This window comes from Talpa occidentalis, unplaced genomic scaffold (assembly GCF_014898055.3).
Source record: "Talpa occidentalis isolate TD23 unplaced genomic scaffold, MPIMG_talOcc4v2.1 talOcc4.11, whole genome shotgun sequence".
Taxonomy (NCBI): Eukaryota; Metazoa; Chordata; class Mammalia; order Eulipotyphla; family Talpidae; genus Talpa; species Talpa occidentalis.
Window position 1 is genome coordinate 16,408,076 of NW_023601104.1, and position 121,896 is coordinate 16,529,971.

Sequence of the window (121,896 nt, forward strand, 5' to 3'; positions counted from 1 at the left end):
TATTCACTATTTCCTTTAAGAAGCCCTAAACTTTAGCCAAACTGAACATTATTCAGCTCCCGAATATGCCAGAAAGTCCCATCTCCCTACACCTATTCTAGTCAAGTCATCCACCCGGAGTGCCCACTTCACCTATCTGTTAGAAGTGCCCACCGACCTTCAAGACCAATCCCAGCACTACCTCTACCTTGTCACCTTCCCCAGACTCTGCAGCCAAGAATGATTCCCTGACCCTGTCATATTTTGTTTAAGCGTGGCCTGATTCCATTTAAGGACCTTCTCTGAGACCTGCTCATTCCCAAGTCCTGTGCAGGCCCCGCTCTCTCTCATTCACCCCACCCAGCCTTCCTCCCAGCACTTCTACCCCAAGGGCTCAGGCAGAATAGGTTCTCAATGAGTGAATGTTTGATAAATAAAAGAATAAAGTATAGCATATCATACATCTGTTCTTGCAAAAAGTCAGTATTGATTATTGAAAATCGAATCTGTGCAAAAAGGAGTTAATAACTAGTTCTGGGCTGGGGCACCATCACTTTTGCCTTCTCACAGCCCTCTCCCTGCCCCTGAAAAAAATAATGGGGGGCCTCCCCTGGTGGCGCAGGTGGTTGAGCGCAGCACTGTGAAACTGTCTGCAGCCTCTGCAGTGCTGGTTCGACCCCGACTGGCCTGCGAGGGTCCCACATGGTGCGGTAGACCTCTCCTGTCTCACCCACTGCTCCCCTCAGCAGTGTATTTCATCAGTCTGCCTGTTCTGTTCCCCGCTCTGTCTCTGGTGAATCCTCTCACCCTCCCGTGCATCTGGCCTGTACCCCAGTTCTTGTATAAATAAATGAATAAATCTTAAAAAAATTAAAAAAATAATGGGGGAAGACAAAGAACCTTCCCTAGTCATGCCCCCAAGCTTTGGGGGCTTCCCTACATGTGATGGGATGCTAGATATTATACCTCAAATATCACAATGCATCCCTCTTTCCACCACTGCCAGCCTCACCCTTCTTTTGGCAAGGACAGAGCAAAAGCAGGGCCGGCAGAGACTGAGACAAGATCTGCAAACAAAGCAACCAACCTAAAAGAGAGCATGTGGTGAGCCCACGGGGGTGGCCAAGGCAGCAGCAGAAATGCCAGGAATGTCTGACCCTCAGTTGCCACTCAACCAGTTCTGCTGTCTCCAGGGAGGTCTGCCACTTGGGGCTGGTGGCCCCAAGCCTCCTGTTTGATCTTATCACCACGGAGCATCCTAAGCCGTGGCTCACAGAATTCTCTCCCACTGGCAGCAGCCCACTGCTCCTGTCTGGAGGGTGCGTTCAGCAGTTGGGCCGAGGCGGGCCAGACCAAAGATGGTGAGGAGGAAGCCCACATCCCGTGTGGGCAGCGATGGCGGAACGAGCAAAGTGACAACAGAACAATTCCAGGGAACTGAGCCAAACACAATGAAAACAGTTAAGATGGTGCATGGAGGGGCAGAGGATCTGTCACATGATGTGAGTACAGTATCCAAGTCTGAGAGTGAGTGTGTGGAATACAGAGAGAATAAATCACCTCACCTGCACCCACCCCAGCAGTGGGTGGGGACACACCAGCAGGTAACATGGGGCTCAGTCTTCTTAGTTTCTCATGATGAGCAGCCACGTTCCAGGTTAGAGGGACTCGCAGGTCAGCTGGGAGACAGGTCTGCGGAGAAGATGACTATTGCTACCTCTGCTGAGATGAGAGGGAAGAGGTAGAGAAGGCCTCAAAGGAGAAAGAATGACTGACAGTGGTACGTGGCCTGTGAGAAGGATTTGGCAATAGGAAGGGAAGAAAGAGCTGTTCAGGGAGTGGGGACAATGAAGCAAGCACAGATATTTACAGGGTGTGGTAATGTCCATATGGCCTCAGAGCAGAACACTCCTCACACCAAGAAGAAAAAATGGAAATCTTGAGGGTCGCAGAGCTGGCCAGTGGGCAGAGTTGCTGAGGAGAGGAAATAGGCCTAAGTGATGGAAGCTTCAGTCTAAAATTGGCTCCATGGTCTGGGTGAGGAGTTTGCTCATCACAATTGTGCTTTCCAAACTTGCCTGGGCCAAGACAGTGATTAAAATACAGATTCACAGGCACCTACCACAGAGATGCTGATTCTGTAGATCTGGGGTTAGAATTCAGGAACTATAAACAGCTAGAAGCTAATAAAACAGAAGAGCCCAGATTAGCAAAACCCCTCTAGGAGGCTGCAAGAACAAACATGAACGTAGCGACAACCATACTACTAATAAGCACTACTCACCTCTGCCCCGCACTCTTACCATGGGCCAAGCACCATTGCTTGTAAACACACTGCACATCGGTCTTATTATTCCAGTTTTACAGAAGGGGAAACTGAGCGACAGAGCGGTCAAGGCCCTTGCCGAAGGTAGAGTGGCAGCACTGGATGTGACCCAGAAAAGCCTGTGCTCCGAGCATCCTATTGTTCGGGCCCTTAGGCTGGAGCCCTTCTTCTGGCGTGAACCCCTCAGTGCCCCCTGGGCTCAGAGGCTCTCTCACCTCAGCTCCCTGCCTCCTCACTCCCACCCAACATGGGTGGCGGGGGCAAAGAAGAGGAGAGTACCTGGCTGGAAAGCCCAGTGGTTTGCCCTTTGCTCTCCCTTCTCTCCCTATTCACTGAGAAAAACAAAAGCTTCCCCAGTTCCCCAGAGGAGGTGCTACTTTTTTCTTTCTGAAGTTAATCAAAATAGGTCCTTTTGCTCCTTCCACCCATTGATTGCACAGACTTGACAGCAAACAGTCCAGGAATTAAGCAACTGACACGTAGAAATGAAACCCAAAACTACTTCTCTGGGTCAGACACATCTCCAGGTTTCTCAGCTGCAATTTGTGTGGTCCCATCCCCTTCTCTCCCCTGGGGCATCTGTAGCAGTCCTTTCCATTTGATTGCAGTCCTCTGAAATGCTCCATTTCCCCTCAGGTTCTTTCTCAGCTCTCTCATCTGGAAGTTCTCCTTTGCTGCCCTCATCCCCCACTCCCCCATGCAACCCTAAAGAATTGAAGCATGGAGGTAATGCCCTCAGGAATTCTTAATGATGCTCACTTTATCTTCAGAGCAGCTGTTGAAGAACAACACAGACCTTGGGAACAAAAGCCCAGTGTTGGACGCCTGTCTAATGATAAAGTCACTTCTGGATGTTTCAGGGGCAAAATTGAATGCCGCTGTGAAGGTCAAATGACACAACACAAGGATGTTCATCCTTTAAAAGTAGCAAAGCACCTTCAGTCCCTAAAGCCCGGTAGAGCCTGTCAAGGCCAGCCCAATTTATCAAAAAATCAAACTCCCCTGGTTCTACAAGGGGGAGCTACATCTTCTACCCACATTGTACCTTTTGGGAGTAGGACACCAAGGCAGGACTCTGCTGTGAATCAGAAGCCAGATCAAAGAGCAAAGTAGCACAGGTGGCTCCCTGGCACCTTTCTTCAGAGTTAACCTGACCTTGGGCAGTCGGGAGCCAGGAAGAGTGCCATTCTGAACACAAATATGGTCAACTAGACGACAGGCATATTATTAGGAGGATCCTGTCCACCCAAATAGGCCCATTTCGCTCCACTGGCCTATGGAATGCAAAGCCGGAGCTCCAGGCCCCAGAACATCAGCACAGGCAGCCACCCTGCAGCACACCTGTGGTGGGGGCAGAGGATGTTTGCAGTGTTTATTAGACTGGTCAGGGGCACTTGTTTCCAAAGAGCAAAATTGTCTCATGATGTTTTCCTCAATTGCATGTATGAATTTGGAATATGAATATTAATGAAATAAAATGATTCACTTTTCCCCACAACTTTATTTGTAGTTTTTATTTTCTACTTACAAGAACATTGATGTTACTGCTTAGGTCTTGGTTGCATTTAAAGTGCCTCTTTAAAATCTCATTCAAAGTGAATATTCTTTTAGTGTTTTGGAATCTCTGGTTTTGTTCCTTTGCATCTTGGTTGTTTGCCTCCCGGCTTCAAGGGAGGGTGGGGGCAGGCAGAAAGGAAGGTAGAGTTGAGGAGGCAAAGTCTGCATAATCAGATGACATGAGCAGAGCCCTACAAGGTAAATTTTTACCAAGACAGAGGAAGGACTTGTGGGAAAATTTCTCTCTTCCCATCATCCCTTAGCACCAACAACCATTCTTTATTATGATTATTTTCTGTATTTATAACCTCACCTTGTTCCAGAATGGATTTTAGGAGGCTTCAAGGACTTGCAGTAATGAAATATCAACCATCTTTGGTCAAATGACTCAAGTTTCCTGGGAGCTGGGAGAATACGGAATCATCTTTCCAAACTAGTTTTGATGACCAGATCAGACTTAGTCAGGTCAGAAATAAATCTTACCTGACTGGAGTCATCCCTGAGCTTGGGTGGAGCACTTCATCACACAGGACTCTCGAGGGGAAACCAATCACTCTCTTGTCAGCTCTCTGGAAGGTTGGGGCACGGGGTAGGGTGGGGGAGGAGGTGGTTTCACTAACAAGTTCCCAGAAGGCAAAGGACCTCAGTGAGAGTTGCACCTTCCCCACAGCTCTTTGCAGAAAACCAAGGAAGATCTTGTTGGTTTTTTTAAAAAGATTTATTTTATTTATTTATGCATACAAGAGCTGGGGTGTAGGCCAGAGGTGTGGGAGGGATAGAGGATTCACCAGCGACAGAGTGGGGAGCAGAACAGGCAGATCTACTGAAATACACTGCTGAGGAGAGCAGTGGGTGAGACAGGAGAGGTCTGCTGTGCCATGTGGGTCACCTTCCTGGCCAGGGATGGAACTCATGCTGCAGTGGTTCGGATAGCTTGATAGTGCTGAGACTTAACCCTTTGTGCCACCAGGGAGGCCCCGGGGAAGAGCTTATTGTTCACGAGGCAGAGCATCTTCATAGGCCTCTCAGAGGAGAGCAAAGTCCTGCTTTACCCTATTACTCCAGCAGCAGGCCCTGGGAGCTCCAAGTACACAGCTGAGATCTGGTGCTTCCTAGCCACCATGCTACATGGCTCCATAGAGAGAAGAGCATGCCCTGTGAGCCAGGACACACTTTGAGGACAAGGTGACAGAACATTGTCCCTAAGACTCAACTCAAATAGCTTCAGTGAGTGCAAGAATCTGCCCATGTATGCTGCGCAGCTTCGACCAGACTAGGCTGGGAGAGCCTCTTTGTGCTCTCTGAGGCCATCTGCACCAGCAACCCAGTCCACTAGCTCATCAGGATTTAGAGGATCCTAAAAACCACAGAAACACACAATTAATAAGCCAAGCGTAAGGCTCTGGATGTCACCTCTGTTACTTCCCAGATGTGTCAGACGTGCTGTCATTTCCTTTCCTATTGCAAAGCCTGCCCAAGGATGAGGAGGGGAGTTGGGGGCCAGTCACCATAAAACCCACAGCCCCAGGGCCCGTCTCCCTGTCACTCCGATTCAGGGTCCAAAAGAAGCAGGACTTGTCTGTGTTGTTCAGGATTGGATTTTCAGTAATAACAGAGTGACTGGCACCGAAGAGTGATTGATACTATCTGCTTAATAAATGAGTGGATGGAACCTACCCTTCAGAAAAACCTACAAAACTACTTTAGAGACCTTCCCTGCGTTTATTTATGGTTCACAAAGAAAAGCCGAAGGACTCGATCGTAGAAACCAAGCGAGGTCTGAGTTTCTGGGAAAACTGAAATAAACATCCTGAGACAGCCCAGCCAGGCTGCCAGCGGAGGGTGGCAGTGAGCAAGGTAAAGGACAAATGATGTGGTGACACCAGGAGAGTCAAGATGAGTCCACAGTCCTTGCAACTTGGCACTTGCAAGGATGCTCAATGTCATCTCCTCCAGCCTTCTCGATAAAATGACTCCTTTCCTATTGATCCTTCTCTGTAGAATAGGATGCAGCAAAGTCACTGAGGGCAGGCAGTTTTTAGGTGGCAATTGGATGACACATGAACTGCGTGTGCACACACACACACACATCTTTGAGAATAATCAGAAGGGTTAATAACAGCAGCAGAGTGTTATCTGTAGAATATTTGGCTCATTTGTTCAATAAATATTTACTGAGACCAGGTCACTAGAAGAATCAACCTTGTTCCAGACCTAAATTCTGGTCCCCGGGATTAAGATACCACCTACTTTTAATAAAGTCTTCTAGGGTTCACAAAGCACTTTGATTTAATTTGATGATATGGTCACATTAGAAGTTGCTAGTAAAATTACTTTGTAGTGGGGCCTCCCTGATGGTGCAAGGGGTTAAGCACCGCACTATGAAGCAATTCGCAGCCTCTGCAGGCACGAGTTCGATCCCCTGCTGGCCAGGGAGCAACCCACATTGCACAGCAGACCTCTCCTATCTCACCTGCTGCTCCCCTCAGCAGTATATTTCAGTCAGTCTGCCTGTTCTGTTCCCCACTCTGTCTCTGGTGGATGCTCTCACCACCCCCATCTCTGGCCTGTACCCCAGCACTTGTGTGCATAAATAAATAAATCTTTAAAATAAAATAAAATAAAATTACCTTGGAGTGCTGTCTATTGAGCACATTTCTTGATGATGGGAGTAGGAAGAGGAAACCTCCTCTCAGGGTCTTAAAACTTAACACCCATCATGCTTGCGAGCTCCCAAACAAAGGGCAGCAATCATTTGTCATGGTCTATCCCCAAGTTCCCTTTCCTTGCCTTAATCCTTCAGATCAATAAGATAATTACTACTCTAGTCTCAAGGTTTTAAATTTTCTATTATTCTTGCTGATTGCCAGTCAATTTTCAGAGTTTATTTTTAACTTAATGATTTTTGTGGGGAGATTTTTGCGGCTCAATGGAGATTTTGGGTTTTATGGTAGATTTAAAGAAATACAAGAATATAATTTTATCTAATTTTCTTTTCTGACCTAAAAATCTTAATTTGACAATGTTTGCCAAGAGTGAGTCTTCATGAGTGTGTCTGTCAATGGCCAGTGTTTCCAGGAGGGCATTAGAGTTAACTACATAAAACAGAACTCTCCTCTGTGAAATAACAATTTGGGAGTTGGATGAAATGAAGACAATTGAAGGGGGGAATATGAAGATAGACTTGATTTGGAGGGAATACGTCAGAAAAGAAAAAGCATGGTCTGGTTTGACTGCCATTCTGTGACTTTGGGCTGGTCATTTACCTTTCCTGAACTCTGATTTTCTCTGCTGCTAAGAAAATGATGTCAGGATTCTGTGGAGCTGTGGAGCTAACAGTCATTATCACAGTGGGTAAGTGTGGGGGTGGGAGGCAGGGCTGACATTCAGGGGCAATGTCTAGAGACTTGCCACCTGGGAAATCGGGGCATCTATGCTCCGATTACACCAATATGGACAACCTTCTGGAAATTCGTGAAGACTAGGTTGTGCAAGGACTAGTGGAGCCTTAGAACTCATCTAACCCAGTGCTGTTTTCACTGTACAGAACTCAGGTCTGCTTGCCTTTTCTTCCTCAGCCTCCTATCCAGGACTGCTGCATAGCTCTCTACCCTTTGGTATTTTAGCTGTCCCCCAGCCTGATGCGGACCCACAGTTCACACTAAAACATCTATAGCATGTTCTGGCAGAGTCTAGGATGTAAACTCCCAAATGGCAGACATAGATGGATATTCACCCACTCCCACATGATGCTCAGCCCCATCTGGCAAGGAAGTCAGTTTGTCTCCAGACCCTGCTTCCGCCGCCTGCTGCTTAATTCCGGGCCTTTCTGACTGGGCTCTGAGCACTGACAGCATTCTCCCCCTTCCAGCCCCAGATCAGAGGCTCCCAAAGCTACCGACCCATCCCCCTGTGTTCTCCAAATACTATCTCCCACTTTTCCCAGGTCCCGCAGGTCTGAATGTATTTGGGAAGGAGTTTGTTTTCCCTTTTATGTCCAGTCTTCTTTTTGAGCCTCCAGTCTCACGCCTTCTGAAGGCTCCTAATTCAGTCTAGGATTTATCTCTCTCCTCACAGCTGCTTTTTCTGGTGTCATATTCACACTTTCTGCCTAGTTTCCAGGTCACGATCCATCTGACTCTCAGAGACAAACCAGGCCCAGGGCATTCTGGGTAGATGGTCGCTAGTTTTTCACACCACCTTGGGCTTCCACTTGCCCTGTCAGCTTTCTTCAGTGTCTGCCTGAGGACCTCAAATCATAGCCTGAAGCCAGTCAGTCAGGTTCAGGCAGAGACAAGCAAGTCTACTTTACTGCCAGGTGTAGACTCTCTAAGGGACACCCCATTTTCCTTGTGAAAGTGCGTAAATCACAGCTATCCTTTACTTCAAAGCACAGACTTAGAGTTTGTCTCACTCTCCTGCCATACTCATCCACTCCCCTTTCCCAGCCTGTCCCCGACCCTGCGCTACCCCACCTCAGAGACCACTCTCTGTCAGCCTCAGGCTAAACACACTATCTGTGTAAGGGTGTAGGCTGATGGGGAGGCACAGTCCTCCTGATCTGCTTTCTCTGACTCTTATCATGGAGCTGAGGTTAGGCTGCACTCCAAGTCACCCCGCCATGTTCAGAGAAGGGATCCTCCCCTGCCTTGAACTCTTGGCCTCCTCTCCCCATCCTGAACTGCTCCTTGTCATCTCCTGCAGGCTTCTATCGTCTCTTGGTTACTCCTCACCATCCTCAAGCACAGTCACATCATTTCACTTTCAGGTCCCAGGCTCTCAAAAAGACACCCCCCCCCCTTCTTCATCTCTGCCCCACTTTAGCAAGGGCCTTTGCTCAGGCTCCTGATCAGGGCCTCACAAGGCCCCTCCCCTCTGGACAGGCAGAGTCTTGGCAAGAAAAACAGAAACTGGATTTGAACCCCAACTTATCCCCAGAATGACCTCTGACCTCCTCCAGCTGTAAACAGCAGCTCTGCCCCGGGCACAGATTTCAAATGTTAGACCAGAGACAGACAATGGCGTCCCCAAAGTCTTACGTAAGTTAGTGGCTAACTCAGAACTAAAACCTGTCTCCTGGATGCCAGGCTTGGGTTCCTGTTACTATCCCACAAATGCCAAGACAATCCTTTTCCCCTTGCAGGCTAAGCAGCTGACCTCACACTCAAGTGACCTGAATGTGTCTCAGATTCAAGAACACTTAGCAGCACAAGTTGCAGGTTGGGATTTCCAAGATATCCACTTACAGATAGCATCTGCCGTAGCACTGGTTCCAGCCCGGCTGAGCCCCATGGAAAAATTAAGAGTAGGGTGTTTACTGTATCAGAGGGGAAGGGAAAAAAAAATGAAGAAAGCGAAGAGGGGAGATGGAAGTGTAGAGACGACTAGATTTTCACTTATCTTTTTCCTTGAGTCAATTTTAATGTAAATATGTCTATTTATTTTAAGCCAATTAAGTACTTGCTGTAAGGAAAACAAATTGCTAAACTATCTCTTTATGTTCTTTTCCTAAGTCAAAACATCTGTCTTTGTTTTGCAGTTTGGGCAATTTTTTTTCTTGTTTTATTTTCTTTTTTTATAATCCTCAAGCCACCCCAACCCCACAGTGTCATTAACCCAGCAGCAGCTTTGGTTCTGCTGCCTCTTTACCGGAGTTGCTGCAGCCGTTGCCAGCTCATTGTCCTACCCCGCAGAGAGGTCAGCAGAAAGGACAGCTCATGGGCTGTGGCATTTGCAGATTCCAGGGAGCCATCACCCAGGCTTTCAAGATGGGTAAGAAATCCAAATGCCAGGCCTCGCTGGTGGCACAAAGGGTTAAGTCTCAGCACTGTGAAGCCATCTGCAGCCTTCTGCAGCATGAGTTCGAGCCCTGACTAGGGAGCTACCCACATGGTGCAGCAGACCTCTCCTGTCTCACCCACTGCTCCCTTCAGCAGTGTACTTTGGTCAATCTGCCTGTTCTGCTCCCCACTCTCCGGTGAATCCTCTCACACTACCCACCCCCCCTCCTCATCTCGGGCCTACCCTCCAGTTTTTCTATGCAAAAAATAAAAACAATAAAGATAAAAAGAAATCCAAGTGCTGGGAACTTTGAGGTGAGGAGAAATCAGGAAAGATCAGGCTCCTGCTGCCCCTGCAATTTGAGACACCCCCTCGCACTGGCCTGAGAGAATGAGGAGGCCTGAAAACAGGCTTTGCCTCCCCAAATACCAACCACAGGAGCACCTAGTAGGTGCCGAGTACTGTGCTGGCAGATTTACCTCTATTATGTTTCATTGTTTTCCTTATATTTTTTCAGATAAGGGAACTGAGACTAAGAGTAGTCACTAGAGCTCCCATCACCAACAAAAGATAGTCTATATAAACTGAACTTGTTATAGGTAAATGAAGGCTGAGAAGGGACCAGGAAGCAAAGGGAGGCCATTAGGAAATGAAAGACAAAAGGAAAAGAAGGACAATGTCCCCACGACATTATTTGCTAATAACTTGAATTTGACTTCATCTTATCCCCTGATGCTCAGTTGATATTTAAACTTCCCAACCCAGCTCCTAACCGAGCTCTGAGTGAAGGGTCAGGTGACCTAAGCTAAGAAGCTACCCTCCCAAACCCCTCTAATCTGGTTTGCTCTTCTCCATGCACAGGCCTTGCTACTCAGGAGCCTCCATTTCATCCAGTGTCACACTAGCATCTCACCTCCCCTCTTCCTGCTCCTGGGGAAGAGGCAAAGCTTCCTCTTTGGGGGCTGTTGGCTTCTAGCCTGAAGGTTTTATCCCAGATGGATTTGCATCTGGCTAGCCACCAGAGACAGGCAGGTGATAGCCATATTTTCAGCTCACCCAGACCATCTGCTCCCTTTGCAATGACACTGTCCTCTGGGTCTGGGCTAAGGCACTTAAAGAAATGTTGCTTCAGTGACTGAGCCCTTTGGTGAGGTTTTAAGATGGAATCATTATAATTAACATGACCTGGTAACCCATAAAATGATGGTGAATTTCCAATAGACTCCTAATTATCTCCATAAAATGAGAAACAAATGGGAATCACAAAGGGAAAGTCTTTTTTTTTTTTTTTTACCTCTAAGTCCTTGCATCAGATCCAGTCCAGAACCCAAACAGCTTTGTGGTCTAACTCACTGATTCTGTTAGGGGGAAAAGGATGTCCCAAAGCTAATTCCATACAGGCTTTGTGGACTCCACCCCCACCCCAGGCCAAAGCCAAAGACACTGGGAACTCCAAATCCCATCACCACCAAAGGGAAGGTGGCTGGGACCTGAGGGTGGGGTTAAGCAGCCAGGTGGATATAAAAGGCAGACACGTGGGTTTTGGGGGATCCCCATTTTGGCTCTCGGCCAGCTCGCAGCGTCCGGCCAGCTCTGAGAGTGACTTTGGGTTTCCAGGTCGTCGGATCGGGTAGGACGCATTAAAGACTTTATTTCCCTATTTTCTCCCTGAGTTGTACATTTTCCTTATTTCCTTTTCTCTTGTAAATAAACCTTTTATTAACCTTTTGTGTGTGTCTGTAGTAGAGTATTCATAAGTCCCTTTAAAGCGCTTGGGTGAGGACCCACAGCCAGGAACCCGTTTAATATCGGGGTTGCTCTATAACAATTCCAGAAAGCACTTCCTGGCTCTCTGCTGTGCTCCAAGTTTCTGGATAAAAGCATGAAGGGACACAGCATGATAACGTGAACTGGAACCCTTCAAGGAGGTTTGAGGGGAAAAAAAGTGGTTCTCATAGGCAAACTTGGAGGGGTTTTTATGTTGTTGTTTTTGTGGGAGGTTTGTTTGCTTGCTTTTTTACTTCAGTGGAGAAAGGTTAAGAGGAGAAAGGAAGAAAACGTGAACAAAAATGTTACCTGACATAGACATTTTATTGCATGCTGTATGTGATGGACCCTCACTTCTAATAAATGCTTCCCAAACCTCTTGAGAAAATGTGTTTAGAATTCCTCTTTTCTTTTTTTTAAGATTTATTTATTTATGCATACAAGAACATCTGTTCTTCATGAGAATAGATACGTTGGCAGTGACTGCTAAGGAGGGACCAGACACATGTGTATTTCACAAAAGGAAATAAATGAGGTTCCTGACCTCTAGGAACTCATGGCCTGGAGGACCGGCAGGACAAAGAACAGCATCAATACAGGGAAGGTTTAGGACAAGGCCCAAGTCAGGCGCAAAGTCAAAGCAGGCAGAGAAGAGCAAGGCTCTCTCCAGCACTGTCATGTTGACACTGCTGATTCTGAATCATCACCACCACCTCAGCATGATTTTTACTGCCCCATCTGGTGAAGTGGGGATGGAGAAAATGAGAAATAGGGTGAGGATGTCTGTTTTGCATCTTACTTGATATAACCTGAAAATGAATTGTTGTAGAAGTAATAGGGATTACTCCCATAAACTGTCCTATTCCTTGCAGGAGGGTGTGGGGGATATTTTTAAACTTTTTACCAAAGCCAGAAATAATTAAAGACTGATTGATTTAACAATATCACACATATGTACAAACATATAAATTTAAACAAAGTTTGCATGAAAAGACTGAAAAAATATTTGCAGTTACATTACAGATTGTCCTTTGCCATTTTTTAAAAAAAGATTTATTTATTTGTGCATACAAGAACTGGGGTATAGGACAGAGGTGTGAGGGGTGAGAGGATTCACCAGAGACACAGCGGGGAACAGAACAGGCAGATTGACTGAAATACACTGCTGAGGGGAGCAGCAGGCGAGTCAGGAGAGGTCTGCTGTGCCATGTGGGTAACTTTCTGGCTTGGGATCAAACTCACACTGCAGGGGCTGTGGTTTGCTTCATAGGTTGCATCCCAACCACTTGCACCACCAGGGAGGCCCTACTTTGCCATTTTTTAAGTTGGATTAAGTTTGCCTTGATTTTGCACTTGAATTGTTACCAAGCTCTACCCTGCATTAATATAACAACAGTTTACTGAAATCATTAATAAAAAGATCTACACCTGAGAAGTTGTCATTGAACAGAGGAGACAATGGAGAAATCATAACTAAAAGGAATACGACAGATCCTGGACTGGATCTGAACACAAGAAAAGAACTATACCTTGATAGGAAATTGGACAAAGGATAAGTACAGACAATGCAAAAGAAGAAATCAATAAAAATAAATAGCACCAGTGAAATATGAAAAGATGTCTAACTTCACAATAGTCAAGGGGAAATATATAGGACACATATTGCAAATTATATGTACTATGGATTTACATACACATACTCTTTGGATTGGCAAAGATAAAAAAGATCAATGATATCCACTTTTGATAGTGGTATTAATTGCTAACATCATAAAATCATTCACTTTCTTGTATTTAGCCTACGTTACCCTAGTAATATTGTCTGTAATCATGCTAGCGTAAGTTGTTATCATCTGTCATTGGGCTATTATAATGGCCTCTTCATTTGTCATTCATGCCTCTGTTCATCAATTCTCTGCTCAGCCAAAGCTATTTTTTCAAAACACAAATATAATCTCTAAATGCTGTTACGCCTCTCCTTGCTGTTGCAATAACAATGAAATCCTTAACAAGACCTACAAATCCATCTCCCATATCTCCACCTTCATTTTGCACAGCGTTTCCCCTCACTTTCCACTCCATAAGCCTTCTTCAACTCCCTGTGCAGCCACACTGCACAGACTGACTGAGGATTCTTACCTCCTCTGTGGTTCTAGTTAACCCTTACTTAATTTTCAGGCTTTATCTGAAATGGCACTTCCTCCAGAACGTCATCCTTGAACTCCCCTACTGGGTCAAATCCTCTCTGCTGTACTCTCCAGTCACTCATGTATCTTTCCTTAGTATCACTCTTGCCAAACTCCACAGGGCAGGGACCACATCTGGTGTTGCTTATCATTGTGTCCTAAGTAACTAGCACATTCTAGGATCTTAATAAATGTTGTTGACTGAATTATGAATCTTTCTGCAAAACAGTTTGGTAACATATGTCAAAACCTTAGTTATGTATATTCTTTGATCCAGGAATCTACTTAGGGAAATTCATTTTTCCTTTAATCGATTACACACACATGCACACACACATACCCACATATGAGAGTGAGTGCTGAGATTTTCCTTTTTTTGGATAATTTATGTATTGCTTATATTATCAGAAAAACAAACAAGGAAAATGTTTTAATTTGGGTGGCGTAGGGGGGAAATAAAAGTTAACACTGTCTTATCCAGTTGTAGCAAAGTGTTTCCAGATTCAACAGCTGCATCAAAGAGAGAACATCAAAATATCACTGTCCTTCCAGAGACTCCCCCAGATTACCATGCCAAAAGGATCTTAGCAAAAGGCAGAGCAGGTGGAGAATTTCAGAGTGGACTGGGGGATTTTAGAGGGTTCAGTACATCTTCAGAATGGGGCCGCCTGTGAGTAGGGTTATAAAGGGTGGCTAGCACTCACTAGGGGAGAGAGAGGGGAGAGGCTGGAAGCAGGGCGAGCAGGCCACAGTGTTGGCACAAAGGGAAATGTGGCGGTGGGATTGTTCAGGCAGGCAATGTGGTCACTGGGCCCAGTGTAAGGGCGCTAGAGAGGAACAACATCCTTGACAGAAAAGGGAGGCTGGGACCACATCCCAAGGACTTCAGTAGCTGATGGGAAACAGTCTAGGGGGGTTAAGTTGAGCGTAAACATGGTAGGCTCCAAACTTCATTATTTGTTATCTCTTTTTAGTTGGTAATATATACCATTACATTCAATGCTGCAAAGAATAGCCTTCTCTGTTTCTTCTGGAACTTGTTTAAACATAATTTTAGGAGAAATTCTTAAATATGGAATTAATGTGGGAAATTTTCATAGGTTATTTAAATTTCCCTCTTTAGAAATTATATCAACTTCCATACCTTTAAAAAAATGTATGAATGTCTGTTTCTCTACATTTTTGTCGAAAAAAATTTTAAGATCCTTTGACTCTTAGGTGAAAATGTAGTTTTAATTGATATTGGTTATTGCATGGGAACCTAGTCCTTATTTTAATGATCTTAGTACCATTGGTATTTCCTTTTGTGAATTATTTCTTAATGTCCTTTGCCATTTTTTGAACTAGAGCTTTGATCTTATTTTATTGATTTGCAGTTCTTTTTATTTTAACAAATTTAGCCTCATGCTTGTTACAAATATTTTTCCCTGTTTATGATTTGTCTTTCACTTTATTTAGAATGCTCCCTACCAAGCTAATATGTGTGATTTTCAAAGCCAAACTTAGTAAATTTTTTCTATCAAGGCCTTGAATTGTATCGTGCTTAGATAGGTCGTCTCTACACCATTAAATTTTTTCCTATAAACTTGATAGTTCAATTTTCATGTTGATAGACCATCTGAAATTTTTTTGGTATAAAGAGTTAGGAGCAATACAACTTTATTATTTTCCAGGTGGCTACCCAATTGTTTCAACCCCACTTACTGAATTGTAACTATTTTTCCCCACCGATTAAAATTAGGCAATCTTTACCAAACACTAGGTCCTCATAAAAGTATTGGGGGTGAATTTCTCATTTTATTCTATGGTTCTACTTGATTATTCATGCATGACTTTTAAGTTATATTAGTTATCGTCACTTTACAATAACTTTAATATCTTTTAGAATTACCTCTCCATTTTTGTTCTTCCTTTTCAGAATTTTTCCTGGAATATTGGCACATACTGATTTTTCCACTCAAATTCTCAAATCAGCTTAATTACAGAAAAATATGTAGTTCTGTTGGTACTTTTATTGAGGACCCATTAAATTTATAGACTAATTTAGGGAGAAATGGCAGCTTTATAATAATTGTGCTCCTGGCCTTTCCATTTATGAAGTGTTTTTGTGTATGTGCCTCACTGTCATTTGAAAGTTTTCCCCACATAGACCGTATGGGTGCCATACCATATGAAGATCATTTGTCAGATCTTAGGGGAGGAACAAAGCTGGAGGTGGGGTTGCGAGTTAGGAGAGCACTGTTTCTGAATCAGATACAGCATTGTAACCAATGCTACCTTGATTTAAAAAGAAAATTGAGAGCGCATTCCCCTATCAAGATATAATGAGAAACGGAGCTGTATAAAGACATTCATACAGGTTTTTTTTTTTCACTTGTAGAATCTAAGAGCATGGGAATAAAAAAGGAATCAAAACCTTTGCTAAAGGTTTGTGCTTAGGGGATTGGGAGCTTGGGAGGAAGTATATCAGACAGGGAATAAGGAGAAGAACCAGGTTATGAGCAAAACGATGACATATTTGACCTGGGAAATAACAACCTTCAGGGCACAGCAAGATATCCAGGTGGAAAAGTCCATGGAGCAAATCCTCCAGAAACACATGTCTGACAGTAGGTGGGGTCTTGGAAGTGTTAGGGGAAAGGATGCCCTAAAGCTAATTCCATACAGGCTTTGTGGACTCCACCCCGACTCCAGACCAAAGCCATCAGGACACTGGGAAAGACAAATCCCACCACCACCAAAGGGAAGGTTGCTGGGACCTAAGGGTGGGGTTAAGCAGCCAGGTTTGGTATAAAACCAGACACGTGGGCTTTGGGGGGGGGGACCCTTTTTTGGCTCCCCGCCAGCTCACAGCTCAGCCAGCTTTCGGAGTGCCTTTGGGTTTACAGGTCGGTGGATGGGATAGGACGCATGAAAGACTTTATTTCCCTATTTTCTCCCTGAGTTGTACATTTTCCTTATTTCCTTTTCCCTTGTAAATAAGCCTTTTATTAACCTTTTGCATATGCCTGCAGTGGAGTATTAATTAGTCCCTTTTAAGTGCGTGGGTGAGGACCCACAGCCAGGCAACCTGTTCAATATTGGGGCTGCTCCATAACAGAAGAGTCAATGTCCTTGAGACTGGAGGACCAGGGCAGGACCTTGGAGACATCTTGTTTGAAGAGGAGCAGGAAGAAGAGCCAGCGAAGGAACAGGGAATAAGCAACAGAAGTCCCATTTAGAGCCAGGAGAGTGAGATAAAGGTGGTGAGTGGACATAGCGCCATCGTGCTCACTCATAAAGTGCTCTGCTACACCTGCGCTGGACACTAGTCAGGGGAAGTTCAAATCTTGACCCCATTACCTTGCAGTTATATGAGCCTCGATTTCCTCCTCTGTAAAATGGAGAGAATAACAATACTTCAAGTGGAGCTATAACAGTACAATGACTAAAAGAGACACTCTATAAAAACAGCAGTCACCCTCCCTCTCTGTATCTGCTGAGGTCTATTAGACTAAGCAGTGTTCCCAAGTGCACAGAGCAAGTGAAAAGCAGAATTTCTGACTGTCCTACACTGGAGCTTCCTCACTGCAGAGGTGTGGGAGGCCAATGATGGGCAGAGACATCAAGGAGGCTGAAGTTTGACATTTAGGACATTATACATGAGCCAGGAGGCAGAGTTTCCATCACAGCAGTGAATACAAAAGTCAGGTTCTAACAACTGAAGAAATGAGTGGTTAATTCCCCCTTAGATGCTCTGTTCTTGCTCTCCTAGCACTCCTATATATCCTTCCAAAGCTTCTTTATATGTATAGGATTATTGCATGGCTTAAACTGTAGTGCATCGTGCACTGTGTTCTGTACCTGACTCTTATGAACAAGTGTCTTGGAACACTTGCCGTCTCTGTGCATAGGTAGCATCTTCACTCTATGCAGCTGCATCCCAAGTATGGCTTGGTCGTAATTTCGTCTGTTCTCTGTTAATGAACACTTGGGTTGTTTCCAGCGTCCTGCTTTCATAAATAATACTGGGTGATTTAACTATACACACATGTTATTGCACACAGCAGTTCTATCTGTAGGATCAATTCCCCAAAGTGAGGTTGCTACAGGACAAAATCTTATTCAGACCCAGAAAGATAATCAAATGAAAGCCAAGGCTATAATTCTTCTGTGAGGTGTCCAGTCTAGCACAGGAACAGATAACTATAAGTCCCTATAGGAAAGCTATTTCTTACTTCCTCTCTTTGTAAAAACAGAAAACAAATCCAAACACCCATGATGAACGTGCATTTTATGCCCCATTTAATGTGCTTTGCTCCAGATGTTATAGACATCATTGGTTTGATGTACTCTCTTATAATTTTTATTTGCAGTGCTGTTCAACATCTTTTGATTAACATTAGGGAGGGGACTGAGCTTTGCAGGAACCGATATGCAGAAACCTGAGTTGGAGTTTGTTAGAGTGACAACTCGAGAGCCACTTTATGGTCTTACAACTTCAACAATCATATTCCTACAGTGAGTTACTGGGTTAGCAGTTGGCAGCCATGCAACTTTAAATTCATATTGTTCTCCCACTCCTTTCCTGGTGGTTTCCAGCACACTGATCCCAGAAACAACTGTGTAACCCTCAACCGATAACAAGGAAACTCTTCTTCCACAAGGCTCCAAGCACTAAGCCAGCTAGCATATCCATGGCAGCTGGGAGTGGAGACTTGGCACTTCAACTGTGTGGGATAGAAGAGCCCAGAGACTAAAGGGCCTGTCTCCTTATTTCTGCAATCAATCAGTTCCTTCTAGATGATTCTGACACTAAGAGCTGAGTTATTCCTGCGGAACTCCATCCCAGGTCATATTCTCATAAATCAGAATGAGCTACCCCCCCACACACACACACATGATATACCACGGACTGAACCTGCAGGCTGAACTGCAGGCCAACTGGGGCACCCCAGAAGAGAATGCAAGGGGCTCTATAGCCAAGGGCAATTTGAAAAAGAGAAACAGTCCAGCAGGTGTAAGTATAAAGATATTCAAGTCTTATGGCATTGTCTTATCAAATTAAAGCATAACAGTAATCACAAAAACGCTAGAAAACTCAGACTACCAGGAAGAAACAGAGCGAGATGGACATGGAAACTGAATGTAGCCAACAGAATGTAGCCAACAGCGCTGCTCCGCAGGTGGTGCCACCTGGTGAGGATTCATGGAGTAGGCGCAGGGTTAAAGAATAGAAAACTCCAGCAAGCTGAAAAGCCTGGAGGAGAGGCATCAGAAATCAAAGTGCAGCTGCTCTTTTTGCTGTTTAAATCATTATATATAAGCTCCAAATTTCGTTTGTTGGCCAACACTCAAATGTGACATATGGCCAATAAAAGGATCGGTGGAATTTTCCATCTGCTGTTCAACTTCACCATGGCTGCCACGTGGACAGCTGGGTGTCAGTCAGAGCAGGCTGCGCTTCAGGATCCTTTCCCGAGCTGTCTGCAGGCCAATAAATGGGAGTGACTCTACACCGGCCAGTGTGTGCCACTAGCCCAGCAGAACATTTGACAGGTGGATGTGCACATTCTTTGGAGTCTGTTCCCTTCTCAGATCCAACCACCTTCCAGGATCCAAAGAACAAAAAGCACCTGAGTGAAGGAGTCCTTTACAGTGTTACAGGTGGGGAAGCCATAGATTCTGCAAGAGGAGTTCTCCTGAGGCCGCATCTGGAGACTCGGCAAAAAGTTTATGACAGACCATTATGCTCTGGGTGCTCATTAAAACCCATGCCAAATGCAAAGGAATTGGCAAGTGCCAGTGGCTCAATTTTGGAAACTATCCTTTGATATTACAATGCAAAGAAGAGAGGTCTATTTTCCTGGCTTTGGGTAGCTCATTTCACCCACCTTGGAACAATAATTGCCTAAAATGAGCAAATCACAGCCAACTCGTCCAGTCTGCTCAGTTTTCACATCGATCAGGCTGTGTGCTTCTTACAAATGCTGTCTTGTCACCCTCTGCTGCCAGTATTCCCAGACACCCTGTTGGTCTCCCTGGTCTTTCAACTTTAATAGCCACTCTGAAATGGGGGGCATAATTTCACCCCCAAGCTCTGGTTAATCCTTTTCTAATTGCCCTTAAAATTGGAATTGGTGTATGAATGATAGCCAGTTTTTCCTTTATTTGAGTAATGGATTTCATTGTAACTGAAAAAGAAGGAACGATGTGCAGCACTGTATTTGCTTGCATTTTGCATGTTGCTGTCACTTCCGCTCTGCACTTGTCAGAAACAGCCTGCAGGAGGCGGAGCGACAGGGCAAGACTCAAGGAAGCCCTGTGCGGGCTCCTGTTCTGAATCTGTCAGAGGAGAGAAGTGGAGGGCAGGAGGGAGACAGAGGAGGAAAGAGACTTGTTGAAATACTACATAGGGAGTGATGTGAAAAATGAAAAGTCCCTGAGTCTGTGAGGAGGTGGCACAAATTATAACAATGAATCATTTGCACAGAAATGGACTCTCAGTTCTGACAGACAGCGAGGATTTAGGAAGATGGATTCCTCCTGGGTTCAGCAAGAAGTTAAGGCGAGGAAGTCAGTGGCACTTGGGGTTTGGCAGAGTCACAGACTTTTCACCATTGTGCTGACTTGGCAAAAACTCCGTCTTGGAGGAGCCAGCCTCTCTTGAGACTATAATTTTTTTTTAACCCATATGTACTTGAGGGAAAATTTAATCTCTCTACTTTGGACCCATTTACACTTAACTCATCAAAAAATTGTTTGCTTTATGCTATTTGATGGCCAGCGAGTTACAGTCTAATTTGGAAGCTGTCTCTGATCCTGGACAAAGACACAAACCCCAACTTGAGACTCAGACCCAGCTTCTGCTTTGATTACAAAGGGTGGGAAGTGATTCTTTTGGGTCACACTATAGGACAAAGGGGTCTCCATGTTTCAACATGCAGCTCCCCTTGTCCCACTACCAATGTGCATGCACACACATTCACTCACACACACACACACATCAGAAGTGAGTCTGATAGGAGATAAGTGGAATAGCGTGTTTTCATGACTCTGCTCCCTAGAGTCAATGTGGGTCAAGGTAATCTGCAAGTAATAATGATTAATATATACCACTCCTTGGCGTCACTAATAGGTGCACGGAATACAGAGAAACCAAACTAAGAGTCAGATAAAGACATGCTTAAAAACTAACCCTGGAGGCCTCCCTGGTGGCTCAAGGGGTTAAGAACAGCGCTGTGAAGCTGTCCATAACCTCTGCAACACGAGTTTAATACCCGGCCAGGGAGCTACCCACATGGCACAGCAGATCTCTTCTGTCTTGCCCGCTGCTCCCCTCAGCAGTGTATTTCAGTCAATCTGCCTGTTCTGTTCCCCACTCTGTCTCTGGTGAATCCTCTCACCCCCACTCCTCTGGCCTTACCTCAGTTCTTGGATGCATAAATAAATAAAAATCTTTTTAAAAAATCAAAAACAAAAAACTAACCCTGGAAATCTGACTACAGAACCGAAGCATCCAGAGGGGGCAGGGGGTGGAGAGGGAAGGAAGCGCAAGGGACTCTGGTGGAGGACTATGGGTGAGTTGGTGGTGGGTGTACTGCAGTGGCTATACCTGATGGGGGTATCCTAATATCACCACAATTAAAAATAAATAAATAATAAAAAGTTAAAATCTAAAAGACAAATATATCATCCTTAACCATGAACTACAGGCCCAGGTTCTAGATGCAGACTGCCTTGGATTCAATGCCTGCCTCTGCCCTTTTCTTACTGTATTATCTTAGGCCGCTTACTTCATCCTTCTGAGTTTCTGTTTTCTCATTTGTAAAATGTTGGGCGAATACTAATAGGGCCTGCTCCACAAAGGTGAGGATTATTAAATGCATTGATCTGCATGTGGTCATTCAACACATCTCTGCACAGGCTGAACACACAGGACCTGCTTCAAGTTCAGTGCACGGCAGCCCTTGCTGCAGGTGGAGCAGACACCTGTCAGACACTTCTGGCATCTTTCCCAGCTGTTATTGCAATTCGAGCAGCTGCACAGGTGCAGTGTGGCTGCACCCATGCCGGGCACCTCTTACCTCCAGGAGGGTCTCTCTCCTGCGTTCAGTTGGCACCTCCCAGAGCAGACACTGGAGAAGAATTTAGAGAGATTCTATGACCGCAGAGCAGGGAGTGAGGGAGTGAGGCAGAGCTGAGAAGGAAAGCAGGAAAGGCTGTGTTAATAAGCAGCAGCTGCAGCGGGGGGCCTGGGCTCCAGGCCTCCTGCAGACTCTGGGAGGGCCACAGCACATGCCTCATGCTTGGCTCACTCAAGGGGTTAAAGTGATGGACTTTTTAGCCACCAACTCTGAGCTCCAAGGATGTCAGCACCCTTGTATATGGGCCAGGCCTGTTCCTGCCAGCAGAGAAAGCCTTGAGCAGAGAGCTGGGGTGGGGCTCACTGGAAGCCAAGGTGCACATGCAAACAGACAGTGCTGGGGACACCCGCAGGGCTGACAGGATGCTTAGGGCCCTAGGCTTCCTGGGACCCCATGCAGGCCCTGTGCCTGCAGCACAGGGAAGGTAAAAGCCCGTGAAGCAAACCTTTCAGAGTTGGTGGGGTAGACAGGACCGAGGAATAAACTCTTTCCCCAACCTTCCTTCCTTCCTTCAAGTTCAACTGTCCCGAGACACCGTTTATGCATCTTCTTGGCAAAGGGATGAGATGAAGTGAAGCATCTCACTTGAAGAAGAGTAGCTGACATTCCCTCCTGAGCTCGCTGCTCCTCCTTGCTTCACTCTACTCAGCCCTCACCCCTGCTCCCTGGAATCAGGTGGTTCCTGTAAGCGTAGGAGTATAGGCCTCCAGCTCTGCCTTCTAGGGCAGCCAGGATAAGACAACAGGCCCATTTCTTATTAATTCCAATCTCTATCGCTGTATCAATGTCACAGAGACTCGACCTTATTTAGGATGGTCACGAGCCCAATGTGAGAAACCAAACGAAAGGTCAAGAAAAGTCAACACTAATGAGCTGACCATAGATCTGAGGCATACAGCCAAGGAGGGGGAGAGGGGAGAGTGAAAACAAGGGGAGGGAAGAGCACAAGGGACTGTGGTGATGATTCACAGGTGATAAGGTGGCAGAACTATGGGGTCTATACCTGAGGGGAGAAATCAATTACTATACAAAAACGAACAACAACGGAAGAAAAGAAAAAAAGAAAAGAAATTTTTCAAAGAGAAGGTTAGAATTTCCTAGATTAGATGCCAGAACCTGGAAGGGAAATACAGTTCCCTGAGAAAATGTCCCCTGAATTAGAAAACATAAAATTCACGGAGGACATGGGGAGCTGCACTGAATGGCTTCCTGGGATGGAGCTAGTAGCTCTGTCTCTGCAGCCTAACCATTTGATCTCGTGTCCAGCAGCCCATTGCCAACCCTGACGCTAACCAGTGGGAAAGAAGAACAGGATGGAAAATGATCCTCAACAAAATATAATAAAGAAGCATGCTCTTCAATTAACTTAAAATGTTTCAAGATTAATTTTGGGTTTTGACATTTTAAACCTATTTTGGAGGCAAAATGAAGTCCCTTCTTTTATCTGGTGAGGGAAATAGCTGTCAGAACCCATGATCACCCTGTGTCTGTGGCTCTGAAGCATCTGTCTCTGCAGACCAGCTCCCTGCCCCCTGGCACTGAGCTGGCATCCCCACTCCTGGCTGCTCCTGCCCCAGCTGGGGCACCTTGCTGCTTGCATACCAGGCAGTACTCTGCAAAATGAATAATACATTGCCTCATTTCTGGGAGGATGCTTTTTGCTCTCTCACTTGCCAAAGTGTGAATGAATATTCAGCAAGGATGTGGCCTCCCTGCCAGCGGGGAACAGGCAGGGGTAGCAGTGGACCAAATGATGTGATTTCAGAATGTTCCTCCTGCCTGAGAAATTCACCTCAGGAAGACATTGAAACCTGTAGAGCAGGAAAGGCATTTTTTTAGTCTTTAGGCACCAAGTTCTGACTACAGAGAGTGTCTTCATAGGTTAAAACCCAGATTGGACCAAGTTTCCCGATAAGGCCTGGGGCTCCGTAAAGTCTCATGACTGCTTTGTGCTGCCATTATAGCTTCAAAGCAGCCATGGGTTGTAAGCACACAAAGGCGCACTGGGTGTTCCCATTAAGTTTGACTTACCAAAATGAGACTTGACCAGCAGGCTATAGGTTGCCAACCCCGGGCTAGGTCCCTTTGCCTTCACAAGCGCTCCTGGGTGGAAAGCATTGTCTGTGGTTTCTCTTCAAGTGCAATTACCCTTGAGAGAAATCACTCAGCAAATCCCAAGCATCCCAGCTTGGTTTAATTCATCATATGCTCCTCTGGAGAAAGGAAGTGGAGGAAGAAGGAGAAACAACTCCCGAATAAGAGCAAATATCAAGAGAAGGAAAAGCAAAGTCAGAAGAGGAGAAGAAAGGTGGGCTGATAAATTGTGAGACTTTGGCTGGGTTAGGAGGTGAGGAAGGGGCTTTCAGGCCAAATTGTTAGAGGATCATATCACCCCAACTTTACAGGATGACTGTGGGCCACTGCATCTCAGTAAGAGGCAGGTCTGGAGTCAACTGCTTTAACAGGACTCCTTCTGCTTCTGGCAGGTGGTGGGACCGTGTCCACACTATTAAGTCTGGGCACTGGTTTTCTCATCACCAGGTGGGGATTCGTAATCTTAAAACACAGATTAAATGAGATAATTCATGGAAAGTGCTTGGCAAAGTGCCAGGTGCAATGTGGGAACTCAGGCAGGGCCAGCTGGTATTCCCATCATCACCTAGAATGAGTCCAAGGAAGTGAAGGCTATCAGAACAAATACTCCAACTCTTAGACCACAAATGCTCTTAGAGGATATTCTATTGGTCCTGTCTCCCTTGTAAGCAAAATACTTGTCAGTGAGATAACTGGCCTCTCTGGACTCACAGTCATCATAAATAGTGACACACTCAGATGTAAGTTCCACATAAGCCAGAAGTCCATCACTCTGGCCACTTAAGAAATCTCTCTTCTCCAGTTTTACATACTTCCATATATTATGTCTTAGCAATTGATCACTGATACTGTTAGGGGGGAAAGGATGTCCCAAAGCAAATTCCATATAGGCTTTGTGGACTCCACCCCCACCCCAGGTCAAAGGCAGACACTGGGAACTCCAAATCCCATCACCACCAAAGGGAAGGTGGCTGGGACCTGAGGGTGGGGTTAAGCAGCCAGGTGGATACAAAAGGCAGACACGTGGGCTTTGGGGGCTCTCTCCATTTTGGGCTCTCGGCCAGCTCGCAGCGTCCAGCCAGCTCTGAGAGTGACTTTGGGTTTCCAGGTCGTCGGATCGGGTAGGACGCATTAAAGACTTTATTTCCCTATTTTCTCCCTGAGTTGTATATTTTCCTTATTTCTTTTTCTCTTGTAAATAAACCTTTTATTAACCCTTTTGCGTGTGTCTGTAGTAGAGTATTCATAAGTCCCTTTAAAGCGCGCTGGTGAGGACCCACAGCCAGGAACCCGTTTAATATCGGGGTTGCTCTATAACAATACGTCAGAGAGAACATCCATGATCAAATCTGAAATTTCAGGCTTGTTTTTCCACCGTTAACTCAAGCACACTTTTGTGGGGGGCTTATTGAGTCTTAAGTAGGAATACAAGAATGTGTGCAAATTACATACAATAGTGTTTGGGTACACAATACTAATTGCTTTTTAATTCTACTTACACGAAGTCTCATGAGACACTGTTCATATCTCTTGAACCTAAAGAGTCAACATATGACATGAACATTTAAGATATGAAATCAAGTGAAAATGTAGCCAACACGAGGAGCACAGGAAAATGAGAACTAGAATTGGAATGTTCCTTGGGCTTAAATGTCATTATGAAGCCGCATTGGCCTCATCAACACTTCCCAGCCTTTGAGTATCTGTACATGTTCTGCCCTCCAGGGAAACTTGAACTCACAACTCCAGTCTGTTCTGGATTCTGCCTCCTCTCTCTGCCTATAGGATGGACAGGAGCAGCTCTCAGTCTTGGGTACACTTCAGAATAACCTAGGGAGCTTTTAAAAATACTAATGTTGAATTTCTTGCCCAAGAAATCTGACTTACTTAGTCTGGGTAGAATTGGACATTAGAACAGCTTTTACCTTTCTATTGAAATAAAATATTGTGCACAGAAAGTGCATCTAAGTGTTCAACTCAATCAATCTTCACACTCTTCTGTGAAACACAAAGATCAAGACACAGAACCTCACCACCATCAAAAGTACACATCCAGGGCCTCCCCAGTGGCGCAGCGATTGAGCGCTGGGTTGCAAAGCTGCCCACGGCCTCTGCAGCGCCAGTTCGATCCCTGGCTGCTCCCCGGCCACCGGAGGAGGGTCCCACATGGCGCGCAGACCTCTCCTGCCGCCCGCTGCTCCCCTCAGCAGTGTACTTCGGTCCTTCTGCCTGCTCTGCTCCCCACTCTGGCTCTGGTGAATTCTCTCACCCTCCCGCACTTCTGTATAAATAAATAAATAAATCTTTAAAAAAAAAAAAAAGAAAGAAAAAAAAAAAGTACACATCCAAATGGCACTTCTCCAACAGTAAACACTTTCCTGAATTTAATAGCAGAGGAGGAATTTTGTCTCTTTATATTTTAATATGTCTAATCATACAGTATGACTTTCTTGGGTTGAAATAAGCTTTTACCATTTGGAAGTTTAGATTTACAGACAACATGTAGCTAGTGCTGAGAGTCCCTGTGTACCCTGTACCAACTTTCCCCTATCGTTAATGCCTTAAATTACAATGGTACCCTTAAGAGTGACTATTTTGAAATCTGGCTTCTTTCAGTAGACTAAAGAGATTCATCAATGCTGTGTGTGTCGTTTTCATTCTTTCATTCTCACTGCTGAACGGTGCCCCATTATGTGACTAATCCATAATTATTTATCCATACTACAGCTGATTTGCATTTGGGTAGCTTCCAGTCTAGAGCTCTTACAAGTACTCCTTTTATGAGCAGTCTAGTAGCCACTGTATTTTTAAAATGCTCTCCAGGGGTTCTAATTTGCCACCAGAACTAGAAACCACACATGTGATCCAGCCCAAACAATTCATTCCTCCTTGGATGGTTGTGCTATTTCTTGTCTTTTAGACTTTCCTCCTTAAGAGGGTGGAACAGGGCTTAGTGTTCTGCTCTCCACAGCCCACAGCCTGTTTTTTGTTTAATCAATTGATTACGCCTTCACATTTCACAACACCCTTTGTTCTAGGTTTGGGGAAAACGTTTTTGTAGGGGTATCTCTCTTTTTCTTCATCTGGCCTGATGTAGCTAAGTCCCAAACATGTATCTTAGGGACACACTTGAAAGAGTACAAATGTACATGGAGGCAGGATGCACGAGGAGCCCAGGGCAAACAGAGGCAATTTGTTAGACAATTGTCATTCTTTCTGTGTGTGTTGACTGTTTCTCAACCTTGCTCAGTTTTCTAAAAGGTCTTTATCTTTTTCTTTTTGATTTTTGGTAGCAGATATATATGTATACATATATATGTATAGATAGATAGATAAATAGATAGATAGATAGATAGATAGATAGATATGGAATTAACCCTTGTTTTCCTAACATAGGTGTTGTGCTGGTTTCCATGGTGCTGTTTGCCATTGGGATCCGTCAGTGGAACACACTTACTCAGCAGGTCAGGCTGAGTCACACCAGCCCTGCTCTGTGGGAGAGTAAGCTCTGCTGCAGGATCCATCATGTGACATCTCATCTTTGCCCTTGTCGTTGCTGTTGTGCCTAGATTATTGCACAGGCACATTTCCAGCCAACCTGAAATATGGCAAATTTACTTGTAAGCTGGCAATTTTGCCCTGATCAATCACAAGATGAATTAAATTCTTCATTCAGGGATCTAAGGGGCATCATTACCTGAGACACGCTGCAGAATCTTAAAGTTTAAAATTCTGCAGCTTTAAATATCTAAAGTCTTAAGTTTCAAAGCTCACATAGAGCGTAATAGAAACAAGTAATGGACATAGAGTCAGTCAAATGACTACATACATTTCTTAAAAAGCCGAACATAGAGAAAGACATCTGGCACTTAAATGTCTATGTCTTGATGAGGGATGATGAAGGATTGGCTTTAAATATATTCCTGGATTCTTAGTGCAGTGACATTTAGGATTCCAGCTAGAAAACATTGTAGAAACAGACAATTATGATTTCTCTTTCCACTCTCTACACTGACCAATGACGTCATTCTGAACCCTGAACTCATCCTTTTATGGATTCAATGGGTCCAAGGCTCTCATTTTACACAAAACTATGCATAATCTGGGCCCAAGCTTCCTCAAGAGAAATGACTGACTCTGCGATCCTCACTCACACTCCAAACAAACCACTTTACTGTCCAGTATACACTCAGGGAGTGTCTCATGCTATTCCCCTACCTGTACTTTCAGCTTGTCCTGCTGAAAATGCAAAATCATTCAAACCTCTGTTCCCACTATACTGCATTGCAAAGAATCAGAACTAGAAGTCCTGTTGACTGTTTTGAGCAGGGAAGGTAAGAACGAGTGTTAGAAAAATGCCCATAGGCATGGATGAGCTTCAAGGAATTCTGGGAGTACACACTACAACAACCTCCTGCTTCCTCTGTTCACGTGGCAGAGTGGTGCTGCAGCTCTATCCCACTGGCAACAGAGACTGGGACCCCATATACTGCCCTCTCTGCTCATTCACCATCAGGGCTTACTCACGACGTCCTATCGTGTTCCTTTAAAACCAAGCCAAAAAGAAAAAGAAAAATACCGGATGGTCTCACTCATAGCAGGAATCTAGAAAACTTAAAGAAGGGACCAGGAAAATGAATAACTATAAGAAAGTGAAAATCAAAATCAACAAAAAACTATGAACCAGAGACACTTTTAGGGGGCGGGCGTGGGAGGGGAGGGATTGGGGTCAGAATGGGGGGGCTGCAATTGTATGGGGAATATAACAATAAAATTTATTAAAAAAAAAATAAATAAATAAAACCAACATCCTGATCAGATTCCAGCCTCACAAGAGGGCTGTCCCTAAGACTTTGCTAACAAAAAACACAACATTATGAAATAGCCAATATGAGTTTTAAAAACCAGATCTTAAAAATTCATCTACACAAAACAGAATTCAGATTCTCACCCTGTCACTCACCCCACCCACGTTTGACTTCCCAGCAGCCTTGCTCCTCCATGAGTTTCACAATATCCTGTTGCCTCCTTCTCCCTTATCTCATCCTTAATCGGGTGAACTTCAAAGTGCTGATAAAGAAAGAATTGGTTATAGGAGGAAGGTGAGATGTGCAATGGTGCATTGTGCATGAGTATTATGTGATAACTTTGATGTCTGAGTATGTGTGTGTGTGCACACGCATGCATATGCACATGTTAGTTCAATAACATGGTTCCTTTTTTATTGAGGTAACATTGGTTGACAACATTACGGATGATTGAGGGTCACAGGTGCACACCTCTTTAGATGCGTATTACCACACCACGCCCACCTCCAAATCCTCCAACACCATCCATTGGCCCCTCCCTCCCCTATTCCCCTCTCTCCACTCCCCTCCCTTCCTCTCTAGTAGCCTTAGTTCTGCAGTTGTATTCTAGGGTTTATTTCGGCTCAGTCTGGTCTGTTCCTTTTCTTATTTGTTGCATTAAGCTGTGATAACTTCTTTAAAGGGGAAGTTAATTGTTTTACAGTCATCGAAATATTCTTATAAAAATTATATGAATTAAGATGTCATGTGACATAAGGAAAACAGGAATTGCTGTGAGTTGAGAATGGGGATGGAGGGAAATTTACTTTCCAGGATATAGGGTTAACAGCGGGTTTTTTTGGTTTTGTTTTTTAATTTTATATAGTTTTTACATCATTTTTCATTTTTGCACAATGTGTGCATTTTCATCTTGCTTATAGTCCCCATACAATTCCCACCACCCCCCTTGTTTTGATCCTACTCCCTCCTCCACCCACCCTCCCACCCCCCAACGTAGTGTGTCTCTGGTTTATAGCTGCTTGTTGATTTTGATTTTTACTTTATTATAATTAGTCTTTTTTTCCTGGTCTCTTATTTAGGTTTTCTAAATTCCTGCTATGAGTGAGACCATCTGGTATTTTTCTTTTTCTTTCTGGCTTATTTTATGATTAACAGTTTTAACTTTTGTGTTGTGTGCATGCATTATCTTTTCGTCAAATCACAAATGAGTTTTGTTTGGCTGTGTTATTTCCTTAACAGAACTTTTGCCCTGGGGTTCTAGAAAATAGAGCTTGCCAACTACAGAGGGTACAGGTTAAAATGGCTTCTGATTCCAATGAACTTGCATCACAGCTTTTCTGGAGATGTTATGTTGAAGGTTCTCTTTGAAATGTTCCTTCTTTCTAGTATTGGAGTTGAAGCCTGAAATTGGTTGTGAACTTGTAAATAACAACGGAACATGCAGTATAGGTTCAACATCACTCTGCCTACGGGAAGCAAAAGAATTATTCAAATATGTATCTAAGAATCAGGCATATTAAGGAAGGCAAACTCATGTTTCTTGATTGGTGAATAAAATTACCTGTAACTCAAGAAACACAGCCAGAAATCTCCAAAAGTAGAGATTATTGGCTTATTTGTTTCTTCAGAAGTAAACCAGCAAAACACAAGATTATGTTTCTTGCAAATTTGTTTCATTTGCTCTCTTCGGTCAACTCCAGATGAATTTTCTGGGTGTTACTATTTTATAGGCTAACAATAGATTTTCTATCAAAAATGTATTTTAATTCATTACTGATGCTTTTTTAAAATGCTACTGTCTAGCCACCACCTTATTAGTGGTAGAGGATAAAAGAGAAAACATCAGAAGAAACGTGAGACATGAATTCTGTGAGTACAACGATTGCTTTTGTTTTAATATGGTTCATTAAGTTATCCCTGCCGATGCAAGTAAACTCAGCAACATCTTTATTACCCTCTAGAACTCTGGGAGCACAAAAAGAAATTCCCCATACACACCCCTACTCTGCTCTCCTGAAATCACACAGTATGGCATGAAGCACATGCTTGGGGGGCTCTAAAGCTAGACTTTAATGCTCCACTAGTTACTACTAATCACCTTGGCCAATTGCCTTAACTTTTCTGTCTAAGTTTCCTCATCTGTAAAATAGGGATTTTGGTTGTATCTCCCTCATGAAGTAGTTATGTGAGTCAACAAGATAAGGATGTAAAAAGGTTGGGGGCAAGTGAGTGCTAATAAATGTTAGTTATTATAATTCTGTTGTAATATAGCAGCTGGACTTGGTGCTATAATATCTGGAACTGTTTCCTCTGAAAGTTCCATTTTGCCGTGGCCCCACTGGTGACCTGATATACACCTGGAGAGCAACTTCTCTAGGTCACCACGCTCCCCACATTTTACTGCCTCCTTCTGCCTCGAGCCTTTCCCATGTTTGTATCCAGGAATTTATAGTTGTATAACCCAGAGATGTTGACTCTATTCTACCCCCACCGCCTCCCCTTTTCCACTCTGATACTGCTCTTAAGCAAAAAGCACTAAAGGCCAGTGCAGTTAAGATTCTAAGAGGTAAGGGAAGTCCCAGACTTGCCCTTATCACCAGTTACCTGTGGTCACCAGAAAAATCCTGAACTTTCCTACACAATTAAGTTTGTTAGCTTTTTTTTTAAAGATTTATTTATTTATACAAGAATGGGGGTACAGGCCAGAGGTGTGAGAGGGTGAGAGACTTCACCAGAGACAGAGCAGGGAGCAGAACAGGCAGACAACCGAAATCACTGCTGAGGGGAGCAGCGGGCAAGACAAGAGAGATCTGCCGCGCCATGTGGGTATCTCGCTGGCCGGCTGGGAATCGAACCTGTGCTGCAGAGGCTGTGAACAGCTTCACAGCGCTGTGCTCAACCTGCTGCGCCACTGGGTTGGGGGCAGGGGGCGGCAGGGCCAAGTTTGTTAGCTCTTCAACAGAATGAAAAGAAGAAAGGAAACAGAATTGAAACTCTCCTAAAAAAAATGGAAGCTGAATTTACCTCATTCCAGTCTACCTCAAACTTAGTCTGAAGATGTGATGGGCAAAATGGCAGACTGGTTTGCCTGTGGGCTTTGTGAAGAACCAAATCCACAGGCTTTAATTGCAATACTTTATCAAAAATAGACATATGGTTTTCCTTTCTTCCTTCTGCCTACCCAAATCCCATGCATCATTCAAGACTATGCAACAAACATTCTATCCAAGAACAATCTCTTCCTTCTTGAAATGCCCATGCCTTATAACTTGATTCTAGCCCTTATAAATGCCTGCCTTAGTTTAAGGTTATTGTTGGAAACAGGTATTGGTGACTGTCTTCTAACATTTTATAAGTTAGAAGGCCAGGGCCTCCCCTGGTGGTGCAGCAGTTGAGCGCTGGGCAGCAAAGCTGCCCACAGCCTCTGCAGAGCCGGTTCGATCCCCAGCATGCCATGTGGGACCCTCGAGCATGCAGACCTCTCCTGCGGCCCACTGCTCCCCTCAGCAGTGTGTTTTGTCAGTCTGCCTGTTCTGCTCCCCGCTCTGGCTCTGGTGAATTCTCTCACCCTCCCGCGTTTCTGACTGTACCCAGTGCTTGTATAAATAAATAAATAAATAAATAAATAAATAAACAAACTGATTAATTAATTAAAAAAAGAAGTTAGAAGGCTATCAGAAACCTAAAGTGCTCCTGCCTTTATTTTTCACCCACAGCTTGTAATCAAAGTCCATCTTCATGTGTTGTCATTCTTGTTTCTTCAGTCTGCACTGAGAACCCCACTTGATGTATGAGCAACAGCTATTAGAGATTCAGACACACAGTGACTTTGATCATCACAGCCTCAGAAACTATGACATAAGCCAAGGAATAATCAATGACATGGTTTTTAATAGTGCAGCTAAAAATGGATTACCTGCTCCTAAGCATGGAGAAACAATTATAGCTGGAGCTGCTGTAAAAGGGAGAGGTGATGCTTAATAATGTGATAAAGGAAGTTTCATGAGGCTACAAAAATAGGGGATCTATTTTTATGCAACCTGGAAGTGACTTTTCCACACACAGGGGCTGCATACCCCATTAGTAACCGCAGTCCTCAAAAATTCAGCTTCTGGCCCCCAAATTAATAATCTTTAAAGAGACAATGCAGCAATGTGGGTTTCTCCTGAAAGCCACAAAGCTCAGGAATCTATATGATCACAGGCATCAGGTTGGGGGACTATGATAGGGAAATAAGGTCTTGTAAAGACTGTAGCTAGTGGGCCCAAAGCCAGTGACATTGGGGACCCAAAACACCATTTCTTTTCATCAGTTTACCTGTATCTCCAAGGTCCTGTCATTCAGGGTTAGAGATGTGTGTCCTCTAGGGTTGGAAAGACTTGCAAGGATACTTAAAAATAATGGCCTCATTTCTCCACAGGTTCCTCTAATATATTAAACATTTATGTCCACAAGGCCTCTGTTGTCTGTTCCAAAGTCAAGAGCCTGCACTCCACTTTCCAGGTGCTCCAGTGGCTTTGACCTTTCAAGTCTTGCCTCTCTGAGGACCCTGCTAGGGAGCAGGGGTTGGTCCCAGCTACTCTCCAGACTGGTTGCCTTCAGATCCTTCTTAGTATCTTGCCTCCTCTGCTCTCACCTGGCCTTTAAGGTGCTTCCTCGTCACCAGAACCCCAACACAGTCTCTCTTATAAGCTGAAGATTTTATAAAGTGTTGAAGGAGCATCTGCCCTTAAGAACCTTCTCCCTGCTGCTTTGCAAGAGTTTCCAGGATAAGGATTCAACAACCTTAGTTTCCCATCTGAAACAAGGAGGGGAAAAAGGAACAGATAAAATCCAGGCCAATTTAGTCCCTCAATCTTTTATTCTTCCCTAAACAAAGATATTGTAATAAAGTCATAAGCAGGATGTAGATGCTCCAGGGTAATATAATAGAGCTTTTTAAATGAGAGCAACATAGATGTGCAGAAAAGAAATAGTTTGGACCAGAACTAATCTAGTAGAAGGTTATTTCCAAGTTTCTTAATGAGAAGGGAAAAGAGAATAGGTAGAATCTGCTACCTTTTTCATCATGTTGCAGTCTATACACAAAAACAGTGAATGGTGTTTCAATTCATTTTCCATAACACATTTATCATCATCATAAAACCCAAGATACAAAATATTTCTAAAAATGTTAGGAATAACACTAGATTGAACAGTAGGATCAAAATTAATGGGTAAAATCAAATAAGCATCTCCCCCCTAAGAGGTCAGGCTGAACCCTAGATGATCTCCATCTCATTGTGCAGAATATGAAAATATCAGTTTTTGAAAGAGAATCCAGGTATCTGGGGGAAGAGTTTTGTAAACACAGATGATTTGAAAAATACTAGATGAATTTATCCAAATTATTACACTGCTCAGTTACTGAGGAAACAGCAATTTTGGAAGTTGGCCAGACATGCTTAATTTAAAAGTTTGTGTTTTCCACAAAAGTAGTGGAGGGAAGCGTAGGTTATCTCTCCCATCACAGACATGGCCAGCATAGATCAGAAGTTTTCCAACCAAAATATGTGGTCTCCAAGTCTTTCTTTTTTCCCTCGTTGTTGACCAAATGGTCCTGAATGGAGCAAGGGAAGACTCTTAGGCAGGTGTGGTGAGCCACCAGTCACTCTGCACACACGTGGGAGAATTCGGCATAAACTTCTATTCACAATGTATGTTCACTGCTTTTAAAAAAAACCTAGAAATTTTTAATTTTATAATTATTTAAAATTTATATTTTCTATGTTTATCCTGCTCTGCAGTAATAACCACTATGAACATGTTGGTATATAACTTTCCAGATTCTTTTCATATATACACATAAGTAGGCGATATATCTCATTTTTGTAAGATAAGTGTCATTGTTCAAATTAATTTGTAACCTATTTTTTCATTTAGGAATGTATTTCCATATAAACCAACAAACTTCTATTAATCATTTAAGCATCTAGAGAGTGTTGTACCATAACTATCTTTATGAGAAAGTGTAGTTTTTTGACATAAACAAAACTACAATGGATGAATGTTCTACAGATGCATTTCTGGCCATTCCCTTAGGACAAACTCTTTAGAGAGGAATTTGAGGTCAAGGTTGTTCAGATTTTATATGTTGTTTTGATGTCCATTGCCAAACTGCCCTTCAGAAGAGCTGTTCCAATTTATACTCCCACCTGCATGGTGTGGCTGAGCGTCCAAAGCATTAATCTTGAGGCTGTGCAGTAAACTTTCTGACAGACCCAACTTCTGGCTGCTGTAAGAATCTGCAGCCCTTGCAACACATTGTCTATCATTTGAATGTAAGCGCTCATAAGGAACAAAATGTTTATGTTGATAAATAATATATACATATTCAAACAACCAAAATGCTCAGGAGATTCTTCTTGGACAATAACTCCAAAATCAGCTGTGATTTTAAGTATCTACTTTAAGCAATTCCCATCTGAGTCATAGATTCTTTACTGACTTGATGAGCTGTAAGATCCCTTCAGCTCCAAAAATCTATAGTTCCATTCCACAGGGGGAGAAAAAAATGCTCAGGGCCCTGGCTGTAAACAGAAGACCCTTCATGTGACCTAGGCCTGGCCAGCCCATGTCTCCCCAGCAATCCGATCTCCGTGCTCCACACCATATCCTGGAGAAGGCAGGCCACTTCTGAATTCTGTGTCTTTGGACACACTACCTCCTCTATCGTTGAATGCTACCCTTTTTTTTCCTTCCCTGGGAAATTCTACTCATCCTTCATGCCCACCCCCAAAACTACCTTCTCTAGTAGGCTTTGCTGGATGCCCTCATAGCCATTTTTTTCCCTTCCATATCACCACGATTATGCCTCTTTCACACCATTTATAACACTGTGTGTGTTGACCTTGTTCACGTCCCTCTATCCCACGAGAACATGTTCTGGGATAACCCAGTTCTGGGAAAAGAATTGTGCTGTGCATAATAAAGGTGCCTAATAACTATGTGCTAATACAAATGAATGAGCAGTTACAATTCTGAGGCCACCTGTGACATCTCAAAACTTCAGAGATTGACTCAAATCCCCATTAACTTGAAGACTGTTATGCTGCGAATCTAGGGACCAGCGTTTCTTCTGGGGCTAACTCCACACCCAGCCTCCTGTCAATAGCAAGTTCTTCCCTCCGTCTTACAAAGAAGCACTTACGACTAGCTTGTCGGGAGCCTGCTGCCCGAAAGGGAGCAGGAGTTTTTGGAAAGTACCTGTTTATTCTGCATAAGGAATTCCAGGACATTAGAAGTTCTGTTTGTAGAACTTCCTTCCCAGAACTGACTCCTGTTCTCTAAGGACATGCTGGCTTGTGCGCGTGTTCCCTACTAACCAGGAAAACTTGTTTTTACCAGTAACTTATTAATCTGTATAAGCAAAAACATAATTGCATGCTATTTTCTTGTTCCTTTGTTCCTATCTTCGATGAAAGCTTGGGCTTGGAGAGTGAAAGGCAGAGCTGCTCCGGATGGCTCGCCACAGCCTCCCCGCATTGCAAATTCATTTAGACTCCAAGTCTTCATTAATGGCAGAGAACTTCATCGGCTGTCCTCTCTGCAGCACTAGCTCTCATTCTCAAAAAGATGGTTAAACCAGATGTAGGGTAAATGGTTTTTCAGGTCTTTCTGCCCTCCCACCCTTAGGATTGCCCGGCCTGATGGGGCACCTGCAGTCATTACATTGTTGCAAGCTGTCTTATTTACTTCTGTGGGCCATGGGAGGAGTATTGAGTCACCAAGAGAAGCACAAGCAGGAGAGAGGCAGAAGAGAGAAGGAGAGAGAGATGCTAGAGAAGCCCAGAGTGAGGACAAGCCCTGCGCTTGGAGGACCTGCTGGCCTCCTGGCCCCCAGCACCCCTTCCTGCCACATACCTGGTTGCTGCTCTATATGTAAGAGCTCAATAAAAGCCTGAGAAACCCACTGAAGCCTCCAGGACTCTCTTTTACCCTGTCTGCTTAAATCGTGAAGAACCTGCTCTGTGCCTATCCTGCCCTTACACCAGTTCATACAAAGGGAACCACAGGACCAGCCAAGGACTATCCTCTACCAACATAAATGAACCCCCACTGGGCTAAGTGGGGCCTCCCTTATCTGGGGGAGCCCCCTCTTTGCCCCAGGACTCAGTTCCTGAAATGACCAGCCCCTGGTCTCAGGCGGGCCTCTCTCACCTAGGGGAGGCCCCACTTTGCCCCAGTGTCATTTGTCATCATAAACCCCTACTGGGCTAATGGGGATTCCCTTGCCTAGAGGAGTCCTCACTGGTTTTAGGGTTGGTTCATAGGCCCTCATGAAGTCCCACTGAAGCTTGCTTTATCTCTTTGCCTAGGGTTGTCTCCACTTGGTCCACAATCAGTTCATAATATGAACACCCTGTCTGCTTCTAAGGCTTCCCTTGCCTAGGGGAGCTCCCACTGGGGCCAGGGTGTCTATATAATATGTAACCCCACTGGGCTAGTCTTGTATTCCTTGCTTTGTGGTGTCCCTATCTGGGCCTGGATGGGTTTATAATAGTACCCCACATTGAGCTAGTGTGCGCTCCTGTGCCTTGGAGAGGCCCCACTAGGGTGAGCGTGGGCTCATATTCCATGATGAATCCCAGCGGTCTAGCATGGGTTCCCAAGCCTATGCAGACCCCAGTTGGGTCAGGATAGGGGTTAATTACTTCCTCAGCAACCCCTTATATTAAATACCATGGAGAACTAAACATTAGTGCTTTCTACAGCATCCACAGTGTCGGTAAATGTCATCATCTATAAGACAATCGGCAGAAAGTGGCCTGTGACAGAGACAACAGCGGTGACTGTGCAGCTCTCACTTCAGGAATGACTTTTAGAATTTTAAAACAATGAACATATTTGTTCATTCAGTAAATATTTATGGAGTACTTTTATGAGTCAGGAACTGTGCAGGGCATTGGGGAGGAAGCAGGGATAAGATAAATCTATTCCTTTTCTCTAGAGGATAACATACCTGTTGGCAAGATAGAAGAGTAACAACTGCAAACCGTTGAAGTGTGTGCAAAATGGGTGAAACTTGAGACTTAAACTGAATTTTCAACTCCTTAACCTTTTCATCTCCAGTTGTTTTTCTTCCATTTTGTTGGAGCCAGTCTAGTCTTTGCATCACGCAGTTCCTTGTTAAAACGAGAATGCTTCAGAGAAACCAAACTTTAACCCACCCCTCCTACTCCAACACAATTCTTTCTTTTTTTATTTTATGCATAGAAGAACTGGGGTATAGGCCAGAGGTGCAGAGAGGTCGGAAGGACCAAGTGGGGAGCAGAACAGGCAGACTGACTGAAACACACTGCTGAGGGGAGCAGCAGGCGAGACAGGAGAGGTCTGCTGTGCCATGTGGGTCAGCTCCCTGGCTAGGGATAGAGCTCAGGCCATAGCATTGATAGCACTGAGATTTAACCCCTAGGCCATCAGGGAGGCCCCCTAACACAATTCTTTAACCTCACTGATCTCTCCAAACCATCAACTACATCCTCCTTTTCCACCAGTCAGTGCCTCTTTTTATTTTCCCTCTTACTAATTTAGGTTACATGGTTGATAATTATAATCACCTCCTTGAAAATTTCCTCTCCTCCTTTACAAGTCTCCCTTCAATCACAAGCTTGGAAGAAAGCATGGAGGAGTTCACTTTATCCACAACTGCATTTGAAAAACAGACATTACGAGGGAGACACACATATACACACACACATGTTAACTGATGGGTTTCACTTTAAATTCATGATCAAAATTCTGAACAAAACATTCAACACTCCTCTATGTTTTCCTAGTAAATTAGCTTTTCCACTCTCATTATGATTATTCTGTACCTCAAACCTTCTTCAAGTATGAATTAAACATGATTTTTAAATGTTTTATATGATGAAAAAAATAGAAGCCAGCAGATAAGGATTTATGAGTTTTCCTCCCCACCAAATCTCTGCACTTCCTCTCTCTCTCCCCATCTTCTCTCTCATTTCATTCCCTGCAGCTCCGGGAACCTGATCCCAGCACCTTCTTAAGGATTCCTTCTCTTTGCTGCATTTTAATCCCTTCCTTGATATTGGATCACTCCTATCAAGACACAAACATGCTATAGAATGTCCCATGTTCAAAACAAACAAACAAGAAATCAAATCCCTCCCCCAACGGTCCCCGCCAAATGTTATTTTATTTCACTTTCACATACAGTAAAATAACTCTCCACTTCCTTCCTTTTTAGGTTATACTCTAATTCTACTACCCACAGGACTCCAGGGAACTCTCTCTGCTGAGGTCATGGTGATTTCTGTGCTGCCAAATATAATGAAACGTGTGGTATTTCACCTTGACCTCTGACAACCTCTTGCTGTAAACTGCCCATCTACTCTGGCAATACCACATTCCTCTTATTTTCCTCCTACTTCAGGGACCCTCTTTCTGAAATTCCTTTGAGGGTTCGTCCTCTTCTCCCAGCTACATATTCAATAGCTCATATTCAATAGCTCGCCCGAGACACAGTTGTGGGATGGACAGTGTACTCTGGGATGCAGCAACAACAGAGATGACACTCTCCTCAGGAGGCTATTAAAGAACTCTGGCAATAGATGATGGCAGCAGTGGATGGGTAAAGAGTATGATGACCCAAGAGATGCTCAGGGGAGAGAATTATTAGGATTCGGTGACTGGCAGATGTGTAGAGAGTGGGAAGAGTCCAGCACAACAACCAGGGGTGAGATCATTCACTGAGATCAGGAACTAGAAAGCATACTGCGTCGAATACATCTTTTAGAAATTTTCTAGAAATGTGGTTTCTCCCAACTGAGACCTCATAGAGAATTATGCATCAGAGGGTTTTAAGGTTAATTCTCCCAAACAAGGGCCATGTGTTTTGTTCAGCACTGTACCCCCCAGCGCCAGCCCGGCACCTGGCAAACAATAGGCACTCAGTAAGTAGTCATTGAGTAACTAAAAAGAAAATGTAGTTAGAGACTCCTTCTGAACAATTAGGGACTTAACCAGAATGGAAGCCCCTTTCCTGCATCTCTCTGTGCCTCTTTTTCTTCATGCATCAAATGGAAATATCTGTCTCTTAGTTACTGTGACAACTACATACATTAATGCCTGCAAAGATTTGGAACAGAACATGGTTCATAGCATGCTCAAAGATACTATTTTTATTGTTGATATTATTATTTTAGGGAAATTCTACTCCATCACGTGGGTCAAATGACTTTTATGATTTTTTTTATATATATATATTTTTTATATAGAGGCATGTTTTATTTATTTATTTGTTTGTTTTGTTTATACATGCACGGAGTACAGTCAGAAGCGCGGGAGGGTGCGAGAATTCACCAGAGCCAGAGCGGGGAGCAGAGCAGGCAGAAGGACTGAAGCACACTGCTGAGGGGAGCAGCGGGCGGCAGGAGAGGTCCGCACGCCATGCGGGACCCTCCTCCGGTGGCCGGGGAGCAGCCGGGGAGCAGCCGGGGATCGAACCGGCGCCGCAGAGGCCACGGTCAGCTTCGAAACACAGCGCTCAACCGCTGCGCCACCAGGGAGGCCCGACTTTTATGATGTTTTAAGAAATATATGAGTCTTAAGGAAATGAGAAAAAAAATCCTGAGACTTTGCTGGAACTTCTGAGCCCTGTTTCAGTCTCCCAAGGCCTATACACCATGAGTCTGAGAGACTCTCCCTGCACAGTAGCCTCACCTTTATTTCTCTGTGACCCCTCTTCAGAGGAAACCAAATCTGCTGTGTAAATGCTAAATGATGCCACTAAATTCCTTGAAAGGGGCTCTGGGTTGCTGGTCTTGGGGGGTCCTCCTGTGACCACACAGTCCGTGACATGTGTCCTCAAGCAGGGTAAGCTGATGGCCACACGTTAACACTCAAAAAGTAAGGAGCACAGAGAGAAAAGCTGCCTTTGGAAAATGAGCCTCCTGTTCCCTTTATGCCTAGTAGGAAAAGCAGAAACTCTCCAGCCTAGAAGTCTCCTGCAGTTACATAAATAAGCACTAGAATAAAAGGGAGGCAGAAGACATGATAGACAATAAGACAGGAGCTGACATGAAAATGTATTAATGTGATAAATGCTGTTCCCACGGCTTCATCCCAGCTGCACATTCCAGTTTCTACCTAAGTACCTGGAACAACAAATCAGCTGAGGAAGAGTCTGAATGAAACCACCCATTTGTTGAGTGGATGGCAACATGGCGGAAGGAACAGTGTTTTTCCATGAAAAGAGCAATAATTACAGCGGCTACAAAATGCTCTGGAGTTGACAAAGCTCTTTAGTATCCAGAGAATGGGGATAGTGTCTTGGCAATGCACTCCAACTTTTTTTTTCATTTCCTTTTGCCTTATAGCTACCCACCCGTGAGTCAACGGCAGACAAGCCTAGAACAAAGGAGTCATTTCTCAAGTTTGAGTTTCAAATTCAATTTGTTTTCCTATCCATAGAGGCGACAGTTGCGAACGCCAAGAATTGTTGAAGGGAAAAAACACTTTCTAAAATCCAGAACTCACTGTTTACATACAAATCAGCAAAATTTGCAGATCTGAGCTTAGGGCTGTACCAAGTTACCAGGTAGGCTGGAGCCTGTCACCAGAGGTGTTCTTTGCAGCTGTCAACAGAGATGAAGTTTGGGGTGAAAGATGTCATTGGGGTTCAGCACCCATGAAAGGGGAGGGAGGAACAGGATTGGGAAGTAGAAGAAGTTGAACCTCAAGGCAGGTGCAATGAAACCTCTGCCAAACATGCAGTGTCTGAAGTGAGCATTGCTCATCGGGGGCGCCTGGGGTGGGGGTATGGGGGTGGGACTAAGGGGGGAGGGTGAATGACTGAACAGCTGGGCTTCAGCTCCGGGGATGGGGGGGGTGGAAGACGGGAGGTAGTGCTGAGCCCCTCCCCTCAATGCTGAGGCACAAATCCCCCATCCCCCCCTTGAGGGGGACTGGGAGGCACATATCCTGGTCTACCCAGTGCTCCTCCAGCTTGGCAAAGAACTGAAAAATGAAGGAGAGCATGCCAGAAGGAGAGATGTATTTGTCCTTAGATTCTAGGAAAAAGAAAAATAGCTCTGATTCTTTGGGAATATCTAGCCCAACACAGAGCAGACTGAGTCACTCGGCAATCTGGATAGTAGGGACTTTTTTCAGAGACTTGTGCAGGACGTGCTTTCAAGGGATTGATTTACAGAGTGACCACAGTTTCAGGCCCCACAGCAGGCATGGGCACAGGGCACTAAGCTACTCGAATTCCAATGTCAATCTTGTTGGTCAAATTTTCCACTTGGCCTCCAGCTCCACACTGCTGCAACAACAGAGCAAGGCCCCCTTCCATCTCTGCTTGCTAAGGAAAGGATGTCAAAGTCCATAAAATAATTTGTATTGCTTACTCCTGTGTGGGAAGAAATCTATAAAGTGCTGACTGACTTTTTCTCTTTCTGGCCGGATTCGCTATGTCCAGGCCTCATGAATTCAAGGGCTCTTGATTTCCAAGCTTGGGAGAAATTCTAAGCCCAGCAAATTTTGAAGAATCCCTGATGAATGCCTGGTCCGGATTATTTAGAGTAAAGGAGGCATCAATCTCCCCACATGAGGATGGCAGCTTTCATAGACCAGACTCTGGGAAAATGATGATGCTAACTCAGACCCTGAGGGGGTGTATTACATTAAAGTGAAGAAAATAAATCTCCACACTCTAGCATCTCTGAGTCAGGGCCCCTCCATGCCTTGTCTCACTTGCCACCCCCTCAAAATACCCCATGAAATAGAGCTGAAGGAGAAAATGACAAAGCCAGGGAGGAAGGTCTTTTCCAGATCACTCATTAAACCACCACTGGGTAGACCAAGTACTGACACTCAGGGAAGGCTTTTTTAAACTCTGAGAACAAAGAGAGAGGAAACATAGTATCAATGATGTAGAAATAGTAAGCATCAAAATTCCATTTTTTATACAAATTAATGCCTGATTAATTTTTTTCCCAGCTGATGGCCACCCAATGCATTCAATTTCATTGGAGTAAACATTCTGCCAAGTTCTAGTAATATAAAACATGCTCTCGTGGCGTTGCAGTGCACAGGGAAGGGAACAAATACATTTTTACTTGTACAATACAAATACTTATATATTAATTATATATTTATAGATTATCTATAAATTATATATAATACAAATACTTATTTATTCAAGGTTTTGAGTCACGCAGCCTGAAACTGTATGGTATTATCTCCACTTGTTATTTCAGAGAAAATGGAGGAGCAGAAATTTAACCCAGATTATTCTAAAATTATTAATTTTAGATTAATTAGAATTAATTTAATTCTAAAATTATTTCCACACTAATATTTTTAATTTTAAAGAATACTTAACATACAATCTTGGACTCTTAGTAGTCAGAGAACTGGACAATGTCCTCTAATAAGAGGGAAAAAATATAAATTTTGAGAGGATGATTAAGGCCTTCTACGAATTGAAAATATCTTAAGGGCATCCCTGGTGGCGCAAGGGGTTAAGTCTCAGCACTATGATGCTATAGGCTGCCACTGCAAAACCAGTTTGAATTCCAGCTGAACCCCATGGCACAGCAGACCTCTCCTGACCCCCACCACACCCCCCTCCCCACCCAGCAGTGTATTTCAGTCCGTCTGCCTGTTTTGCTCCCCACTCTGTCTCTGGTGAATCCTCTCACCCCCACCCCCATCTCCCAGCACCTCTGTCCTCACCCCAACCCTTGTATGCATAAAAAAAAATAGATCTTTTTTTTAAAGAAAATATCTTAAATAGTTTTTACCAAATTGGACCCACCCAGCACTGAAAGGGATCAATCGGAACTGGGTGGAAAATTGGGACTGTTCACTCATGCTCTGAACCAGTGCTGGGCCCTGATTTTTGCTGCTAACTGACTTACTAGGATGAGGGCGTTGGGAAGCTGGGTGTGCCTGAGGAACTGTGAGCCACTGAGTTGACTGCCGCTCAGCCAGCACCCATGCTGTGGCTCCTGTGGGCAATTCCCATGCGGATTAGAGACCAAAACAGAAGGAGCCCTGAAGACTGTGCTAAAAGCTTCTCAGGGTAGGAGTTCCCAGGCTGCCCTCCTGCACAAGCAGCCCGAGGGGAAGCTGCTCGAGGACTGGGTGGGAGACGCTGAACGTTTTCTGTAATGAATTTACATTCAACACTCACCCTACCCCAGCCTCACCAGGTTGTTCCATCAATCCCTCACCTCCTTCAGACCTCTGAGGCTTGACTCTGCCTGTTTAATTTAGAAAAAGCAAGGGCAAAAGACGTGCATTTTTTTTTGTACATATATTATGTATTTCAATGCAAAATTTAAAAAATGAACGCTAGAGCCAGCGCTTGGGCACAGCCTTAGCCTCCTGCTTCCTTTCTCTTCCTCCATCTTCACAATCATCAAGACAGCTGACAAAAGCCTTCATCTAGGATTGGGGGTGCAGAAAATAAAAGGAAAGAGGGTCGTCAACTTCCCTTGCTCTCCTTCCGTGGGGGATAACCAAGTCGTCAACTTCCGAAGGGGATAACCAACCTATCTTTTCAGATGACAGCTATCACAGGCTTCCTAAGAGGAGGTAATCCGTCCCCTCGACAGGGAGTTGGAAAGCTCACCCGAGTCGGAAGCATCAGCAGGTGGAGCTGGTGAGCTGAATGAACTTCTCCGGGAACCCTTCAGACAAACGCTTAGACAATGAAGCAAGTGACATGCAAAAGGATTCAAAAGGGCAAACTAACAGAAGACCCTGGGTGGTCTTAGGAGGGCTTGTGGGTGTTGTCAAGGAAAAGCCACTGAGGAAATTCTTATTTCTCTCATTCGTTCATTCACAAAATATTTATTAGACACCACCACATGTCCAGCATTGTACTGAACACTGGAAGTGGAACAGGTAATCAGATTGAAATAATTCTGCTCTCAGGAAACTTCCCGTAAGGGCAGGAAGGACATGGAGCAGGTTTTCTGATCCAACAGAAGGGGTAAAGGAGGAGAGAGGCCTGGTGCCCTCAGTGGCTTTTGCAGGCTTTTATTGGGATTTACCAGGCACACCGCAGGCAGGGGTGCTGGGGGGTGGGGCTGGGAGGCTGGCAGGCCTCCCAGCACCCAGTAAGTCTTCACTCTACCCGGGCTCTCTGGCGTTCCCTCGCGTTCTCTCTGCCTCTCTGCTTCCCCTGGTGTCCCGTGACTCCGCCCTTAAAAGCCCAGTCTCAGCCCAGGTGAATCCCATCTACCTATGCCCACACCCTACTCCAGGTGCCCGCCATCAGGCATGCATTCAGGACCGCAGGGTTCCCGTCATCTATCCTGATGGCGGGAGGGCAGAAAAGCCTGATACTTTTTACCTTACCCTACACTTACATTCTGAGGTATTGTCTCAACTTAGCAGATAAGAACTTCCATAAGACACACTTTTGTCTACAACCTGGCTCTGAAACTTGGTTGCGAACTATGTAACCTTAGATCTTACATAATCAACTCAATCATCTATTAAGCAAGAATAGCCATATCCACTCCTGTAGTTCTCAATCTTCCTAGAATCATCTGGGAATATTTTTAAAATATCCATGCCTGGGCCTCCCCAGTGGCGCAGCGGTTGAGTGCTGGGTTGTGAAGCTGCCCGCAGCCTCTGCAGGGCCGGTTTGATCCCCGGCTGCTCCCCGGCCACCGGAGGAGGGTCCCACATGGCGTGCAGACCTCTCCTGCCGCCCACTGCTCCCCTCAGCAGTGTACTTCATCAGTCTGCCTGCTCTGCTCCCCGCTCTGGTTCTGGTGAATTCTCTCACCCTCCCACGCTTCTGACTGTACCCAGTGCTTGTATAAATAAATAAATCTTTAAAAAAATTTTAAAAATAAATAAAATAAAATATCTATGCCTGAGCCACCCCCATCGATTTTGATTCAATTTATCTAGGTAAGTGCCAAATTATCAATCATTTTTAAAGCCACTAGGTAGTTCTATTGAGCTGCCAGTGAGACTTACTCCCCTATCCTTAAGCATCAGTGGGAGAATGTACCATATTCTGCTCATGAACACTCTAGCTCAGTAAATATGCAATTGTTAGCTTTGATTCCTGGGCAGAACAGGTGCTGTCTATCTCAGCAGAGGGTCAGGTATCTTGAAGAAGACTGTTAGAAGTCAGTCAGTGATTGAGAAGAGTTGAAGGGGCCTCCTGGGTGGCACAGCGGAGTGAGCTCTGGGTTGTGAAGCTGCCCGCAGCCTCTGCAGCGCGGGTTCAATCCCAACCAGCCAGAGAGATTCCCACATGGTGCGGCAGAGGCAGACCTCTCTTGTCTTACCCGCTGCTCCCCTCAGCAATGTCTTAGGTCCGTCTGCCTATTCTGCTCCCCGCTCTGTCTCTGGTGAATCCTCTCACCCTCCCACACCTCTGTCCTGTACCCCAGCTCTTGTATAAAAATAAAATAAATCTTTAAAAAAAAAGAGTTGAATATAACTCTGATAATTTGTTCCTTAAAGGCAAAAGTGACTCCCAGTCTATAACTTAATCACAACTCAGTAACTACCTCTGCGCTGATTTTAATGGCTTTGTTTACTTGGCTCTTTGAGAGATGAGTGTTACAGGCTTTTTATTTGTTCACCTTAATTTTCATTTTGAGTACAAATGACCCCTCAAGAGTTTAATAATGTTGAATACTGGTAAGTGCTGAGGAGAATTAGCAACATATCTTAGATTCATCTCTAGCCCAGTCCTTTCATTTTACATCTGAGAATAAGGAAGCCTTAAGATGTGAAGTGATTTTCCCAACATCAAATATCCAATGGGTTCACAGGTTGTTTCATTTGGTCTCAGTTCGAACCTAGATAACAATTTTACTGAACGCAACTTTACATAGTAGATGGGTTTCCTACTGTTTGTATGTAAATAGATTCTTGTAATGTCAACCATATGTTCAATGTACTAAAATAACTCTTGGTTACAAGACAACCATGAATGCCTGCAGTTAGAAACAAAAAGAGTTTTCAAGATGGAGTAGAAGTGGCATGATCTTTGTTTGTTTCACAATATTTCATTGTTTGTCAAAAGAAACTATTCCTTAGCCCAGATATTCATGTTTTCCAGTTGAGGAAAACAGGTCAGTGACAAACTTCCATGAAAGTCAAGACAAAGAAATCCTTTATGTTTCAAGATCACTTCACACTCCGAAAAATGCCAACTTCTTATCTTCTCAAAATCTTTCATGGACTCATAATTTCTGTAGAGATCTGCATACACCTTTCTTGGTTCAGCCACAGAATATTGCACATCCCAGGGATAGAGTGGACACATCAGGAGTATAACATTGCCAGAAGCCCTCATATCTGCAATCTTGACAAAGAACTGGAATTAACAGTAGTTGTTACAGAGATTTGAAACTATATAGATGCAGCAACGTGGATGGAGCTAGAAGGAATTATGCTCAGTGAAACAAGCCAGAAGGAAAAAGAAAAATACAGGATGGTTTCATTTACAGGAAGAATATAGGAGAACCAAATAAGACATCAGTGTAAAAAAATAATAACAGTACAAAACACAACAAAGCAAAAACGGACAATTATAAATCAGAGACATCCTGCAGGGGAGGAGGAGGGAGAGGGATCAGAGGGAGGGAGGGAGGAGCACAGGGGACTGAGGTGATGGTGCACGGGTGCCTTGGGGAAGGAAATTCTACATGGGGGGAGCAAATATTATTTTAAAATGAACAATGATGTAAAAAAGAAAGAAAGAAAAGGGAAAAAATGAAACTATATATTGAAAGGGCATGTAACACACCTAAGAATATTGACCTAGAGTGATATATGCTAGAAAAATTCTGGAACTTTAATGGAAGATAATCATTGTATCAAGAAAAGAAAAAAAAAAGTGAGCAACTTATAAGGAAAAGAAACTTATGTAATTAACAACATGTCAACAACAATGCTTTATTCCAAAAGAAAACAGAGTAATATATTTAAAATACACAAGGGGGGAAATTATGAGCCAAAGATTTTATATCCAGCAAAGCTGACTTTCAAATATAAATCCATTGATAAATTGTTAGCAAAATGCAAGAGTTCAAAGAATAGAGTTCTCTTGAGTCTTTCCAAGAAATCTAGAAACTAAGTTTCAGGCATCATATATCTTGAGAAACACCAGATAAAGAGTGGTGGCAAGCAGTAGACATGTAGTTGCTCATGAATGAACTTCTCAAAGTGTAAATAAATTACATTTAATTTATACATAAATTACATTTAACATTTAATTACATCAAAGTGTAAATAAATGTTAAAGGGAGAAAGAATGTATTTAATTACTGCATGCTGAGAAAATATAAACAGACTTAGGAGAATTGAAATAACACATGCAAAATTTTTAACTTTTCTCAAGTAATCATATCAGTGGTGATGATGTTAAGATTGTTATTTTGAGACTGTTATATATGTAATATAGGACCACTAAATGAATAATTATGAAATTTGAATATTCTAATCCTATAAGCCTCTTGGTTCTTTGTTTTAAGGTTTATTTTTATTTGTTTACTACTGAAATACACTGCTGAGGGGAGTAGCGGGAGAGACAGGAGAGGTCTGCTGGGCCATGTGGGTAGCTCCCTGCCGGGGATCGAACATATGGTGCAGTGGCTAGTGCTAGATAGAGCTGAGACTTTAACCCCTGCACCACCAGGGAGGCCTCCTCTTAGTTCTTGAGAAGCAAACCTGAAAGGAGAATTATCAGAATGAACTCTTGAAGTATTTTATTACAAGGTGTGGGGTTTGTGTGTGTGTGTTTGCGTGTTTGTGTGTGTGTGTGTGTGTGTGTGTGTGTGTGTGTAAGAGAGAGAGAGAGAGAGAGAGAGAGAGAGAGAAATTGAGCAAACTAGAACAATAAGCAGACTTAATGATCCAAATTCTTACATCCTGGTCTTCATACTTTTTTGCTTAAAAAGGCAAAGAATGATTTGGAGAAATAACTGCTTTCATGTATAAGATAAGCTAAAACTTTTTTTTTATATCAGCAGTGAGGATACTACTGAAGACTATGATCATGTCACAGACCTCAGAAATCAACTTGAAGATGCTCCCACCAGCTAAAGATGAGACTATTTGAACTTCAGAAATGATAATTATTACAATTGAAAGCCATGAAATACATTAAAATGCTTTCATTCACTATACTTTTTAAACCTAGTTGGAGGAAAATAGAGAATCGCTTATCTCAAAAGCTGGTAAGTTTAAGAAAGAAACTTAAGTCTTTTATTTTCCCTAGCACCTTGCTATCTCTGGGTGCCCAAAGAGTAGATGTGAGAAATCATCTCTTTGTTAGAAGTTATAAATGAAAGAGAAATTACAGAATTAGAATGCACCCTTTTTTCAACCTCTGAAAAATGAATGGACTTAGGTAATAAGCATGAATGGCTATAATTGTGGTTCATAAAAAAAGACAAGCAGGGTCTCCCTGGTGGCGCAAAGGGTTAAGCACCACACTATGAAGCAATTGGCAGCCTCTGCAGCACGAGTTCCGGAGTTCCATCCCCAGCCAGGGAGCAACCCACATGGAACGGCAGACCTCTCCTGACTTGCTTGCAACTCCCTTCAACAGTGTATTTCAGTCTGCCTGTTCTGCTCCCCACTCTGTCTCTGGTGAATCCTCTCACCCCCCGCATCTCTGGCCTGTACCCCAGCTCTTGTATACATAAATAAATAAATCTTAAAAAAAAAAAGAGAGAGAGAGAGAGAGGGGGAGAGACAAGCAAACCGTGTGTGCTTTCTGAACAAAATTCACAACATCACTTGCAGTGTTGCCAAGCGGACAGGACTGAGTGTGATGGTGTCTCTGCATCCACTTCCAATTCACAAAAATACAGAAAATGGAAGAACATATTAACTACATCTTGAGTATGAGAACACAATCAATAAAATCAGGGCTCTGGGAAATCTACAGATAAAACGCCCTGGGGTTTTCCAAAAGATAACTTGCTTAAAAAAAAAAAAATGGAAGGAGGTGTAACTATAAACTAAAAGAAATTTAAGACTTTTTTTTAATGGGATGTATCCATTAGGGATAAGTGATAAACTGTTAAAAATAGACGCATACAATGATTCTTACACAAGTCAGGGGTGTGGTTACTTTCAGAGAAAGGAATCGAGAGTAAAGGCACATGAAGGAGTTTCTAGGGTGGCTGGAAAAGTTTTATTTCTTGACCTGGGTTGTTTACAAGGGAATTCATCTGATAAAAATAATAACTATAATAATAACAAGATTAACAAACTACACATCTATTTTGTGTGGTTTTCTTGAAACTACACATCTCTTTTATAATAAAAATTCTTTTAAGGGCCTTCCTAGTGGCTCAGGGGTTAAAGTCTCAGCACTATCAAGCTATCGCTGTGGCCTGAGTTAGATCCCCGACCATGGAGCTAACCCACATGGTGCAGCAGACCTCTCCTGTCTCACCCGCTGCTCCCCTCAGCAGTGTATTTCAGTCAATCCTCCTGTTCTGTTCCCCACTCTGTCTCTGTTCCCCACCCTGTTCTGTTCCCCACACCCTGACACCTCTGGCCTACACCCCAGTTCTTGTATGCATAAATAAATAAAATAAACCTCTTTAAAAAATTTCTTTTAAGACACTTTTGCAAAATGAAAAAAAAAATGTGTACAGCAAATCTAAAATCCTAAATTTTCTTTTCTTGGTAAATTCATATTTTATTAGTCTGTTAGATCAAGTACATGCAGGTGTACTAGGTGTGTGTTTTTAAGAACTATCACAATGCAATCAATCAACACATGTTTATTGAGTACCTGCTGTATGCAAGACACTCGGCTCCATTGTAGACGGCTATGTCTTCAGGTCTTTGCACCATTTCCCAGATTAGCTAACATTGTGGCGTGTTGAATGTACTCACTGTGCTATTACAGCTATGGTGTTTAGGTGTATGGATTGAATGTCTGTAATCTTAGAGAGGAGATACTCATGAGACACTCCACTCCACAAAAGGAGCCTCTTTCCCTGGCCTTAGCTACTGCTGGAGTGAGACCACAGCCCAGTGGCCAGGGGCTGCCTCTGATTGCTGTCCACAGTGGAACTCTGCTTGCTGAGAATCTTCTCTGTTACTGGACTATACTTTGGTGACTCATCTTCCCAGCCTAACAACCACACCACATATCTGGACCACCAGTTCCTAGAAATGACAGTTTCAGAAAGGTTTATAATGAACACCAATTCCCAGCAAAACAAAGGAGTGTCTGAGAATTCTTACCAACCCTAAATCACAAACATCCCAAAACAACTTACTCTTTCCCACCAGAAAAAAACCCAGTTTCTAAATCTAAAACTTAGCAAGCACATCATTTTTTTTGGTTTTTGAATGCTATTTAAAAATTAACTTGGGCATCCCTGGTGACACAGGAGTTAACGTCTTTGACTATCGCCAGCCACTGCAGCAAAAGTTTTGAGACAGGGCAAGTTAGGGTTATTAGGCAGTTTTAGGGACAGTGCAGGAGGGGACCTCTGAAAAATTGAGGGAGGCTTCAGAGATAAGGACAAGCAAGGGAAAGTAACCCATTTCATTAGGAAAAACAAACATGCCAGGACCAAGGACAACATTGTTAATGCTGGTCCTGGTTTCCTTCAGGTGGTAAAGGGAGGCGGAGACTGGAGAAATGGAGAGTGGTTTAATTTATGGTCATATTAGAAGGGCAGCTGTTTAACTTCACTGCAGGGATGCCCATCCAGAAGACTGGGCCATAAATTTAAAGATGCAACAAATGGGGAAAGAGAAAGCTGTTAGATAAGGAACGTGAAGATCCCCCTACTCAGTAGCAAATTAAGTGAGACAGCCGAGAACTGACCAATCACAGAGAGACTGGGGCAGCTTTAGAATAATGAGGGAAAAAAGGTCTATATTCCCTGAGACACGGCTCCACTTTGGCTTCCTTGCCCCTCCCAGGCCTGGTTCCCTGGCCTGGGAGTCCCACTTTATTTCTGCTCTTTTTCTCCTCAATAAACTTTTTCTTTCTCTAAACAAACTGCCTCTTCTCGCTTGCTTGCCTGAGCGTCTGCGAAGTTCCTGCTGCGGCTTCGTGAGACACCAACCCGTGGGGGTCTAGCGGCTGGGGCTCAGCGCTGCCCTGCAGCCTGGAATCCGATCCCGGCTGGGAGACTAGGCCTGACAATTCCGGTATCAGTTTGATTCCCAGCCAGGGGGCTGACCCACATGGCACAGCAGACCTCGCCTGTCTCACCCACTGCTCCCCTCAGCAGTGTTTTTCAGTCCATTTGCATGTTCTGCTCCCCACTCTGTCTCTGGTGAATCCTTTCACCCTCCCCCACACCTCTGACCTGTACCCCAGCTCTTGTATGCATAAATAAATAAAAATACACTTTTAAAAAAGATTAACTTGTCAGTCATCTATATGTACACATAATCTTGGGATTATATTTTTATTCCTCCATTTGTGCCGTTTCATTCACCCTCCATCAAACTTCACAAAGTACATCAAATGTTATGCTTTTTCTGGAAAGCCTAGGAAGAGAGTTGCAAAATTCCAAGAAGCTATCGCAATCAAAAGTACCAGAGTAGTAATAAGCAGGAAAAGAAGAAAGAGGAGAAGATAGGTAGATAATTGATAGATACATCCATCAACTGATAATTTCAACTAGGTGCCAGAGGGTGTTCGAGGCAGATGACTTGCTTATTTTTATGTAAATCTCACCACAACACAAGCAGAGGTGGCATTACCACATTTCCATTTTACAAAAAGTAACCAAGGGTTTAAATATCTTGGCCAAATCACACAGCTAGTAAATAGCAACGCTAAGACTCAACCCATGAGTTCTGACTCTAGAGCCTGCGCTGTCAGTCACATTACTATATATCACCATGAGTTCTATACATTTTGACAAGCCTAGTAGAAGCTAGAGCAGGGAAGATAGTATTCTCTATTCCAACACTTACTGGCCCGTCAATTTTGTATTTTAGTTACCAACCTGTGGCAGCGAGCACAGTTAATCATTGATCAAATGACGTCCGCTCTATCTCCTTAACAACTCTCTTCCTAGGCTTTCCAACAGTTCTGTTGATGTCTTTCCATTGCCACTGCCTTGACTTTATTCAAGCCACCATCATTCTCCACTAGATAACTGCAGTAGTGGCCTTCCAACTCAGTGGCCTTCCAACCTCTAGCTTGAGTTGGAGAGGAAAATAAAAAACCAAGCAGAAATACAAAAGGCTGCCAACCTAGGCAAGAAAACACAAAGATCAACCCAACAACTTCTAGAAAGCAGTTGCACACTCAGGTCCTTTCAAATCTCTTAGAGAAAGCAGAAAAGCAGAAACTTTCAACAAACGAAGACTTTGAACAAAATCACACCATGAAGTATTGGTGGCTTGGAAGTGACCTCGGAAACTGTGGGCCCCAGAAGCCACTGTACGGGAGGACTGCCTGCTCTCCTCTCTACTCCTGCAGCCTTCTGGGGCGTAAGGGAAGCCTGACTGGCTGAAATCCCTCCCTCCTGCGCAGGCCTTGCTGAGCTGTGCCCTGGGGGGCACTGGGCAAGAGGGAGTCGCCTCACATGATCCAGCTTAATCCTCTTCTCCCTCTCCAAAGCTGCTGGCTGCAGTAGGAGCACAGCAGAAATGCTGACAAAAGGAAGCCCGAGGTGGACAAGAAGGATCCTGCTCCTTGGCTTCTTCTGGGCCTCGGCACACCTGCCTCCCCCAGGTGCCTCCCTGCTTCAGCGTCTCCCAAGGGCCACAGGTAGGTGGAAATTGGGGTCACTACCTCTGCTGCAGCTGCCACATATGGCTTGAAAGAAAAAAAGAGGGAATTTCTCACTTGACTCACTGTGCTTATAGTGCCTGTTATTAATTGCTCTGATTTTCAGGATTTAGAAGGAGATCAAATATTTTTGATCCCCCAAGGCAGTCCTCAAAGAGAGCACCAAAATAATTTAAAGATATCATGAAGTAGGAAAGTCTCCAGATTTTATAGTTGGAGACTTCATCATGAAAATATATCTTCTTTCACCCTAGAAATTCTCTCTGCAAAAAAGCGACAATTCTTTGCAGGCCTGTGGACAACTTGAGCTCTGCAATGGGAAAATAAAAATTGTACAGACGTTTAAATATTATATCTACTGCAAAGTAAGGAGGGTTTAGAATTCCCTTTTAAAAATGAAGCAAGCAAGGAAGAGTGATTGCCCGATTTCCTCTCTTTAATTATTCTACTATCATTTGCTTATTTTACTAAATCACTTTTTTAAAGGATCTACAGTTGCATCACATTCAAAGGATTTTATATGTTTTCATGGGGCTCTTAAAATTCCACCTAGATCCTCCATACTTGGAAACTTCTTAAGGAAGCTATCTTTGTGACTTTAGCATGTGTGACTTCCACAATCTTCAAACATTCACCTCCTTTTCCTTACCAGGAAACAGCACCCAATGTGTTATGTCTCCATCATCAGAGTTTCCCGAAGGGTTTTTCACCAAACAGGAGCGTGCAGATGGGGGCATCATCATCTACTTCCTAATTATCCTTTATATGTTCATGGCTGTGTCCATCGTCTGTGATGAATACTTCTTACCCTCCCTGGAAATCATCAGTGAATGTAAGTGGCTAGAAATTGTCCCTATAACCTTCCAGAATTGCTGTGTGTAAGGGCAGGACTGGACATGGAGCAGGTTTTCTGATCCCATGCAGACCGGGTAAAGGAGGAGTCAGAGTCCTCAGTGGTTTTGCAGGTTTTTTATTGGGATTTACCAGGTACATGGCAGGCAGGGGTGCTGGCTGGGGGGCTGGCAGGCTGGCAGGCCTCTCAGCCCCCAGCAAGTCTTCACTCTATCTGAGCTCTCTGGAGTTCGTTCTGCCTCTTCTCCGCTTCTCTTTCGGCTTCGGCTTCGGCTTCTACTGCTGCTGCCGGCGTCCCCGTGACGCCGCCCTTAAAAAGCACAGTCTTAGCTCAGCTGAATCCCATCTACCTATGCCCACACCCTACTCCAGGTGCCCGCCATCAGGCATGCATTCAGGACAAGGATCCATCATCTATCCTGATGGCAGAAGGGCAGAAAAGCCTGACATTTTCTTTACCCTACACTGTGTCAGACATATAAGTGACTGTGAAAAAGCTCAGCAACAATTCTGTCCATCTGAACCGGTGGCAAAGACCCTTTCTGTGTTTTGGGGGGTCCTGTGGTTTTTCTTGGTAGATTATGAGCACCAGAGTATAATTAAATGAGTACCCAGCAATTATTACTATTATCTGTCTAGCTCCAGAAACTTGCTGTTTGTCTACTCAACTGCCTCTTTGTTAATTAATCGCTCCAAGTGTTCCCATTTATGTGCTTGCTGTGGAACCCAATTACCTGCCATTTTATATTTTTAAAAACTTTTCTTGTTTTTACTCTAATAACATGAAAAAGGTTTTAAAGGGTAGATGATAAGCAAATGCCCTCTAGGTCCACCCTCCTTCTGTCCCTCCCCCAGCATCCTGCCAGTAAGGAAACTGATTGATGTTTATGAAACCAAAAGTCAGTAAATAAGACCTGCATCTTATGGAAAGTGACCTCAGCCAACAGATAATTACAAATTCAATTATTAAACATTAAACTTAGTGGCTGGTTTCTGAAGATAGGGTCTGCCAGTCAAAGCCTCTGGGATTTATCCCATCCATCCTGAACACTACCCAGGATTCTGAGCAGACACTTTTCTTTGGTGTGCTAGTCCCTCAAATATTATCACTGATGCTTTGTGCCACAGAAGCGAAAGTGCCAGCATATCCAGCCTCTCCCTCCTGCTTGTTAGTAGTGTGAGCATGCTCACTTCAGAGAAGGATTGCACTGAAACAGCATTCTATCCTCCCAACACACACACACACAAACACACACACACACACACAGCTAGCATTTGTTCACAGGGAAAAGGATTGTGCACCTAAACTCTGCCTTTTTCCATGGCCCATGCCCCGCCCCCACTGAAATGCAAGTCCTTATTTTCTCAAGTTATTTCCCTGCAGTATAGTGACATCCTTAGGACCTAAAACAGAACCTGACAACATGTATTTGTTTAATAAAAATTCTCACAGACTAGGTCAATGTAAGTTTATTATAATTATTTAACTTAAGCAGATGTAAATATGTACATTTTTATAGTGACCTGACACTTTACATTGACATGGATTTTTTCTTGAATAGAGATTAAGTTACTTTAAGATAGCATTTTTACTTAAATTAATGATGCACAAGAAAAATAGAAGAAAACAAGTAAAATCACCCATCTTTCCCTCATCCGGAGATCCCAAAGTTACCATTTGGTGTGTTTCTTTTTTAATAGATGGGTTTGGTTTTGTTCTGATTGAGTTCTAAGACTTTTTAAATCTATATAAGAATATTAACCCTTTTTTAATGCAATTTTTATATAATTTGCTACTTCGTGATTTGTTTTTTCTCTTTTATTTTGTGTTTGTCACACTGAAGTTTGTATATTTTTAAGAAAATTTATAAATATTTGCTTTTATGATTTTCATTTTTGATCTATACTTAGAAAAACCCTTCATCCCTAGGTCAGAAAAATTGTAATATGTTCTTTCTATAATTTATTTTAAAATTTATTTCTTCCAGTAAGAATTTATTTTGTTAGAGAACACAATGCCATTTTTTCCAGAAGCTGATCAATTTTCATATACTAAGTTCTTTTTGCTGATAAATTTTCCTATAATATTACATAAGTCTCAGATGTACATCATTAAATATTAACATGTATATATACTCTACACTAAGTTCGCCATACCATAAGTTCTTACATATATATGGATTTGTTTCTAGACTCTTCATTTGTCCTCTAATAATCTATTTGCTCATCCTGGTCAGCACCACACTTTTAATTAGAAAAACCAAACAGATTGTGTTAATTATAGAAACTAAGAAATTTGATATTCAAGGTACTCTATCCCACAAAGAAAATTAAGAAAATCTTCCCAGAAAACAAAAAGTCACGTCATTTTTGCTTTCACATTTCCAAACAATGACTTGGCTAAAAGAATAAATCCATCAGTAATGCTTTTATAAAAAATTATCTTGGAAGTGGTAAATAAATGACTTTTCTAGCCCTGCGGAAGAAACAACTGCATTAAAATTTAGATTGCCACTTCAAGATAACATTCATTAAGTGAAGACAAAGAGTAGCTATAATCATGACTTCCACCATGCCACTTGTGGCATTACTTTGAAACACGTATTTCCTGAGTGAATTGCTATCTACTTTGAAATACAATATAGTAGCCCACACCACTGCCAAAGCTTCAGCACTAAGATTTGACCCTGGTCTCAAGTATTGAAAATACTGGCAACAAAACGTGACAGAAATAGTGCTAGCTCGATTCATTTTTACACGTCTATAAATTAATTGTGTTGTTTCTCTTTCCATGGTCTAGCATGGTCTTATCTAAATTAGGATATCGGCAATGAAAATCAATTTCCTTGAAATTCGTTTACATCCATAGAAACCCAGTTCAGAAAAGCAAGCAAATGCTTTACATTTCCCTACTGTTCTTTGATGTGCCTTGAATTATAATAGTTCCATCCACTTATCAACTAATAAGTATTAATATAATGCTCAAAACAGTTTACTGAAGGATTCCACAATGCAATGGAGTGTTATCATTTATTCATTTGTTAGTTATTGATCATGAAACAATTATAGAAGACCAAGCATGATAACTTATAAACTGTATAAATAAATAAATAAATCTTTAAAAAAAAAAAAAACATATGTATATATTGTATGTGTAAATATACATACTCTATGTATATGGTTTTATTTAGTTTTTATAAATAAAATGGGAACTATTAGATTGGTTTTTTTAAATAGAAAACCAAGCCTGAGAGGTTATGTAATTCCCCAAGTTTGCAAGTCAGTTAACAGAAGAACCCTGTCTCTCCAAAAGCTCAAACCAGAGAATTCTCAACTGCCATATCATATAATTTAACACATCCTTGTTTGAGGTTGTTTCAGAGGAACTACTCTATTTGAAAACTCTTAAGAGGTGTTTTCCTCCCAAGGGCACTGAAATTCTGACCAAAAATATACATCAAATACCCTTTGTAACTGTGGAGGAAGTATTCTACAAAACAGAGACTCCACTGCTACAAAAATCAGTGTAGACATCTGGTAACCTGTAAGGGATTATAAATTAACATCACAAACACTTCTCCACAAATATTAGACTGAGTTCTAAGCATTTGTATAAGATGATGTACCTGAGCTCATAACTGTATTGTGTAACCCGATCAGCAGGTGGGATAGAGTGACTTTCCATGGGATACATGTTCTGAGGCCATCGTAGAACACCACTGCAGAACTGGCAGGTCACGGGCCCATTCCAGCCCCACTATCCTTTTACTCCTCCTCAAATCACCAGCAGTGGTTCTTTTGGTCAACAAAAGGGACTTCAGCAAGGCTATGTCCAGAAGAGGCTCATCTCCATGTAGGGGACAAGTAGGAGAAAATACCAAATCTAAGGTATGCCTGGTAGAGCTTGCAAACCAAGTTTAGGCAAATAAAAACAAGGATGACTTAAAGGTAAGAAGTCAATTTGTGAAACCCCTTTTTTGTATTTGACCTAATAGTCCATGCTTTACATTATGCCTTAAATATCTCTGGAATATATCCTTTAGAATTCCCTTTATTTCTTTTGAAGTCCATACTATTTACCCCATCTTGTACAATCTTTTTTTTTTTTTTTAAAGATTTATTTATTTATACAAGAACCGGGATACAGGCCGGATATGCGGGAGGGTGAGAGGATCCACCAAAGACAGAGTGGGGAACAGAACAGGCAGATGGACTGAAATACACTGCTGAGGGGAGAAGCGGGTGAGACAGGAAAGGTCTGCTGTGCCATGTGGGTATCTCCACGGCCGGCCGGAATCAAACCAGCATTGCAGAGGCCATAGACTGCCTCACAGAGCTGTGCTCAACCGCAGGTGCAATCGTTTATTGTTTAACAATGCTTTATTGTTTAAAAATGTTTTATTGTTTAAAAATTTACATATAAAAATATAAGCTATATTAACATATAGACAAAATAGGACTACTAGCTCTCATCTATAAGTTGTTCATTTTTAGAAACATAAAAATTCAGAATAAAACCAAAGCTATCTTCTTTTTATATATCTTTCTGCTATATTATGAGAATCCCCTGGAGTTAATCATCCAGAAAAAACTGAGAACCCCTAAGATTAGTTCCAAAGAGTTAGCTATGAAATTATTTTTTTTTAATGTTACACTAGTATAATACTCAGCTAGAAATTCTAGTCCCTCCATCATGTCGATTCTTTGAGATATGTCTTAAACAAAAAATTATTTTCATAAGGTTTTGGGGAAACATATATTTACCTTTTTATTAAAAAATGGTTTTACTCACTCTGCTTTGTACTAATATTTGTCCATGTTCTCCTTTACGTTCAGAAATAAACAATAAAAAAGAAATGCAGGTTTTAATTCCAGGTAGAATTGGTTCTAAATTGATAAAATTGAAAGGAAGTCAAATCGTTCTGTGAGTGTGGCATTTGGATAGCCTACAGTTTCAGGGAATTGTTTGATTCTTAATCCTCATGAAATTTACAGAAGCAAAGCCTTCCCAAAGAACAAAGAATCTAAGAATAGTGCTTCTTCCCTGTCACACGGGTACTCATCCTCCTCTGAAAATCATTTTTATCCTCTTTGTTTTTCTTTTCTCTCTGATCGAAATTGTGGTCCCCTTGGATTGTATCTAAATCTACCTCAGCCATATGGATCTAAGTAAGTGCCAAATTATATAGATAGGAGAGAGGACCTGGATTAGATGTTACCAAGATGCTATTGCAAGAGCAAGCAATGAAAATAAATAACAATAATGATAATAATAAATAACAACAGCAGTTAATAACAAAGCCATCTATTAACCTCTTCACTTTACCAACACGGATAGCAGAAAAAACACTTTTTGTAAGTCAAAATTATCTAGGCACCCTCCCATCATCTGCAGGACCTTGGGTGACTTATGAAGCCCAAACTCTGGTCATTGCAGAATTTGGATATAAAATGTCTTGCATGCGCTTTATATGATAGTGCCCCTGGCAGGTGAAAATGCACTGGAATGTTAAAGCTGTTAGACTGAACATGATGGGAAGTCCTTCTTTTTCAGGCTTTTAAAAGCTTTATACAGGGTTTCATGATTCATCCTGTCATAGCTCAAAAATATGAGGTAGTTACTATAAAGTATACTCAAAATGTTTTTAATTTGTTGTTAAAAGCAACATAGCTCAAATAAGACATCAGTGTAAAAAAAAATAATAACAACAGCACGAAACACAGCAAAGCAAAAACAGACAATTATAAACCAGAGACATCCTGCAGGGGAAGAGGAGGGAGAGGGATCAGAGGGAGGGAGGAGCACAGGGGACTGAGGTGATGGTGCACGGGTGCCTTGGGGAAGGAAATTCTATGGGGACTCAATCTGAGGGGGTGGGGGGAAGCAAATACTGTTTAACAAAAAAAAAAATTAAATTAAAAAAAAAAGCATCACAGCTCATAGAATGCATTTGCGTATTGTTGAGAGAGTAGGCATTTTTTCCAATGAAAATGATTATTTTCAAAATAATTCTATAAATGTTCTTGAAATTAATGTACCTAGTTTTGCAAATTATAAAAAAAAAAAAGGTTCACAACTTCACTTTGGATGCTCAATGAAATTACTCAGTAGGCCAACCCACCCTCATCACCAAAGTTGGGTCTGAATAACTTTTGATGGTTTCCAAAGCTCAAATTCATTCACAAAGAATGAAAATTTGCTATCATTAAAGACTTTTTCAAATTGTGCTAGAGAATGCCAAATTGCATATAGCTGTGGATGTAACTCTGATAAAATGTACACTGTGAAAAGGATTAGAAATACAATAAAATGATAGCAGTAATTAAAATACAAAAATAAAAGTGTAAGTGGCTCTCCCCCTTTTAATCCCCCCTCCACCTTCTATATTTTCAATAATGTAAGGGCTTATTTATTATAAAAATATTTAATAATGAAAAGTGGTATATATTCTTAAGGTATAGAATTTATACTCTACTTTTTGGGTAAAGATTGGTAAAATTAGAAGATAGCCTTACAATTTAGTGGTCAAACCCTCCATTTTATTGATGATGAAACACAAGTCTCATCTTGAGTTTTATATTAAGTTTTATAAAACTAGAATCCAGGTTTTCACTTTACCTTAAAACTTGCCCTATTCTATTTCCTATTGTATTTTTGAAAAACAATTTTCAAAAACTGTTATAAACTTTCCAAAGCAGCTTGTTTTCCAACAAAAAGAAAAAACATGCTTAAGGAAAATTCTAATGAGTATTCAGTTCATGATTATAAAGTTGAACTTTATATAAACAATGTAAAGATATCCAAACCTATAAAGAAAACTCACTTGAACATTTCTATAATACCATAATGAAAATATAATTATTCCTGAAGAGTCATAGAGGAGGGAAGCAATAGCTACATAGGAAAAAAAAAAAAAAAAAACCAGAACAATTTATCTTTAATAATAAACTATAGCAGGGAGAAATGCTACCCAAAGGTCAGGGAAGACAAAGGCAATCTATTCTAAAGTTCAAAGGTATAAACCATTTTACAAAATGGTTTAGAATCTTAAGATACGACTTGTTAAAATATCTCTGAAGTTTTACACATCCACCTAGACAGAATCTCTCCTTTCATAGCTCAATTAGATCCCAGTAAATACCAACAAGCTTTATTGTTACTGCCTTTTGACAGCAAAAGGGTTCCAAAGGGCCATTTTCCAACCTAGCAACAGCTCAATACATCACCGTTTCTCTCTTGAGATTGAATTTTTCTAATGAAGCATTTTTCAGGCAGCATTCAATAAAGATTGGTCATTCACTCTTAAGATGCAGCAAGTTTGGGGAATTACTTCAAGATAAAGCATTTGTTCTTTTTAGTTTTCTTTACATATCATCTAGCCCCGATTGAATTTGTGAAGAAAATTCATGATTATATTCAACATCACTACCTTTTTATAGTCTCTGGGATAAGATGGGAAACTCAAAATGTTCCTGACTTCCAGAAACTATTTCTTCCCTTGAAAAGAAATGGAATGGGAGAGTAGAGAAGAAAATTACTCAACCATCTACCATTTTATAATTGGGGTGCCTAAGCACCATTCTTTTTTTTTTATCACCAATAGATTTATTTTGTTTTTTATTTTATTTTATATTTGTGGGACCCTCGCCGGTGGCCGGCGATTGAACCGGCGCTGCAGAGCAGCTTGCAACCCAGCACTCAACCGCTGCGCCACCAGGGGAGGCCCCTCAGCACCATTCTTATACAGGGTTTCTAGGGTAAAACAGACTCATGGTTCATGTTTCAGGCTCATCACATTGAAGATTCTTACTATCCAGGTAACTGAGTTACATATTCTCCTGGACCTGTTTCTTTATCTGAAAAATGGGAGTACCATCACCCATATCTGAGAATCGTTGAGATTAAATTATGTGTATTAAAGTGATTGCCTATCACGAATTTAAGGTTTTTACACTTCATTCCTAAAATGAAAAAAATCTAATTACAAAGTAATGTATTTTATCTTTTTCTGTTTTAAATTTTATGTGGGTTAGATCCCTGGCCAGGGATCAAACTCAGGCCACACAGGCAGTAGTGATAGCGCTGAGACTTAACCCCAAGGCCACCAGGGATGCCTACTCTTTGCTACTTCTAATATATATTTTATCATGTCTATTTTCTCTCCCATGGGAGCAGAAACATTTGTTTTGATACTGCCATTTTCCTAGCATATAAAAAAAGCATCTGGCATAGTATTCTAATTATCTATGGCTATATATTGCTAAGTGGCTTAAAGACCATTTTATTATTTCTCACAGCTTTGGGTGGTTTACTGGGGTCATCTAGGGAGTTCTTGTTCAAGGTCTTTCATGTGATTATAACCGAAAGATGGGGCTAGAATTATCTAAAAGCTCTCTCCCTCACATGTCCAGTGCCTGGGATAGAAGAGTCAACATTTGAAGGCTAAAATGGTAAGAATTATCAGGTACCTCTATTTTTCTTTTAATTTTTTTTTTTGAAATGGAGCTTTTTTATTTTTTGTTTTTAAAGATTTATTTATTTATTTAAACAAGAGCTGGGGTACAGGCTAGAGGCACGGGAGGGTGAGAGAATTCACCAGAGCCGGAGAGGGGAGCAGAACAGGCAGACTGATGAAGTACACTGCTAGGTATCTCTATTTCTGTGTTCTTTATGTGATCTCTCTAGCATGTGGCTTCCAAGGTAACTCGACTTTTCATGTGGGAGTTTAAGGCTCTAAAGCAGAAGTCCCTTGAGGGAGAACCAGAAGAGAGTTGTTGCAAATGTTCTGCCTCGGAAAATTATGGCTCTCCCATCCTCTGTTAGCCAAAGCAGTCACAAAGGCTCATCCAGGCTTAGGAGCATACTCCATCTTCATTTTTTTGATAGGAAATGGAAAGATTCTGGAAATCCCGTGGGCAGAAATTTTATATCCATTTATGGAAAATACAATCTGCCACACCAAGGGGAGAAAAAGCAACCAGTAAAGTCTAGCAGAGTAGAACATGAGGTGGACCTGAGTGTGATGGTCCCCCGCCCGAGGCAAGTAGTAAGGAAATGCTGACCACCGCTGACAGCCTCAACCAAGCACACCAGAATCTGAGGGTACAGGAAGACTGAAGTGTCAAGAATAGGTATAGTAAATGATCAACAAAAGACTTGTTATCAAGATCCTTGAAAACATAAATTTTTGTTCTCTTATGTTAACTTTGTGACCTCTGGTAGGTAATTTAAAGACCAGCATGTTACCTCTATCAGCTACGTTTTAATCTACCAGGAAAGCCTGAATGGGGGTTTCTGATGCATCCTTCTCAGCAAGGTAGTTTCCTCAGTGTGACTTTCTCTCTTCTTTACTATAAGTCCCTTAGCCAAAAGTTTCTTAAAGACTCTCTGGTCAGTCATTTTACTTGGTCAGTCACTATGCTTATGTCTGGAGAATATTCACAAACCATTTGAAAAGTGATTATTTCCTTTTACTTCCCACTCTAAAACAAAGTTTTAATGAGTCCATTTTAAACTAATAGATTGTCAACTCAAAATGGATTAAAGAACTAGACATAAGACCTGAAACCATAAAATACATAGAAGGAAATATAGGCGAAACACTACGTGATATGCACATCAGACATCTTTACAGACACATCACCCAAAGCAGTGATAGTGAAGGCAAAGATAAACAGCTGGGACTACATCAAATTAAAGAGCTTCTGCACAGCAAAAGAGACAATAACAAAAACAAAGAGAAACCCCACCAACTGGGAGAACATTTTTGCACACAACACTAATGATAAAGGACTGATCACAAAAATCTGCAAAGAGCTGATGAGACTCAACAACAACAAAGAAAATAATCCAGTCAAAAAATGGGCAGAAGAGCTAAAAAGAAACTTCTCTGAAGAGGAAATGCAAATGGCCAACAGGCATATGAAAAAATGTTCAACATCACTTGTCATCAGGGAAATGCACATCAAAACTACCATGAGATACCATCTCACACCAGTGAGAATGGCACATATTAAAAAAACTAGCAACAACAAATGTTGGCGAGGGTGTGGAGAAAAAGGAACTCTCCTGCACTGTTGGTGGGAGTGCAAACTGGTCCAACCACTATGGAGAGCTGTGTGGAGATTTCTGGACCTACTAAACATAGAGCTTCCATATGATCCAGCAATTCCACTCCTAGGTATTTACCCAAAGGACACAGAAACATCAATTCCAAAGAACACCTAAACCCCTGTTTATAGCAGCACTATTTACAATAGCTACGCTTTGGAAACAACCCAAATGCCCAAAAATAGATGACTGGATCAAGAAGATGTGGTCCATATATACCATGGAATATTACTCAGCATTCAAAAAAGATAAACACATGCAATTTGCAGCAACATGGATGGCGCTGGAAGGGATCATGCTCAGCGAAATAAGCCAGAAAGAAAAAGAAAAATACCGGATGGTCTCACTCATAGCAGGAATCTAGAAAACTTAAATTTAAGGGACCAGGAAAATGAATAGCTATAAGAAAGTGAAAATCAAAATCAACAAAAAACTATGAACCAGAGACACTTTTTGGGGGGTGGGGGGCGGGAGGGGAGGGATTGGGGTCAGAATGGGGGGCTGCAATTGTATGGGGAATATAAAAATAAAATTTATTATTTAAAAAAAAATAAAAAAATAAACTAATAGATTGTGTTGCTATAGTATTAAAATTTACTTGGCTTTTAGTTAATTCCCTCTCATTTGCAGTTAGACACGGCTAAAACTGCCTACTGCTTTTTGTGAATAAGCACCTCGGCTTTATAGATCTTAAAAAATACTTTTTCGTCTGTTAGATGAAGACTCCAAAGTTACCTTCTCTTAGCTCATTTTGGAGCTCTGTTGGCAGTGTAAAGTCAGGATACTGTTACCTATTTGCAAGTTCTACATCTAGAAAGGAATCTTTTCTGGGTTCCCAGTAATTCCAATCCTGGCACTCATGACACTGAGTAGCAGAACACCATATCTCTTCCTGGCCTTCTCTCCCTTTCTGTGAAGAACTGATTTATTAAAAAACAAGCAAGACTCTGGGGATTCCTGTTTTTTCAACTGCGTGTTCTATTTTGTTCCAGTATTAGTGCTTTTCTATGAAGCTGTAGTTTCGAATATTGTACTTAGTGGTATTATTGTGACATATTCATTTGTCACATTACCAGGCATAATGTAATTTCATTTCTCTTCAGCCCTGGGTTTGTCTCAGGATGTTGCAGGTGCAACTTTTATGGCAGCCGGTAGTTCAGCGCCTGAATTAGTTACTGCTTTCCTAGGTAAGTTGCTGCTTCTATTTTTTACTTAGTTGATGAGATTTTTATTTTCTTTTGCATCAATACTAACTTAGCTACTATCTTGCCATAGGTGTATTTATCACAAAAGGAGATATTGGCATTAGCACCATTCTTGGATCTGCAATTTATAATCTCCTTGGCATCTGTGCAGCCTGTGGTTTGCTATCTAACACGGTATGTTAGCCTACTTCGTTGGACAAAATTTATTGTCAAATTGTAATAATTGTTTATAGTCTTAGAACAAACAAGGCACAAGTAATGTGTTCAATCAAATCAAATTTATTAATCAGTAGAAAAACAGCACACACTCTAAAATTAACCCACAAATAGATCTTGGTCAAATATATGAAAATCAGAGATTTAGAAACACAATTTTTCTTAATATTCCTTTTTCTCTAAGCAATATGCAAAAGATAACAATATTTAGCTATAAATATACAAACAATTTTAGTATTACACTAGGCAGGTACCTGAAGTTAGTGTAATGGAAACAGTAAAATTAACTATCATTTTACAGGTTTCAACACTATCATGTTGGCCCCTATTCAGAGACTGTGTGGCTTATGCAATTAGTGTGGCGGCAGTTCTAGGTATAATATTCGACAACCAAGTTTACTGGTAAGCTTGAAATAATCCTCACTCTTCAGTAAGACACAATTACAGAGCGAACTTGTATGAAATTCTAATGGTTTAAGATTTATTTTCTGATGGCTTAGATTTATCACTTCTAAATTATCTGCCACATATGCACCATTTTCCAGTGGGTCTCTGAGATAACTTCCTCATTCCAATTACTGGTTGTATTCTCCCTACTCTGGAAATTTCTTTTTAGTCACTGCAGTCTTTTTTTTGTCTAATTATGGATATTACCACCCTTCCTTCTCCCCTCTGGCTGCCTCTTTAGAAAGTTTTCCAACTTCCACTGTCCATTAAAGCCCCAACAATTGACTTTTTCATCTATTGGATTACTGTTTGCCCTGCCTTGGTTAGAAGTGATCATGGGTACAAGATTGGAGAGAGAAGATGAAGAGGATTGGAGGAAGTAAAAGAGGTTTATTTAAATTCCTCCAAATTTCTCTTACATTCATTTTCTAGCCTTCTTCCTGAAAGAATTAGCAATGTTCAGTTTTCAATATTAAAAATTGTTTGCTTTCTTTGTACTCTCCTTGTGCCTTGCTGATCCAAGAAAATGAAAAGAAGTGATTTAGCAGTTAGCAAATAACTTTTTTAGCTAATAAGCACCAGGTATATTAGGCACTTATAACTATGCTAGGCAAAGAAATGTAAAACACACAGCCCCGCAGCTTGAGCGCTACACACCTCAAGGACACCAGAAAATGAAAATGGCACCACTCTGGACTGCTACAATTTAGCAAGGCTGGATAGCGCCTGCTCTGAAGAAACATAAAATCTAGCAGGGAGCAGAACTTCTAATGAATCATCCTGAAATTAAGTTTTCTCTCAAGACTGATGGGTACAGTAAGGATCCTTCTTAGACTCCATAGTTGTCTGTAAGTGGTCAATGACTGTGACACTATTCATGCTCCCTCCATTAGGGAAATCAAGAACTCTATTTTCAGCTGTCGCAGAGATTTACTGGCTATAAAAAGGTAAATGCAAGGTTCAAAGGTACTATTAGCTAATCACCAGTTCTTTAGGAAATCAAAGATAAGAAAACAGTTCCCAGTGCCTAAGGTACAACTTTATTTCTGAAAATGTAATAATTTTCTTGTGACTAAAAGCCAAATTCAATTACATTAACATCATCGACAAATTTCTGTATAGCCAAAAGAAGAGCCCCAGTCAAAGCCTAATTCGAATAGACACAGCTGAAATGAAGTAACACACACTATATTCCTTTATAATTATTGCGTATTTGGGGAAATGCTGTCTGCCAATGAACTAGAGGACACTCACCATTTCATTAGCATCATTTTTATTTTGAAAAATCTACAATTATTATTTTCGCCTATCATTTGGAAAGACTCTACAAAACAATGAATTTATAATCCTAGTTTTTCTTGAAATATAGAAAGGATAATGCCAAGCTTTTGAGTAAGTCTGTAATACCACAACCAATTTGGAAACATCTATAAAACCAAAATATTATCTAGAAATGTTTTTGATGTGTTTGTTAGATGATTGAACAGATACAGTTCAAATCCTATTGATTTTTGGTTTTAATTTAAAAACACACAAATTTCTCTAATTTATAGGTATGAAGGAACTTTACTGCTTTTCATATATGGATTATATGTCTTAGTGCTATGTTTTGACATTAAAATTAACCAATATATTATAAAGAAATGCAGTGCTTGCTGCACCTGTGTTGCCAAAGCTACAGAAGAGAGAAGGGAACAAGAGTCACTGATGGGATGGGAAGATGAAGGTCAACCATTCATCCGTCGACAATCAAGAACCGACAGTGGGATATTTTATGAGGATTCTGGCTATTCTCAACTTTCTATAAGTTTACATGGTCTTGGGGAGGTTTCTGAAGGTAATATAATCATGTCCTGCTCACTATTAAGTCTATTCACTAGAAAAACTTCAAAATCTCATTTTAATTTAGCAAGTACTACTGGTATTTACTATGTAAAAAAACAAAACAAAACTGAAATTCTGAGATAATGAAGCAGCAGCTCCTATGCTTAAGTCATTTGAAATATGGTAGGGTAAACACAAAGTAACAAAAATATGAAGGTGTCAGTACCCTAAAGAAGAAATAAAGTGTAACACCTAAATGGGACAGACTGTATAAAACCTGATGAGGATGGTTCCACAGGAGAGATTATCATAGAGAAGCAAACATTTAAACAGCATTGTAGGACAGGTTAAGATTTCAACTGATGAACTGCTTTATGACCAGTAAGTAACAGCTACTGAAGTCTTCATTATGTAAGGCAGAGATTAAGAGTCAAGTTTGTTCTGTGATTGATGCCAAGGAAACAACATGAGCAAAAACCTGTTCAGAAACTAGCATAACTGGAGCAGAGAACATGGAGAGTAAGGAAGCAGAGGAATGGGAGATAGAAAGGAACGAGTCATAAATGCTAGTGTTAAGAGTCTTTGCAGGTCTGTGAGCAGGGAAATCATTAGAACTGAAGTTTGGGATAAAGACACAGAGGGCTGTAAGCAGCTACTGTAACAGTCAATGTGTTTAGTAGATGACTAGACAGGAAAAGGCAGTGGGAATGAGAGAGAACAGATGTGAGACAACGCAGAGGAAGCATCACTAAGATTCAGTGGCTGAAGACTGTATGTTATCAGGTCAGAACAGGGAGCAAATACATTAAGCTTTGATCACAACTGACTGAGAAAATGGGAACACCACTTACAAAAGCTAGGAATTGAGAAAAAAGGGCTGGTGATAAAGAAAGAATGAAACAATTGAGTCTTAGACATGTCATCTGACGCCGAAGTGAAACATTCAGGCAAATATGTTTAGCAGGAAAATCAAATTCACCTCTGGCCAAAAATAAAAATTTAGGGCTAGTTTTTTATAAAGTGGTTGTAAAAAACACATTTCATATTTAATTATGTTTTCTATTTTATTTTACAACCTAAAAAAATGACTTTTTCATCACCTTATAAAAATGATACTCGCTAGTTTTCAGATGGAAGAGGTATAAAGAGGTTAGATTTTATAACAAGAAACTCAAAAGAACTAAATTTTGTAATTACACTAAAATTGCATTTAATATTCTTTAATGGACTATTGGCTGAGGTTGGCAAATATTGTGAATTATCTTGAGTAATGTGATTTGATTCAATACATGGGTACATTATTTCGTAAATATACCATTCAAGTTTTAAGTAATTTTAAAGTGAATTCCCATTTTTGTCCAATATATTATCGTCTTTCACTAATTTAATACAACAAACTAAATATAGGACAACATTTAAATTTTACAATTTGCAGATTATATTGTTTGCATTTTCTTAAGGTTCTAACAATTACATTGAATTCTGAATTTGCGATATTAATGAAAGAAAACATACCCTCAAAGTCACTTCTAATGAGAACCAGAACGGTATATTGAACTTAAGATTTTACTATAATTATTTTATAATAAAGCATCATTTGATACACAGGATCTATAGAGGTATCATCAATATGGGGAAATGGAGACAACTGGAGTAGCTAAGGTGGAAGCCAGGCTAATCCATAAGTAAAATGTTGCCAAAGTCCACCTACATTGTAGAAAACCAAGAGTCCTCGACACTTCATAAACATTATTATCTAACATATTTAGTGAATGACCCAAGACATTTTGATGGATTTAAGACCCCAAATCAAGAACTGCTGAGTACCACTTTTCACACTGTCTGCCCTAAAGTCTCAATTAGTTTCTTCTTGCCAGCAATATCAGTAATGGGGTATTGAAATGTTTTAAATAGCCTCTTAAAAACTGATACAGCTAATTTATTTCAATACCACTTTCTAAATAGACATTTCTAACTTAATTGGCCATTTGAGAAAACTCAAAATGGTTTAATTTTTTCTCAACAGATCCACCAAGTGTTTTCAACATGCCTGAAGCAGACTTGAAAAGAATATTTTGGGTTTTATCCCTTCCTATTATTACATTACTTTTTCTAACTACACCAGATTGTAGAAGAAAATTTTGGAAAAATTACTTTGTGATAACTTTTTTCATGTCTGCACTATGGATATCTGCATTTACATATATCCTGGTTTGGATGGTCACAATAACAGGTATGCACAATTTAAGGAAAAAAAATCAATTTCAATGTAAGAACTGCATGTAATCACCAAAAGTTGTCTAGCTAAGGAGCAAATTTCTTTTCCAGCGAGACTAAAGATTAGTGTTATTTACAAAAAAGATCAAATATGACAAGTTCATTCAGGTTTTCAGTTGCGTATTACATATCAACTATATTCTCACTATTATACAGCCCAGGGGTACAAGTCAAAGGATCACTTTATAAATGAAATCAAATCCACAGGCTATCTTTCCATTATGTTAGTAATTAAATCATGTTGCATTCACTCTGTGTGAATTCCATTCCACAGTGAAAAATACAGCAAGGTGTCAGTGTTTTGGGAGAATGATGGGTACTCACTGTTTTAACTGTATTACATTTTATTTCTGCTTTTTAATATGGCAATATAAACATACTATAAAATAAGTGAATGGGGTATAAAACAAATCTTCATTATAGGTTTCTATTACTTTCTATTGAGACTTAACTATAACTATTACTCCTAGGCCACAATGAGCTCTAGTCCAACAGAACTCTTAATCCAGAAGGAAAAACTAATTATAAAAAACAACAACAAAAAAGTTAGGAATTTCTCCCAAAAAGACTACCTGAACTGACATGTATTAGAGTGACTCTAATACATGATTTGGCCAGTGTGCCCAAAGAATCACTGGGTATCTTGTTTTTGGCAGTGAAGTTTTACTGAACGCAATCATGCCCACTCATTTATACATTATCATTGGATGTTTCACACTATATTGGCAAAGCTGAAGAGTTGCAACAGAGACCATACAGCCTGCGAAGCCCAAAATAATTACGATATTTAATTTACGTACAGATTACGATCTGTCCACTTATAAAAAAAGCTTGCTGACTTCTGACTTTTCCCAAATTAAATATATGACATAGAATAGTATTCTAGCAAAAAAAGAGCATATTTCCTTTTATTTTCTTTTTAATGAGGAGGACAAAAAAATGCCTAATTAGTTTGCATATTAAGTCACTCTAAAACTTCCCTCATTCAGAACATATTTGACATTAAGAAAAGAACGTAATCAAGGAACAGGTCATAGAAAAGTCCCCAGATGATAAATATTAGTGTTATTTATGTACATTTGAATTCTGGCAAACCAGTGAAAATTAACAACCAATTACAATATATAAGCATGCAATAAATAAGCTAAACTGGCCTTTTAAAAACTTTTAAAAACTTCTTTCAACTGGCCTTTTAAAAAAAGAAGAAAAAAATGATACCGTTAAGTTACAACATGAAAAGAGAGTTACATGTACTTTTAAAAAATAACTTCCCTCTGGTTCTGTTTCCTAGAATGCATACATGGTCTGATGAATGTTGAACTGACATCAAATATAACAAAGTATTACTAAATTGAGACCATAATATGTTAGATTTAAATAAAACTCTATTTTGTTTTCCTCAGATATTTATTTTCCCAAAGAAAATACTAAGATATATCACTTAAGTAGGGCTTAAAAAATTTATACCATATTAATACCTTTATAGCTTAAAAACAGCCATAAATATATTTGCTTAACTGACCACTTTAATAAAATGTTTTTAAAGAGAAAATAACCAATCTCATTAGCAAATATTAAGCAACAACCTTGTCAAGATTTACAGTGGACATCTAAAACATCTATAAGATACTATATAAGAGAATGACTCCTTGGCAGAATTTTAGCTATCTAAAAATCTGTCATTAAAATTCTATGCTACTTGGGTTACCCTATTAACCAATCTTATTCATATATTTTGCTATTAAATCTAAGTTAGTACATATTGGTTCTGAAATCTAACTGTGCCTGTTTTTGTTTAGGAAGGAATTATATGAAATATCAGCAGAGAATGGTCAGTGAAGATTTTTAAGATTGGTAATTGGCAATATCTATGTTTTATGTTTATTACAGGGGAAACATTAGAAATCCCAGATACAGTAATGGGCCTTACTTTATTAGCAGCAGGAACAAGCATACCAGACACAATTGCAAGTGTGTTGGTTGCAAGAAAAGGTAAGAACAAGGTCCCTCAAGTTGCAATGCCCATTCTTCAAGCCTGGCTGAACCACAAGGAGCAAAGAAATTTTTAGAACATGCATTTCCTCAGTAATGTATTTTGCAGGAAAAAAAAGGAAGTGACTCAAGAGGAAGGATTTACTATTTAATAGCAGATTAATTTCACTAAATCTAATTCCCCAAATAATATTCATCTGAAATGTGCATTAAATTGTAATGAACCATGTTAAATTAGAATGAAAAGCAACAAGTAATCTATATACCTTACTGGAAAATGGTTTAATAAATAAAGATAATTATTATTAGATAAATAAATGTTAAGACTTTAAATACTACCACTCCAAAATTAAAATATACAAATTCAGTAAGTCTTTTGCTCTAAACAATTTTCCAAACCCAACAAACAAAAAAAAATCCAGTGTTTTCACTTATGAACCTTATTAATAAAATACAGTATTGGTATGTACATTTTTAACAACATGCCTTTTTTTTTTTTAACAGGCAAAGGAGATATGGCTATGTCTAACATTGTGGGATCTAATGTGTTTGACATGCTGTGCCTAGGTGTCCCATGGTTTATTAAAACTGCATTTATACATCCCTCTGCTCCTATAGAAGTGAACAGCGGAGGACTAACTTATATAACCATTTCTCTCAACATTTCAATTCTTTTTCTTTTTTTAGCAGTTCACTTCAATGGATGGAAACTAGACAGAAAGTTGGGAGCAGTTTGCCTATTAGTATATTTGGGGCTTGCTACATTATCAGTTCTCTATGAACTTGGAATTATTGGAAACAATAAAATAAGGGGCTGTGGAGATTAATACTAATAGTGTATTATGTGGAAGTGTGTCTGATGGAGAAGGGAAGAGAAAACTTCATTTCTTCACTTATGTCAAATAAAAAATATCCTGAACTTTAGAATTTAAAACTTATATTAAATCTTTATCACCAAAGAAAAATAATTTAAAACCAACCAAAATGATATCCTAATTTGTTGAGCCCTTTCTTTTCAAGGACAATTACATATATAAAACAGAAGTTTTGAAAAGAGCATCTATTTTTTTTTACCTTACATTAAGTTGATAAAAGCTGGGGAAACCTGACCAAATAAATCCCACTCTATAGCACTGAAAACAACAAGAAAAATGGCTTATTTCATTAAAAACAGTATAACCATTCATTTAAACTGAATGACCAGACTTGCTGTCTTTAAAAACCCAAACTTGAGATTAACAAAAATCACAGTATATTTAACACTGTACTGTTAAAAGCTGGTGGGAGTTTTAAAAGTTCATTTTTACAGCTTTTGTAAGCATACAGTATTACTAAAAAAATGACTTTTACTAGGAGATTCAGCAAAACAGATGTAAGAATGTTCCAACCGTGGTTTGAAATTATGCATTACGATCCAAACGAACATCAATTTCTCTGCCACTGATTTTTATGCCATTCATTATTCTGCAAGCTTTTTCAGCTGATTCTGCGGAGTCAAATCTGACCGTTCCACAGCCTTTTGACTTTCCATTCTCCATTTTTATTTCTGCAAACATGACATGACCTGTAAAATACAGAATTTCTAATTCAGTAAACAGGTTCCATCTCATAACACAGGTTTTAAGTTCCTCCTATGTCAATAAAGTGGCAAGTAATTTGGTTAAAAACAATGATTCAAAAATGACACATCAAATAAGCACTGTTACACATCTTATAATCCAGGTATCATTTATATAGTCATATATATGCTAGAATATACAAAACTGGAATCCAATTTCTCTTTTTGTTATAGCCTTAATTTCTGAAAGCGAATTCTATAGCAAAAAAGCAAGTGAGCACAAAATGCTACCAAATCAACCAGTCCCTACAAACTCACAAAAGAATTTTTTTTAAAATTGTTTCTTCCATCCAATCCCCCTAGCCTCTCTTCCTTCCCTTTTATCTCCCATATCACTCCTTCATTCTTACAACAGTAGCAAGAGCCCAGAAATATAATTTTTACCAGTTCACGAATGGCCCCACTAATTTTACGACAATGCCAAAGTCATTTAATTCAATATCACAATTTGAACCCCAAGTCTAAGAGTGGCACCAAATGTTACAGAAACAGACATGGAAGAGATATTGTAGATATAAATCAATAAGGGTAATAACAGTGACAGTATCAGCATAAAGAACCTCAGAGGAGCTTTCAGAAGGAGGAAAACCAGGTAACTGCTAACTCCAGAGACTGGTATTTGAAGTAACTTAATATTATTTATCAAAATATAAAGTGATCATAAAAATTCATCATCTACACAGAATACTTTAAAGGGAGAGTTACTATTAATTACAAACAACAGCTGGAATATAATGAGGTTATTCCAGGAAAACTGGGATGTATAAACTTCTGACCTACACAGATTTAGGAGTGAAAAAGCGAGACTCACTTACCATATTTCCTCTCCTTAAATATTATAGATGCCTGATCACCTAAGGTAATTTTAGTCTGGAAACCAAATCAGAGAGCCAGACATATTTATTTTATAAGGGACTAAAGGGCAAAGGGGGGAAAGTTAAGCAAAGGGCTTATTAAAAACTTGTATAAGTGGGATCAATTTTTAATCTCAGTGCACAGGTGGGTTTTTTTTTTTTTCTATGTAAATTAATACTAGATGATTTCTTATCTTCAATATCCTGGACTATTTGTCTATTTTCATTTTTCCTTCCACCCGTCCATTACTGCATTTTGTTTTTAATCAACTGGTAATCAATCACTCACCTATCCAATAGCTAATAAATGCTCCAAGTTAATAAATGTCATACTATCCCAAAAACATGATATTGCAACACAGGCCAGTTAGTCCTTAAATGTATTTAAAAATAATAAAACAGACTAATCTCAAGAAAAAATGTAATGATTAGAATATGCCCAAACAGTAACCTACAATTGGTCAAAAAACACACAAAGGAATCATATTTTCTAATAAACAAAATGAAACGAAAGAGTGACCGAGAGAAAATGAGAGTGCATTTTTTTTCTAAATATAGAAGCAGAACAATTTTCCAAAGTCCTCCCAGTATCTTTGAATCCTGGAACCTAAATAAAGATAGTTTTTCTAAAGAATAACAAGAAAAAATTTAGCTTCAAAAAACTGATTAAATCTTTGCAGGGACATGGATGGAGCTGGAAGGGATCATGCTCAGCGAAATAAGCCAGAAAGAAAAAGAAAAATACCGGATGGTCTCACTCATAGCAGGAATTTAAAAAACCTAAATAAGGGACCAGGAAAAAGACTAATTATAATAAAGTAAAAATCAAAATCAACAAGCAACTATAAACCAGAGACACACTAAGGGGGGAGGGGGGGAGAGAGTAGGATCAAAACAAGGGTGGTGGGACTATAACCAAGATGAAAATGCATACATTGTACAAAAATGAAAAATGATGTAAAAATATATATTAAAAAACTGATTAAATCAAAATCTCCCTTGTCTTCTTACATGCCATGAGGACTTTTTCTTTATTTTAAGACTTTCTTAAATGATTTCAAATCTTAAATGATTTCAATTTCTTAATTTCAATTTCAATTAATTTCAATTTCTTAAATGATTTCAGTATGATGCCAATTAAAACAAAAATAGGACTAGTGTTTTAGCAATCAAGACATAATCGAACATACTGTTGCTACATATACTAGTTATAAAAATGCCTTATCCTGCACTAAAAGAAACATTTGCACTTTATTTAACCCAGTCTATTAACTTCTGGGGGCGGGGAGGGGATGGGGAGAGGGATACTTTGGGAAATGCCAATATAAAAGCACATCTAATAATAGGTGACATTAAAACACTTATTTGTAAGTAAATAGAGAGACAAATGGTTCAATAAAATCTACTGTAAGGTTTTAATACAACCAAAGGAGGAAAAAAAGCAAAATCAGACATTTGCAAGAAAGCACAACTATGAAATAAGATACAAAAAAGTTTTAATGTCTCTTTACAAACAAAAGTAAGTGACACTATCAATGAATACTCTTCATATGTTATTTTTACTATTCCCACATTATTTTTACTGTTTTCTAGAATTAAAGTCCACAAGTCATATCCGAAGCATGTGTTTAAAGTAAATAAAATCTATCCTAAGTTCTCATTTTCTATGCAATTAACAATATAGAAAAATACATATAGAAAAATACTAATATAGAAAAATACATACAGAACAAAGCCATACTTGGTGACATGGTTTTTTAGTGGAAATCATTAAGAAAGGGCTCTCCTTGCGCTGCAGTTCCAAAATGTTAGTACGTCATACTAACCCAGAAGGCCAGAATACAGCTAAAGTATATAGATAATATGGGAGCAAGTTTGAAAGATTGTTCCTTTTTTACCTCATTAGCACAAATCAAGCTAATGTGAATTCCAACTTTGAATGGGTCACTTAACAACTTATTTATATACTTAGCCTTCCTAAAAATGCATGCCACAGGAGAGACAGGAGTTACACAGAGCAGGTGAAAAAAGATTCATATTACTATACTCCCTTACTTCTCACTTTACTATATTTGAGGACATTTGAAAACATTTTTCTGAGATTATAAAAGCTGAGTAAATGTTATATTGAGGTTAATATAACTCATAAAACTACATTTTCTTAGCTTTTATAATTGTCCCATGAAGGGCAGTTAACTCCTACAGACATTTTCTAAGCAGAGGACTTGCTGGTAGGCCATTTATTGGTAGATGTTGTCTGGGAGAGATGGAATACCACTAGACTCTTACTAGAAGCAACTAAAGGAATATACTTACTCACCTGGGCTACAGGTTTGAAGCAGATAGAGAGGCCAAACAAACAAAACCTGCCTTTTACTGTGAAACAGGGGTCATTACTAGCTTGAAAAAGGACAAAAAGAAACATCTCATACCATAAGAGATTATAAAACTTAAAACTCTTAAGATTTAAAAATAAAAAAGATACATGGACCAAAAAAATAGGTAGCTCACTTCATACAAGTCAGATAGTTTCCAGGTTGTCAACAGCAAGATACGTAATTTTATATTACTATAATTTCTTTTCTTTCCCTTTAATAAAATCCTAGTTTATAAATAGGAAGATGGCAGAGAATCATTTACGTATATTACCTTATTAGAAATCGGAAAGAAATCTGAAAGTTTTTCAATATAACTGAGAAGAAAAGCATTCTCAATCTCATGATATAACTATATAATGATAGAAATGGAGTAAGACTAAAACAAAGTAAAATAAAATAACAAAAGTAGAGAATAATAACTAAACTAAAATAACAAAGTAGAGAATAATAATTTACCCTGAGCTAAAACACTATAAAGATGCATTTTTTAAAATGTAGTGCTGCATACTTTCTTTCATAAGATATGTTTGAATTGCTGATATCCCTGTCAAAATGATGCTACTCCAGGGCCTCCCCGGTGGCGCAGCAGTTGAACGCTGGCTTGCGAAACTGCCCGCAGCCTCTGCAGAGCCGGTTCGATCCCCGGCTGCTCCCCGGCCACCGGAGGAGGGTCCCACATGGCGCGCAGACCTCTCCTGCCGCCCGCTGCTCCCCTCAGCGGTGTACTTTGGTCCTTCTGCCTGCTCTGCTCCCCGCTCTGGCTCTGGTGAATTCTCTCACCCTCCCGCACTTCTGACTGTACCCAGTGCTTGTATAAACAAATAAACAAATAAATAAATCTTTAAAACAAACAAACAAAAAAAAAAACGATGCTACTCCAGCAAAAAAGCCATCAAAAAACCCCTCAAGTTTGCTGCAAGTCTTGCTCCCGTCTGACCTTAAGAAGAAAACAGCCCTCTAAACCCTGTAGTGGTCACATTTTCAATAACGTCATTTGTTTGCACCCTTTGTTCTTTTATCTCATTTCACTCTTACATTTTAAAATAATGTTCTATCTCATCTGGGATTTTTCTTTTTTACTGAAACTAGCCTGTATGTGCTGCCACTGCTCTTCATTAAATGCATTCCAAGAAAGCCTTAATATGTTCACTCCTTTGTAGTTAATGGGATTCATGGTCAGATGCTTACTCATTCTAGTAGATTTTACTCCTAATAAAGAGAGCCAATAACCAAAAACGACTTTAGAATTCTGTTTTCTTTTAGTGGTGTCTATTTACTCATTGACACAGTGCAACAACTTTATGATTAAAAAAATATTTTAAGTTTCTTTGTGTGAATTTAAGATATCTATATTAAGAATCACACTGTACATTCTTTAAGTGTCTGTTCACCTTTCTAAATTTAGTAAGTCAACTGCCTAAAATATATGTGTAAGTTCAATGAAAAATTGAAGATCTGCTCAGAATGCTTAACTCGTAAACATATGCTAGATTCCGACCATCTGGACAGACACAATGAGAGGTGTTAGGATAAAAAATAATTCTTGACCTCAAGAGCTTGCACCTGGGAGGGAAGAAAATATGTGACCAAATTATTACAATCGAGTTAGGCATAAAGTACTCTAAGAACACAGCATAAAATATTATCTCTGCTGGTGACCACAAAAGACAACTTTTGTGGTCTTGAACTCTGTAAAAAACTACAGATAAGAGTCCACATACTTTCAGGTTTCCATTACATCTCAAAGGCTAAATGTATCACTTTTTCAGCCCTTTTTCATCATTATGTGCCACCAAAATAAATCACTACTTTGACTATAGTCTTTGGATAACATGTAATAATCTAGCAGGATATCTGTTACTCTTCACCGTGATCTCTTCACACAACCAACAATAATAATAAAACGAGCACTTTATCAATTAAGATATTTTATAGCAAAAATAAGTTTGATAAACAAAAGGCCCTATTTTAATCAATATACCATCTAATCTACAGACCTAATGACTATATGAACGGTAGTGTGAGTACTATAGCCAAGAAATTAGAAGGGTCACCAGAATGTGTGTATATCTAAGGTGATCTCGGCTAAGATTCCTGTGTAGTAGGCAAGAAATGGGTCTCACCTATTAACTCCGTATCATTTGAATGTCTGCATCTCACTGGGTCTGCTGATAATGCACTGCACTACACTATGAACAAAGAAGTAAATATACCATTTTTAACATTTCCCATGACCAAAAAAAAAAAAAAAAAAAAAAACCAAACAAACAGCCTTTTTAAACACATATAATAATGATATATTAACCTTTTAAAAATCAGGTAATTAAAAAAGTTATCCACAGAAAACAAAGACAGGATCTGCTCTAAATCTTGTTATTTAGTAGTAATTTGCACTGCTCTAAGTCAGGATAGAAAAATAACTCATCTACTTGAAGTAGAACTAGACCTGGCAAACTATGAATAAACATCTGGACAGGTAACAGTCTAAACAAAGTATTTAAAAGCTTAAAATCAATTTTTCCTCCATAATTAACATCAATGTGTCTGCTGTCATCGGCATACTTACCACATTGACTGAATTTCTCTTTTAGTTTCTGCCAAGTCAAGTCAAAAGGCAGCTAGAATGAAAAAAGGTATTAGTAACAGATATACAACAACAGAAATAATTTTAAGTACCCTTCACATCTAGTTGCTTACATTTCTGACAAATATTTGGTTGCCTTTGGAGCCTATTCTGTCTCTTATTCCACTTCCCATTGGACCCGATAAAAATCCTCGATCCATATCGATGCTCCTTTCCAGGATAGCTCCGAGGCCTGGACCCATTCTCTCGAAGCTGGAACTCATCCGATCCAGTCCCATCCCCATTCCTGCAGTTACACTGTTCATACCACCCATTCCACCACCTGGATTTTCAGAATGGGAAGGGATTTGGAGAATTTGGTTTCGGTTTTTTAGAAAGGAGAAGAAAAAAGGGGAGAGAGAAAATCATTTTAAGAGAACAATTCATTTACGTAATTCCATAATATATACACCATAAAATTATTTCGTAAACACAGTAAGAGTCTTCCTTGGAACAGAAGTTAATTTGGTATACATTTAGCTGAATATTAATAGCTAGTTGAACCTGTTAATTCTTGCTACAATGTAAATACATTATCTTTTATACTTCTATAAAATTATAGTCTAATCATAAAACACAGCAGAGAAGTTACAAGTTTTCTACCAATTACTTTACCCATTAATGTAATAATCGTTTTTATCCTCACTTTTATTTTCCAATAATTAGCTTAGTAATTGCCAGACAAAAGACATGGAGATAAATTCAAATTATTACAATTCCAGACTATGATGTTCCTCTCATCATAGCCTCCTATGTAACATTTTCCTAGCTTACTTTCACCTCAGTTATCTCTTCTGTTTCACACATGCTTTCTTTATTAAATATCAATTAAATTTTCAATTGTCTCAGAAAAATAGCTTTCAATTTCGGTATTATATAGAATTTGTGGAGGAAACAACAACAACAACAACAAAAATGGAAGCACACCCCATAGCTTGAGCTTAAAAGTTTAGCTCCTATCTCATACACCCCTTCATTCCTGTGTGCTAAGTCCCCTTTATTCCAATCTTATTCATTCTCAAAACTGTTTTTTCTGGTACTTGCTATCCTCATAGACAGCAACAATTATAAATACTAACATCACCCTCAAATTGGCTTTCTGTGAATAATAAGTATAAAATTAGGGAAACAGAAGTGTAAACACTGAGGTGAAAACTATGATTAATGGAAGAAATAGCCAAGGCTTGAAAAGACGATGGAAGAAGGAACAAAATGAGAAGCAAAGTGAAATGGAAGTAGATATCTTCAGCTGACAGGATTTTTGAATTCATTTTTAGAACAGTTTAAGGAGACTGTGTTTACTGTTTGTGAGATTTCTATCAATTAAAGGACATCAATGAAGTATGGAGAACTCAAAGACATGGCAATTGGAGGTCAAAACCAATCCGTTCGTTAAACCTTAATAAAAGGCCTAAAATGTGTTATGGAAACAAATGGAAGGGATTCACATTCCTAGAAACTACTCTTGAGTCTACCACAGGAAAAGTTTGAGAGAAAACAAGCATCTCTTTCCATCTTAACATCAGGAGGTATCTAAAATTGTCATATCTGGGGCAATTCACCTGTGTTTACAAAAGACACAAGATAGTCACAGATGAAATAATGCTAGTCAACAAGAATAGTTATAGAAATACTCGAGGAAACAAAATTGGTACAAAAGCAGAAGCTGTTTTGGACATATGATTAGACATATGATTAGAATGTATTTACATTCCTTAGTTGGAAAGGAGGTTCTTGAATTAGCTGCTAACATACACTCTGGGTATTAGTTCAGACATGCCAGGGAAGTAAAATTCAGATTAGAAATTTCAAACAGTGATCAAACAGAAAAGTTCAATAACTATCAAAGATTCTCTAAACTATGACAAGACTTATTAACATAAAATCAAAAAGTATTACTCTACCACAATAAGTACTCTTGCAAAGTCTTTTGCAAGCACTCATTTTACAAAATAAATTCTAGTAAAATTTAAACCTACTTATTCCAGATCCTACTGGACCCATGTTAGAAGCTCCTATTCTTCCTGCAAACCCTCCAATCATTGCACTGCCTAAACAAGGATGGAAAGATAATAAACTAATTAATTTAAATAATCATACTTTAAAATTCTCAAGGTATTAGGCTCTCAGAAGATGTACAGAGACTGAAAACCATACAGTTTTCTAGAAATAGGGTTCATATATATAAGATACTGAAAGATAGCTAGTACTGTAAAATCCCTAAAGTCTTTTTCTTCAAATAAAATTCATGAAACATTACAAACTTCTAATTTTACACATACACACACACAAAAAAACAAAATTTGAAAACTATAGCCTGTAAAAAGAAGTATGCAGCCAACCCTACCAAGTCTACCAAAGGAATCTCCAAAGCCTCGATTTATTCCAATATCGCCACGTCCAAAATCTCTCTCCATGCTACTAGTCATTGCACCGCGGTATAGCTCTGAAAAGATTATGCAACAAATTAGCCCATTTTTAAGTTTCTCAATAGATGGTAATCCATTTATTAACATATCAAAGCTAAGCTAAAAAAAAGCAAAAGTCACAAATACAAGTCTATGACTAACCCAACTTACCTCACATACAACATACAACCCTCATTTTCAACATGCTTTTCCCTAACCCCTATAGCCCATACGCCCTCTGAAGACATCTACAATACCCATTCCTAAGAAGGGAAATTTTTAATAATAGGGAAAAAAAAATGTTGAACACACATTCCAATTACCTACCTCCCATTCGGCCAACTCCTCCAAATCCTCCCATGCTGTTCATTGCTTCCAGACCACCAAACCCAATTCCTATGGAATAAAGATTAATTTTGAGATTTGACTGTGAGTTACAAAGAAGAAAGATCCATTTTTAAAATGTTGATTCTCACCAGTGAGCTCTTCCTCCACCCTACACATACCTTTGATATACCTTAATTCCAGGCTCAATTTTTGCTAGCAGCCTTTAGGACTGAGCCAACAATAAACAATGACTTTTTTCCCTTGCAAATCTCAGCACAATTTCTAACTTACTAAAAATATGATAGGTACATACAAAAAACAAATGTTTCTACATACCTCCTCCAAGTCTATTCATTCCACCAAAACTGGGACCATCCACTCCCATACCTCAAATAAAATACAGAGTATATACTTTTAGTGAATCTCATTTTTATGACTGAATAATATGACATAAGCTGTACAACAAAATAGATACCATAGGTCTAGTCTCAATGGAACACTGGACAAGCAGCAGGGCACAGGTAGGATGCTTTAAAGTCCTATGTCATAGCAACTGACTAATCCCAAGACTTCAAAAGGGACTCTGAATATTTATTGCACAAGAAAACAAAATACACTAATCACACTCATATTCAGCTAAAGAATACCTAGCATTAGGAAACCGTTCATTTTTTTTTTAAAGATTTATTTCTTTATACGAGAACCGGGGTACAGGCCAGATGTCCGGGAGTGTGAGAGGATTCACCAGAGACAGAGTAGGTAACAGAACAGGCAGACTGACCGAAGTACACTGCTGAGGGGAGCAGCGGGTGAGACAGGAGAGGTCTGCCTCACCATGTGGGTTGCTCTGTGGCCAGCAGGGATAGAAACGGCACTACAGAGGCTGCGGACAGCTTCACAGCACTGTGCTCAACCTTCTGCACCACCAAGGAGGCCCTAACCATTCATTTTTTTGGTCAGATCAGACACAGAAATGTCACTCTCATTAACTTTTTTTTTTTAGCATAAACATATAGGTATCAGTGTAACAAACTGAGAGATAAGATCAGAAAGCAAGGACGCCTCTATAAACATGGCAAATAAAGGAACTGTAAAATAAAAAATAGTAGTGTTTAGGAGAGTGGAGGAACTAAGAGTAAAGGAGAAAATCTCCTTCTGTTTGGATCAATATGATTACCATAACTCCTCCTTAAAGTGTAACTATCGCATCTCAACAAAACTAGGTATCTGATAGAGCTTATTAGTTCATCATTAAAACAGCAGTTCTCAAAGTATGGTATAGGGGCCCTTGAGAGTGCAATAGATCAAAACTGTTTCATTTATCAAATTATGCTAAGATAGTATTTGTCCATTTTACTCTGATTCTCTTATGTATATAAGTCAGAATATTCCAGAGATAAATGATGTATGATATAGAAACAAACTAAATGCAGAAGCAGATTTAACAGCCTGGGGTCTTACATTAAGCCAAATATTAGAAAGATGTACAAAAAGGTAAAACAATGCCACTCTGGGCATAATTTTTTGTATTGGAAAATATGATTTCTTAACACATGAGTTTACTATTATTATTTGTAAATAAGTATGTATTTTTTAAAATTTCTGATATAATACATACTGCTAAGTATAATCACATAAACAAAAGCCCCTTGGAGTCCTCAACAATTTTTTAAGGCTATTAAAAGGTTCTGAAACCAAACATTTTTAAAACCAGTCTTCAAAAATAAACTCTAAGTTAGTCCATGTAAAGAGCAAAATAGCTATTTGAAAAGCTCCTCCCTAACTAGATCTACAAACTTAAAATTGTTTATGATATGGTAGAATTTCAGTCATTCCACAAATACTGTACATCCATGATATACAAGGATATATATATTTGTTGCCTAAAAGACATTTCAAGTCCACAGTGCTAAAAGACTAGCTACAACACAACTGGCCTCAGGAAAACCCTCATGACCTTTTTGCCCACCCTCTTTTTTTGTTCTCTGCTCCCAAGGTTTCATTCCATTTTCAGACTGAAAGACATCCTAACATTCAACTATCAAATAGGTCCTTAAACATTAAAAACTAGTAAATAAAAGCTTTATCTAGTCTAGCAATAAAAGCTTTATCTAGTCTATCTAGTCTTTATCATTTAAAAAGAAGTTAAGAAAGTGAGCTTACCACTTGGACCCAAATTTCCCATTACACCACCTATGTTCAACTGGCTGGCACTAATAGGCTGTCCGCCTGGACCAAGTCCCATTCCAATGCCTCCAAGACCACCTAAAACACACAGAAAAACAATATAGTCAACTCATATTATGATTAGCTAACTGGCACTAAACATAATTTTAAAGTTATTTGCCTGTAATAGTATCAATTTGTAAACAAGAACATTGGATTTTGTTTTCATTGCAAATACAGGACACTGTAGCCTCAACAAAATACCACTTATCAATAAGAAGTGTTCTATGAAATCCATTTTTATATTCAGTTAAAGGTACATCAGAAAGTACTAATGAAATACAAAGAGGACTTTTAATACTATATGACCTTATAAATGGCGTACGTGAAAATGAGAATCTTTCTGGAATTTATAGAACCATTTAAAACCTAAGAATTACTTTTAAGATAATTCAAACTAGAAACTAAACCATGAAAACATAATACTTAAAAAAGCAAATGTTAGCTATTTCCTAGTTTTATCAATGGCATCAATATTTATATTTATATGGCACCTTAGAGAGTTTTCGTACTTGGTATTTATAGGAGAGGAAATTTTGACACAATGCCACTTAGCTATGAGATCAAGAATAGAATTTGGTTTTTGCTACCTCTCTTAAACTAAAATGTTAAAAAACAGACTTTAAGAAAATAATTTGATGCCTTTAAACAAGATAGGACTAATTACCATTTGAGTGAAAACTCTGATTCTACTTCATCTGAATATGGTTTCAAAGTTCTTGCTAGTCAATGTAGCAATTAATAGGTGGTGGGACTAAAAAAATTTATACTATGTATATATACACACACACACATATATTATATACATGTGTATGTATTTAAAAGGCAAAGTACAGAGGTAGGTTGTATTATTTCGAAAGAGCAACAAGACCTGGTAAAGGAAATACTGTCTTTCAGTTCAGTTCCTAAAAACGATCCAGTTGAAAGCAACAGCACATTTGACCATCAACAAGATTCATGCCTATACCTAGCATTCATATTTTTATCCTTGATATTTTTCTTCACTAAAAGATAGATCTCCTTCAAAGTAGGCAAATTCCATGTCTTGGAAAAAGAAAATATTCATGAATCTGAGAAATTCTGTTTTTACCCAAAAGTAAGAATATCAGGGACATAGGAGATGAGAAGGTTCCCACTTCAAGAGCAGAGGAAGGAGGGAAGAAAGGAAAATAGGAGGTTAGTAATTATTAACTTAATTAAAACAAACTGAACTGCCTCAAAGGTCTGAGATCATATTATGTCTTGAGAGAAGAGTACATAAAAACATAAATCTCAAAAAGAACAGTAAAACAGCATGCATATAACAGAGAATTTTTCTTTAATCTAAATAAAAAGTATTAAGCAAAAATGCAAATTGGAAGCCTCCACATAAAACCAGGATCCTGAAAAATGATACCCTGAGCGATAAGGTACACTCGGTGGAAGCAGCTAAGGACTGTTCAATAAAGGAACAAAATGTAATACTCAAAGACACAGGCACTGAGAATTTTCCAGAATTTATTTAAAAAGATTAAAATCTTTTAAAAAACTGAATTCTCAAACTGTGGAAGCTCAAGAAATAGCACTCCACACCTACAATGTAATAAAACTGAATATCAAAGATAAGAATTTTAAAATCAGCTAAATGAAGAATACAGTTTACAGATTTAAAAAAAAAAAGGATAGTTCAACAGAAAACTGACTTAATAGTAACAAAAGCGCCAGAAGACTGGAATATTTTCAAAGTGCTGAGAGAAAATAGTTATCAATCTCAAACTATATAACCAGTGAAACTATCTTTAAAATTATTTACAAACAGTGCTCGCTTCGGCAGCACATATACTAAAATTATTTACAAACAAACCAAAATTTGGAGACTTTACTAACAACATTCTCATTGAAAGAGCTTTTATAAAACAAGCTTCAGAGTCTGTGAAAGCACAGACGTGAAATGTGAAAGTAGACAAAAAAAGCAAGCAATAATATCTAATTTGTGGGACTGAAAAAGAGTAATAGAGAAGTAAAACACTAAATAATAACATAATTCAGTACGAATGTGGTTAGAATTGAAGCATTCAAAGGCTTTCTACTACAGAGCAAAACAATGATTAACTTCAGACTTTATACAGACATACTAAAATAGCCAAGATAACCACTAAAACTAATACAGGGGAAAAGTAAGTATTTGTAAAAAGCAGAAAAACAGAACACAAAACAAGACAATAGGAATTCAAACAAATCAATGAATGACAGAAGGTATGTATTTACATTAGGATTAGACAACAAACAAATAATTATGAAAGTCACTCTATTAATGATCAAATTTTAATTCATTAAGAAAATATTAGTTCTAAACTCCAATTCACCAAGATCCAAAATAAAGTAGCAACAAGAAAAAACAGACAAGTTCGGGTGATTTTATCATATACATCTCTTAGTAATTAATATCAAAATCAGACAAAATTATTAGTAGAGACAAAAGACAATTTAAATGATTAATAAATCTTGACTTGATGGACATATATAGAACACCACAATCACCAAGTACACCTAGAATAGTTATAAAAAATGTGCTCTACTTTAAGCCATAATATAAAGTCCAAATTAATACCAAAGGGTCACAATCTTACAGGCTATCTTCTCTCACTACACTGTTAAGTTAGAAACTAATAAGAAAAAAAATCAAACATTTGGAAATTTTAATAAAAGAGCATAACTTAAGGGAAATAACAGTAATTTAATAAAACTTTAAAAATTAAATTGCAGTATGTACTCCACAGCAAGACTTGTGCATAGCAGCTAAATTTATAGTCATAACTATATTAGAAAAGGTTGCAAAAATTAGTGAAGTAAGCATTCAACTTAGGGAGTTAAAACAAAACTAAGAGACTAACCTAAAGAATCAGAAGGAAATAAAGAACAGATATTAACATACATAAGACAAAATTCACTTCTTTCAAAGTGCTAAAACTAACAAATCTTTAAGTTAAACTGGCAAAGGAAAAGAAAGGGAATTACAAACCTTCAGAAATTAAAAGGACACAACTATATATGTGAAAGAAATTGAAATGACTGTTTTATGTCAATAAATCTGTAAATGAAAAAGTGGTAAAATTCTTAGAAAAAAATATAATTACTGAAATTGATTCATAAAGTAGCGCAAAATATATTATTTCCCAAAACAATATACCACACCGTATGGCTTTACAAGTAATCTTGATCAAACACTAAGAAAAGACATCACTCTGCTATAGAACCCTCCCCAACTTAGTATTATTGCTAATAACAAAAAATTAGAATAACCTAAAAAAAATATATAAAATGTGGTTTAGCAGTTAAAATGAAGGAACTAGAGCTACTTCTAGCAAAATGAATGAATCTCAAAAATAGCCAAGTTGCACAGTTATACAACATGCCACACACCAAATTTTAAATACCTAAACAATAAGTATTGAGTGCTTATATTATACCAGAACTAAGTGCTTATCATTATATCCACTCACGCAATCAATATTCATGCCAACACCATGAAGGAAGTGATATTATTATTCCCATTTTGCAGATGGGAACAAAGATGTTACAACAGAGATGTTAAGTACATTACATTACTGTTCTATAATCCTTTGGAAACTATTTGATAATACAGATCATTAAGTATACCTTAAGAACCTATATAAATCTACTTCAGGGTGTCTTACCTATCTTAAGGAAATAACTAAAAGCATACCAAAGATTATATACAAAAAGATTACTTACTCTGTTGATCGTTAAAGGAAAGAGTTAAATCACCTAGATGGATGTATGTAACAGTGAAATGTTATGGAGCATCTGTATGATAAACTATAATACAGCCAATAAAAACATTTGGAAAGTATTTTCAACATGTAATAAAGCTTAAACTAACATTTAAAAAATACAAAAATATACCATACTTCTAAACTATGTAAAAAATACATACACAGAAGGCTAGACTGGAAGAAAATATATAAAAATGTTATCATGAAAATTACTTAAGGGTGATAAAGAATTTTTTTCTCCTTCAGAGGAAAATTTAATTAGTGGTTTTGGAACTTTTTCAAATTTTCTATGATAAACAGTAATAAATACAATTTATATCACACTGCAGTGTAATAAATTCAGACATGCATATATTTACACATAGAATATAACTGAAATAAACAAATAATATTTGCTCTATGAAGCACCTTCTATTTTTGTTATGATTGCCCACTTCAGCTGACTTTTTATTTTTTTTTTTTAAAATTTAGGTAACAATGGTTTTTAACACTTGTATAGGATCACATCATTTCACATGCATGTCCCCAACCCCACCCCACTAAGTCACCTACAGTCCTGCACCATAGTCCACTGTGCTCCTCTCCCCCACTGTGTTCAACTCCAAGATTTCTTGTAGCCTCAATTTCAGTCAAATTTCCAGGGTTTTGTTATTAATGTGGTTTTGCCTGACCCTATGTTTTGTTTCTCTACATTCCAAATGTAAGTGAAATGATCTGGTATTTGTTTTTCTCCTTCTGACCTACTTCACATCATTAGCCCCTCCAGTTCTATCCATGCTGTTACAAATGGTAAGAGCTCAACTTTTTTATAGCCAAATAGTACTGCATTATGTATATATACCACATCGTGCAAATCCACTCTTGTTCTAGGGGAACTTAGGTTGCTTCTGTAACTTGGCTATTGTAAATAGTGCTACAATGAATATAGAAGTACATATATCCTACAAGGATTTTTTCCCCCATAAAAAAACTGCTTTTATATTGCTTTTATAATCAAGAGAAACTACCCAAAAGAAAAAGAAAAAAAAAATGACCCATTTGTCTTCTTAATCAATCACTTCAAATTAATCCTAAAATACAGGCAACCTGAGATAGAAGCATAAAAAAAAAAGATTTTCCTTTAGCACATAAAAAAACTGGAAAAGAACTGTCTGTATTATTTCTAATAATAGCTTTAACTTACGTGGTAATTGTGGAGTTTTACTATCATGGGACCGGTAGTCTTCATGAGGGACAGACTTGTCATCCTAATTGCAAAAAAGTGTATTAAATGGTTAATTGTATAACTAAAAAGATGTGTAAAGTAGAGGAGAGCAGAAAAAGATATGAAGATGGGAGGGTTGAGGTGATATATATAGGAACTCACCATTTTCACATGCATAGGTCTATCAAACAAAAACTGCCCATTGAACATAGCTGTTGGTTCAGTCAAGGAAAACCAGTTAAGACTATAAAATTACACTTGAACATAAATACATCTGTAATAATGCTATTTAAAACTATTTTTAACATTATTCACCATCTTAAATATCTTGCTCACTTGTATTAATCTCTTCATATACTCAGTCATCTTCAATTCTTTGCTTTAGAGTTTCATCTTATAAATAAAATAATCTTTTAAGCATCGGAAAAAATAAGACTTCATTTAAAGGAACTGCATTAATGGACAACGGATTACCTAACTGTCTACATACAATCAGTGTGTCAGAAAGAGAAAACAGACAAAAGGTCAAGCCTACATATACACTATGGTGAATTCAAGTTTTAAGAGTGACTTTAGTACTTGGACATAGTAAAGGTTTTTATGCACTGGAGACTAAAGTCTAAAACACATTTGTAAGCCATGTAAAATGTGTTCTCTAAACATATTTTCTAAATTCCATGATTCAACAAATTGAATCATTCGTTCAACCTTATTAAATAATGCTAAAGTGTTAATCAGGATACAAATTGCTTGAACTGCTTCAATTGCTTGTTCAAAAGTGACTGTGCCCATTCCTCTGCTCTTGCCATCCTTGTCTTCTTTAATATCTGCCCGCTTTACAGTTCCAGCTATGCTGAACACTTCCTTTAGCTTCTTCCAACCAACTTTGAAGTCAAGCTTAACATAAAATCATATTAAGTTACAGACCTAATAAACCCTTCTTCCCCCTTATAAATAATATAAACAAATCTTTTCTAAAGTCTCAAAACTATAAAGAACTGTAATTCTTGTATAACAGTTTATCAACAGTATTCAAATAGAACCATCTTAAATTACTTAAAATCAGTGAAGCTACATCTACCTTGTTCCTTATCCTTAATTTTTTGAATTCCCCAGTTTCTCAACTGCTCAATCCTGCTTTGTACATTTAAAACATGCACATCTGTTTTTACTAAGTTCAGATTTTAGAAAGTATTATTGCTATCACTGACGTTCATAAGCTTAAAACAAATGACACAACAACTACAACATGCACATTCACAAATATGAAATATCAAAGCTAAAGAAATTCATTCACCAATATGAAAAATCAATAAAATTAATTTCAAGAACTGCTTAAATGCTAATAAATTCCACAGTTCTCATTCAAAAATTCCTAATACTTATATTTACAATCTAACCTGATGCATATATATTGACTTAAATTGGGTTTGATGTTATAATAATTACTGTTCATCTTAATTTAGTTAAAATTAAGCAAAATGTTCTATAAACCTATAACTGATTCATCTCATTATATAATCTCATGCTTAGAACTAAACCTGAATGACAAAATTTTAGACTGAAACTTAAAACTTACATTAGCAACAAAAATTGTTGAACCAAGTCTACCAGCCTGCAAATTACTTATAACCTCAGGAGGAATGTTTGGATTATTGAGAATGGAAGGTGGTAAATTCATCAACCCTGATGCCATATCGGGCACATGTCCTCCTGGAAATGATCCTCCTGTTCGTTGCAACGCCCTACGAGCATTTTCTCCATCAGGATCCTATAACACACATTGAATGTTAAATGCCACTAGATGCACAAGAGTAAAACTGTACAATTAAAGTAACAACTTCAAAATCTACAACAGCTATCCAATCTGGCTCAATTTATTGACTCTCTTGAAGAGTGAACTTTTTTTCTCATCCAGAGAATATAGTCCCATTAAAAACCTGTGGACAGACAAAAGATTTCAGTCTCCAGAGATGTCAGATAAATACCACTTTCCAATCACTAAAGTCACTTAAGAACTTGAAATCCTTTTAATTTACCCTCATCTAGTGCAGGATACGGCTCATACACCTAATTCAAGAATAAAGTACTTACCATGACTCCTTTCCAAAATGCAGTAATGGTGAATTTTCACCAATGGAAGCCTAACGCAGTGCCAAATTCAGACTAATTCAAAGTTTTTCAGCAGTGAAACAGTTATGAAGGAATATGGGGGTAGAGGCGAACTATTACAAAGTATAAATTTCATTCTTGAACAAAATAAGCCTATCTACTTTTCCAATCTCTTTCCATCCTCAACAGTGATTTAGATCTAAGACGGAGGGAAGGGGAAGATAAAAGCTAAATGTTCTAGTGAAAAATTATACTAAACAATGCTTATTTTTTTAGTTAATTAACTTTGGTAAGAGAAATTTTCTATCTTTGAATAAAACCAAGAAATATTTAAACATACTTTTCTCTCATTAGCTTGGAACACACACACACACACACACAAATGCATACATTAATAGACTACAATATGCAATACCAAATGATTATGAAAAATGTAAATATCAACTCTATTCTATGGTCTTACCCTGGGAATACTAAAAAAAAAGTTTTTAGTGTTCAGAAGGTGACAAATTAAATGTAAAAATAATAGTACTCTGGTTTTCTAATATATTCCTCCATCATTAAGAATTAAAAAAAATACACAAAGAAACAATATTTCAAAGAATTCTATAAAACTTTTAAGTTAAATACTTCAGGTCTAGGATTTTAAAACTTTATGCAAATAGAAAATTTAGGATAGTGGTTACTTTTGAGAGACGGAAATAGGGAAGATGCTTTATGAACTATTAAGAGGCTGTTCTTAACATTTTAACATTAATAAAGCATAGTACTAAGTTCAGTCTTTTATATATGTCACATACAAATATGCATATATGCATATATAGAACATATATAACTTATATAAAACAAATTATCTACTATAAACCATGTTTTTTATTCCTCTTCTCCCCTTGAGAGTTAGCCTGCCAATCACTGCCTGATTTGCTACAAGAAGATCTATAGTAAGTTCACAACTGCTAAAAATCCTCATTAAATTGAATGAAAAAATGCAATTCTAATATCTATTAAGGAACACTAGAAATGTACTTTTCCTTAGTCTCTCATTGGTTCTTAGCACTGACTCCAGTTATCTATTTGTAAATCTCATTCTCAGGAATAGAACCTTTAGTATTAATCCAAAACCATCAGTTGAATAAAAACCACCAACATTTAGCTAGGCAACACTCAACTATTTTTCTTAAATTAGTTAAAAATGAAGACGCCTACTACATCAACTTGGATCACATAACTTTAACTTTATTCTAAGGTCTCTGAAATATTATGGATGATCTACAGTATGCTAACACGAGAACAAATGCATGGCCTTGGTCTTTAATAGCCAATAAATTCTTTTTTCAATTAAAAATTTATAATGCTTTTCTTTTGAAAGGAGTAGGAAGCATCATAAAACATCAAATCATAAAAATAATTTTCCGCAATGGTAGTTGTTCTACCAAAGTCATACCTATGGGGAATTACTTAGTATAGCAACACATTTCTGGAACATTGGCGCTGGCTTATACATAAAAACCACCATGACAAGTCTAAACTTTCTTACCAATTCTCCACTTCCCAAAATATTTTAAAATTAAATATTTATTGACTCCTAGGTTCCATCAGGATTAGAGGAATTCAGAAAGGATATGAAATAACTGTCTTTGCTAATAGGATGACCTTTAATTTTAAGATATTATCACTTCATATTCAGGAACAAGAGATCTAGTAACATTCCCACAGTGGATAGGAAATAATAATCACTCTTATAGCTAACATTTATTATGTAATTACCCTGTGCTAAGTGTTTAATATAATATCCAATTATAACAAATACCTAAACACTTACTAAGTTTTTTACATATTTTAACTCTTCCAGTACTTATAATACTACAAGATAGGTTTTGGTATCATTTCCATCTTAGTAGTAAGGAAATAAAAAGGTTAAGTAATTTGTCCCAGGTCACACAAATTCTCAAATGTCAGATTCTTTACTGTGTATCTGATTTAATCCTCATAAAAATTCAGCTGTCAGGAGTATTATAATTATTGAAGTTTGGAGAATAAGTAACATGACTAATCACACAACTGAAAAGTGATAGAGCTGGTGTGACTCCAATCACTAGTATACTAAGTTAAACTCAAACAGTACTGCTCTTCTACCAATGATTAGCATCCATCTCACGGAGACTAGTCTGGGTCCCAAGACACATCTTCTACCTGTTTTTTAATATAAACTTGAGCAAAGATACGTGTATAACTGGTCTGTGATCAAAGTATTCAGATGAGAGTAACAATATGAAATAAAGAAAAACACAAAAAGGACCGCTGTTCAAGCCCATCATCCCCGTTATTTATCCCTAAGTGTAAATAGTTTTTTTTAAATGCATCTTCTGATGATTTTTTTATCAACTTATAACCACTACAATTCCATACAAAAGGATTACCTCCATTTTACAGGATTCTAAGTTCCAGCTGTAAATTCTGCTAAATTTATAATCTTTCTTAAATATTAATCCAACACAAATTCAGGTTAACTGCATTAAAAGCGACTTCCAATTTTATTCAGGTATTTGCATTATTAAGCAACTTTTAATCATCAACTACAAGAATATCTTCTATATCCCTCAAATTAAACAACCTAATCTAAAAATTGTCAGTGATTATCTCAAAGACAGCATCTAAAGCTTGCCATCTTTAAATTTCTAGCTTAAAATTATTTTTAAATCATGCACCTCTGCATATACAAACTTAGAACAAATCAAAAACATAGGATAACTGCTAAGGGAAAATAAGAAATTATGTACAGGGAAAACTCATCAATATATAATGCTTTAATAATTAAGTTATAGACAGACAGATATATGACCAAAGTAAAAATAAAAAAAAAAAAAACCTACTCCTTATATTCAAGTATTTAAAATTATTCCAAATGTAAAAAAAAATCTTACCTCTTTAATATTCAGGGGTCTGCCACTAAGATCATATTTGTTCATAGTTTCTAGGGCTTTCTTTACAAATTCTTCATCTTTGAATTCAACCACACTTAATGGGAAAAAATTTTATAGAAAATGTTTATGTACTAAGACTTTTTTCAATTAGAAATTTAAATTTGACTTAAGATACTTAAAAAAATTCTTACCCACAACCCTATAATCCAGGAAGATTTGTCAATATACATATATATGCAAAAGAAAAAAGTTTTAGATCAGTAGATGAAGTTAATGATAGTCTAACATTCAGTTCATTAAAAGCAATCGATAATACAATTTTTTTTTTTTTGTCTTTTACACCTCCAGAACATAACAGGCAAGTGACCACAAATTTTCCATAAATTTTTAAATCTATATACTTGAAACAGTAAAATCTAGCATTTAACAAGTTTGGAACACATTTTTACTTTCAGATGACCCTTGAAGTTAAAACTAAAATAATCTCATGGTACAAAGTCAATCACAACTCAAAATAAATGAAGGTTCCAATATACCTATCTTACATAGTTACAAATATTTTCAAAAAATGTATTATTCAAAAACTGTTTTTAATGCATGTTTCAATTTTATGAAAATCAAAATAGGAACACTTATCCCATTTTAAACAAAGTTTTGTATGAGAGAAAACTGGCTGCACACAATTTAATAGCATCCAGTTGTAATTATGAAAATAAAATCATGTATGCTAAAGAAACAACTTTGTGGACTTATTTCTTAAATAATTCCTTGTGATTATTACTGCTCAAAGTGCTATTTGAATGAGATGACAAGTTTCTATTTCTCATGCATCCAAATGGTTTTTGTTAATTGAACATTTTTAAGTACTTTCTGTTGTATTATTTAGTGTACTACATTCTTGTTGCTAAAAATCAAATCTACTATCAACCAATTCCTTCTATGTCGATTTAATCATCAATGTCATTCAAACCAATTGGTCAGAGCACTGCCTCTTATGTAATCCTGCAGGGTACCGAACTAAGCTCTTCGTTATAAGTTTCAAACATACATTCTGAATTAACACCTTAACGTTAAAGGCCTCTCATTGAACTCTTAGGGAATATTATCAATTCAGTGATTTTTAAAGTATCCTTGAAGACATCAAAACACAACAAAAAAAAAAAATCCTAGATTAAAATCTATTGACTAAGAAGCATTACCTTAAAGCATTAGGAAAGTGAATGCCTTTTATGAGCTTTTACAAAACCCATCCCTTCCAGGCAGCTAGTTTGGTTTGTATAAGTATCAGACTTGCTAGTATAAAGCCTCAAATCTTGCAATAATAAGGGAAAACAAAATGAAACTTAAGTTTCCAAAAACTGGTACAAGTAAAGTAAACTGCTGAGGAACTTTTAAACCTCAAGCAGATTATTGCCCACAGCACTTACCCTTGATTTTCCTTCCGCATCCTTAAAGAGCTCCACGTATGTAACCTCACCAACTACATAAGACATACAAAAGGAAGATACCAAGAAACAATACATTTAAACACCAATATCTTGCTTTACTGCACACCTGTGCACAACTCTACAGAAAAGCACCTATTATTCACCAACAATCAAAACCAGACCAACATACCTCCTGTCAATGGCTATGTAAATTTAACTAATTTTCAGAAATATACATCATCCACATTCTCTAAAAAAAAGCTAACAACCATATTAACCTAATTCATACTACAGATCATATTTTGGCCAGCATGATATAGTTGGTGAACAAATGCACATATACATACAAATGGTCCCTTAGCCTATCATGTTAAAAAACATCAACATTAGCACTTTTCAAATAACTTTGGTCGCCTACACACAACAGCTGTTTTAAGGTGACTTTCTACCTGAATGTCTTCAATCATGTTTGCCATCAATAAACTAAATTTACAAGTCATGCTTCACAGCAAGCCACACACTTTCTAAATAAAGTCAATGAATAAAACCAATCAAATAGTTGTCACCTTACAACAGATACACCGATGCAAATTTTTTTAAATTTATTAGAAGAGATCAGCCTCAAAACCAAATACATAGTTTGCAGGACTGTTGAAACTCAATTTTTCAAGAGATAACAAAACTAACTTTTACAAGTATTAAAATTATTTTTCCCCAAAACCAGCCATGTATATAATATGAAGGTTTTCAGGTTTTATTCTGAAAACAAAACTGCGACAGCAGTAACACAATTTTAATATAGAACTGCAGAGACAGCATCATAGCAGTCATGACAATGCAAACAAAATGAATTCCACAGCCAGATCCAGACTCCACCAAGATAATAACAAAACAGCTTTTGGAAAAAAAATATAATCAGACCTTATTATTCATACTTTAACAAGCTAAATGTATTGCTTAACTAGTGCAACAGTCCTTTAAAATTCTATAAAAACATCAACTAGACAAAGCAATCACTTTAACAAAATTCTTGGTGGCATGCATATACTGGCTCGCTACTATTCCAATAGAATGGCAAAAAAAAAAAAACTTCATTTATCCATACTATCTTGTAATGAAATTGTGTAGAGGAAAAGATTAATTCATGTGTCAAGAAATACACAAAAAGCAATTTTTTTGAGTCTGTGGCTCTGAGGAATAAAAAAAGTTTGCTTAGTTTAGTTCCCTCCCCCACCTATACGAAAATAATCCAACAATGGGTTCATGAGAGATGGTTACCTTTTTCTCTCATTAGGTCTTTAATAGCTTGCCATTTCATGTCATATGGGATGTTGCTAATAAAAACTCTGTTACGATTTGGACCCTTCTTTTCTCCAGTGCCTGAATTCTTGTCTTTTGAATAAGGATGAAATCTATTGGTTTTCTTATTTCCTGTAGATTTTTCTTTCAATTCAGATTTTTCTTCTTTTACTGATTCATCATTCTCCCTATGATTTAAAAAAAGCAAACAACAACAAAAAAACCCTCAGTCATGCTTCTAATAATAGAAATCTATATTAAATATAAAATATTTATCACTTTAGGTCACAAAACTTTACACTAGGTTTGACCTCAGAAAAGCAGCTGGAGAGTCAGTCTGATGGCTCTGAAATTACCCAATGCCATATCAAAACATGGCTTTGAGTATATTAGTGCTCATTAACAAGTCCTCATTTTTCCCAAGTTAAAGAGGTACAGTATCAAATAATCACCCAAATTGTTCCATTATACTAGTTAATAAATGTTATTAGAACCTAACAAGGGGAGGGGAGGGTGATTTCATGCCTAGTCTATGTAATGGTGACACCCTTAATGGAGAATTAACTCTGGGCCTCATTCAGAATTCCATAAAAACTTATACAAAATACCCTGAAAAGTTCATTTCTTAAAGGTTAACGGTTTCTTCCCAGAATTTTTCTCCTCTATTACTTAAAATCATTATCAAAATACATGGTTATGTCTATATATGTACATATTCCCATATGACTCATGCACATTTTCTAATCTTAATTTGGCTGAACATTAGAAAACTGATACGGTATTCTAGTATTTTCAAGCTAAATATTTTCTGTATATTACTTATAAACTAGGGACAGGGGACTTCACAGAATTAGGCTATTTGTATTGGTATTGTTACCTATAATGGAGCAGTGGGGCAAAAGAAGTAAAGTACTTAAATGCAAATTCTGTAAATCTGTTTTTTAGAAACTCCAAACTGGAAAACTGTTGAAGAGTACAATCACACTGCAACTAAATGATGCTATCCACCAATGTCCATAAGATGTTAAGTTTACCCTTACAGTAAATCTTATAAAAATCTGAATTTGTACAGTGCAATTTTCAAAAGGAATATTTTAAACAAAATAAGGAGCAACAGGTTTCTTTTAAATCATTAATTACGCTAGTAGTAAATTTAAAAAAAACTTAAAAGCAATTTTTCCCATGCATAACTAGTGAAACTCTCTGGGCATGACATCCAGGAATCAATCTTTTAAAACTTCCTGGAGTATTCTGACAATAAACCAGGCTTCATAACTCAGGCTCTAAATTATCTTCTAAGTCAAGCATAGTGGGAATCTACACACTGTAGTTACTCTCATACCCTCTTATTTTAGTCACTTGTTCCTTGACTTTTTAGATACTACTTTTCTGAGCAGTTAACAACAATCATAATGTACTATCTAAAACTCTGTGACAACAAAAACTGTCTTCTCTTTCCTGTCAGCAAGATCTAGCATGGTGACTGCACATAACATATACTCAGAAAATATTAAATTTTGAATGAATACACCATCAATTAGGAACCCATACTCATCCCAGGACAGACAGTGCTGGTGTCTATCGGAAAAACTGCTAAAAATCAAGGAAGAGACATCACATCAAACTTGTTTTTACTACCTTTTCAAACCCTGGCAGGGACTACCTTATTGATCAAACCTCTTGCCTCATCAGAAATGGCACAGCCTGAAGGGATCGTCACAACTGTACAACTCTCTACCTGCCTAAACAGAGTGGGCACTTTTGAAAGTGGCAGCAAGCAGCCAAAAGACAGATGCCTTTTCTTTGTTTCTGGGTACAGCAGATACAAGAACAAACCCTTCTTTTTAGTCCTCAAAAAAGCCCATTTACATATTAGCGTCAATTCAGTAACTAATTTTAAAATAACTAAGTCTCTATTCAGGTGAGCAGATTAACTACATGATCTGTAGTTACATACCCATCCCTGCTGATTATTTTCAGCAGGGAAGAAACCAAACATGAAAACTGCACAAAGTTCTGAACACACTGTTCTTCTACACTTACAGGTATGTTCTAAGCATCAATCTGACAATTTTATTAAAAACCACCCTGTTTTAAATATTGATTTGAAGAACAACAGAAAAGAGCAATTTCTTCAAGTTTCCCCACTTAGTGGCATTTTAAAGATAATGCTAAATTGCTCATTTTACAATGCATAAATTATCTATGGAAGGCAGATTAGTCTGGAGATATGATTTAATTACTAAGAATATGAGCTATAATTGACCAGTCAATATCTGAATATGTTCTCTTGTCAAAAATACACTATGAAAAGAGAGCAAAAACATGTGAAAACTCTTAGGGAAATGATGCTATATAAAAAAGACTATTCGGAATTCCATGTAATAATTCTTTTAGGCTGACTCCCATTTTAATGTACTTGAAATAAAGACTAATTATTCTAAGTCACAAAAAATGATATCTATTGTAACTGAATTATACCTACTCAAATTACAACACATTTCTGAAAAATCAATTATCCAACATTAAATAAATACGTTTTAATGTGACTTAAGAATAATGCAATAGTATGAGATCCAAAATTAAGGCCAGTTCCATTCTCTACTCCTTGTTCCAATGCTTAATATTTTATGTTAAGTACCCACAAATATCCTAATGTAATTCTCCATATACTCCAAGGTGTTATTTTATCACATACACTTGAATAATAAAGAAATAACAATACTGCTGTTTTTGTTATTCGCTCAAAGGAAGAACTAGTATGCCATTTTGGAATAAAGAAAAAGACTAGTGCTAGACACTCCTTAATTTCTTGTCAAACGACGTGAACATGTAAACTACATTCTCTGTATATAAGTTTAATAGATCAGAAAAGTTCACTTGTGAATTTCTTAAATATTTAGCAGGTCTCCTAAGTATAAAGATGAGTAAGATTCAGTGGTCTCCCTCCTCAGTGATTAACTATGGATTAACCTCTGCAAAAGTCATTTCAATCTTAATGACAAGTGGCACTCTATTTTAAAGCAGTATTTGGGAATTTTAACATCTTGTTGAATTCCTATCATTAAAAATACACAGTAACCAATTCAAGGTGTATTTATAATTGAAAAATCAATTTTAATGTGACTTAATTTGTATTTATGTGCTGGGTTATTAACTATTCCAGTTGGTTTACAGAGTTAAAAAAAGAAATGCTGGGTTGATATAAGAAAAGGTCCCCACTTGTTCAACCGAGTGACCCATGCTGAACCACGCTATGATAGGCAGAACAAGAACTGTACTGGATGTAAAGTGGTCTCTTTTCCCAGATGGTTTCTGGGAAAAGAGAAAGGGAGAAAGATGAAGTATAAGTGATATGAAGGGAATCCGCATTTGTATTTACTTAGTAACATTCCTTTATTTCTTCACCTTTTATTTTCCTTTCTCAATTAGAAGTGAAAGTGCTTCTTTTCCCATCTATGTCCCTTCCAGTCCAGCTACACCACAATGATGCTTTAAGAGATTAGACTTTTAGAGCTGAAGGTTTAGTTACCAGCTTTACCTGTACCAGTGCTTTCTCACTAATTATACCCAAGTATAGTAAGGCTTCTCTGTGTAATTCAAGGCCATACTTTTTTGTTCAGGAGAAAAGGGTGACAGGTCCATGTTTAGATAGAAAACAAAAAGCAACCGTATTAAGATTCCTTCTCTGTTGGATTTCACTCATACGTGTAATGCTAAATCACTGAAAGTAAACGTTTTGGAAGGCACAGTAGAAAGTGCTGTGCTCACTTTTCAGTTTCTCAGTTACTGTGGGGCACCACTTTCCACAGAGTCAAACAAACTCTACTGAGGATAAATCTCTTCCACCTGTACTTCTATTTTGAATAGAAGATGCTGCAGATCCTATCCAAACACAATTGAGAGCAAGTGTCCTAACCTAGCTGGGAGAGCTCCCAAATCTTACCAGCAAACAGCCCTTACACAGACTGTTCCAGGTCTCAGCACACTGTTTCAAACATTTTTACCAACCAACGCCCCCCACCCACCCAAAAAAAAAAACCCTCAACATAACATCTGCCTTATTTTAGAGTATATTTTCACTGCTTTCTACTAGGAGGCATATCAGGAAAAAGAAGTTTCCACTAAACTATTTTAAAATGTGCTCAACTTCAATTTTATTGAGGTGAGAGCTGACCCCATGAAAAATGCTTGATTTCCTACCCCCTCAATGATAACGAGAACAAAGGCAAGCATACCATTCCCTTAGAACCAGGAATGATGGATTTGATTCACTTATATTCTTTATAAGCACTGATGACAGCTGCAACCTTAAAAGTAGCGGAAAGCCTTCCATTTACAAAAAAAAGTCATTATATATTATATATATTATATATTATATATACATTTTATATATATATATATACACACACACACACCATTACACCCAAGTAAGACTCTACCATCACACAGACTATACTGTAAATAGCCTGCAAGGTTGATAAACATGGGGTGAGGGGGAGGGGGGGCAAAGAAGGCACCAGGCCGGGTTTCTCGTCTCAAAACACCTCTCCTCGATTCCAGGGGCTTACAAAGGAGTCCAGACTCCCACAGCACATTATTCAACTTCCTCCGGGCCGGGGGAAATGAACACACACACGCCAGAAAACCGCAAAAAAAAACACACGGACAGGGAGAGCTCAGGACGAGGCAGGGAAACTGGGGGTGCGGTGGAGGGGGGAGGCTCTCCCCGGGGTTCGCAGGAAAAGCCGATGATGTCATCCCTAGTGACGCCCTAGTGATGAACACTAACTAATGGCCTGGAAAATGGGGGCGACTCCCCTGCGCACCGTGGCGCCCGCAGGGCTCTCCTCAGAGGCGCCCCGGCCCCGGGCAGAGCAGAGGTGGGGGGGCCCCGCGGTCCCGGGCCAGAAATCGGGGCGGCGCCGCGGCTCGGGGCCCGGGGCTGCACCTGCTCCCGCGGCCGCCGCGGCTCGGGGCGGCCCCCACCCCACGGCCCGGCCCCGCCCGGCCGCGCCCCCCCCGCCCGCCCCGCCGGGCCCGGGCCCAGGACAATACATTTTCACGCCGTTGGAGCTGCTGCTGCGCGGCGGCGGCTGCTTCTCCGGCTCCGGTGGCGGCGGCTCCCGCCGAGGCTCGGCCGACGGCTCCGCGGGCTGCGGGCGCGGGCTGTCGTCGCCGGCGGCCCCGGCCGCCTCGGGCTTGTCGGCGTCCGCCATCCCCGCCGCGGCCTCCGCCTGCGCCGCTCCGCCGAGGGGCTCCGCGCGCGACAATGGCGGCGCCGGGGAGCGGTAACGGATCCCGATTTGAAAAGGCCCCGAGCGCTCGGCGGCCCGGATCTCGCGAGAACCAGCCGGGCTGGGCGGCTGGGAGCGGGCGCGGGCTGGGGGTGGGGGTGGGGGTGGGGGTAGGGGTGGGGTGGGAGAGGGGGAGGGGAGGGGAGGGGAGGGGAGGGGTGGCGGGCCGGGGCCGCCGGGGCCGCCGGGGTGGCCGGGGCCGGGCTGCGGCCGCGCCCCCTGGGCGTCCCTTAGCCTGGAAGCCCCGGTGGGCCCGGGCTCTGGCTACCAGCCCGCTGGTGGCTTGGCACCCCCTGGGGTCTTGGCTTCCAGAAGTCACTGTGGGTGTTTGCAGCCCCTGGAGCTCTGAACCCCCATCTCTCCAGTGCATTCCTTGCAAAGGCAGTTTAAATCGGAGAAGCACACACACACACACACACACACACACGCATAGTTTTGCATCTGTAAAGAGGTCTGCAAATCTGCAGACACCCCTTAGAAATCCTTTAAATAATGCAACTGTATCTTGCCACTTCCATGCCTAGGTACCCTGGGACATTCAGTAGTTTTTGATGGCCGGTTGCAGTTCACTTAGATGAACGGCGTTGAATTTCGAGTTTGGCTCCTATGAATGAAACTTTCCTTGGAACTCAGCTATCAGCTTATATATTAAAAACAAAAAAGAAAAGGGAAGGTTTTTAATTCTTTGGGCAGCCTTCAGTGGAGAGAATCTATAATTTTCGTATGAATTCTACCACTGGATTGACTAAAAATTAACACTTTGGTTTTGGTTATGTGTTTACTATGTTTACTAAATTACATTTGAAGCAGCGATAGGCGCTCAAGCAAATTTAATTACCATATGGAGTTTTAAAATAGAGTCATAGGTTTTCCATAAGTATGAAAAAGTTTATCAACTTCTAACTCTTGAGTACTATAATATTTCACATTGAAATAACCTTTTTCTGCTGAAAAGTTTGAACGTCCCATAAGTTTATTTTAATAAAGGAGCAATTGTGGCATTCCATGCCTTGCAGAATATCACACACACATTAAAATGAAGCTAGAAATTAATACCAAATAAGACATGATTCCTTCAATTTCCCATTCTTTGGCATTTCAATATATAGGTTCTTCTCTTGACCAAAAAATACCATAAAAACCTGATCCTATGCCAGAAGAGCTGAGTTACCTCATCAAATGTAAACACGTAAAAATCAACAATTTTAATCATAACAACTATACTTGGTAAAATACCGTCTTTTAACATGCTACCAACATTGTTTCATAAGCACAACAGAGGCTGTTGTAGTTGCTGCATAAATTGTCTCAGTCAACCCTAAGGTTTAAAGTTTGGAGTGACAAAAGGGAATTGAATTTTTAAACAGAAAACCTGGGTTCAAACCCCAGCATTGCCATTTTCTGCCATATGACTCTAAAGTGGTTTCTACTCTCCAGACTGCTCAGGATTTTAGTCAAAGGGAAGTCAGGTGATTTGCCAATAGAACTGAATTTTAAGTACTTTCAGAACATTCTTCACTCTGTAATTCTTTCGCTAGAGTTGAATTTAATGATGAAAACATAGCTTCACCATGCCTTGTATAGTATATTCTTGCAAAATCCTTTTACAGAATCAGTTTAATGTGTTTAAGAGGCCTGTATGTTAGAAACAGAGTAGTAGACACATAAGGCATACAAAAATGAGTACAGCTCTTTGGGGAGAGGATGTTTATAAAAAGCACTGTTTGAGTGCTGTAACAGAGATAAAAGCTAAGTATAATTAAAAATTTATTTACAAAAACAGGAGACCAGCCTGCATGCTGCAGTGAGCTAATTAAAACACCCCATTAAAATATTTATCTTGATTACTGAGCTTTTTGACATTCCTTTAAATCTTGAGCCTAAGACACATATTTCACTCACTATACCTTTGTTCTAGTCCTGATAAATACATAAAAGGCAGAGGTTAATTCCTACAGGGGGATTGGCGAGAGCTTCATGGAATAGCTTAATTCATAAAAGATGGAGAGAATTGGGGCCACTTCTGAAGAGAAAATGATTCTTGCCGCTCCATTTTTCCTCTCCATCATCTGACTGTTCTATAAATTAATCTTTCCCCACTCTCTTGCTACCAATACTGTACTTATCTTAGCTAAATCTGCAAAATAAATTAAAAATAGTTATTAACACCCTATTGCTATATTTTCCTTCCTTCCTTCCTCTACATTTTTTTGTCCACATATGCATACTGAAAAATTCTTGAATAATGCTTTCTTTTTTCTCACTGTTTCCTCAGCAAATATTATCCTTTGCAATTGTACAAAATGTACAGGCACAACTTAAATAAGCACTTTTTTTGTTTACAAATTGGAATATATGTGTTGACATGTGTATGGGGTGGGGGTGGCAGCAATATACATATCTGGAAATTTAACCCTACAATTCCAAAGTATTTTCAATTAGTACTTTAATGTATGCATGATTTAGGAGTTCTATTCACCTTCTAGGAACAGAGACTAGAAATAATGTCTGGAACAAAATAGAAGCTATTACTCTTTTAAGCAAAGCTGTGCAGCAGAGTCTTCCCCAAGCAGATGTAATAGCTGGAGAGTCATCATAGTCTCAGTTTCCTTCTATTTCAATCTTTTATCATGCCAGTGAGGCGGATTTTCTTAAGATAACCCTGTGATCCAAGATGGCCACAGAAAATCTAAGTATCTTGTTTGCCCTGGTGCCAGAAAGCGGTCCAGAAAAGAAGAATCCTACCCAGAAGTCTCTCACAGTACTTGCACCTATGCATCAGAACTCGGTCACATGACACACACCCAGTTCTAGACAAAGTTGGCAAATAATTTTTCAGCTGGGCTCACTGCCCAGGGTTCTGCTCTCAAAGAAGAGAACAAAGTGGCAGCCAGAATGTAAACAACCTTTTTCTTTGCCTTTAAGACTTAGAAGGTAAAGTAGAACAACATGCAGGTAAACAAAGTTATGGTATGACTTTTAAATCAATTTGCTTGGCTTTAAAAATTAAATAACTACACTTAGAGTCACTAGATTTTCAAACTTTATAGAGAACTGAAGCATAAAGGGGGATTTATAACTACAGGTTATATTTGGAAAATCCATATATAGTCTCCCCTTTCATTAGAGAAGTTCACTCTATGATGAAAAAGTGAATGTTGGCAATTGTCCTTGGAAGGAAAAGTACAGTCTTATTCTGACAATCAGCTGCATACTATTTCCTCCCCCCTTTTCTTATCCCTCCTCTTCCTGTCCTTCTCTTCCACCTTTCTCTCTCAGTGCCCTCCTCTCCAACTTTCTGTGGTGCTCTTTAATTGAGGAGCATTTTTTTTTTAGCATTCCAAAAATACATCCTAAAGAAAGGTCTCTACCAGCCAAGTGAGGTTTAGAATTAAGGCAATTATCTGAATAATCCAAGCAGAAACTCCACATTCATCGTTCATCTCAATTATTCAAGTAATTCAGATAATACCAAGGGTTTTGCATGAATTCCTTAGATAATTGCATTTTTAAACTTTAGGATACTAGGGTCATTGCCCAATAACAGATTTACTTGGTTTACTTTTGATGTTTGTAAACAATATTGGGTGTTTTTTTTTTCTTTGAAGACTATAGACTCCTGTAACTCCCAAAGAGTTACACGAGTCTCCATTTTTATTCACTTTTTAATTTCTTAACTCACCTTGCCTTTTCTTCAGTCTCACCTAGTAACTCCATTAAAAGGTGGATCAGAAGAGCAAATTTGCAAGAGCTCTGCCCCACTTTCCTACCAGCTTACTTACCTCCTCCTCCATGAATTGGGTTTCTTCTGTCCAAAGCCACAGATTTTTTTTTAAAGATTTATTTATTTATACAAGCACTGGGGTAAAAGCCAGAGGCAGAGAAGGGTGAGAGAAATCACCAGAGACAAAGCAGGGAGCAGAACAGGCAGAAGGACCAAAATACACTGCTAAGGGGAGCAGCAGACAAGACAGAAGAGGTCTGCCACATCATGTGGATATCTCCCTGGCCAGCTGGGAATCAAACCGGCGCTGCAGTTGCTGTGGACAGCTTCACAGTGCACTGCGCTCAACCCACTGCTCCATCGGGGAGGCCCAAAGCCACAGATATTAGATAATTATGCTTTAAAACATTCTAAGTTTGGTATCCTAAGTCCAAGAGTACTAATGAAAATGATTACTTTATATCAAATATAGTTTTTCATTTAATTACTTTTTTTAGTAATATCACTCTTTTCAACTGTACAATTGGAAGAGAAAATAGATTCTTAGAGTGATGAATAATAAGGAGTAATCCACATGCTGTCCACATATTTAAAAATCATTTTATAAATGGTAATGGAGATAATGATTGACACAATCCATATGCCATTCTTATTTGGCAATAGAAGCCCAATTTATTTGTGTTGGGTATGACTACCAATAGTTCACATTCCCTAGCCTTACTTGCAGTTATGCATGGGCAAGACATTATGTCCTGGCCAGTAAGATATGAGCAGAAATGTTTTTGAGAACAGTGTAAGAGTTTATTTAGAAGGTAGTGGTTTACCTGGGAGAATGCACTGTGTCTCCTCCAGCTGCTGATTTAGGATGGAGAAGTGATGTCTGTAGTAATAGCAACCACATTGAACTGTGAAGTGACCTTGTGATAAGAAGCTAAGTGCTGAGGATGGAGAGACAAGAAAATAAAATTAGGCTCTTTGATAACACCATGAAGCCACAGTAATAATCCTTACATTCCTACCCCCAAGCTTGATTTTAAGAGGAGGAAATAAATTTCTCTCCGATCAAATTGCTTGCTATTTGGAGTCTTTCTATTATACACAGTTGAAATTAATCCCGATGACCAATATATTTTTATTGAAATGACTTCTTTGCTTCAATAGTTTCTTCTACATTGGGGTCATACAAGCACTACTTGAATTGTTTTTTCCAAAGATTTGCATTGGTTTTTGCGTGCTCCTTTGCTAATGCTGTAAAACGCTATATGTTTCCTACCTGATATCTATTCTTCCTTTTTTCACTGACAGCCACAATTCTTTAGAGCAGAAGTGTGTTGAAATAAATACCGAGTAGCCATATACAGCTCTAAGAATTTCTAAGGAGAAATACATTAGAAATTCTGTTGTGGGGTGAAATATGGGGGTAAAGCCATAGGTGGGAGTGAAAAAATTCACCAGAGACTGAGTGGAGAACAGGAAAGGAAAGATTTATTGAAATACACTATTTTTTTAAAAAAGATTTATTTATTTATTTATACAAGCACTGGGTACAGTCAGAAGTGCGGGAGGGTGAGAGAATTCACCAGAGCCAGAGAGGGGAACAGAGCAGGCAGAAGGACCTAAGTACACTGCTGAGGGGAGCAGCGGGCACGGCAGGAGAGGTCTGTCGCACCATGTGGGACCCTCGCTGGTGGCCAGGTATTGAAGCGGCACTGCAGAGGCTGCAGGCAGCCTTGCAGCCCAGCGCTCAACCGCTATGCCACCAGGGGAGACCCTGAAATACACTATTTTTTTTTTAAATAATAAATTTTATTTTTATATTCCCCATACATTTGCAACCCCCCCCCCATTCTGACCCCAATCCTTCCCCTCCCGTGCCCCACTCCCCAAAAACTGTCTCTGGTTCATAGTTTTTTGTTGATTTTGATTTTCACTTTCTTATAGTTATTCATTTTCCTGGTCCCTTATTTAAGTTCTCTAGATTCCTGCTATGAGTGAGACCATCCGGTATTTTTCTTTTTCTTTCTGGCTTATTTCGCTGAGCATGATCCCTTCCAGCGCCATCCATGTTGCTGCAAATTGCATGTGTTTATCTTTTTTTGAATGCTGAGTAATATTCCATGGTGTATATGGACCACATCTTCTTGATCCAGTCATCTATTTTTGGGCATTTGGGCTGTTTCCAAAGCTTAGCTATTGTAAACAGTGCTGCTATAAACATAGGGGTGCAGGTAAAGAGAAGCAGCAGGTGAGACGAGAAATGTCTGCACAATAAAGAGGATTTGAGGCTCTCTTTTCTACTGTTATCTCGGGCTTTCTAACTTGGGGCACCCGTTTGCACCAATTATCTGCTGGGATTTCTGGTCTCTGGCACTGGCCTTTGACACAGTTCTGGCCTTGGCATCTGCATTCTTGGAGCTGGCCTGGTTTTTCTGGTCATGGTGATGGGTCTTATGGCCTTGTCCCCAAGGGAGCCTTATCCATTCGCTTATCTACTCATGCCTCCCAAACCTGCCCACTGGGGACAGAGGGAGTGAGGCTTAGTTTTTAACCTTATTGAATTATACCCTGACAGATTCTACAAAGTCTTTCCTAACAATTTGTTTGCCTTGATTCTTTCTCATGAGGAGAGACGGTGACATGTTCTCTGGAAACCCCAAGGCAACAGGTATGAAAATAAAAGCTATAAACTAAGCACAATAGATCAGAAATACGAAGACTGAAACATTAATGGCTCACCAAGACATTTATACGTCCTAAATTGCCTGCATCCAAACTTCTTGTTTGAGAAGAAAAATAACCACCATTACTCTAGACATTGCCATTGCATTTCTGCTCCTTTATTTTCAAGAAGCTGAACAGAATCCAAAATTTCTACTCTTTTGTAGCCCTTCTCAACAAGGTTCACACCATTTTTGATGGTTGCTTATGAAGGTAATTTGTTGTTATTACCAGATTTTTCAGTAGTATACATTTTTTCCTGGTGTATTACAGATTGATGGGCTGAAATAATTTCAGATCATATTTCAATGCACAAACGGTTTCAAAATGTCAAAATTATGTGTGTATATAATGCAAATATGTCTATAAAAATCTACTTAATTAGGTATCTTCAATTACTTTCATTTCTAACTTTACACAGCAGTAATACAGCAAGAAATAAACACATTTTTGATCCAGCCAAACACTGTAGATATTTCATGTAGGATTTAATGGACAAAGATTTAGAGGTTTTGCGCGATAAATAGTAGGGTTGTGGAAGCAAAGGACTAAAAGCCATTGCTAGAGTTTGAAATATTAAGAAAGGCAGCAATCACCGAGAACCATCACCAATGATCTCTGTGCCCTGTGGCAGCAAAATGAGTCTCAGAACTTCCTTACACCACAAACTACTGACTTAGCATCTCATCTGTCATTTGCTGATCCCTGCAGTTGCTATTGAGACTGATGACTGCTCATTTTTTCCTCCTGCTAAATTTTGCACCAGTACCTCTCATTGATAAAATTTAGTCAGAACATTATCAATAGCAGAATCAACAAAAGAATATGATGTGGATATATGAGGGAGAGCTTAGAAGGATGAAAATGATGAGTATCACATTATATTTGGCAGTTTTAAGTTATTTGGCATGTGCTTTAAGGTACTCAAATATAAAGGAGAAAACTAAAAAACTACTATATTTTTTCATTCATCCTTTCATTGTGTTTTTTAAATTTAGAAATGTCTGTAGCTCTAAATAACATAAAGTATGTAAGAACATGTGTAAGTTATGTTGTTCTCTTGATTCCATTAATAAATCACATTTGTGAGTTTCCTAAGATATTCTTCAGGTTACTATGGAAACTGCATGGTAGCACTGTCAGGGTAGATGTTCTAACAGTCCTAAAGTCATTGAGGAAATGCCCATTTACTTCAACCCAGATTTCTGCAAATGGACTCTTAATATTTTTGGTAACTAATGTCAAAAATTTTCATTACTGAAAATTCAGAACTTGTTTTTCCCAGCTGTTTATTGCCTTGAGGATCATTTAAAGTTCTGAGACAATCATACAAAAACTTTTGTGAATATAAGATATGATGTAAAATTGGTAGGATTAATCAGTGCTCAAAACACTGGGCTTCTACTTTCGCCTAAAAATTTTCATATTTTTAGTCTTTTATGAAATAACCAATAAATTCAATTTATACTGACTTTTAGATACTATTGAAAAGATGAGGCACTTAATAAACTTTTCCAAATATCTTCTACAGTTGCCTAAAATGACTTTGTATTTTAATAAACACTCACTCAAGTTAGTTTTGTTTTTAAATATACGAAGTATGAGTTTTATTTGGCTCACTTAGTTTTGGAAATCTAGCATTAAATATACAAATATTTCCTCTTTAGAAATGTACTTACTCTAAAATAAACTATGGACTTTAGGTAATAATAATGTATCAATATTAGTTCATTAATTGTAACAAATGCAGCACAGCAAGGCAAGATGTTATTAATAAATGAAACTGTGGCAGGAAACATCTGAGAACTTTTTGTACTTTGTGTTCCATTTTGCTGTAATCTGAAAACTATTCTAAAAAATAAACTCCATTATACTGGAAAAAAAACTGTCAAGACTTACAAAAAAATCATGCTGGGGAAAAAACAATGTAAAACCTATGCAACTTCACAACCATAACATCACAAAAATGTTTACAAACCTAATGAAAATGTTAGCAAAATTAAAAATGCAAGCTAAAAATAAATATTACAATATGCCTAGAACTTTACAAAAGATTTTTTTGAGTTAAGAAATAATAGTGGAAAAGTAGAAGGGAAGGAAAACAAGGACATATGCACAAAGATCAGGAAGAACTATGCAATACGTATTTTTGTGACAGAGCATGTGGCCAAATTGAGCCAAGAGGAAAAAGAAATGAATAGACATTGTGTATAGAAGACAGTTTACTGCCTACACCTATGTTAGTAGATTAATAGTTGAATTGCTTTAAGTTTCATATTCTATTGATATCCATATTTGCCAATTCTATATTAACTGATCCTGGTTACAAAAATATGTATTGCAAAAGGATAGACTGTTTTTTGCTTCTCTGTTTCTTTAACTCAGCAAAATACTTAAACAAATTAGTATAGCTTACACTGTAGTTATGGCTCACACATTTGTGGAGATTTTGCCCAAGGTACCATTGTACTCATTAGACTCAACAGTAAATACAGTAGAGGGCTTGAGGTACACTTGAAATAAAACAATTTAAGGCTATGGGGCAGTAAAATTAAGACCAATTAAATGAAACTTTACTTAAATAGATCTCTGTGAACTGAAACCATTAGTGCATTTTTCTGTGCAGAAAAGTTTACCAGAAAAACATAACATCTCATTTTCAATGGACTCATCCAACAGACCAGCAATTAGATCATTATCTGCACAGAAGTGTCATCATGCTCAATTTTCTTATGAGTCCACTTACTTAGATAATTTCTTCACTGTTGACAAAATCCCACAGTCATTTTCTAATCAAATTTAATCATCCTGTTACTATACTCAGTAATCCTACTTTAGCATTTTCAACATTGGCTACTCTCTAGAGATTAGACAATAAAATGACCTGCAAGAACTCCAAGGAAAGAAAACAGAAAACAAATAAAGTGGTAAAATCAATCAAACAGACAACAACAACCAAAAAAAAAGGAAATTGAAGACGATCAGTACCGAGTGGTGCAAAACTGAGAATGAGACCAGGAACCTTTTGTTTATGGCAATTTTTAAATACCTCCTTCGATTATTTTAGGACTATACAAATGGACTTTCAAGGGCCAATGAATAGTCTGAATCACTAACAAAATTATCTTCGTAGATGTATTTTTTGAAAGAGGGTATATATTGCTAACTGGAATCTCAAAATCATTCTTGACTATCCAAAAGATTTAAATCATGTATATAGGGGGAAAAAAAGCATAGATAATTCAACTGATACTCAAAATAGGTAGAAATGCATTAAAAATAAATATGTGACTTTTAGATATAGCTAATTACTTAATACCATTTAAAGCCAAATAAAGATTGGTTAATCTTTCAAAATATTTGTAATAAAACAAATTAATATTTGCTTTAAATACATTTTCAAATCTTTATTTGAAAGCTGAAATACCTAATGTTTGAGTAAATAACAATATTTAAAATTTAAAAAGCAGTTACATTAAAACATTATCTCAGAAAGAATAATCTAACTTCAGCAGAATAGATGTAGATTTCCATTCCAAGTTAAAGATAACACCGTTGACCTAAAGTTCAAGAGATGAGGGCCTCCCTGGTGGCCCACGCGGTTGAGCACCACACCGTGAAGCTGTCCATGGCCTCTGCAGCATGGGTTTGATCCCTGCCGGCTAGGGAGATACCCACATGGCGCGACAGACCTCTCCTGTCTCGCTAGCTGCTCCCCTCAGCAGTGTATTTCAGTCTGCCTGCCTGTTCTGTTCCCCACTCTGTCTCTGGTGAATCCTCTCACCCTCCCGTGCATCTGACCTGTACCCCGGTTCTTGTATAAAAATAAATAAATCTTAAAAAATATATATAAAGTTCAAGAGATGACCACACTATATATAACCTGACAACAAGAAGTCAAGGTGGTAAGCAAAATTCCCCTGTGAAAAGAATTCTTAGTTGGCTTGTTTGAGGAAATTCTTATTTTCAGTTACTTTGTGAATCCTCATTCTGGAGTGTATTCAATAGAGTAAGGGCTGTCACACTCTTTAAATTTCCGTAGTTATTGTGCCATCCAACAGAGTCCATAATTTGTATTTCTGCCCTCTGACTTAACAAAATCTTAGTGATAAAAGGGACACTATTAAATTATAGAAGGAAAAAACAAGGAAATAAACATATTTTAAAATTAAACTGATCTAAATTACATTAATTGAAATTTTCTTCTGTTGAGGAAGAAAATAATTCGATAATTATTCAAAAATTAATTTTTATTTTTGTACCTAACTAGATGATTGTTTTTATATTTTAGTGTTAAAAGCATATTGTTAAAAGTAAATTTATAAAATAACCATAAACACTCACATAACGGTAAACATTTTGAGCAAAAATAGAGAAATAAATATATTAATTTACTCAATTTTTATTTTGTTTCATTTTATGAGAACATTTACATGTGAAAACACATAGGAAAAGATAATTAAGCGAAAACAATGGGGGCTTCCCTGGTGGCCTATGGGTTAAGTCTCAGCTCTATCACTGGAGCAGCCTGAGTTCGATCCCCGGCCAGAAAGCTAACCCACATGTGGCGCAGCAGACCTCTCTGTCTCACCTGCTGCTCCCCTCAGCAGCGTATTTCAGTAGATCTGCCTTTTCTGCTCCCCACTCTGTCTCTGGTGAATCCTTGCACATCTGGCCTACACCCCAGTTCTTCTACACAATAAATAAATCTTTTAAAAAAGAAAAGAATGTATCATTACCTGAGAAATCAACATTGCAATATTTAAAGCAACAGAAAGGAACACGAATAAAAAGATTATATTATTTTGCAAAGTTATTGATTTTAGCTGTTAATTTGACTCTGACATCTTTGGTAACTAAAAGAAAATACAAATATGATCGGTGACATGATTTACATGTGTATAAGAAGTAAGATGGTTTTAGTAGAGGTGGTGAGAGTTTAATGCATAAAATTGGCACTGAAATAAATGTTTTTGGAAGCATATAAAGAAGAGTAAGTGATGTGTTATCCAAGTCTTGGTAACATCTCTATGTAGGCATAGAGCAGATTGTGCAATCTGGGGAGTGTTTTTACACAGAATATTTGTGAAATATCAAAGTATATTGAAGGCAATTCTGTTTGGGGCACGTCTAAACAGTGCCTCCCACACATTTACTTTTCTACTTCTTTAGATTGCCCTAAAAATAAATCATAGATTATATAAAAGTATAGGTTAACCACATATACTTTGTAAGAGTACCCATATAGTTCATAGCTTACTATAATATTTTATAACAAGAATTGGGTAGCTGACATTGGCAAAGGGTACTCTGGGTTGTATCTATTTTGTTATTCTTCATCAACTTTTTGGCCATGGAGAATAAAAATAAGTTATTAATCTGTGTACTTTCATAGAGACTTCTGGAACTTTCCATGTTGTTTTTCAATGTATCTCATCAAGGGTAGAGATCAAATATCATCTATCTTTGTATTCCAGCATCTAGCTGGAGTTCTGTATGCTTTCCTGAATAAACTATGCAGACTTTCCAAAACATCACCATTATTCATGTAGGATGAAAAGATCAAAATCACGCACTAACACAAAGGAACTTAATTTATGTCAAAACTATTTCTGGCATAATTTAAAAGTATTAACTGAAAGCAACATATTAACTGATATGTCAGTATGGATTAAAATAAAAACAGAAAACCATATAGAGAAATCTTCAAAATGTTCAATATGGATATATATATATCCATATATAGTATCAATAACATGATAGGTCAGCATTTACACAAATGAACTATGAAACAATGACCCTGCCCTACTTTCTAATCTTAGTGAGAATTAGATCAACAATGTTCATATTTTAAAAATTACATCAGAACATTTATTTATGGAACCATATTTATAGTTATAAAGTGGCAAGATAAAATCTTCAACCATGATAACAATTTTTGTTGTAGGGTCCATATATCAGCAATAGAATCATGTAACTTAGTTCTGCTTTCTTGATCTGGGCTTGCAAAGAAAATTTGGTGATTGTAGAACACAGTGTGGAAATACAGAGTGGAATAAACTGTAGAAAGCATTTGGACAATGTCAAAATCAAATTCAAATGTCAAACCCCTAAGTAGCTTGCCAATGATTAACTTATGAACTAATTTGAGTAGATTATTCTTGTTACAGCATAGAATCATACATAGATAGAAGAAAATTACCTCTGTTCATACTCTGTGATTGTATTGCCAGAACATAATATCTCTGGCACTTGCCACCTGAAGTGTGATCTTGAGAGTAGTTACTTCTGGCATCACCTGGGGTATTGTTACAAATGTATTATCTGAGACCCAAACTCACACTTGCATAATGAGAATCTGCATGTTAGCCAGATTCCCAGAGAATTCACATACCATTAAATTGCAATAAGCACTCTTTTAGTACATGGTACTAAAAAACAATGTGACTTTTAGCCATGAACATGTTACCATAAGAATATGCTTCTTCCACTTTCTCTTTCTTCCTTGGTGAGACAGATAGTTACAGGATGTTTAATAGTTTAAAAATACATTTTGACCAATTCCTACTAAAAATAATATGGAAGTTCCTCAGAATACTGAAAGTAGTTAAACTATGTGGTCCAACAATTCCACTTCCTGGTATTTGCCTGAAGAATGCAAAATTTGAAGAGAGAGCTACACTTGTATGTTCACTATAGCACTATTTACAATAGTCTAGTTGTGGAAACAACCTATGTGAAAGATGAGTGGATAAAGAAGTTGCACACACACACACAATGAAATACTACTCAGCTATACAAAAGGTGAACTATTGCCATTTGCAACAGCATGGATGGAGTTGGGGGGAGAGGGTATGCTAAATTAGAAATGTCAGAAGGACAACTACAGGATGGTTTCACTCATACGTGGAATATATAGAAACAAAACAAAGAAACAGACAAAACAAAACTAAAACAAACCCTAGAAATATGACTGCAGAATCAAGGGTAATAAGGGAGAAGTGAGGAGTTGGGGAACTAAAGGGGAAGGGGAGATGATATTTGATATCTACCCTTGATGAAATACATTGGAAAGCATCATGGCAAGTTCCAAAAATCTCTATGAAAGCACACAGATTAATAACTTATTTTTATTCTCCATGGCCAAAAACTTGATAAAGAATAACAAAATAGATACAAGCCACAGTACCTATATTTCATATCCTTCACCAATGTCAGCTACCCAACACTTGTTATAAAAAATTGTTTTAAGTTATGATTTATACGATGCTCTTATAAAGCATAGCCCAGTGGACTATGGTGGAAGATTATAGGTACTTTGGTAGTAGGTGTGGTGTGGTAAAATACATCTGAAGAGGTATGAGCCTACCCCCCTAAACCATATACAATGTAGTAAATCAATGTTGTCTTAAAAAAAAAGTGAAAATGAACAATATTTTATAGTGCTGACCATTGTCCAAATTTTGTAAGAATATGAAACTTCATAATTAATAAATACTCTTAATGACCATGTTTGTTTTCATTATTGACCTGTAGCACACATTTGCATTATGTTTTTACCATATTTTTATGAGGACAACCCAGTTCTATATATTCATTTTCCCAACCACTGGCAGCTCAATAATTCATAAGTTGAATTATTAATTTTTAAAGAAATCTACAAGTGTTTGCAACTTGTAGGTTCTGAATATAGTATCCAAACATAAACAGAATTGGAATCTCAGAAACTGAGTTTGGAATATGACAACACTTCTAAGTATGGATGAAGGGAGACTATTTTGTTGTTGTCACTGTTTTGTTTCTCTCTCAATGTGGTTTAGGCTTACAATGTATATAGCGTATTCAATATTGCTTAGAAAACGTGCCTCGCAACTACATCAGCGCTTTACCTGAGCTGTTCTCACTTGGTGGCTTATAGCTCGTTTTGGGGAAGGAAATCTCACTACGCAATACTTCAGCACTACGGACAGCGCCTAGGCTCTTGCTCCTGAGAAGGGGAACGGATTGCTTTTGGGTTTGCGCACCACAGAAAAAACTAGAGGAGTAGGGGAAAACAACTCAAAATGACGCATGCCGTCCTCAGCTAAATCCATACACCTTTCACTCACTCTATCCCTTATACGAGAAGAAACACGTAAGAATTTAACGCCTACTCTTGGGCTGATGCAGAGGTCACTGAGCACAGTTACATGACTATGGCACAGCTATTAATGCAGCGAGAAGGAAAACCGGGTTTCAACAATAAATTAACTGAACCCCCACTGCCCTAGGAAGCCAAGAGGGTGGCGAATTCCGATTGCTACCTGCAGAGTGTTATGTGAGGGAAAACGAGCGCCTTTTTTTTTTTTTTTTTTTTTTTTCAGAAGAACTGAAGAATAGAGCCTGTTGCTGTTCTAGTTGATTCCCTTCCCCCCTTGAGGTTTCTTCCTCTTCTCTCTCTCTCTCTCTCACATACCATCAGACACCCCCACATTTACACAGACACCCCCGCGTAAATATTTACACATTGCCACATCGAAGAAATCCATGCACATTTCCCTGCAAATACACACTCGCGCATACACGCACTTCGCGTACGCCCACATCCTCTGTCTCTGACAGACACTGACATTTACACACGTAGGCCAGGAAAGCGCTACCCACGGCCCTGTGACTCCATGCAGGTTCCCAGGACACGCCTTTTACATTGTTACTGAACCGATCAGCGAACACAGACAAACCTGCCAACACTTGTCTACTCGCTGGATTTCATCTCCATGGCAACAAGCATGGAAGGTGAGCCGTCGCTGCCTGTGAAATAACTTTCTCCCCCTACCTTCTGCATTAACTGACAGGGTTCCAGTGTAGGTCCAGATAAGAAGCCTGTCCTCATTCTCTTGTGTTTTTGAAGCTAGAGAGTGGCAAAGGGGAGGTGGGGGAGGGAAGGGGAAGGTGCCTGCAGATCTAGTGAGTTCAAATTCTGAAGGAGAGAGCCCTTGTGTTTCTGCTGCTGGAGGAAAAAATAAAAAAAAAAAGGATGTATTGTGTGTGTGCAGTCAGATTGCTGATGCTTCTCCCATAACGTTTTGTAGGTTTCCATGCTTCTTCAGTTTAATATGTCCAAAGAAAATTGGAGACAAACAGAACGAAAAAGACCGTTTAGGTTTCTCTAATAAGACATTTTGAGCATTTTTAGACCAGGTTTGCAGTAATTGAAAGCAAAGAGTGTCAGAGTCTTTGAGGAGCCACCCAACGATTCTCTTAAGAGAGGGGTTGTCTAAAGGGTAAAATCTGAAAGGTTCGGGGGAGATTGTGGTAGATTTCTAGGTTTTGAATCCCTGGGAAGGCCTGAAATTTACGTGCTTCATCATGATGATTTCTGGGTTTGTAATTTAGGATTTTCCTTAGACTATGGCACATCCCACTTAAAATGACTAACTAGCTCTGTGTAAATGTGACTTTAATAATGCTTCTTTTCCCTCTTTACTTCTAATAAGACTTAATAACCTTGATATTTGGTGTGAGGTATGTATGTGTGTGTATGAGAGATTCACTATTTTTTAAGCTTAGGTCTTCTTATATGTCTCATTTCATGAGATTATGGCTTTTCACTCCATTAACATTAGAGATAATTATATCTCATGACCACTATCAAAATACTTGTCACCAGTAAATCCTGTTCCACTATAACAGTTGCTATTTCAGATACACTGTTTGGAATATCATTTGTAGATAAATAAACAAGAGAAAAAACCTGTTGATCAAAATAAAATATAGAAGGTTCTTTTTATTAAGTACTTTTCACTATTGGTTTCTGCAATTGCATTTTGGAGATAAATTAAATAAGTACATGTCTCTGAAAATTGAATTTTTATAACTCCAACTAGTAAACATATTTCACAGAAGAAAAACATCACACACAGCATTCATGTATATGAAAGGCTATAAATTAGCTATAAAAATATACTTATGTTTGCTTGACTACTGCAATGGTATGATTTGTATGACTGAGCATAGAAAGACATTGTTTATTCTTATTTTGCTAACTCAAAACAACTCAGTGATATTTGGGTCTTTTAGTATCTACAAGTATACCTTTAACCCAATCCCATGATTTGTCAGAACTTAGAAATTCCAGTTCTTGCAATTCCCACAAAGGGAATGATGTGCTTTCAAGTCTGTTGCTCTTTTCTAAACCACCTAAACATTTATTCTGGTATGTATGATTTGAGGGATTATTTTAGCATTTGTAGTGGTATTGAAAAAGTATACTTAAATACTTAAATCACAATACATACAGACACTACCACTTAAACTGGACATTTACCCATTTTTTTTTGTACTGTAGCATATTAGAAGTAACTTTAACCACCACCAATTTTATATTTTACCCTCTTTTGAATATTTTTTTCCTCATAAAGGCTTATCATTCACATTTTTGTAAGCTTCATAGCCTAAATTACTCTCATATTTCTTTCATTATCTACTTCCCAGTAAACAGGATGTTAACATCATGGCTTTTCCTCTGAGGTAGGCATTGAAATCTGCTGTGCGCAAACTGCTGGGTTTTATTTTGTTTGTTTGTTTACCCATTTCTTCCAGAGATTAGAGAATGTGAAAATATATTTTTCAAAAAAAAGAAAAAAAGAAAAAGAAAATATATTTTTCACCTACGGTTGAGTCATTTAGCATACTTATTAATTATGAATATTCGAGGACATCTATTTATTCTTAGCAATTTTTATTATTTTTTATTTTTTATTATGAACAGTAGCTGTAGGTTCGTAATCATTTGATTTAATGAATTGTTTTTTAGTTAATTAACATTAAGATATCAAATGGCAAAAAAGTATTTTGCTTCAATTCAGCACATAATTTCTGAATGCTTTTGTTCTAGTTTTAGACTCTCAATTAGTAAGTGCTTAGGACTGGGAATTTGGTTGCAAAAGAACTGGGGAGCTCAACTTGAAGCTGAATTTATGTAAGATACATGCTGTTTAACTAGTATGTTCTAAAAGCTAATGGTGATGGTAGGGAGATGGCTAAGGGTCCATAGCTTCTATTGCTTATTACTCCCAGCTGTTACATTGGGTACTGCTCATACTACCATAATTTAAAAAAAAAAAAAAAAAAAACTTCTAGTTAAGAAATTGCCATTCAGTGTATACAGCAGCAGTGGAAAAGAAAATAAAGTACGGAAGTTCAAAAGCTAAAGGGATCAAAAGAGATAAGATAATGTACTTGTTGAAAAAGATCAGGCCCTGTATCTGGAGAAAAGGCATCAGAGATAGACTTTGAAATATGGACTTTAGGATGCTTGACCAGCTCACACCCCATGATTATTTATGGTGTTATTTACATGCGGAAAATGAAATGAACATTATGTGACAATTCGGGTCAAATCAGCAATGATTTAACCAACTTGTAATGAGTCAAGAGCTTTCAGAGTTATTTCAATATTGACTTTTATGTTTGATTTTATATTTAGAGTAAGTAGGCAAGGATAAGCATCCGCAAAGACAATTCTGTAATTACTATAGTTGAAGTAGCATCTCCAATTTAACTTGATTCTGATCCATATCTTACAATGTATTCAAACATTGTGAATCAAGTCAAGAGGGTTTGAAAAATGCCAGATTTATAAAACAATTACCTGTCCAATACCATTCATGGATAAAACTAAACTGAGTCCAATTTTGTATCTAGGACAAGTGGCGACTCCAGCAGAAATTCTGAAGACCTACGAGGATGTAATACTGAATAATGAGTAGTACCTACTGTGGAAACTCCTCAGCTAAGATGAGTGTCAATGAAGTATCAGCTTTCTCATTGACTCTGGAGCAAAAAACTGGCTTTGCTTTTGTTGGGATTTTGTGTATCTTCTTGGGACTCCTTATTATCAGATGCTTCAAAATCCTGTTAGACCCATACAGTAGCATGCCTTCCTCAACATGGGAAGATGAAGTTGAAGAGTTTGATAAAGGAACATTTGAATATGCACTTGCATGAGAGTTCAGCTTTGTGAGTTTTAGGGTTACCTCACTGGGACACGTGATTGATACAGTTGTACCTATTTTGAGTGTGCTGGAGAGATGCTGATTTCATTCACTGAATTCATTAAATGTGTGTGTTAAATTTATCCACCATGCCGGTCTCCTTGGTCTCCACATCAAGTTTTCTAAAGACAAAATCATAAGGATTGCTCCAGCCATATATGTCATCTTTGTTCTAACATCTGCCTTGAATCTCTGCTTCCTTTTTGTGCTAATGAACTGTGCTGGAGGGTTCCTGCTTCTGTCTCTGTGCAATGCCCAGCCATGCGCTCCACATTCTAGATTCCAGTTCCCTAATTTTGTGAATCAGGCATTTAAGACATAAGTAATCTGCAGTTCAAAGAATAAAGAGAAAATGATTTTCCTAAGAATAACAATTGGTCAAATGTGTTCACTGGTGAAAAAAATCTAAAGAACTAACACAAAGAACTAACCTAAAAATTAGCCACAAACACAAAATGTTCACAAATCTCACAATGCCTTGGTCCATATAGAATTTCTCTTGCAATAAAAGTCCCAAACAAGGGTCTAAACCATACTTGCTTCACACTGACACTGTCTTCCTTTCCTTTTATAAATAGTGTCAATTAGGGATTTTCCTGCCCTGACCTAGTAGGAAG

At 38.9% G+C, this 121,896-nt stretch overlaps 3 protein-coding genes across 3 annotated transcripts; 2 read left to right on the top strand and 1 right to left on the bottom strand.

The window, feature by feature from the left end:
- Nucleotides 1–53,240: 53,240 nt before the first annotated feature.
- On the top strand, nucleotides 53,241–73,256 carry SLC24A5 (solute carrier family 24 member 5). Its single transcript, XM_037502424.2, has 9 exons — nucleotides 53,241–53,384; nucleotides 54,058–54,237; nucleotides 65,472–65,555; nucleotides 65,644–65,747; nucleotides 66,091–66,191; nucleotides 67,790–68,073; nucleotides 70,087–70,293; nucleotides 72,228–72,329; nucleotides 72,834–73,256. The coding sequence occupies exons 1-9, from the start codon at nucleotides 53,264–53,266 to the stop codon at nucleotides 73,154–73,156; spliced, it is 1,506 nt and encodes a 501-aa protein (XP_037358321.1). The 5' UTR covers nucleotides 53,241–53,263; the 3' UTR covers nucleotides 73,157–73,256.
- MYEF2 (myelin expression factor 2) lies at nucleotides 72,601–102,724 on the bottom strand. The gene is made up of 17 exons (XM_037502422.2): nucleotides 102,564–102,724; nucleotides 97,485–97,693; nucleotides 96,207–96,259; nucleotides 94,971–94,978; nucleotides 94,780–94,873; nucleotides 91,323–91,514; nucleotides 90,487–90,640; nucleotides 89,906–89,955; nucleotides 89,723–89,786; nucleotides 84,701–84,802; nucleotides 82,874–82,924; nucleotides 82,538–82,606; nucleotides 82,150–82,248; nucleotides 81,782–81,853; nucleotides 79,877–80,085; nucleotides 79,746–79,797; nucleotides 72,601–73,893 (listed from the first exon to the last, which is right to left on the bottom strand). Exons 1-17 carry the CDS (start codon nucleotides 102,722–102,724, stop codon nucleotides 73,730–73,732), a joined length of 1,803 nt encoding a protein of 600 aa, XP_037358319.1. The 3' UTR covers nucleotides 72,601–73,729.
- A 15,276-nt stretch (nucleotides 102,725–118,000) lies between these two features.
- On the top strand, nucleotides 118,001–121,539 carry CTXN2 (cortexin 2). The gene is made up of 2 exons (XM_037501752.2): nucleotides 118,001–118,019; nucleotides 120,930–121,539. Exon 2 carries the CDS (start codon nucleotides 120,987–120,989, stop codon nucleotides 121,230–121,232), a length of 246 nt encoding a protein of 81 aa, XP_037357649.1. The 5' UTR covers nucleotides 118,001–118,019; nucleotides 120,930–120,986; the 3' UTR covers nucleotides 121,233–121,539.
- The last annotated feature ends 357 nt before the right edge of the window (nucleotides 121,540–121,896 follow it).

Excerpts from the sequence above, each read along its gene's own strand:
- CTXN2 (XM_037501752.2), top strand. The coding sequence starts at position 120,987 with ATGAGTAGTACCTACTGTGGAAACTCCTCAGCTAAGATGAGTGTCAAT.
- MYEF2 (XM_037502422.2), bottom strand. The coding sequence starts at position 102,724 with ATGGCGGACGCCGACAAGCCCGAGGCGGCCGGGGCCGCCGGCGACGAC. Across the intron at positions 96,260-97,484 it reads AGACCTAATGAGAGAAAAAG|TTGGTGAGGTTACATACGTG; the intron begins GTAACCATCTCT and ends TGTCTTATGTAG. Across the intron at positions 80,086-81,781 it reads TCCAGTAGGATCTGGAATAA|GTGGTGGAATGGGTGGTATG; the intron begins GTAGGTTTAAAT and ends CTGAAAATCCAG.
- SLC24A5 (XM_037502424.2), top strand. The coding sequence starts at position 53,264 with ATGCTGACAAAAGGAAGCCCGAGGTGGACAAGAAGGATCCTGCTCCTT. Across the intron at positions 53,385-54,057 it reads GCGTCTCCCAAGGGCCACAG|GAAACAGCACCCAATGTGTT; the intron begins GTAGGTGGAAAT and ends TTTCCTTACCAG. Across the intron at positions 54,238-65,471 it reads CCTGGAAATCATCAGTGAAT|CCCTGGGTTTGTCTCAGGAT; the intron begins GTAAGTGGCTAG and ends ATTTCTCTTCAG.